At 41.7% G+C, this 144,179-nt stretch overlaps 8 protein-coding genes and 1 pseudogene across 9 annotated transcripts; 3 read left to right on the plus strand and 6 right to left on the minus strand.

Annotated features, from left to right (window-relative positions):
- Positions 1 to 1,510: 1,510 nt before the first annotated feature.
- On the minus strand, positions 1,511 to 6,262 carry casr (calcium-sensing receptor). The gene is made up of 6 exons (XM_064971617.1): positions 6,078 to 6,262; positions 5,579 to 5,885; positions 4,649 to 5,488; positions 4,267 to 4,497; positions 3,564 to 3,687; positions 1,511 to 3,462 (listed from the first exon to the last, which is right to left on the minus strand). Exons 1-6 carry the CDS (start codon positions 6,260 to 6,262, stop codon positions 2,324 to 2,326), a joined length of 2,826 nt encoding a protein of 941 aa, XP_064827689.1. The 3' UTR covers positions 1,511 to 2,323.
- A 1,902-nt stretch (positions 6,263 to 8,164) lies between these two features.
- eif4e1b (eukaryotic translation initiation factor 4E family member 1B) lies at positions 8,165 to 11,405 on the minus strand. The gene is made up of 7 exons (XM_064971618.1): positions 11,149 to 11,405; positions 10,862 to 10,965; positions 10,375 to 10,470; positions 10,110 to 10,173; positions 9,883 to 9,996; positions 8,737 to 8,876; positions 8,165 to 8,280 (listed from the first exon to the last, which is right to left on the minus strand). Exons 1-7 carry the CDS (start codon positions 11,173 to 11,175, stop codon positions 8,166 to 8,168), a joined length of 660 nt encoding a protein of 219 aa, XP_064827690.1. The 5' UTR covers positions 11,176 to 11,405; the 3' UTR covers position 8,165.
- A 3,586-nt stretch (positions 11,406 to 14,991) lies between these two features.
- On the plus strand, positions 14,992 to 21,062 carry zgc:175280 (cationic amino acid transporter 2 family protein). Its single transcript, XM_064971193.1, has 11 exons — positions 14,992 to 15,585; positions 15,817 to 15,972; positions 18,821 to 18,983; positions 19,107 to 19,243; positions 19,357 to 19,579; positions 19,678 to 19,814; positions 19,957 to 20,059; positions 20,161 to 20,294; positions 20,381 to 20,547; positions 20,624 to 20,732; positions 20,924 to 21,062. The coding sequence occupies exons 1-11, from the start codon at positions 15,216 to 15,218 to the stop codon at positions 21,031 to 21,033; spliced, it is 1,809 nt and encodes a 602-aa protein (XP_064827265.1). The 5' UTR covers positions 14,992 to 15,215; the 3' UTR covers positions 21,034 to 21,062.
- A 3,867-nt stretch (positions 21,063 to 24,929) lies between these two features.
- On the plus strand, positions 24,930 to 34,281 carry zgc:152816 (uncharacterized protein LOC777712 homolog). 2 transcript variants are annotated; one of them, XM_064971620.1, is made up of 21 exons: positions 24,930 to 25,070; positions 27,281 to 27,822; positions 27,951 to 28,012; positions 28,159 to 28,200; positions 28,298 to 28,398; positions 28,507 to 28,550; positions 28,708 to 28,824; positions 28,967 to 29,092; positions 29,176 to 29,340; positions 29,582 to 29,706; positions 29,814 to 30,366; positions 31,393 to 31,486; positions 31,626 to 31,645; positions 31,774 to 31,902; positions 32,018 to 32,140; positions 32,289 to 32,417; positions 32,509 to 32,639; positions 32,880 to 33,003; positions 33,257 to 33,407; positions 33,535 to 33,656; positions 33,966 to 34,281. In XM_064971620.1, exons 2-21 carry the CDS (start codon positions 27,313 to 27,315, stop codon positions 34,002 to 34,004), a joined length of 2,907 nt encoding a protein of 968 aa, XP_064827692.1. In that variant the 5' UTR covers positions 24,930 to 25,070; positions 27,281 to 27,312; the 3' UTR covers positions 34,005 to 34,281. The 2 variants fall into 2 exon arrangements, with proteins under 2 accessions (XP_064827692.1, XP_064827693.1); XM_064971621.1 differs by lacking the exon at positions 29,176 to 29,340.
- On the minus strand, positions 33,164 to 38,055 carry LOC135544185 (transgelin-3-like). Its single transcript, XM_064971622.1, has 5 exons — positions 37,890 to 38,055; positions 36,817 to 37,015; positions 36,080 to 36,254; positions 35,728 to 35,830; positions 33,164 to 35,464 (listed from the first exon to the last, which is right to left on the minus strand). Exons 2-5 carry the CDS (start codon positions 36,994 to 36,996, stop codon positions 35,323 to 35,325), a joined length of 600 nt encoding a protein of 199 aa, XP_064827694.1. The 5' UTR covers positions 36,997 to 37,015; positions 37,890 to 38,055; the 3' UTR covers positions 33,164 to 35,322.
- Positions 38,056 to 44,736: 6,681 nt separating this feature from the next.
- abhd10a (abhydrolase domain containing 10, depalmitoylase a) lies at positions 44,737 to 48,879 on the minus strand. The gene is made up of 5 exons (XM_064971623.1): positions 48,730 to 48,879; positions 47,819 to 48,002; positions 47,588 to 47,699; positions 47,106 to 47,243; positions 44,737 to 45,999 (listed from the first exon to the last, which is right to left on the minus strand). The coding sequence occupies exons 1-5, from the start codon at positions 48,809 to 48,811 to the stop codon at positions 45,658 to 45,660; spliced, it is 858 nt and encodes a 285-aa protein (XP_064827695.1). The 5' UTR covers positions 48,812 to 48,879; the 3' UTR covers positions 44,737 to 45,657.
- Positions 48,880 to 77,230: 28,351 nt separating this feature from the next.
- Positions 77,231 to 78,692, minus strand: LOC135543875 (GS homeobox 1-like). Its single transcript, XM_064971194.1, has 2 exons — positions 78,241 to 78,692; positions 77,231 to 78,111 (listed from the first exon to the last, which is right to left on the minus strand). Exons 1-2 carry the CDS (start codon positions 78,614 to 78,616, stop codon positions 77,759 to 77,761), a joined length of 729 nt encoding a protein of 242 aa, XP_064827266.1. The 5' UTR covers positions 78,617 to 78,692; the 3' UTR covers positions 77,231 to 77,758.
- A 28,506-nt stretch (positions 78,693 to 107,198) lies between these two features.
- Positions 107,199 to 111,588, plus strand: LOC135544188 (translation initiation factor IF-3, mitochondrial-like; annotated as a pseudogene).
- On the minus strand, positions 109,352 to 114,485 carry LOC135544187 (transcription factor IIIA-like). Its single transcript, XM_064971624.1, has 9 exons — positions 114,299 to 114,485; positions 113,664 to 113,764; positions 113,482 to 113,584; positions 113,267 to 113,358; positions 112,966 to 113,039; positions 112,782 to 112,865; positions 112,430 to 112,659; positions 112,181 to 112,231; positions 109,352 to 111,979 (listed from the first exon to the last, which is right to left on the minus strand). The coding sequence occupies exons 1-9, from the start codon at positions 114,413 to 114,415 to the stop codon at positions 111,857 to 111,859; spliced, it is 975 nt and encodes a 324-aa protein (XP_064827696.1). The 5' UTR covers positions 114,416 to 114,485; the 3' UTR covers positions 109,352 to 111,856.
- Positions 114,486 to 144,179: the final 29,694 nt, after the last annotated feature.

Consider the following 144,179-nt stretch of genomic DNA (forward strand, 5'->3'; position numbering starts at 1 on the left):
ACTCCAGTGCTAATCTGCAAAATGGTAATTATTCGCCTACCTCCTCATGCCTTTTGCACACAATGTATATAGACTCTCCTTTTTTTCTACTGTGTTATTGACTTGTTAATTGTTTACTCCATGTGTAACTCTGTGTTGTTTGTTCACACTGCTATGCTTTATCTTGGCCAGGTCGCAGTTGCAAATGAGAACTTGTTCTCAACTAGCCTACCTGGTTAAATAAAGGTGAAATAAAAAAAAAATATATATATAATAGTGGTATATAATGGTTGTATATAGATGTTAGTTGGTGGTATATAATAGTGGTATATAGGTGTTAGTTGGTGGTATGTAATAATGGTATATAATAGTTGTATATAGATGTTAGTTGGTGGTATATAGGTGTTAGTTGGAGGTATATTATAGTGGTATATAATAGTGGTATGTACGTGTTAGTTGGTGGTGTATTATAGTTGTATATAATATTGGTATATATTTGTTAGTAAATTGTATATAATAGTGGTATATAATAATAGTGGCATATAGGTATTATTTGGTGGTATATAATTGTGGTATATAGGCATTAGTTTGTGATATATCATAGTGGTATAAAGGTGTTAGTTGGTGGTATGTAGGTGTTAATTGGTGGTATATAATAGTGGTATATAGGTGTTAGTTGGTGGTATATAATAGTGGTATAGAGGTGTTAGTTGGTGGTATATAATAATGGAATGCAGGTGTAAGTTGGTGGTATATAATAGTGGTATATAGGTGTTAGTTGGCGGTATATAATAGTGGTATATAGGTGTTAGTTGGTGTATTATAGTTGTATATAATATTGGTATATATTTGCTGGTTGGTGGTATATAATAGTGGTTTATTTGTGTTAGTTGGTGGTATATAATAGTGGTATTTAGGTATTAGTTGGTGGTATATAATAGTTATATATAGGTTTTAGTTGGTGGTATGTAATAGTGGTATATATGTGTTAGTTGGCGGTATATAATAGTGATATATTGGTTTTAGTTGGTGGTATATAACAGTGGTATATAGGTATTAGTTGGTGGTATATAATCGTGGTATTTAGGTGTTAGTTGGTGGTATATAATAGTGATATATTGGTTTTAGTTGGTGGTATATAACAGTGGTATTTAGGTGTTAGTTGGTGGTATATAATCATGGTATAAAGGTTTTAGTTGGTGGTATATAGGTGTTAGTTGGTGGTATATAATAGTGGTATTTCGGTGTTAGTTGGTGGTGCAATGTTTTCCTTTTACCCTCTTCCTTTTTGTACCACAAAATGTTATGTAATTGAACACACACTACTGCACATTAGGTGGCAGCATGCACAAACAAAATGTGTGAACGCCAGGATACCAAAGGTGTGTTAGTGTAGGGCTGAAATAAAAGCCTCTTCTCCATGTGTGTCCCCAGACAGACTGATGCAATGATAGGCTTCCACTTCTCGCCTACATCTGATTAGCTTCCACTCATAGGCTACTTATTGCAGACTCTGATGCTTCTCTTCTTTGGCATATGGTGATTTTATTGTCATTGGATGCATTGTGAAAACAAACCTTTTATTCCAGTGTATAGGTCTAACATGTGCAGTAACTTGGTGAAATAAACACTTGCAGAAAACAACCAGACAGTAGTATGACACCATATTGAAGAACCTACAGTAGTCCTAATGTAATGTTTCCCAACCCTGGTCCTCAAGTACCCCCAACAGCACACATTTTTATTGTTACCCTGGACAAGCACACCTGATTCAACTTGTCAACTAATCATCAGGCCCTCAATGAGTTGAATGAGGTGCGTTTGTCCAGGGCTACAACAAAATGGTGTTCTGTCGTGGGTACTGTGTGACCAGCGTTGTTAAACACTGGCCTAATGACAGGAAAGAGACTGATATAGCCTACATTAGTAGGCCTATGTCCTGTGCTCAGAGTGAATTACATAGTCTTATTGTCTACTGTTATACCTCATGTATTTTACAGGTCATAGTTGAACTTTGACAATGTGAATCTATTGTTATTGACAATTGGTATGGAAAGTATTACTAATTAATGTCTGCTCAACATTGACTTGAATGGGCTATTCTATTCTCAAGAAAACGCAGTAAATTATGTATTTGACAATTTTCCGCATTTTGAAATGTCCTCATAATGAACAACACAGATTATTGTAATATAATGGTATCTTGGCCACCTATGCTGTGTCACCATTCTGAATACATCAAAGCTTTTAATATCATAATTTCTGCTACAACTACCCAACCAACAAAGAATGCAACACCAACTCAGGTTTTGACAAGGCCCTCTGCCCACCAAAAGACACTTCCCTACTTCATAGAATTCTTTCTGGACTCCTCAAAGCTCAAGGACAGAGTAACTGTTCCACTTCCAAAGCTTACTCTTGGCTTATGGATTCTCTGCTGACCTGATGGGGAGTCATTGTCATTGGTCTTGAGGCTGATGGATGAGGAGGGAGTTGAGGCGCAGGATCCCCCCACACTGCTGGACCTCTTCCTGGAGGCTGAGCTGTGTCTCAGAGTAGCCTTGGCTGCCACTTTGAAAGAATGGGCCGCAGTGCTACAGCGAACCTCCTCTATAGTGTTCCTGGACGGTTTGAAGAGGATGATGTAGACTTTATTGAAGAAAATACAGGCCAGCAGTCCAAAGCTGGAGGCTAGTATGGCGATGACCTCCACAGCCGACACAAACTTTCCATAAGTGCTGAAGTAGGCAGGGATGAAAGAGATCCAGACGATGAAGAAGATGAGCATGCTGAAGGTGATGAACTTAGCCTCGGTAAAATTCTCTGGCAGTTTTCGTGATTTAAATGCAAAGAAGAAGCATATGGCTGCCAGCAGGCATGTGTACCCAATTAGGAAGCCAAGCGCCATCATAGAGCCCTCATTGCATGTAATGAAAATGATCTCATCAATGTCATGGTTCCTGTAGCTCGCCGGAGGAGCATTGTAAAGCCAGACCACACATATCATCACTTGCACAAATGTGAACAGGAACACCAACAGGAACTGCAAGTTTAGCCCCCACCACTTACGATGGAGACTGGTGGGGATCTTTGCTTCGAACACTAGAAGTACTCGGTTAGTTTTGACCAGGATGCAGGAGATGCAGAGAACAAAACTTATCCCGAATGCAGGCTGGCGTAGACGGCATGTCCAGTCCTGGGGTTCACCAATGAAGATGAGGGAGCTGGAAAAACAGCAGATAAGTGAGAACAGGAGGAGGTATGATAGCTCTCTGTTTGTGGCCTTAACAATTGGGGTGTTGCGAAATCTGATAAACACTCCCATCACAAATGCTGTCAAGAATACCCCCAGCACAGAGCATAATGCCAAGGCGATCCCAAAGGGCTCTGTCCAAGACAGAAACTCTATCTCCTTCAGGAAACAGGATGTGTGGTTCTCATTAGACCATGAGTCATTGGGACACTTGGTACAAACACTGGCATCTGCAGGAATAGAGAAGTAGTGTTTGGATTTTTGATAGAAACATGAAATAGTTATAGATTTATATAATGGGGTAGTTCAGATTTTTCACTGTCTTTCTTACCTTTGTGATCACTATACTCTCCTTCTGAGCATTCTGTACATTCAAAGCAACACGTTGGCATGCTTTCTATAATCCCCTTTCTGGTGCCTGGTTCACAATCTTCACTACAGTTAGAGAATGGCACCTAATGAAATGACAGAAACCCAGACAAAGATCATGCATCATATGATTTTGGATACAGACACAATAGAAACAAAATGCAGCACATACTGTATTTTAGGAAGAATACATTTACAAAAAAAAAATCAATATCAAATCATTTCTGGGTAACAATTAAGTGCCTTACGGTAATAGTTGTCCATTAAAATGGTCAAAAAGCAACAAAAATGGCTTTTTAGCACAACACTTTCTCAAGCAAGAATTTTGATAGGACTATCTGGGAGTGGTCTGAGGGGGATGGATGTGTAATCTGTAAACTAGCTGTTATTGGCAGAGAGATTGAGCTATTTTATTGGTCTATATTAATTTACTAATTAATTAATTATTGGTCTATATTAATTTTTGGTCTATCCCTAATTTTGGTAGGCCGTCATTGTAAATAAGAATTTGTTCTTAGCTGGCTTGCCTAGTTAAATGAAGGTTAAATAAATACAAATAAATTCACACCGCCTGGTGATGTCACCAGGCAAGCCAAAACTCCACCCATGCAAAACCTGCAAATCAGAAAGTCCTATGTTGATTGTCCCTGTTTGGAGCAACATACCTCAGTATTATATCCATTCCACAGAATCTTTGTGTTATCAATGAAAAGTTGAACTCCTCTCTTAGCTCGCATGTTGTAGAAACCGACCTCTTCAAACACAACAGAACCATCCTCAGGAGACCGGTGCCAATTGATAATGGTGTAGTTTCCTGATGGATCAGCATTCTCATCAAAATGTACCTTTTCTCCCATACTGTTTGAGAAGTTTAAATGTCTGAGCTGCTTGAGAACCTGGAACACAGAGCCAGGTATTTGATTAGGAAGGGATATAGGAAAGTATACAAAGGGTTCAACAAAGCTGGGAGCAAACAAAAAGAGTATACAAATGGATGTGTCAATGTTAGTCATTAGATTTCCTACTCTTTTTAAAGTATCCATTTACCTGCCATGCTTCTATTTTCTTTATATCGGCACATGAGTTGTTGGAAAAAAGACCCCGTCCAGGAATGCAGGTGAGAATGTCCTGCAGGGCCTGTGCAATGGAGTGAACTGCAACATACACATTATAGGAAATACGAAGATGAGTGTAATCCAGATATGGGGTCTCTGCACCCATAATGTCCTCCTCTCCAGTACACAATGGTCTGAAACTGGTGCTCCCATTCTCACTGTCTCTCAGTCTCTGGCTGTCTTCCAGATAGCAGTTAAAAGTCTCCTCCCAAAACTCCCTGACAAACTCATTGTGGCTGGATTTCTTTGGTGTGACCTCTTGTAAGAAGTCCTTGAAGCCAGGTATTTCGCCTGCTCGGAGTGCAAAGCCAATGGTCCCAACTACAACATCAAGGTACTCTGGTTTGGCGATGAGGGAGGTGGTTGCCCAAGCCTCGCTGGCCAACCAGATGCGGTCTGTGATGTTCCGTCTGACCATCTCTTTGATAAGAGGCTCAATGTCAGGCCCACTGGCGAAAACGACTATAACTTTAGCTGAGGAGTTCTCAATACGGTCAACCAATCCTTGGATCTGCCACTCCTCAAAGTACTGAGAGATCAGCTCACTCAGATGGATACAAATGTCTCGTTCTTCCATCTCTTTCTCAAATTTTTCAATCCCTGGACGTCCATACTCATCATCAGACGCCACTGCAATGACCCAATTCCATTGGAAGTAGTCAATGATATCTGCCATGGCAGTGGCCTGGTGCTCATCTGTGGGAATGGTCCTCATGAAGGATTTGAACTGGTTCTTGTTGCTCAGCAGGCGACTGGAAGAGGCATAGCTAATCTGCAGCAGTACAGGGGGAATAAAGTTACTGTGATTTGTTGTTGATCGATTTAAATAAATCAGGAAATTGGAATTGAGATTGTAACTCACCTGTGGGATGTAGAAGAGGCCCAACAGATTGGCAACAGCAGTGGAGACTGCTGACCCAGAAGCCCCCACCACTGCTATAGTCGAAGGGATGTGATCTGTGCAGTTACAGAATTCATCCAAGTTAAGAGAGTCAATCTTATTCTGTGCTACGAAACTGAGGGTAGCCTCCAGGGCCTTGGACACGGTGTTGCAGGTGTCAAAGATCCTGTAGCCCAGTGTGATGTTGGGCAGGAGAGTACTGCTGTTGTTGATCTCCTCTATTGCAAAAATCATGGCCTGAAGCCAACGGAATCCCCGGAAATTGTACCTGCAAGGGGCAGCACACCATAACATGCATTTAGATACCTTTTGTTTTTCATGAAGTACAATCCAATAATACTGACTGCAATACATGAATTTATATATTTAAAGAACATTTCATCCTCAGTTAGCACAAAGCATAGTTTATACAGTTTTGCATAAAAATAAACATAGCCTCAATTGCAGATTCAAACCTTACCGTACACACTCTGTGGATTCTGGTCGCGCTGCCAGGTCTTGGTCTTTGGAGGTAACACCAAAGTGCATTGGAAACAGCCCGCCCAGCAGAATATCCCCAGTCTTCTGTGCTCTCTGATGAGGCCCATAGGTGGAGATGACAGAACTGAAGCCCAAAAGCACCAGGTAATACAGGTAAAATCTCATCGTTTAGCTCTCAGGAGCGGCTTATTCTCTCAGCACATTAGACTTCAGAGTTAACCTCAGTCTTGTCCCCTCCAGTGACTCTGGCTCTCGCCTTGTTTCTGACTCATGCTGTTCTTGATCTGAAAAACAGTGTGAGAAGTCCATTAAAGAGAGAATTAGAAATGTGTATATTCTTAGTTTGACAAGTCAATTGTCTTGCACAATCCTGTGAAAAAAAAGTATTTAAAAAAGACAATGTTTTAAAGGTTAATGAAATATAGCTAACCATGTTTGGCCCTAATGACTGCCATTGTTAGATCTTGTCCAATGTAGAACACGGAGGAAAAAGTCACTCTGCACCGTGAACCCTTTTGGGTATAGAAGCATTACAAGTGTCTGAGCTCCTATTGTTGTAGTCTTTTCCCCTCTTGTAGATGCACAGTAGGAGTGACATGCACTGAGAGCGGCGTCACACTCCACTGCTCTTCCTTCCTGCTAGTGCAATGCTGTGGCCAGTGTACCCGGTCACCATGGAGAGGGAGTAATAACGGCCTGCGTCTGGCTAATTATCCTGGAAAAATGCTAGAGCAGGATTGTGCTATTGAGCAAAAGCCTGCTAGAACACTCTCTGGAAAAGGATACTGAACAGGTTATACAGAGGTCGGCAGGGCCCCGTCTATACCAACCTAACTTTCAAATGTGTGCCCAACTAAGAAATTAAACTGATTGGTGTGAAAATCTGATACTGTACATCCACAGTAGATGAGTGTTTGCTGTGACTGGCAAAAGTGATTGGATATTACAATAATGAAAACCCAAGGAGGATGGATTACAAGGCTACCATCAACCATAATTTAATTTCACGTGGCATAGTAATGTCTGAGAGCATTTTTTTTAATACCTTTTACTAGACAAGGGTTAGGGAACCAATTCTTATTTACAATGGCCACACCCAGATGTCACTTGGCCAATTGTGCGCCAGCCTACGGGACTCCCAATCAAAGCCAGTGTGATACAGCCTGGATTCGAACCAGGTTGTCCGTAGTGACATCTCCAGCACTGAGATGCAGTGCCTTGCACCACTCGGGTGCCCCAGGTCACATAATTCCCATAACACAATGCATAATTGAAAGCAAACATCTTCCAAGTATGTACTCTTACCTAGTTCCTTAGTCTTTACTTTATGAATACATTAAAAACGAGTTTCCTTCAAAATAATTGATAAAGTTATTTCCACATAATGCTAATGCAGCTTTAGTAAACAAGTGAAACAGGTGTTAAGATAAACCCAATGATTGTATATACAGTTAATTTCCCAAAAGCACAATGTGTTTCCATTTAATGGTATACAACAACACTATCCATCATATGAAGAGCTGAGGCAAGAGAATCTTACCTTGATTTCAGACAAACCAAAGGAAATACAACTAATAACAAAAATGTAATGCTGTTGGAACAAAGACTCCTGCAATTCTAGTCTCGAATTAATTCAGCTCAGTGGTTTTGCCAAACCCCGCATCTGAATGAGATGAAACATTAACTAGGAGGGCAGTCCATTTCCTTTAGGAGAGGAGCCAATATTTGGTCACTCCTTTTTCAAGTTCGTTGTAGTTGAGTAAATTCGGGAGAAAAAAAAAGGTAATTCCCAAATCTTAGTTATACACTGAAATGGCGGACCAAATTCAGGGGTTAGTGTAGTGTCAAATACAATTCCAAGATCTGAAGAAAATTGCAAAGACAAATACATTTTATTTTGTAGGTCACAAAATAATGTCAAAAGAAACAATGTCTCCCACGTGTATCATGCCAAAGTTACTATTTAAATAAGGTAATGAATTAAGCACAAATACAAACTTAAATTACAGTACAGAAAAACATAAAGAGCAGACTTGTCCTTTGTTATAGGAGACTTGGAAAAACATTTCTACACCACAAACTTGTTCTTTGTTATTGAATTGCTTTTGGTGGCTGTGTCTGCATGAGCTTGATATCCAATGACGAGTTTTGGAGGTAGGCCTAGTCCTTCCTTGTACTTTCGTCTGAAAATATGAATCATACGGTAAAACATTAATTTAGCTGACCAATCACATGATCAAACAAAGATAGCTTTGAAAATAAAAAAAAAGCTGTTAAAGCTGGATGTATGAGGGAAATGGTTGATGGCAATTATTTGTAGCCAATGCTATATGTAATTCTAATATCCTGGGAGCAATGGATTGCACCATTAGGTCTTTCCTTGGTCTAATGGAAATCCATTTTTCATTAGGTTGCTATGCAAATGTCCTCATCCTGAACAATTATAGTTTACAACATGATGGCCAACAGGACACATCTGGCCCAAGCCTAGCTGTAACTGGAGTGAAGCCGGCAGATAAAATCCATGACTGCTCAAGGCAAATATGACAAGTCTGTCAAGACACCTGTGAATCAGGGTAGACATGACACTACAGAAACTAGTAATTTTGTCCGGCCACACTGAATAATGTCAGACTTACCCAATATAGGTAACTGCTTCTCCATTCTCTGTATCGGTGGTCCAGATGGCAATTTTGTCACCTTTGGCTCGAACATTAATGACAGCGCCACAAACATCCCTGCTGAAGGAGCCAAAGCCCTCTCCAATGAGGCAAAGGAGCTGTTAAAAAAACAAACATTTAAAATCATTCATTTGAAGGAAATGCATAAAGTAAAGATTTCTTGCATTTCAGAGGACTACAGTTAGATTCCGCTCCAGCAACAAAAACAGGGGACAGTATTAATTCAGTGGTCCCACATCATTGGTTTCCTCAGTCTTACAGGGCCCTGGGTCTGAACCCTAACAGGGTCCTAGACCTCCTGACAGGCCATCCTGAGTTGGGGAAGATAGGCAACAACACCACCACATCACTGAGCTGCAACACAGGGGCCCCACAAGGATACGTGTTCAGCCCCCTCCTGTACTCCCATGACTGCGTGGCCACGCAGGCCTCCAACTTGATTATCAAGGACATGTCCCTCCAGGACATCTACAGCACCGGTGTCACAATGCCAAGATCATCAAGGACTTCAACCACCTGAGCCACAGCCTATTCACCCCGTTATTATCCAGAAAACGAGGTCAGTACAGGTACATCAAAGCTGGGACTGAAAAACAGCTTATATCTGAAAAACAGCTTATATCTGAAGGCCATCAGACTTAAATAGCCATCACTCCCAGCCTCCCGCCCTGAACTTATTCACTAGCCAGCTACCACCCAGTTACTCAACCCTACACCTTGGAGGCTGCTGCCCTATGTACAGACATGGAACACTGGTCACTTTAATAATGTTTTACCCATTTCATATGTATACACTATCATTTTAATCTATTGCTGTACATATACTACATAATATATCCACTGTCCATAATGTCTTTACATCACATAGTTATACTCTGTACTCAGACATTGATCGTCCGAGTATTTCTTAATTCCATTATTTTACTTTTCGATGGTATTATTATTTGATTATACTGCACTGTTGGAGCTAGGAACAAGCATTGCTACACCCACAATACCTTCTGCTAAATAATGTAACCAATCATTTTATTCGGATTTGAATCAGCTTTCTGACAAATATTGAGAAAACAGTATTTCTGGTTTTCATAGTGTTACAAAACTGACAGTCTCCTTCCAGAAGCGGTCGAGTTCAGTGTGCCTCTGCTGCTTCGACAGTGTAATCAGCCAGCGTCCTCCACACTTGTTACGCCGGTCTTCCCACATTGGCTCAATGCCATCCTGGGGGAAGTGACAGGATCACTTTAGTCCAATTAATATAGGAGTACATGTACAAGAAGTATTATGGAAAATGTAAATCTCAAACTGAAGGATACTCCAAAAGTCTACATCACCTTGAAAACTGAGTAGTCACAACCAGATGAAAGCTTGCTCACCAGCTGAATGTTGTTGTACAACCTATATAAAAAAAATACATTTTCAGCCAAGATGACAACAAAAAAAAGTGTTGGTGACCTACATCATAGGTTCTCAATATACTTTTGTAGGTTTAATTTACTGAAACTTGCCTAGAAGTTTCAGATCGCCACAGTAGATGTAAAACTGTCAAGGATATCAGCCATTTAGTCTACTGTAAATCAAGGAAACTGCAAAACTCACGCCCAGAAGTCTTCCACTGTGTCAAACTTCGTGATGAGCCTTAGATTGTCCTGCCACATTTTGCTCTTATCGTTCTTGTAGAACCAGAGAGCCCATCTGAAACACAATGCACAAGTGATTGAATAAAAGGAGGGGTTGGTGGACCTCCAAATATTACAAATCAGATAACTTAAAACTGATTTGCAAGTGATTTCACTTCCTGCACATTAAATTCCATATTGCAACAGAAACCATTTACCGTTAAAGAACCAAACAGAGTAAATTAAAATTAGAGGGACCTACCCGAATTGGTCCAATATAAAATTACCTTTCGTTGCTAAACGTTTTCCATTGAGTAAACGGTTGGTTGCGAAAACATTTAGCAGACGAAACGTTTTGCAACAATCAGCGTAATGAACACACCAAACTGTAAATGTTACTGATTGACAAAATAGAAACTTCCAAGTAATTGAAATGTACCAATAAATCTATCAACCGGAAAACACACCTGTTTTGTAGGGGATGCTTCACATGTGGTCCCACAACAACGCGTGCCACTTTATTATCAACCTTTTTTTGGGCTCCATCAATCTTTTTTAGGGCTCCTTTGTCCTAAAAATGGGAGAAGACATTTATAAAATAGCCATATAGGAAACGTGTAGGGAGACGACTTCGATTGAATTAAAAGGCACCGGTATCAAAAAAGCAATAATTATTTTAACAAAACTGTTCTAAAGGAAAGTTAGTCAATTTAAAACTAGAATTCCAGCAAAATATAGCCTAATGAAATCTTACCAAGCGAACTGCAACGCACGCCATCATGAACGTAATTAGTTTGACGAAGCAGGTGTGGCACTTGAGGTGTCGCAGATAATTGAAACGGGTTTTTCCGGTGGATTTTTAACGAAATTTGGATTAAACCAGAGAGGAAGAGGCAAAGCGAGAGAGTCCTTTCCCGTCATAATCTTTCCACGCGGGAATACAGCGATAAGCAGACCGCTTTGAAGACAGCTTCCTTCCCGCCTTAGGAACGACTCCAATTGTTAGGGCGGAGATAAGACCATCTCGTCATTATATACAGTATCTCTTATTAAACTTCAGTTATGACATGTTGGCATTTCACCCATGTACTTTAAGCATTTACCACAAGATGGTGCCGTAGGCAACATACGGTAGTTTTCATTATTCTTCAGGCACGTTATGGACATTTGCTGGGGGGAAATCAGATAATTTTTTAAATAGAATTAAATCAATACAAAAAGTACATGGGGGGGGGGGAACACAAGTATATTTAAGGAATATACAAAGGACATTTGGGCTAGGGGGTACATACAATATCAAGTTACACAAGGGTCTTAATAAGAGTCCTACACACATTTAGAATTCTAAATGCCTTTTTGTTGGTAGAGTATTTAATTGTCTTAAAACATAGTTACATGTATTTTTGTAAAGTAAGAAAATGTAGTGTTTTGTTTGTAAATTTTCATTTGTGAATATGAAATTTGGCCCCAAAAAAATCTGAAATGAATTGCATAAAACTGTTTCAACTTATTTCTATTGTAGGTAAAGAATCCAAGCAGCACATCTCTCCATAATAGTGTAACATTTTCATAAATGTGTTAAATTATAAATCTACTGATTCCTGACATGAATACAGATTCCTGACATGAATACAAGTTTCCATACACTAAGTTGACTGTGCCTTTAAACAGCTTGGAAAATTCCAGAAAATTATGTCCTGGCTTTAGAAGCTTCTGATAGGCTAATTGACATAATTTGAGTCAATTGGAAGTGTACCTGTGGATGTATTTCAAGGCCTGCCTTCAAACGCAGTGCCTCTTTGCTTGACATCATGGAAAAATCAAAAGAAATCTGCCAAGACATCAGAACAAAATTGTAGACCTCCGCAAGTCTGGTTCATCCTTGGGAGAAATGTCCAACCGCCTGAAGGTACCATGCTCATCTGTACAAACAATAGTACGCAAGTATAAACACCATGGGACCAAGCAGCCAGGAAGGAGACTTGTTCTGTCTCCGAGAGATGAACGTACTTTGTTGAGAAGTGCAAATCATTCCCAGAACAACAGCAAAGGACCTTGTGAAGATACTGGAGGAAACGGGTACAAAAGTATCCATATCCTCAGTAAAATGAGTCCTATATCTACATAACCTGATAGGCTGCTCAGTAATGAAGAAGCCACTGCTCCAAAACCGCCATAAAAAAGCCAGACTACGGTTTGCAACTGCACATGGGGACAAAGATTGCACTTTTTGGAGAAATGTCCTCTGGTCTGATGAAACAAAAATAGAGCTGTTTGGCCATAACGACCATCGTTATGTTTGGAGGAAAAAGGGGGATGCTTGCAAGCCGAAGAACACCATCCCAACTATGAAGCACAGGGGTGGCAGCATCATGATGTGGGGGTGCTTTGCTGCAGGAGGGACTGGTACACTTCACAAAATAGATGGCGTCACAAGGAGGAAAATTAGGTCGATATATTGAAGCAACATCTCAAGACATCAGTCAGAAAGTTAAAACTTGGTTGCAAATGGGTCTTCCAAATGGACAATGACCCCAAGCATACTTCCAAAGTTGTGGCAAAATGGCTTAAGGACCACAAAGTCAAGGTATTGGAGTGGCCATCACAAAGCCCTGACCTCAATCCTATAGAAAATTTGTTGGCAGAACTGAAAAAGCGTGTGCGAGCAAGGAGGCCTACAAACCTGAGTCAGTTACACCAGCTCTGTCAGGAGGAATGGGCCAAAATTCACCCGACTTATTGTGGGAAGCTTGAGGAAGGCAACCTAAAACATTTGATCCAAGTTAAACAATGTTAAGGCAATGCTACCAAATACTAATTGTGTGTACGTAAACTTCTGACCCACTGGGAATGTGATGAAAGAAAAGCTGAAATAAACATTCTTAAAATAAAGTGGTGATCCTAACTGACCTAAGACAGGGAATTTTTACTAGGATTAAATGTCAGGAATTGTGAAACTGAGCTTAAATGTATTTGGCTAAGGTGTATGTAAACTTCTGACTTAAACTGTATAATATGTGTGGAGAAAAATGATGCTCGGGATCAAGAAAAGAGAACCTGCTGATGAAAAGCAGAAAGTTTCACTGGAACTTTGTCAATATTATAATTGCAATCCAACATGAAGTTAAGGCCACCAAAAGTAGAGAAGACATGATGAGGAATAAAGTTCCACATAGAAGTGGGTCTTCTTAGGAATTGTTTTATCCAATTGATCTTAAAAGTGTTATTTAAGGTAGTAAGTGCCTGAAAATTCAGCCCACCATACTCATAAGTGTTCACAACAGATTTCTCCACAAAAATCAGAGGATTCCACATGTGCAGTACAGAGCTTCTGGACTGAAGGGAGTGGGCCTGAACTCCAATTTCACAGTGAATTCTAAAGCATATTCATTTTGCACACTTAGAGCACGTTAATATAACAAAGCATAATCATTGACATTTTAGAACTCATGAAATTTAGTAGAAGCAATAACGAAAATAAATATGCAGTGTTTTATTTAATTATGATTTATTGTCATAAATCATACTATATGTTTGTCTATGGTTGTAAAATTTCCAAACACAGTCAATACGCTATGAACCCAAAATATTTCCTATTAGAGAATAAGAGCTATTGAAGTGGGGATTTGATACATCTTCTAGAGGACTGTGATCGTCAACTGGTTATGAAATACATGAGTAAATTATGAAATACTGTATGTACCTTATTACCTTTTACATCATAGGTCACCTAAATGTGCCCTGTTCTGGAATGTTCATATAGGTTTTGCCATGAAGGTGAGCATCAAGCTCAAGTCACTACCATGCATCCCTAAAATAATGAATTCACCACCATACTGTAACCAAAAAACAACAATTAAATAAAAACAATAAACAAATAATTTATTAAAACCCCAGTCTATTGGACATATTCTCTAAAACAACCCCTTGAGCCGTTGACATGACCAATTATGGACAGGTTGCGGACCAAGTCCAAGTTCTTCAACAAATCAGTCTGGTCCTCTTTTTCAGAAATGGCACAGACATCTGAAATGTAACATAATCTGTCTAAAATGCTTGTACTTCAGAGATGTGAAAGTTAACAGGAGAGAAGCTATAGGATGGGTGTGTGCCCATGAATACCGAGGACAGAATCCATGACAACCCAGAGGGTCCGCACCTTAGCACACAGCCAAGAAGGTAAGATTACCTTAACTTAATACTAATAGTGACCTGCACTGTTGCCTTCTGTACTGCAGACTTGGTCAAAAGGAGTGGATCTGTATGGTCTCATCTGCTGCTCTACGGGCAGTATGTCTTCCATGCATGAACTGAAAATATCTAATATCAAAACGTATTTATGAAACAGGGAGAAGAATATCCACTGCTATAGTCTATCACAAATCTAATTTTCAAAAGATAAGAGCTTATTGTTTGCTTGATGAAGTTCATATGGGTTAAACATACAGCTGGTCATAGCTTTGTTTGATTTTGACAAATTGTATTTGTCACTGATCTTGTTATCAAATGTGTAATGTTTGTGGAAGATGATCTAATCCTATTTATGAAATACTAGATACTGAATGTACTGCTTGCAAAGGTTTACAATAGTAGTAGTTTTGTCTGTAGTGTCTTACAAGCAGTATGTACAACAGTTTACAGTAGATCTATAGTTAAAATCAACACTGCTTGTCATTGGTTGATAGATCGAGTCAGTCTATACATTTGAACTCTGTTTTGATGTAATATACACCTACCATTACTCAGTGTTCTAAAACCAGTTGGTTGTACAAATTATGTGATGAATGGCATTTTGATGGACAGATCTTCTGCTCTTGCAGGATGTCTGGTGCCAGGCTGTTACTGTTCATACAGAGCCTGTCTCGTAGGAAACCCCTGGAGCCAGAGGGGGAGGTGTCCAACTTTAAACGATGTCTGACTACCCTTGACCTGGTGGCTCTGGGGGTTGGCAGCACACTGGGGGCTGGCGTGTATGTGCTGTCAGGAGAGGTGGCCAGGGCCGTAGCTGGGCCCAGTATAATTATATCTTTCCTTGTGGCAGCAATAGCTTCCATTTTCGCAGGGCTGTGCTATGCTGAATTTGGATCGCGTGTGCCCAAGACTGGCTCTGCCTACCTGTACAGCTATGTGACAGTGGGGGAGATTTGGGCCTTCATCACTGGCTGGAACTTGCTGCTGTCATATGTCATAGGCAAGTGACATCTGATATGGAATATAGAATATTTGATGCAAAATCTGTTTTATTGGAAGCTACTGTCAGAGCTCAAGCCCATAGGGATTGTATAAAGGATGACAAGGATCAATCAACAATAACAATTAGAGCTCACTGTTGCATTGACAATGTCTCATTGGCATATTGTAATGGTCCTTCACACATAGCCAACATCACCTCCTTTGGTTTCTTGATTTCTTCTCTGATCAGGAACATCAAGTGTAGCCAGGGCATGGAGTGGGACTTTTGATGACCTCATTGGAAATGCCATTGCCAACTCTTTAGGTCAACATGCAGCAATGGATATGCCAGGCCTCGCTACCTACCCAGACTTCTTTGCTGCTGCTCTCATCATGCTGTTGGCAGGCAAGTGCTATTAACAGAAAGGTTTCATGGTGCAAAATAACTGGTCAATGGTGACAGTAAATAACTATATATACAGTTGAAGTCGGAAGTTTACATACACCTTTGTCAAATACATTTAAACTCAGTTTTTCACAATTCCTGACATTTAATCCTTGTAAAACATCCCTGTCGTAGGTCAGTTAGGATCACCACTTTATTCTAAGAATGTGAAATGTCAGAATAATAGTAGAGAGAATTATTTATTTCAGCTTTTATTTCTTTCATCACATTCACAGTGGGTCAGAAGTTTACGTACACTCAATTAGTATTTGGTAGCATTGACATAAAATTGTTTAACTTGGATCGAACGTTTCAGGGTAGCCAACCACAAGCTTCCCACAATAAGTTAAATTGGGTGAATTTTGGCCCATTCCTCCTGACAGAGTTGGTATAACTGACTCAGGTTTGTAGGCCTCCTTGCTCGCACACGCTTTTTCAGTTCTGCCAACAAATTTTCTATAGGATTGAGGTCAGGGCTTTGTGATGGCCGCTCCAATACCTTGACTTTGTTGTCCTTTGCCATTTTGCCACAACTTTGGAAGTATGCTTGGGGTCATTGTCCATTTGGAAGACCCATTTGCAACCAAGTTTTAACTTTCTGACTGATGTCTTGAGATGTTGCTGCACTATATCCACCTAATTTTCCTCCTCATGATGCCATCTATTTTGTGAAGTGCACCAGTCCCTCCTGCAGCAAAGCACCCCCACAACAAACCGTAGTGTAGCTTTTTTATGGCGGTTTTGGAGCAGTGGCTTCTTCATTACAGAGCAGCCTATCAGGTTCTGTCGATATAGGACTCGTTTTACTGTGGATATGGATACTTTTGTACCTGTTTCCTCCAGCATCTTCACAAGGTCCTTTGCTGTTGTTCTGAGATTGATTTGCACTTTCGCACCAAAGTACGTTCATCACTAGGAGACAGAACGTGTCTCCTTCCTGAGCGTTTTGACGGCTGCGTGGACTCATGGTATTTATACTTGCGTACTATTGTTTGTACAGATGAACTTAGTAGCTTCAGGCGTTTGGAAATTGCTCCCAAGTATGAACCAGACTTGCGGAGGTCTACAATTTTTTTTCTGAGGTCTTGGCTGATTTCTTTAGATTTTTGCATGATACCAAGCAAAGAGACACTGAGTTTGAAGGTATGACTTGAAATACATCCACAGGTACACGTCCAATTGACTCAAATGATGTCAATTAGGCCTCCCAGGTGGCGCATTGGTTAAGGGCGCAGCGCCAGCTGTGCCATCAGAGACTCTGGGTTTGCGCCCAGGCTCTGTCGTAACTCTGGGTTAGGGAGGGCTTGGCCGGTAGGGATGTCCTTGTCTCATCGCGCACCAGCGACTCCTGTGGCGGGCCGGGCGCAGTGCGCGCTAACCAAGGTTGCCAGGTGCACAGTGTTTCCTCCGACACATTGGTGCGGCTGGCTTCCAGGTTGGATGCGCGCTGTGTTAAGAAGCAGTGCGGCTTGGTTGGGTTGTGTATCGGAGGACGCATGACTTTTAACCTTCATCTCTCACGAGTCCGTACGGGAGTTGTAGCGATGAGACAAGATAATAGCTACTCAAACAATTGGATATCACAAAATTGGGGAGAAAAAGGGTAAAAATAAAATTAAAATAAAATAAAAACAAATTATGTCAATTAGCCTATCAGAAGCTTCTAAATTTTCTGGAATTTTCCAAGCTGTTTAAAGGCACAGTCAACTTAGTGTATGTAAACTTCTGACCCACTGGAATTGTGATACAGTGAATATTAAGTGAAATAATTTGTCTGTAAACAATTGTTGTAAAAATAACTGTCTTGCCAAAGTCCTAACTGACTTGCCAAAACTATAGTTTGCTAACAAGAAATGTGTGGAGTGGTTGAAAAACGAGTTTTAATGACTCCAACCTAAGTTTATGTAAACTTCCGACTTCAACTGTATATATACATTGAGTGTACAAAACATTAAATACACCCTGCTAATATTGAGTTGCACCCCCCACCCTAACTTTTGCCCTCAGAACAGCCTCAATTCGTCGGGCATGGACTCTACAAGGTATTGAAAGCGTTCCACAGGGATGCTGGCCACGTTGACTCCAATGCTTCCCACAGTTGTGTCAAGTTGTCTGGATGTCCTTTGGGTGGTGGACCCTTCTTGATACACACAGAAAACTGTTAAATGTGGAAAAAAACAGCAGATTTGCAGTTCTTGACACAAACTGGTGCGCCTAGCACCTACTACCATGCCCCGTTCAAAAGCACATAAATATTTGATCTTTCCCATTCACCCTCTGAATGGCACGTGTACACAATCCATATTTCAATCGTCTCAAGGCTTAAAAATCCTTCTTTTAACCTGTCTCCTCCCCTTCATCTACACTGATTGATGTGGATTTAACAAGTGACATCAAGTTGGGCTCCCGAGTGGTGCAGCGGTCTAAGGCTCTGAATCTCAGTGCTAGAGGCATCACTACAGACACCCTGGTTCGTATCCAGGCTCTATCACAACCGGCCGTGATTTGGAGTACCACAGGGCAGCACACAATTGGAGCAGCATGTTCCGGGTTTGACCAGTGTAGGCCATCATTGTAAATAAGAATTTGTTCTTAACTGACTTGCCTAGTAAAATAAAAAAATAAGGGATCTAAGCTTTTGCCTGGATTCACCTGGCCAGTCTACTATGTCATGGAAAGAGCAGGTGTCCTTAATGTTTTGTACACTCAGTGTATATATATATATATATATATATATATATATATATATATATATAGTATACTGTATGAGGAGCTTACTCTTGGTTCTAATAATTTATCACTTCCATAGGGATCCTTGCATTTGGCGTTAAAGAGTCTGCTATTGTGAATAAGGTTTTTACAGCAGTTAATACAGTGGTCTTGGTGTTTGTTATCATCGCTGGCTTCATCAAAGGTGACATTGACAACTGGTACATTAGTGAGGACACTATCCTGAACATAACAACAAATGAGTATGAATTTTATAGATTTTTTTACTTTTAATTCCAGCACTATTATGAAATACGACATAAGTGTTCTAATGAAGTACAGTAAATTGAAATTCAAAGAACATGAAGTGTGTCATTCCCCTTCAGAAACTTCACATCGGCACTAAATGAAACCACAAATTACGGTGTTGGTGGCTTCTTCCCCTTTGGTGTTGAGGGAACATTGGCAGGAGCTGCAACCTGTTTTTACGCCTTTGTTGGATTTGACTGCATAGCCACAACAGGTAACTGTGGTATAATGTGCTGAAAACCTTGGGCATTTTAGAATGATCTGAAGTATAATCAATGTGCCTTAGTCTCATCTGTATGTATAACATCTGTATGTGTAATCTCCCAGGGGAGGAGGTGCAGAACCCTCAGAAGGCCATCCCTCTGGGCATTATAGCATCCCTGCTGATCTGTTTCCTGGCTTACTTTGGTGTGTCAGCAGCACTGACCCTCATGATGCCCTACTGCATGCTCAGTGTCAATAGCCCATTACCTGTGGCTTTTACATACATAGGCTGGGGCCCTGCAAAGTATGCTGTGGCTGTAGGCTCCCTCTGTGCACTTTCAACAAGGTATGGTATGGTATTATGTATAATTACATAAGCTGTCCCCTGTAGTGTCATTTGTAAAGTTTAAGTGGTGGATTGTTAATGGTGTGTTGGTTTTGCAGTCTTCTAGGATCCATGTTTCCCATGCCCCGGGTCCTCTTTGCGATGGCCAGGGACGGGCTGCTCTTCAAGCCACTCAGTAACATGAGTTCTCAACAAAGTCCTGTGGTAGCCACTCTATCTTCAGGTGTTGTGGCAGGTAACATTGCTGAACAGCATAAAATCATCAAGCCTAGGTCATCTAACTATGTATTGACATTTTAAAAAGTAAAATGCAGATGCTGTTCCTTGTTTGGGTTGGTATTCACAATGTACTATGTATCACATTTTTGTTTTTGCAGCAATCATGGCTCTATTATTTGACCTGAAAGCACTTGTGGACATGATGTCAATTGGAACACTCTTCGCCTACACTCTTGTAGCAATATGTATTCTCATATTGAGGTATGCTTGATTGATCTGAACAGAGACATTTTACACAATAGGATTTAACACCAAAGCATGTATGCATTTTATCTGGTTACTCTGTATGCATTTTTATTTAGGTACCAACCAGATCTTGGTGAGGAGTCCAGTGATAATACATCTGAATCATTTTCGATGATAGAGGCCCTAAACCCTCCTTCTCAGCCCAATGCTCAAACCTCTAAAAATGTATCCATGTTCACAGTCTTTATCAGTGAGCGATTTTCTTTATATCCTGTTTCCTTTTATATCCAGTGTCATACTCTCTTAGAGGTCTGACACATTTGTTTTGTCCCCCAGTCCTTTTAGAAATTATTCTGAGCGTTTCCCTGACCAAGGCTGTGGATTCCCTGATGAACCAGGAGTGGTGGAGCATTTTAATCATCTCTGTGATCCTTTTGATGCTGGTCCTCACTGTTTTCATCATCTGGAGACAGCCTCAGAATACAACCAGAGCTGCTTTTATGGTAACATTGTGTCAAAGCTTAACTCAGATTTGGTTTTCTCCACAATTTACACCCATTTTGTTTGGTATCTCTGCAGGTTCCTTTTATACCAGCACTTCCTATTGTGAGTACCTTTGTCAATGTCTATCTGATGGTTCAGTTGGGAGGAGATACATGGATTCGCTATGCTGTTTGGATGGCAGTGGGTAAGGAACCTAGGCATCTATTGGGCACACACTGGATGAATCAACATTGTTTCCACATCATTTCAATTCAATTAAGTTGATTCAACGTGGAATAGACGTTGAATTGACTTCTTCAACAACGCATACATTTGAAAATAAATTATGTCATGCTATTGTAGCAAAAATATTAGTGACGTTGTATTTTTTCACAGGGTTATTGATCTACTTTTGTTATGGAGTTCATCACAGTGTGCAAAAGCAAAGGCTGGAAAATGCACACAATCAGGTCAACATACAAAGTCTTAACACAAATATGGAGTAAAACTTTGTGATGGATGAGGATTCCTGTGGCCCTGATATCTGACCCGGAATTGAAATACAAGATTTCAAAATAAGGGAAACATCAATACATTGTATTTGATATAATTATAATAATTGTTATTAATATTGCCATTCAAAGCTGTTTTGATTTGAAAGGAGCATTCCATAAAATACCCTACTGCTAATCACTCACTTTAACTCTTGAAATATATACCCCTTGAATTTGAACAACAAGGTGAATAGTTTGCATAAAGCAACTCAAGTTATCATGCGAACAATTTAATCTTTGAAGGTGTTTCCCTGACACTGAAAATCATGTTGATTGTGCGATATGTAAAACTACTTGTAATGATGAATTTTAAATACACTTTTACTTAAATCATGACACAAGAGGCCAGTAATGTAACCAACATTAACAAACGTTTACCAATATACTTCATTGTAGCCTACAGTACACTGAAAATACCAGTGGTTTTTATTATGTTGTGCATATCACAATGAAAGTGCTTTATATGATGTGGTGAGTGGGTGGTATTGGATTTGTGCTGCTGCCTTCATCCATCATACATATACCACTGTTGGCAAGGGTTCGAATCTATCTCACCATTTTCCTGACACTGCTCTCTATCATTCCTGTCACTCCAACTATCTGTCTATCAAAATACATTATGAATTTACAGGGGGAAAGTGCCGTAGATTTTGCTGCATGATGTATCTTTTGTGTTTTATACATTATTATATGTAATACAAATTAAATGTTTACTTTCTGTTGGTCTTAATACTGTATTGAAAGGTCAGTTGGCTCATTTATTGATACCCTTTAAACAATGATAGTAATTCATAAATACTACAGTATAATCACAAAGAGAGCTGTTTCTCTATTGACAGTGATTAGATGTCCACCTTGTGTGTACTAGATTGTCAGTTCACACCTAGTCAGAAATACCTGGACTTTGTCACATTGGTGTCAGAAGTGGGATGGATGGCACATGAATTGTGTTTGCTGCAGAAAAACATGAAGTGGCTTAAATGTGTGGTCTGTCTCACAAGTCAGCCTGGTCTCATTGACTTGACGTAACATAGTAAATATAAATCTGTGACACTCAAAGTAGTATAATATGTTACCTTTGGTATGGTTACATAAGACAGAACATTAATTAAGGCAAAAAACGAAAGTAGGGTGGACATGAACGTCTAGCAACCCAACGGTTGTGTGTTTGAATCTCATCATGGACAATTTTAGCTAATTAGCAACTTTGCAACTACTTACTACTTGGACAGAAATGTAAATGCAACATGTATAGTGAGGGTCCCATGTTTCATGAGCTTGAAATAAAAGATCCCAAAAATGTTCCATACGCAAAAAAGCTTATTTCTCTCAAATTTTGAGCACACATTTCTTTACATCCCTGTTAGTGAGCATTTCTCCTTTGCCAAGATAACCCATCCACCTGACATGTGTGGCATATCAAGAAGCTGATTAAACAGCATGATCATTACACAGGTGCACCTTTTGCTGGTATCAGTAAAAGTCCACTCTAAAATGTGCAGTTTGGTCACAATGCCACAGATGTCTCAAGTTTTGAGGGAGCGCGCAATTGGCATGCTGACTGCAGGAATATCCACCAAAGCTGTTGCCAGATAATTTAATGTTAATTTCTCTACCATAAGCCGCTTCCAACGTTGTTTTAGAGAATTTGGCAGTACAACCAACAGGTCTCACAACCTTAGACCACATGTATGGTGTCTTGTGGGTGAGCGGTTTTCTGATATCAACATTGTGAACAGAGTGCCCCATGGTGGTGGTGGGGTTATTGTATTGGTAGGCATAAACTAAGGAGAACGAACCAATTGAATTTTATTGATGGCAATTTGAATGCACAGAGATAGAAATATCTGGACTTTGTCTCATTGATGTCAGATATGTTTTATATATATATGTGACCAATAGAGGCATATCTCTTTTCCTTGTCATGTGAAATCCATAGATTAGGGCCTAATTTATTTATTTGAATTGACTGATTTCCTTATATGAACTATAACTTAGTAAATTCTTTGAAATTGTTGCATGTTACGTTTACATTTTTGTTCAGTATACTTACCATGTTAGATAACCCTTTAACCTAACTCCTAACCCTAATCTTAAACACTAACCCCTAGCCTAGCTAATGTTAGCCACCTATCTAACGTTATCCACAACAAATTGGAATTCATAACATACACTACCGTTCAAAAGTTGAGTCACTTAAAAATGTTGTTTTCCATAAAAATATACATGAAATGAGTTGCAAAATGAATAGGAAATATAGTCAAGACATTGACAAGGTTATAAATGATTTTTATTTGAAATCATAATTGTGTTCTTCAAACTTTGCTTTTGTCAAAGAATCCTCTATTTGCATCAGTTACAGCCTTAAAGACCTTTGGCATTCTAGTTGTCAATTTGTTGAGGTAATCTGAAGAGATTTCACCCCATACTTCCTGAAGCACCTCCCACAAGTTGGATTGGCTTGATGGTCTCTTACGTACCATACGGTCAAGCTGCTCCCACAACAGCTCAATAGGGTTGAAATCTGGTGACAGTGCTGGCCACTCCATTATAGACAGAATACCAGCTGACTGCTTCTTCCCTAAATAGTTCTTGCATAGTTTGGAGCTGTGCTTTAGGCCATTGTCCTGTTGTAGGAGGAAATTGGCTCCAATTAAGCGCCGTCCACAGGGTATGGCATGGCGTTGCAAAATGGAGTGATAGCCTTCCTTCTTCAAGATCCCTTTTACACTGTACAAATCTCCCACCTTACCACCACCAGATGGCATCAAGCACTCCTCCAGCATCGTTTCATTTTTTCTGCATCTCATGAATGTTCTTCTTTATGATCCGAACACCTATTTTGCCCATCTTAATCTTTTCTTTTTATTGGCCAGTTTGAGATATGGCTTTTTCTTTGCAACTCTGCCTAGAAGGCCAGCATCCCGGAGTCGCCTCTTCACTGTTGAGACTGGTGTTTTGCGGGTACTATTTAATGAACCTGACAGTTGAGGACCTCTGTGGCATCTGTTTCTCAAACTAGACAATCTAATGTACTTGTCCACTTTAATCAGAACAACAGTTTTCAGCTGTGCTAACATAATTGCAAAATGGCCTTCTAATGATCAATTAGCCTTCTAAAATGATCAACTTGGATTAGCTAACACTCCGTGCCATTGAACACAGGATAATGGGCCTCTGTACGCCAATGTAAATGTTCCATAAAAATAAATCAGCAGTTTCTAGCTACAATAGTAATTTACAACATTAACAATGTCTACACTGTATTTCTGATCAATTTGATGTTATTTTAATGGACAAAAAAATTGCTTTACTTTCAAAAACAAGTGACCCCAAAATGTTTTAAGGTAGTGTATATGTTTTACAAATGTGTAACATATATGGCAATTCATAGCACATCATGTGGATTGTAATTTGTAACACATTGTAATGAAACAGGCAGGGAAGCAGGTCTCGAACCCTCGAACTTCTAGCCCGAAGTCCAGTGTGCTATCGACTGTGCTGTAAAATCGTGCTCGTGCGACAGAGTCGATATCCGCGTTTATAAACCCAGGGTCGTTACACTATCATAAGAAATGGACGATGGACATCCACAATTGAATGCATATTGTAGCATACGAAACGTAACATATCATGCTTATTGAAGTATTCCATACTTCAGTTTACTATGTTACGTCTACCCCTGAGTTCAGATTGCGCAAGTGTGTGGGCATCCTGAATGAAGGTAATAATAATATTTGTCTGTGTTTCTGAATAGTGAGTCTGACCTGTGACCAAATATTCCACTCTGCCTTCCAAACGACAGAGCGGAAGTTCTCCGTTGACATACATCCTAAACTGACCAATGAAAACGTTTGCTTACCGTCCTGCACACTTTGTGGTGCAGGAAAAAAACGATTAGCCAGACTGTAACGTTATAGGACTTAAACTGTGCTGTAGCCACTAGCTAGAACATTTTACGAAATACCTGAAAGTGGACTTCTTTAAAGGTATGTTTTACAGCAATCACAATTTGAATTCAATGTAGTAGTTGATCTTCATGCTCAAACATTCAGGCCAAAAACATCTATTGCTTAATTTGCTAGAAAGCTTTGGTAAGCTACTTCTTGCATGCTAGCGGGCCGCATTCCCAAGTGCTGCGTGCAGCTTAGTAACACCAGCACGAGCTCGTAACTAACAATAATACGTTGACATAACGCTTGGTTGATATCTAATCTTTTTTATCGGGGGGTAAGACGATATTGAGCTTCGCAGAGTTAAAGATGCGTAGCTAACAACAAAGCTCGTGTATTGAAGGCCTCTCCACCATGGAGAATGTATTTATTTAGCGTGCTACAATATTCTGAGAAACGTATTTTGTCAGCAAGGGACATCAAATTGCTCATTGCAAATGAAGACGATCAAGCTAACCATGGAATGAATTGAAGATTGTAGGCATTCAGTCAATGCTAAGGAGTCTCTCAATTTGGGCCTATACTTTTTTACCCAACCAGCAACTAGCCGAGCTTTTTCTTAACTCCACGATGTACGTGAAATCAATGGAGATGAACGGAGACTACTTTGCGGACTGAACTTCCGACTACATCGAGTCGCCGAGCCGATAATTGTTCAACTGTAACACTTAAACCTTTGCAGTGTGCCTAGTTACGTTTGATACCGGTGCTCCGACGGCTAGGCATGCGTCGAAATCGCGAAGTAGTGTGCTTATGGGTGTATCACTTTATCAGAAGTACGTCATCAATGGCGTCCGAAGCTTCCTTTGATCACGTGCTTTTTCAAATCATGAGTTGAGAGAGCCAACTGATTTCTACCTGGTTCTGGTGCTTTTTTCGATTCCAAGCTGTTTTCAAACATCGACCTCTACTGGACACCGTACTTACAAATATAGTTAGGGTTTTACGCTTAAACTTTTACTTGACAGGTCGTTTAGCAGGTAGAGGAAGGGGCTATGGAACATCAGAAACTGGGTGGTTCGAGCCCTGTATACCGTATAACTATAACATTGGTATGACAAAAACACATTTTTACTGCTCTAAGTTGGCAACCAGTTTATAATAGCAATAAGGCACCTTGGGTGGTTTGATAAATGGCCCATATACCATGACGAAGAGCTGTTTCCAAGCACGTGGTTAAGAACAGTCCATTGCCGTGGTATTTTGGCCGTGTACCACATCCCCTGGGGCCTTATTGATTAATTCAGGGACGTGAGGGTATGAGGTCGAATCTTGTTGAAGGCACACCATTTTGAAAATTGCACACGTACTTACAAATATAGTTAGGATTGTAAACAAACTTTTACCTGGCAGGTAGAGGAATGGCTATGGAACATTCAGGGACGTGAGCGTATGAGTTTGAATCTTGTTGGCACACTATTTTGAAAAATGTTCATTCTGCCTTGTTCAAATAATTGGTTTGATTTATTATAGTATAAGTGTCTGTCTTAAAACACTTACTGCTGAGCCACAGTGTTAGAATGAAAACAATGGGGAAAAAAATACCTCTCTCTGGTAATCACACGCTGCTATCGCTGACCAGCAGATGTCACTAATGTGTATTTTGAACAAATAATGAAGCTCTGTTTTTCTGCTCAAAGCTCAGTTTCTCTGTTACCAATTTGGTGAAAGCGCTAAAGCCTTCAGAAAGCCTCGGTGTCCCATCACTACTGAAATCCCAGGTGACTCAACTCCACGATTTAGGATGATGGAGTTAAGCGGCAACTAGTGTGGACGGACTGGAGCTATGAAGTTTTTATAAAAAACTACTACGGACGGGATGATACCAGTATCGCAATATTTTTTCCATGGCAAAAATGACAACATGAAGCAGGCAGATCAAAGTATTTGGACCTTAAAAAACCTGCTGTATATAAATTCTAAATGTGGGCTATTCATTCAGCGCTGAAAATCGCGGTTGTTAGGGCCGGCCGGGATGATAAATATTGATATATCGTGGCAAGGAAACAAAACACAAAGCGGATTTAACTTCATGGCTCAACTTCATCTTAAATCGTGTAGTTTAGTCTGCTACTGAAATCCATACTTTTTAATAAAACTTTAGTCAAATACAACCTGTTTTTTTGTATCGGCTGACAGTGACTTGATGTAGTCGGAAGTGCACTCCGCCCACAGTCATCACAGTTACACTCATTACTTTAGCCATCTGTTGAAATGACTGAATCCAAACTATTCTCCCATTTCAGAATACACTTCTGTGTGCCCTGGAAATTTGAGGATGGCGGGCAGTGAGGGTCAAAGTTCTGCACGCAAAGGATCTGGTGATAGAGCGTTGAGCGCTATGAATTTATATGCCACTCTGGGGCTCTCTCCAGAAGACGTGGATGCTCTGGCCAAGATTCCAGAGAACGAGATCAGTGTGGAGACACTGCCTTATTTGATAATGCAACTGAAGGCCAATCGAGCCAAGCAAGAGGAGCAGGAACAGCCCTCCCCAAAGAGAGATGGACAGGAAGAGGATACAGATGTTAAAGACCGCGGCAAACTGGACAGTCCCCCTGCATTCCGTCTCCGGTCAAGCAGCCATAGTGACACTGACTATAAGAAAGTAGAGGTGCGACCAGAGCAGGCCGAGGCAAGAAAAGATTCCCACCACACTAGGCCCTCAACGGAAAAAACATCAGACAGCCAACCTTCCTCCTATCAATTGGAAGATTTTCAAGGAGTTGTACCCAACATTTACCCACACACATGCTCGCTATGCTTCTGTATGTTGAATTCTACTAAGGTAAGCTTTGTTATATTTCAACACACTTGCTGTTGGAGTGTGTCAACAAGTATATGCTTTTAATCAGAACACTCAACCTTTTGTAATGACATTCATTTTTGCTTAATATGAGTTTGCTTTTTTCACAGCAATGGAAGGATCATCTGAATGGATTACGCCATGCAGAGGGCTGTCGGGAACTCTTGCGCCTGTAAGTGTTTAAATGCAAAGTGAAACTTAGAAAATAAACTGATGCAGATCACAAAATCAATCCGCAGAGGTATTTCCTATTACCTGGTTTTATTCAAATCTGATTTGTTTTTGTCTTCTTTAAAAACATTTTTTTTTTTTTTACAGATTCCCAGATTGGGAAAAACAAGATTTCCAAGGGAAGAAAATGTGAGGGTCATGAAATAAGGCTTCATGGTGAAAACAAGCATGTCATAATGTAAAACAATTAGCCTGTTCTTACTTAGCACTGTTTGTTATCTTCCAGACCAATTTCCATCCCAAGTAGAGATGCTAATTCACCGCCCAGAAGAGCGCCACGTCCTGCTATGCCTTACAAGAGACAACATAGCTCAGACCGCGTAGGAGGTGATAACCCCATGTCCTGTCCTAATGTCAAGTTTGAGCCAGACCAAATAAGGCCCAATGGCAAACCACTTGAAAATGTAATCTTTTTTGACATGTTTTCATCCTTAGGTGAAGTCTGGTCTGCACCAGAAAGACACCATTTGAAGCCCAAGGTAATGCACCTTCTGTGTCATTGTGTTGTCTAATAAATAAAGCATATTTTCCATTCACTTCTTATAATGTAGTTTATTTGCTTAAGTCTACATGCTAAATAAATAAAGGTTCAATAAAAATAAAATGCATGCTTGAATGTGTGATCTTTTGCATCAGGCTGGCACAAAGGTAGTGGTCGCTAAATATCCCCGTGGGTCTGTTGCTGTTGAAGACTTGGTGACTTTGGCTAAGCCATTCGGCACAGTTGTAAAACATCTGGTGTTCCCCTGCAAGGTAAGTTACACAAATTGATAAGAACCTCAAGTTTAAACACTCAACTCTTAACGTTCTGTCTTCTTTTTTTTTTTTTTTTTTTTTTACATTTTATGTTGTGTAGTTTGTCTATTGGCAGATTCACTGTTGTTTTTTGTTCCAGGGCTTTGTGGAGTTGAGTTCGCACAAAGAGGCAGTCAATATGGTGGATCACTACAGTGAAAGCAAAGCTATTGTGAAGGGAAATGGTTTGACTCTGTACCTGTCACCTGTAGTGTGCAGTATTTATGTAAGTGCACCTGCCTCTTAAAAGTTAGAGATTCTGTATTCTTAATCACAGAATTCCCAGCGTGAGCTTGTTTTTTCCTTTAGACGCCAAGGTCGGATGAACCACCAGGAAAACGCCCCAACAAACAAGTTAGCAGTACAGTAGTTTGTTTTTCCCATGTATCTCCTGGGAAAGAAAGAGAATCTGAGATTCTCGATCTTGCCAAGATGTTTGGGGATGTGCGACATTCGTCATTTTTAAGTGATCAGGTAAGGTTTGAGCAATATGGAATTGAATCAATTCCATATTGCTTGTGATCAATCAAATCTTCAAAATGTCTCTTTCAAATAGAAAAACATTATTAAAAGAATGGAACAATGCAGTGTATCTATTTTAAGTTCAGAATAGCATGGAATTGTATGACTGGGGTAGATCAATCAACACACACACCTCCATTATTAACCGCCACCTCTAGCTTTCTCTTACACATTCTTCCTTATCCATCTGCAGGCCCTGATTGAGATGGTAGATTGGAAGGATGCTGACATTATGGTGAAGTACTACCACTCCAACCCCCTCAAGATCAATGGAAAGAGTGTCAAAGTCAGCTTGTCATCGTCACTGAAGCATCTGAGGTAAGTAAGAGTCCACTTGGGGCAATGGCGGCCAGACCAATTTTCCTGTGGGCCTCGTCGGGAAGTTTGTGTCAGGGAAGTTTACCTCAATGGTTTTTGCCTTGTAGAGAAAGTCCTGACTCCACCACATCCAGAAGAACAGATTCCAGTAAAAGCCAAAGCAGCAGACAGAAGAGTGAGGAGACCAGCAAGAACTCAAACTCCACAAACAAAGAGGGATCCAGTACAGGCAAACAAACTGCTGAGAAAGTGGTGGAACAAGGAAAAGGTCAACAAAGCTCCTCAGAGGAGGTTAAGGAAGAGGTAAAGCAGGACATCAAGGACGAGGAGATTAAGGAAACGATTGAGGTGGTCAAGAATGAGAGAAAGGGGGAGGACATTGATTTGGAAAACAAAGAACCAGACAAAGAGAGCGTCCAGGTTGAAGATGACCAAAGCTTGTTAGATAAGTTTGGAGCTGATACTAACGACTCTGCTCCTTCCAAAAGTGCCTCTCTGGCAGCTGACTCTAAAGATAAGGGGGAACCTGAAAGCACAGAATTGTTGGCAGACAATACCTTGGTGGATTCTGACCTAAAGGCTGCCGATGATCCAGCTCTGTGTGATGCTGACGTCTCAATGGAGGACATGATGGAACAGGAGAGCTTTCATGAACATGGTGTAAGGAATTATTGTCATTCATATGTGTGACCTGAACCAACAAAGGCATTGTTCGCAGAATTGAAAATACGTTTTTGTCGAGTAAACAAGATGTTGGTTCCCAGCAATGGGTTCTTAAAGCAGCTTGGTTGAAGTTCTGAGTGCATTCCAGTGAATGTAGTTTGGTTGAGATCCTCCATTGATCAGTTGAAACAGATGTGGGCATCTTATGCGTAGAACCACTGAAATGGTTTCAGTGGCAAATCAAATCGATCTGACACTTGTGATTGAAGCTCAGATTGAACCTCGTCAACGCAGACAAACAGTCGAGATGTTTTCTGTGACTCATATCGGCAATGCCCGGTTTCAGTCATGGATTGTTGGAATACTGAGTTTGCTTGGTAGCATAACATGCAATGTATCTAGGCTTAATAACATGGCTTATCTCTATGTAGGCTTAATGACATGGCTTATTTCTATGTAGGCTTAATGACATGCTCATGGTTTATTCATTCCATCAGTTAAATGATGGAGATCAGCTCTGAAGGGTTTCTCTTTACTTTCCATGGTTGAATATCAAAGGTGATCGAATCATCTCTGTACAAGTTCCTGAAAACAGCCTGTCAGTAGTAATCCAGAACAGGTGTTTAAGGCTCCCATAGTAGGACTGAGTTCAAGTGGCACAGCCAGTCAGCCAGACATTTTAGATGTATGGATGAGTAGCTGTTCAGCCTTAACTGGTTTGATCAACATGTTGATCTGACCAACAGGTTTTAATACGATTTGAAGCTGTCTATCGATTTGTTATAGTGCAGCCACAGGATTTATGTCCTCACTTTAAGAGATATGGATCTTCATCATAGTTCAAGACCATTGAATACAGTTTTGCATACTTACATCTTCAGTGTTTGAGCAGCTTTTGACAGTTTCCCATAACAACCTCATACATATTTGTCATGAGATTCGATGTGGTTCTGTTGCAGCACTTTGGAACTTGAAACATTCTTAATTCTTTAACTTATTGATGTTCTGTACTTATTCCAACAGGACGATATGGATGACATGGATTTCCCTGATAACATGGATGATTTTGTTACATTGGATGAACTCGACAATGATACTGGAGAGGACGAGTCAATGGGTAAGCAATGAATGATGAAAAACATTCTTACTTGGCAGCAAAGGACATAACTATTACTGTTGTTCTGCCCGTGTGGATAACAAATAAAAACAATCTGCATATCATAATTTATACAAATTACGTTTCTTTTTATTTGCAGAGTCAAAGGATTCTTCATGGGTTGGTATTTTACATGGTTCACTAGACTACATGGTTAATTTAGAAATGTGTAGTTGTATCAAAAGTGTAGAAGTAGTTTTATCCAACATTATTGCTAGTAGGTTGCTCAGTAAGACTGTTTTCTACAGGATGGAAAAGTTGTCCATATTAGCCCAATCAGAAAGGGCTATAGAGACGTAGAGGTGGCCATCTTGAAACTGGCAGAGCGAGCAAACGTGAAAGTTGTAAACCGTACCATATCCTTCTTCAGACAGGAGGTAGGTTCATAATTATGTTACTTGCCCATATGTTATTTGGGGATCAGTTATCTAGTTTGTTTATGGGATGGAAATAATGTTATCATAGTTTGTATGTCGTTGTCTATATTTGCAGGGATGGTTAGAGCTTGATACTACCGATGAAGCGCATAAGATGGTGAAATTCTACAAAGGCAAAGGACAGTTGTTGGGGAAACCTGTCGATATTAGAATGTGCTATTCACAGAAAAAGTTGGAGGTTGGTTTGGTGTAGTACCTATGCTTTACACGTTATGCATTTGATAAATTAATTGTAATAAGCTAAGCTACACACCTAGCATATAGTCAATATTTGTAACACAAAGATTAGTATTATGTGTAATGTGACTATGTTTCTGTCATTGTAGAGTCCCAGTGGGAGATCCATCTACATTTGTTTGCTTCCACGGCAGAAGTACTCGGACGTCTCTCTGCTACGGCTTGCCCAACCTTTTGGGAAAATCACTGGCTATCATTTGAACTGGGTTCATAGAAAGGTAAGGTTTCACCAGCCCATTTCTTTAGGGAGGACTTAATGTGTTTTTCTATTGGTAAAGGAATCACTTTTTTCTTCTTTCCCCCCTCCAGTGTTATATCCAGTTTGAGAGTGTGGAAGCCGCTCAGAAAATGGTGAAGAAGTGCTTCCAACGTCCTCCCAGATTTTACGGCACCCTGATAAGGGTCAGTTTGTGCAAAAAGGGAGACTCACTGATATCCTGGTAAGTAATTTTCAATAGAATATACAGTGGAAGTGTGCAGCAGACTAGATGATGGAAATTAGTTCAAGTTGAATTTGAAGAATGCTGATATCCTATCCAGCCAATATCCACTGCTAGTTGAATACTTAATTCTTCCAATTGGTATCAATCTCAGATACAATAATATTGTGTTATGTGGTTAAACTGGACTGTATGAGTTCAAGTACTGGGTTGACATTGTATTCTGTACTCTGGATACAGGAAGCCTCCAGTCAAGTATGAGCTGTGGTTGGCCAGTCAGAACAACAGAAGAACAAGAGATCGCCATGGAGATGAGACTAATGGCCAGTCAGCCAAAAGCCACTCTCCAGTGGTGAAAGAGAAGGTTATTTTTTATAATTTTGTTTCCCCAATTTAAATGAGGTGAGAGATTACCTTGTTTAGTGAAATGCTTGCTAAACTATTTATGTATTTAGGCATTTCTGTGAACAATACTTTTATAGTTGTCCAGTTAGTCAAGATGTAGTCAGTTAATACGCTTCACAGAGAATAGTGAAATGATTTATTGGTGTTGGCCTTGCAATCTCAGGCTGAATAGAATGAATATGTGATAGACATGATTGTGTTTGTATGGCCAGGATGTCCAGCGACCTGTGTCTGATAGTAAGGGGGTCTGTGTGGACCTTGAGGGTGAGGAGACCAGTGGTGTGGAAGCTGTCCCAGAGGGAGAGGAGGAGAAGAAGAAGCAGCAGGAGCCTCTGGGTCCTTATCAACCCAACAACCCAGTTGGTAAGAGACTAGAGAGATACTGACTTCTGTTTCAGTTTGGCTGTCTGTTTTTTATGATCATGGGTGATGGGGATATCAGGTAGGACAAAAACAAGTTATGTTTTTTTTTCTGTCCTTTTATTTGCAGGGTTAGACTATCTGGTGCCAAGGACCGGATTCTTCTGCAAGCTGTGCAACATGTTCTACACCAATGAGAAAACAGCCAAATCAGTCCACTGTAGCAGTGAGGCACATTACCTAAGCCTGAAGGTAATTTTCAACTGTAACAAGTCATTCTTATGAATCCTTACTTTGTGGTGTATTGGAAAGAAAATGTAGTTGACCTTGGAGCCCAAAATACATTCTCAACATTCTTCAGGTTTCACTGTCAAATGTTAATTTTTAACAATAAATATCTTGAATAATCATCACCTTCATAGGGAAACATTGTTGATTTAAGCAAGTTTTACCTATTCTTGTGGAATCTTGACCAAATGGAAAGAGATGATACTTTTTAGGGGATCTGTTTTATCTGGTGTTCTTGGTATTGAGTTAATATCCCACTGATTTTCTTTTCAGAGAAAGATGGATGAAGATAAACAGCCCTTAGCTGATTGAGAGGGTTGCTGTCCACCTGTAGTCTTCCCAGAGGAAGATTGGCCGTTTTTAGTATAAATGTTTCTGTCCAGTTTTAACATTCCAGTATTTTCTGTTACTGTTGACAGCATTATGTTATCCATTTGAAATTAATTAATGCAGCCTAATACAAAATGTAGTCCCATTATGTGGTTAATAATAGTACCTGGATATAGTTTCCTCTTATTGAATAAACAAATGTTTGCTTGATGTATTCTTTGACTTCTGGAATTAAATTTGTTGCTTCTGATATGGCTAACATTTACTCTGAACCTTATTTGACAGGTCTATGGTTAATGTTTTTTAATGGTTAACTGTCATCATTGACTAGGACATGTGCACAGGATTGGCTGGAACTACAGAATTTGCCATAACCCAGAGAGCAAAGAACCATCTGGTGCTTGACTGTGACAGCGAGCTGGCTAAGATTCTCCTACCCTGTCGCAAGGAGCAGCAATTCGCTTGAGGAAAGGACAAATGGGGGAGATTTCAGTCTAAACCATCATGAAGGATTTAATCCATAGAGGCCTAGAGGATTTTGAAACCAATTGGGGGAGAATTCTGTAAATATATAACATGATACATTTCACACACAACTCATACATCTGTGTACATTAAGTAATATAAATTAAACCAGAAAATACATTCAATACTGAACATTAGCATGCAACCAAGTTATGTGAAAGAAAATTGCCGTATAGCATTCACATTCCACACTGTAGTAAAAAATAAGACTAGTCGTGCTGTATATTACCTGAATAAAGAATACTGTAATACTATTGTGACTATCATTACAATGACTTTCCTAAATAACCAAAAATGTCTTCTTTGACAATGGCAGAGTTCCATGCTGTCGTGTCACAACTGTGCTGACAGAAACCTTGGAACACCAGTCTGATTCACAGACAACATATATCCGCACTGATCGAAATGACACACCTGGCCATGTAACTGAGTGAAGGCTGTTTACACAGGCAGCCCAATTCTGATCTTTTTCCCCCCAGTAATTGGTCTTTTGACCAATTGGATCACCCGGAAAAAGATCTGTGATTGGTCAAAATACCAATTAGTGGAAAAAATATCAGAGTTGGGCTGCCTGTGTAAATGCAGCTGTAGAGCCACTATGCGCATAAGGTTTTTTTTTTGAAGGATGTCTGTAATGCTCCATTAGAGCGCTCAGATTTTCAGTATGAAGTGACATCTAGGGCCCCTATAGAGAGATCATCAGGGAAACTTCACGCTGCCCCTGAGCTAATGAGAGAGCAACTTTGGATCCGTATAGGAGAGCCAAGTGACATTTTTACATTATCTGGCGTGGCATGCCGTACCCTGTCATGCCAGACTGAGACGCCCCTGAGTTGCCGCCCATCTGCATGCCAATCAGACTACGGCCTTGACGCAGCTGCTCCTCAGAAAACTCCCGCCGGTTTCCCTGAGCTTTCCTGGAAGCACAGGAGAGACACAACTAGTTAGTTACCTGCAGTGATAGATGTTTGTACAAGAGAGATTCAAATTTATGTCAGGAAGGCCTACACCTACAGTAATAGCATGGATGCATAAACAAACAGATGAGAGAGGTAGTGGGTGTTGGGTAATGAGATTCATTGTAAATAATTAATTTAAGAGTGGTATCTAATAAAGAAATTACAATTTTTGCTGTTTTGTAGGACTTGTTACAAACATAATTAGTTGATTAGTTTCTTACTTATGAAACCAATCAGGTTCACCACGATATTGACCATCATCCTTTGTGAGTGCCATACTGCCTAGAGCTGACAAGGTCCTTTGCACGGCAGCCATATCCTTCCCTGTAGTCACGCAACATACCAGACAGATATTTCAATATCATATTTGGCTTTAGTTGGTCCTCATTGACTATAATGCAAATTTGTTTTTGTAGAAGAAAATGTATGATTTGACAAAGTAATCATTCCAGAAAGTTATTTTATTGAACCAATATATTTACATACCTGAAGTTATCTAACATAACAACTAACAGTTTGCTGCATGTGAGTTTATGCTGGAGTGGAATCACCACTGTATTAGGAGAGCTGTACCTTCCCATAGGTCCACAGTCTGGAAAAGGTCCCCGGTGATCAGCCCATAAGCTTCAGCTGCATGCAGGAACTGGGAGATCTTTTCCATCTGCTTGAAGACCATTTTTGTCTCTGGGATCTTCTTTATGGGCTCTTGACCAGGGGGATATAGGCTATTAATGAGCCTACAAAGAATCTGTAACGAGATATGAAATGTTGTAATGACAGGATACAACTGGACTACACCCAGCCAGCCTCATCAGGGGTTGGTTGGAGGAGAAACCCCATAATACCCAAGGCTATCAAATATGGCACATTATGACCATGGTAGATTAGAGTCTGAGATTATCTGTATATGTGTGTTTTAAAGTGCTGCTCCATAATTTGTGTATAATTTCAGCCAGTAGTTCTGAAAGTGGTGCTCACAAGTCAAAATGGGTCACCGTTTTTTCTGCACTACTCATCTATTTCATATGACATGTTATACCCCCCCCCCCAAAAAAAAAAGTAATAAAAAAAAAAAGGTTTTGTTGCAGTTTGTATGATATGTTAAGAATCCAGTATGTAACAAATTTGTTGTACAAAAGATCCCGGACTGCACCTTTAAGAGTTAGGTTTAGAATACAGTAAAGGCATGAGGTTATGTTTAAATTGTAGTCCTTTAGTAGACGCTTCTATCCATAGTGACTTAGCGCTATGTGCCTTCCTCTCTAGGCTACCTGCTGCCCTACGGCAACCAGTTTGGCTCAGAGACTCACTGTTCCATCTTTGAGCCAGCTCTGGAAGTTCAGTCTCCCAGGCTCTGGTCGCTCTATGTTCCCCCCAACCTGCAAGATGATCCAGTCCACCAGTCTGGCCTCCAGGTCCAGAATATACTTCTGGTCTATCTTCTCCTGAACCTCCCTACTCAGTCCGTAGCTGGGTCCTCTGTTAGCCATGGCTGCCAGAGTTAGAGACCTTCCAAAAGAGGGACGCAAAGGAAAGGGTTCAATTTAATCAATTATTGTGGGCCAATACATAATAATTGAACTGCAATCGAGATTGAGGATGTGTCAGATGTGTAGGCCTATGCTGCTGGAACCATACACTATGGCAGTGTTAACACACACAGACAGCCCAATTCTGATATTTTTTTCCACTAATTGGTCTGTTGACCTATCAGATCAGCTCCTTTGCCAACAATTGGGTAAAATATCAGAATTGGACTGCCTGTGTAAATTTCACTGCTCTCTGTGTATTCGTTGTATTCATAAATAATGTACTCTATGCAGCTCACTCAGAATCCCGCCCTGCGCTTTCATTTCTGATGTCATATCTAGGCTATATATAGCTAGATGCGGGCATGCGTAAGCCTCTGACTTCAAGGAGATGCAGATAACGTAGTTGTAAAGTTCATCAATTTTCTTCATATTCGGACACCTCTAGTGTCATATCGATAAATGTATAATTTAACCGTGTGAGTGATACTTCTCTCAACAAAAAAAAATCAAGGTAGATATAACAGAAATTTATTGTACGTAGTGGTCCCGTGATGCGCGCGGTGTCACTCGCCACTGGAGAGCATATCCAAGGCAGGATTTATGAAACGCCATAATGCACTTGCATAGATAGGCAAAAGGCAAATGGATCCCCCCCAAAATAAAGTTCCTCTTGGACATTCGAGCTATGGAAATAACTTAGGCAAAACGGTCTGGATACACTCCCGCCGATGGAAAATACTGCAAGTGCAAGCAAAATTAATTAATTTATTATAGCGTGCGCAATACATTTAGGCCCCTTCGGAATGTCATTCCTCAGCACATTATTTTTTCCATTTCATTCGTTTACTTACTAATTTTAAATGAATGTATGGTCCGCTTCTCTCCGTTCCTGGTCGTTAGTCCGGCTCTGCAGTCACATGCTGTTCAAATTGTACATCTTTGAGGGGTGCAGTACCAAGCTCAGCATCCCTACTCAGCAACTGTTCTCCGACTCGCCACAGCTTTCAGAGCCACGCGAGTTCAGTGATGCCTCAGCGCCCCTGGCAGGGCATTTAAGGAATAAATTCATGGCCAAACGGGAGAAACGTCACAACATCCAGTGGAAATGTCCAGGAATGGTTTTAGGACTATATTACCCTTCAATAATTTACTGGGAGTTCATTCCAATTATTTCATTAATATATTGTAGACCATCAATGATTCAATTTGCATGATTTGTGTATAATCTTTACCAGTTATTTTTACTACCATGGTTTATGTGTATGTGCTTTCTCTATGTTGATCAAAACATTGATCTGTTGTACGTTTACATTTGAGTCATTTAGCAGACGCTCTTATCCAGAACGACTTAGTTAGTGCATTCATCTTCAGTGGAACAACCACGTATCACAGGCATAGAAAGGAGGGATTATTTAAGAAACTGTTTGATTCAAAAGTCAGTCGATCTCGACGAAACCACATGTTTATAATTCCCATAAAATAGTTTATATTCATATACTTACTTAAATGCATGTCACAGAAATATAGTAGCGAATGCTATATGAAAACAACGTATATGCGGAAACTAAACATACATACGAAAAATTAGAATTTTCCTTTAACTGTTTATTTTGACAGAATAAACAGGATAATAGGCTACATACAGTAAATGCATTCTGCAAGCTATACACTCTTACGTCAAGGACAGCGCCGTAGAGAAAGCACATTTAGCGCAGTGATTGTATTCATCCACCCTCACTGAGGTGACGCTACTGTCCATAACACTGTGCCTGCTCAGCATCTCCACAACACATCTACTGACCATCGGTCACTGTCCACCTGTCAAGGTAAATACAAGCATTACCCAGCATCTCCATAAAGAAGAGCCTGTTGTTTTCCCTGGAAGACATACATGCAATCTGACTATTTAAAACCGCATGCCAACAGCAGAGTTACACATTATATGAATTCGTAAAGCGTGTTCTAAATAGGACATGTTTGGGGTCTCGTTGCGGTTATCTATGGGCGACCTAAGTAGCCATAGAGTGGTCGAACATCAGGTGTCCCATATCCATGTAATACTTGGCATCTTTTCTTAGTTGTGTCCAGTGCTCATTGGCCTTGGGTAGAGAGAGCAATATATCATGGCAATGCAAACAAACACCCATACATATTTACACAGGTGGAAAGCTTGGACTGGTCAAAGGCAATACAAAATCCATTCACATAATACAATGAAAATCCGTACACACAATGGAAGATGTGGAGGCACCTGTTCTTGAAGAGTGTAAGCCCGCTGGTCCTGGTTGGGATCCCAGTATCCTGATGATCTCATCAGTCTGATGAATCAAGTAGCTTCCTCTTAAGGAATGAAGCAGCAAAAACCGGTGTTAAAAAATAGTGGTATTGCACATTTCTGTTTAGTAATTGATAAAACATCTTATTTTGGGATTGCTTCTGACCTGAAAAAATTTAATCTTAATCCATTTGTGTAAATGACCAAAACAAAATGTTTTTGTCAATATATGACACTAACATAATATGCCTACGTTTCCCCACAAACCTTAATAAATCAGACAGCTTGATTATGCATCTGGAAAAATATACCACAGCTGCAACATCTCATAGCTTTCAACCACCTACCTGTTAAAGGTATTTAAGGGAGTTCTGGAAAAGGTAGCAGAAATAAGTTAGATTTACCTGAAGCTGGAGACGTGAGCTGTTGCTCTGTGGCATGTGAGAGTCTCTGGGCTGGAATCTCACAAACGGATGTGAAGGGAACAGAACTCTCTTTCACAGGGAATGCAGAAAGCCCTAAGGAATGAATACCAGCAAACTTGCAAGTTAGCAACCTGTTTCTGTGCCAGAGCTCTGATATAGAAATAGGCCTTTCACACAAAGTTGTCTGGCTGGGCTGGTGCTTTCAAGCTCTTAAAGACAAGTCTAGCACTGAGGATCACATAGTAGAGACCCTGTACAGAAACTTTGTTTCCACTCCGACTTAACAAATATTTAGGTTTATTTACTGTAAAGGACAAGCATATCTCATTCTTAAATTGGTCAACATTGAGCTTTTATTAAGCAAAGCAGTGTGTGTATGTATAATATATATCAGAAACAAGACACTATACATGTTTGGAAATGGCTCATTTAAAAAAAGAAAAAAGAGGCCTACCTGATGTACAGTATGAGAGAAATAAACAAGTGAAAATGTGGAAACGAATGTGTTAGGCCCATCCTAAAATGTTCATCCATAAGTTCTGGTACTTTTCTTATCGGCATCAGCTTCAGATGCATTGTTAGCATCACTATACAGTGAGCTAGCCCATCAATTCTGCAACATAGCACTATCACCTAGAAACATTTAACTGTGATATAGAACATGTCGAAAACAAACTTATTTCACAAGATGAAACATTCCGGATAGAGGTTGTGATACTTTTGTATTTATAGTGTATGAGGATACCAATTCAAATTTGTGGATTCAGCTATTTCAGCCACAACCGTTGCAGACAAGTGCATAAAGATTGTGCACACAGCCATGCAGTCTCCATAAACAAACATTGGCAGTAGAATGGCCTTACTGAATAGCTCAGTGACTTTCAACGTGGCACCGTCATAGGCAGCCACCTTTACAAGTCAGTTCGTCAAATTTCTTCCCTGTTAGAGCTGCCCCGGTCAACTGCAAGTGATGTTATTGTGAAGTGGAAATGTCTAGGAGCAACAATGGCTCAGCTGCGAATTGGTAGGCCACACAAGCTTACAGAATGGGACCACTGAGTGCTGAAGCACGTAAAAATAATGTGTCCTCGGTTGCAACACTCATTAACAAGTTCCAAACTGCCTCTGGAAGCTACATCAGCAGAAGAACTGTTAGACGGGAGCTTTGTGAAATGGGTTTCTATGGCCGAGCAGCCGCACACAAGCCTAAGATCACCATGTGCAATGCCAAGCGTCGGCTGGAGTGGTGTGAAGCTCGCCGCCATTGGACTCTGGAGCAGTGGAAATGCGTTCTCTGGAGTGATGAATCACACTTCACAACTGGCAGTTTGGGGAAAGGCCCTTGCTGTTTCAGCATGACAATGACAGTGCACAAAGTGTGGTCCATACAGAAATGGTTTGGCGAGATTGGTGTGTATTAACTTGACTGGCCTGCACAGAGCCCTGACCTAAACCCCATCGAACACTTTGGGATAAATTGGACCGTCAACTGCGAGCCAGGCCTAATTGCTTATCAGTTCCCGACCGCACTAATGCTTGTGGCTGAATGGAAGCAAGTCCCCGCAGCAATGTTTCAACATCTAGTGGAAAGCCTTCCCAAAAGAGTGGAGGCTGTTGTAGCAGCAAAGGGGGGGGGGGGCAACTCCATATTCTTTCCATGATTTTGGAATGAGATGTTTGACAAGCAGGTGTCCACATACTTTCAGTCATGCAGTGTATGTTGGAAACCAATGGCATCAAGTCCTAACCACTTTTAGCTGACAGCTAGGCAGTGTATCTGGGGTCACATTACACTAATGACAGCTTACCATCACTGTTTGACGTAGTGGCCACACATGGCATTTGATCCAGTTAAATCAGAATGTTGACTATACTAAAACATGAGCTTCCTACACAGCAATGCTTTTCACCTAATTACTTGTGCATCTTAGACCAGTCAAACATACCAGGCCATCTCATGCTACTGTTCAATCAGTTCGAACTACTAATTTTAAAAATGACTCTCTCCAGAAATAAGTCTCTCACTGTTGCCGCCTGCTACCGACCCCCCTCAGCTCCCAGCTGTGCCCTGGACACCATTTGTGAATTGATTGCCCCCCCCATCTAGCTTCAGAGTTTGTTCTGTTAGGTGACCTAAACTGGGATATGCTTAACACCCCGGCAGTCCTACAATCTAAGCTAGATGCCCTCAATCTCACACAAATCATCAAGGAACCCACCAGGTACAACCCTAAATCTGTAAACAAGGGCACCCTCATAGACGTCTTCCTTACCAGCAGGCCCTCTAAATACACCTCTGCTGTCTTCAACCAGGATCTCAGCGATCACTGCCTCATTGCCTGCATCCGCTACAGATCCGCGGTCAAACGACCACCCCTCAGCACTGTCAAACGCTCCCTAAAACACTTCTGTGAGCTCGCCTTTCTAATCGACCTGGCCCGGGTATCCTGGAAGGACATTGACCTCATCCCATCAGTTGAGGATGCCTGGTCATTCTATAAAAGTAACTTCCTCACCATTTTAGATAAGCATGCTCCGTTCAAAAAATGCAGAACTAAGAACAGATATAGCCCTTGGTTCACTCCAGACCTGACTGCCCTCGACCAGCACAAAAACATCCTGTGGTGGACTGCAATAGCATCGAATAGTCCCCGCGATATGCAACTGTTCAGGGAAGTCAGGAACCAATACACGCAGTCAGTCAGGAAAGCAAAGGCCAGCTTCTTCAGGCAGAAATTTGCATCCTGTAGCTCTAACTCCAAAAAGTTCTGGGACACTGTGAAGTCCATGGAGAACAAGAGCACCTCCTCCCAGCTGCCCACTGCACTGAGGCTCGGTAACATGGTCACCACCGATAAATCCATGATTATCGAAAACTTCAACAAGCATTTCTCAACGGCTGGCCATGCCTTCCTCCTGGCTACTCCAACCTCGAACAACAGCTCCCCCCCCGGCAGCTACTCGTCCAAGCATCTCCAGGTTCTCCTTTACCCAAATCCAGATAGCAGATGTTCTGAAAGAGCTGCAAAACCTGGACCCGTACAAATCAGCTGGGCTTGACAATCTGGACCCTCTATTTCTGAAACTATCCGCCGCCATTGTCGCAACCCCTATTACCAGCCTGTTCAACCTCTCTTTCATATCGTCTGAGATCCCCAAGGATTGGAAAGCTGCGGCAGTCATCCCCCTCTTCAAAGGGGGAGACACCCTGGACCCAAACTGTTACAGACCTATATCCATCCTGCCCTGCCTATCTAAGGTCTTCGAAAGCCAAGTCAACAAACAGGTCACTGACCATCTCGAATCCCACCGTACCTTCTCCACTGTGCAATCTGGTTTCCGAGCCGGTCACGGGTGCACCTCAGCCATGCTCAACATACTAAACGATATCATAACCGCCATCGACAAAAAACAGTACTGTGCAGCCGTCTTCATCGACCTTGCCAAGGCTTTCGACTCTGTCAATCACCATATTCTTATCGGCAGACTCAGTAGCCTCGGCTTTTCTGATGACTGCCTTGCCTGGTTCACCAACTACTTTGCAGACAGAGTTCAGTGTGTCAAATCGGAGGGCATGCTGTCCGGTCCTCTGACAGTCTCTATGGGGGTGCCACAGGGTTCAATTCTCGGGCCGACTCTTTTCTCTGTATATATCAATGATGTTGCTCTTGCTGCGGGCGATTCCCTGATCCACCTCTACGCAGACGACACCATTCTGTATACTTCCGGCCCGTCCTTGGACACTGTGCTATCTAACCTCCAAACGAGCTTCAATGCCATACAACACTCCTTCTGTTGCCTCCAAATGCTCTTAAACGCTAGTAAAACCAAATGCATGCTTTTCAACCGTTTGCTGCCTGCACCCACACGCCCGACGAGCATCACCACCCTGGATGATTCCGACCTAGAATATGTGGACATCTATAAGTACCTAGGTGTCTGGCTAGACTGTAAACTCTCCTTCCAGACTCATATCAAACATCTCCAATCTAAAATCAAATCTAATCGACTTTCTATTCCGCAACAAAGCCTCCTTCACTCACGCCGCCAAACTTACCCTAGTAAAACTGACTATCCAACCGATCCTCGACTTCAGCAATGTCATCTACAAAATAGCTTCCAACACTCTACTCAGCAAACTGGATGCAGTTTATCACAGTGCCATCCGTTTTGTTACTAAAGCACCTTATACCACCCACCACTGCGACCTGTATGCTCTAGTCGGCTGGCCCTCGCTACATATTCGTCGCCAGACGCACTGGCTCCAGGTCATCTACAAGTCCATGCTAGGTAAAGCTCCGCCTTATCTCAGTTCACTGGTCACGATGGCAACACCCACCCGTAGCACGCGCTCCAGCAGGTGTATCTCACTGATCATCCCTAAAGCCAACACCTCATTTGGCCGCCTTTCGTTCCAGTTCTCTGCTGCCTGTGACTGGAAATAATTGCAAAAATCGCTGAAGTTGGAGACTTTTATCTCCCTCACCAACTTCAAACATCTGCTATCTGAGCAGCTAACCGATCGCTGCAGCTGTACATAGTCTATCGGTAAATAGCCCACCCAATTTTACCTACCTCTTCCCCATACTGTTTATATTTACTTGTCTGCTCTTTTGCACACCAATATCTCTACCTGTACATGACCATCTGATCATTTATCACTCCAGTGTTAATCTGCAAAATTGTAATTATTCTCCTACCTCCTCCTGCCTTTTGCACACAATGTATAGACTTTTTTTTCCTACCGTGTTATTGACTTGTTGTTTACTCCATGTGTAACTCTGTGTTGTCTGTTCACACTGCTATGCTTTATCTTGGCCAGGTCGCAGTTGCAAATGAGAACTTGTTCTCAACTAGACTACCTGGTTAAAATAAAGGTGAAATAAAATAAAAAAATCATTATTTGAAATCTTTGTCATTTTGGAATGGCCAATACTTGCAACAAAACCAATGTGAACTGGGCCAATATTGAAAAGTTACCCAGAGTGACTGTTGAAATTACATAAAAAGTTATAATTCTGGACTGCACTAAAATCACTCACCATAATACATTTTACACCAAAATGTTAAAATACATTTTAATATAACACAATGCTCAGTTCTACATGAGTTGTCATACAGTCAATATTCTGTTCTGACCTTGTGTGCAAAATTAAATGGCATGGACAAATCAATACAAACATATGTTCTGTCAGCATTTGAACCAAACAGCAAATACAGACAGCATAAGAAATGGGCAACGCATGGACGTCAGCATTAGAATCAAACATTCGTTGAGTAAAGTTATTTTTCAACCGATCGTTCCACAGACAACACCCCCCTCTCCTGGAGACATGTTACATAGTAGAACTGCCACAACATAAGGCAGTTATACAATGTCAGTTAACACAAGGAAGAGTAGCTGCAGCAGCTAATGGGGATTCATAATAATACAAATACATGGTGAAGTGCCTAAAATACTGTGCTGATATTTGCTGCCTCCTATCGGTCTTTAAGAGTACATGCATAAATACAAACAAAAGGCACATCACACTTGTTTGAATACATTTGACAGTGGATAAAATAAATGTCTCACAAATGGACATAATGCATTTGTACCTGATGGGCTACTCTAATAGGGGTGATCCCTACTCATTGATGGTTTAACGGAATAACTATCAGACCACATTGTGGGAATAAATCAAAACTGTTCACAGCAGGCCCAAGAAGTTTGGTAGTCGTGGAAACAAAGGGTCATGGCAATGGTAAATACAAATTCTAATAAAAAGGCATGGAGAGAGCCGGGAGAAAATACAAGAGTTCATTTTCTTCACAGTGTGTGTTTGGTACAATAGCACCTAGGAACCAAATGGCCTGAGTGCGGAAAAGTTGGGGTCGGGGTGGTAGGAGTCACCCACAGCATTGTCCTGATTTGGTCACTCAAACCAACGTGGTCAGCTTGTCTATGAGGTCATCGATAGTGTAGACTATGAGCTTGATGTCCTCCTTTTCTGCCATGCGGTGCTGGCCATGCTTGCGCAAGATGACATCAACGTCGTTGCTAAGCACACGCTCAGCTAGCTGCATGGAGACGTGCCAAGGTACATCCTGGTCCTTCATCCCATGGATGAGCCTCACCGGGCAAGTCACTGGAATGGGGCTCTGCAGAACGCAGTGCTGCTCTGCCTCCTTCAGGAACTCTGTGGTGAACGTGATGGAGCCTTCCTCATTGTGTTTGGTAGGAACCACCCACTGCCCCTTCTCTTCAATCTCCTTCCTCACCTACAGTGACAAAACGATACCATTTTATTTTGGGGTTAAAGACATTATCTAAGATGGCAGCCATTTAAAAAATGTGCTTAGTAAAGATGTTTCAATTGTAATTCCATCCAAATGTTGTTCTTGCAATTTCAAGATTAAACTGTCGTGGCTGAATCAGAATTAGTTAGGTAACATTGATAAATAAGATGTTTTATTTACATAATAATGCTTATGTGAGATATGTCATTAGGATGTCTTCTTTTGGATAATACTGTTGGCAGTTTGCAGTTATCCCTTCTCTGCTAGGGCTTAGTCACTAGGGGCCCAGAGAGGGGAGAGATCAGGCTTGTCTTCATATGTCAATGTATCTGTTAAACCATGTGATACTATGAAGAATATCAGAAAGGGAGGAGGACAGAATGGAGGCTTGTCTTCTTATGGGAATGTGTCTGTAACTATTGTATGTCCCCTCTGAGGTTGCCCTTATCTTGATTTAGTATATGACCGAGGAAGCTCACTGTCTTTTCTGATCTTGTCCAGGAGGGGATGTATGTGAGATGGGAGCATCTAGAATTGACAAATGATATATGCCATTGGATGAGGTAATGTTTTGGTCCTAAGTGGTACCAAGAACAAGATAAGAACTTCATTTAGGAGACCAAACTGAAAAATAATGTATAGCTAATGCTATCTAGCTATGGGATACTCCTCTTTCAAGTAAAAGGTTCTTTGTGTAATGTTCCTAAGATCTGTTATTAGTCATGTGATTTGAGATGGGTGTGTCTTGGCTATAAATGATCCTAAGAACTGTTTTGTATGCACTCAATTCATTTATAGACACTGAATTGATCTGAGAGTCACAGGGCTATTGTGAAGCTCATATATATAATAAAATATATACTTAATAATATACTCTGACTTGTGTGTGGTTTGCTCTCTCAATGTTCAGTAATACAGGAAATTACCTGTACAATGCACATGTCCCTTTCCTTTGAACCACCTTCAGTGTATTGATATGACTCATTTAATCAAGCATCTGTCATTAGGGGAAATGTGCATGGGTCTATGTACAGAGCCTGTTAAGGTTATTGAAAACTCAAGATGGTTTATTCTGAATGCTGACTCACCTCAATAGGAAGTGTATTATAGACAGTTACAAAGTGGTCAGCTGCTGTAGAGATGCCAACCATGGCCGCAGTTCTTTCTGGACGAGCTATAGCTGCCAGGCACATCAGCCAGCCGCCCATACTGGAGCCAACCAGAATCTGCAACATCAGAACAATTAGCTAGATCAGAAATGATCTTCTAAATGACAGCACTGATATCTCTAGTGTCAATTACGCATGCCGGAGGACCCAAAGTCTTATTATACAACTGAAGGCCAAGTCGAGGTATATTAACCCTAAAATCCTGTATATTAACCCTAAAATTGTTAACTCAGTGGACAATTCACAACGAAATATGTAACAGTTTTACATCAACTACCATCCCAAATGGTTATACACTATTATACAATAGTCTGTGCAGGTCTATTTCAGCTAACAATACTTTGGATTACACTGGCTGATTAGAATTTGTCTCATCATAGAAACGGAGGGGAACTACTTACTTGTGGCCCCTCCACAAGCTCGTCCAATACATATAGAACATCCCTCTTCCAAGCGCCAACAGTGCCATCTACTATTTCACCTTCAGAAGACCCACAGCCTGTATAGTCAAACCTGGAAAGACCACATACATCTGCAACAATTGGTTTTCCTGACTAATTGAAGGACTGACATACTGGTATGCATGAATGAGACTTTTTTTTATATAATTGAAAATACTATAGCCAACTTACCTAAGGTAAGAGTGGCCTAGTGACTGGCAGAACTCCTCAAGAGCTTCTGCTTTCTTCCCACCCATGTTTGAGGCAAACCCCGGCAAGAACACTACCCCTGGGCTCTTCCCCTTCACTTTTCTATAAGCCAGTTTCGGCAAGTCTGGGCGTGTAGCATAATGCACTGTAGACTTGTGTCTCACTCCTGTAAAACAGAAACATTACATGCTTCCCCAACCCATTAGCGAGGTCAATCATGCAATACATGATTTCATGAGATTACAATGATGGCCATGTGGTGCAAGGGTGATTTACAACGGTTTTGTTTGTGACTCCAATATTGATTTGATTCTTGTTCGACACCTCTGACCAATCATGCTCTGTTCTGACAGATGTAGATATTACTTAGCTAGTTAACCCTCAGTTAGCCAATACTGACAAATAACTGTTGGCGAGTTAGCTCCAGGTTCCCATTAACAGGGTACTTTCCCGTAACTACCTAGTTAGCTAACTATTTAGGGTTGTGCAGCAAAAGACGATGTAGCCAAGCCATGCATTATATCAAATTAGCCAACTACTGTAGTTCGCTAGCTGGGCTAGTTGGCCTTGCTTGGCTGGGTTAGTGTTACAGTTAGTTTGTTAAATAACTAGTTAACGTTAACGTAGCTAACGCCAACAGACTTTGTTTTTGAAGCATTGATTTCGTAGAAATAACATTCGTTTGAAAAATTGTCTAGTTAGCTAGCCAGTAGACGTTTTTCGTTAAGGATTTAGCTATTGGTTAATTAGCTAGCTAGTTAACTCGTTGTATCGTTAATTTCCTACAGTGTGTGTAGCGACACACCCCCTGACGTTATTGCTTTTCCCGAAGTCTGCATTACTCAAAGTGTAATAGTTGGGACATGAATTAAACACTTTTAGCTAGTACTCACCTGAAAACATAATATCTTGTCTTTGGACATTTAATTGGAAAACCCTGCTGAAACGCCTTGCTAGAATATACGCAATCGCCATTCTGACAACAGTCCGACCTTATTGAACTAGCTGGTGTATTTGAATGACACCGACTGATTAGCTAGTCAGCCAGCTTTCCAGTTCCGGGTCCTACCAACCCCTGCGCTGGATGAACAAAACAAACACAGATACAGGAATATACAAACAAGAGTACATAAACCTAACAGACAGGGGTATTACATATCAAAATACATTTGTAATTTGTCAAAAAGTTTTATGGTCCGTATTGCGTTTAGTTTTTAGTTTTTTACATTTACTGATAGAATTGAAATATTATTTTGAAATTATCTTAAATAATGTGAAGAGGGGTTTGTTCTCTGCCCACTTCATTTTATGGGAAAAATAAACAAATTAACAATGAAAGTTAAATCAAGTCGTTAATAATAGTCGTTAAATAATAATAACTAATAATTAGTAGTTACTAATAATAGTCGTTTCTTTTAAAATAAAGTCTTTAAGAATAGTAAGAACAGTCTAAAAATAAATGGTCAAGAGTTTCTGGATCACAACCACAAAATACACATTTGTTATCAACAGCTATTTTGAATCTGTGTATAGTAACGGTCTTTACAGGGTAGATTCTATGAATGAGTTCGTATGATACTTCACCTTATTAGATATACGGTATTTGACCGAGGTAAAGACAGTTTCAAGTTGGATATTCGCCTGTAGTTTTCCTTACGTTCACTAACAGCAGTTAGGGAGCATCAACATAGTGACAATTCACATTTTTCAAATTTCAATAGCTCTTTAACCATTACTCCTAAAACGTTCAAAACTGGTTGTAGCTAACCCGATGGCATAGACACACATTGCACACACTTTTATTTTGTCGATTTACATCTCGCACTATTTTAAATTATTTATTTACCATTTTAAATTTCAATAGCTCTTTGGTCATATGACCTACTGACTTCAAACAAGGTTTAGAATGTTCACTGACTACCCTTCTATATTGCACACCCTTTAATTTGTCCATTTTCGTCTCACATGATTTTACATGAATTATTCTAAATTTTAAATTTCAATAGCTCGTTGGTCATGTGACCTAATGACTTAAAACAAGGTTCAGAATGTATCCTTAGTGGGCCTACACATTGCACACCCTTTAGTTGGCCCATTATCCTCTCATACATTTTTACATACATTTTTCAAACATTTAAATTTCAATAGCTCCTTGGTAATGTGACCTACTGACTTCAAACAAGGTTCAGAATGTCCACTGCCTACCCTTATGTATTGCACACCCTGTAGTTTGTCCATTTTCCTCTCACACGTTCTTACATGCATTTTTCAAACGTTCAAATTCCAATAGCTCCTTGGTCATGTGACCTACTGACTTCATACAAGGTGCAGAATGTACACTCAGTGGGCCTACACCTAGTTTACGCTCCCTAATTAACTCAACTAGGAATAGAAAATGCTGCTCACATTTCCACATGTTTATTTAGCTTTGGAAAGCAAATGTATGTCCAAATCATGATAATAAGACCTGTGCATTGATGTGCGCAATTTTTCCAACATCATGACACTTATTTGGAGTCTGTGGCTCAAATGGTTTGAAAGCTATTGAGGTTTGAAAGCGCAAATATCTGTTGAATATCCAACTTGAAACTGTCTTTACCTTGGTCAATATTTGCCAGACAACAACAAGACTTTGTTCCAGTTCACTTGTCCGAGGTGCTGTATTCCAGTACATTTTAGCAGAGGGAATAGTAACATCTTGACATAGTTTTCTTATATACATGTTATTACATTTATAGTTTAAAATTCCTTCTAGCTGTATTGAGGCTACAAAATCCTCAACAGTTGCACTTGGAGTATTGTTATATTCTCCTAAATGAAGAATAGCACCTTTAGGGACAACTCTAACAACTATTTGAAACTCCTCAGGAGTGAATGTAACATTGTGTGTTCTCATGAAGTTTGGATAATCAAATAGTTATCCATCGTTATTCAATAATTGTTAAACCCAGATAATGCTGTTGTCAAACCAGTTCTGGAAAAACATGTATTTTATGTCTTTATTATTCCAGATTGTATATCTATATGGGGATAAATACACAAGGTTCCAAGTTAGAAGTACTTGTTTATGAAAGTAAACAAGCTTATTAATAGGGATCTTACCCACATAAAAGTTTAAATTTGAGTAAGAATTCTAGACCACCAATCTGTTGGAATATTAAATTAGGGATTATATTCTAAATGCAATCATCATTTCTTGAATCTTTTTGGATCCATTTGCTCTTAAAGATTATATTATAAAGATTAGGTTTTAAAATCCAGAGCATTCAACCCTCCCTCACGTTGGGTGCTACATATTATCACTTTTCTTAAATAATGAGGTTTATTCCTCCATATGAAGTTAAATAATTTAGTATCAATCATTGTAGTTAGAGGAACATCCAATGCAAGGGAGGTATAAACTAATCCGGACAGACCTTCAGAATTTTACAAAAGTACACATCCAGATAAAGAAAGATCCCAGGAGTTAAATATCTTTCCAATTTTCTCTACAATAGGAGGAATATCAGTTGGCCCTTTCTTTCTGATCTTTGCTAACTTTAATACCAATATACGTGATCACGTATTTTACAGGGATATTACAGTGCCTTGAGAAAGTATTCGGCCCCCTTGAACTTTGCGACCTTTTGCCACATTTCAGGCTTCAAACATAAAGATATAAAACTGTTGTTTTTTTGTGAAGAATCAACAACAAGTGGGACACAATCATGAAGTGGAACGACATTTATTGGATATTTCAAACTTTTTTAACAAAACAAAAACGGAAAAATTGGGCGTGCAAAATTATTCAGCCCCTTTAAGTTAATAATACTTTGTAGCGCCACCTTTTGCTGCGATTACAGCTGTAAGTCGCTTGGGGTATGTCTCTATCAGTTTTGCATATCGAGAGACTGACATTTTTTCCCATTCCTCCTTGCAAAACAGCTCGAGCTCAGTGAGGTTGGATGGAGAGCATTTGTGAACAGCAGTTTTCAGTTCTTTCCACAGATTCTCGATTGGATTCAGGTCTGGACTTTGACTTGGCCATTCTAACACCTGGATATGTTTATTTTTGAACCATTCCATTGTAGATTTTGCTTTATGTTTTGGATCATTGTCTTGTTGGAAGACAAATCTCCGTCCAAGTCTCAGGTCTTTTGCAGACTCCATCAGGTTTTCTTCCAGAATGGTCCTGTATTTGGCTCCATCCATCTTCCCATCAATTTGAACCATCTTCCCTGTTCCTGCTGAAGAAAAGCAGGCCCAAACCATGATGCTGCCACCACCATGTTTGACAGTGGGGAAGGTGTGGTCAGGGTGATGAGCTGTGTTGCTTTTACGCCAAACATAACATTTTGCATTGTTGCCAAAAAGTTCAATTTTGGTTTCATCTGACCAGAGCACCTTCTTCCACATGTTTGGTGTGTCTCCCAGGTGGCTTGTGGCAAACTTTAAACAACACTTTTTATGGATATCTTTAAGAAATGGCTTTCTTCTTGCCACTCTTCCATAAAGGCCAGATTTGTGCAATATACGACTGATTGTTGTCCTATGGACAGAGTCTCCCACCTCAGCTGTAGATCTCTGCAGTTCATCCAGAGTGATCATGGGCCTCTTGGCTGCATCTCTGATCAGCCTTCTCCTTGTATGAGCTGAAAGTTTAGAGGGACGGCCAGGTCTTGGTAGATTTGCAGTGGTCTGATACTCCTTCCATTTCAATATTATTGCTTGCACAGTGCTCTTTGGGATGTTTAAAGCTTGGGAAATCTTTTTGTATCCAAATCTGGCTTTAAACTTCTTCACAACAATATCTCGGACCTGCCTGGTGTGTTCCGTGTTCTTCATGATGCTCTCTGCGCTTTTAACGGACCTCTGAGACTATCACAGTGCAGGTGCATTTATACGGAGACTTGATTACACACAGGTGGATTGTATTTATCATCATTAGTCATTTAGGTCAACATTGGATCATTCAGAGATCCTCACTGAACTTCTGGAGAGAGTTTGCTGCACTGAAAGTAAAGGGGCTGAATAATTTTGCACGCCCAATTTTTCAGTTTTTGATTTGTTACAAAAGTTTGAAATATCCAATAAATGTTGTTCCACTTCATGATTGTGTCCCACTTGTTGTTGATTCTTCACAAAAAATACAGTTTTATATCTTTATGTTTGAAGTCTGAAATGTGGCAAAAGGAATACTTTCACAAGGCACTGTACATACTGAAGTTAAGTCACATCTTTTCAACGCAAATAATTCACATTTCCTAATTTTCAGAGATTAACCAGATACAAGTGAAAGGCATTAATACACCCAATAGCTGTCCTGACTTCATTATTATCTTTAAATAAAAATGTTGGTGTCGTCAGCCAATTATGAACACTGTATCTCTTTATCTTGTATCTGAATACCCCTAAAACTATCCTTATTGATATGAAGTGCTGTAACTTGTGTGACCAATAAAAATAAGAAAAGGGAAATTGGGCATCCTTGTTAAATTCCACGTCTAATGTCGAACTTCTGTGAAGTTCCATGGGAAAATTTAACTGAAGTGTTACTATTATTGTAAAGTGTCTCAATTACTTTAACAAGTGCAAAAGGAGTCGGGAAGCAAGTTCAGGGAGTGCATCACTTAATAAACGAAACAAGAGACACGAACAACGCACAGACAGGAAACTGAAACAATAACACCTGGGGAAGGAACCAAAGGGAGTGACATATATAGGGAAGGTAATCAGGGAAGTGATGGAGTCCAGGTGAGTGATGATGCACAGGTGCTCTTAACGATGGCCACAGGTGTGCCATAATGAGCCGCCTGGTGACCTAGTGGCCGGAGAGGGAGCACACGTGACAATTACACTTACAACCAAAAAAATCTAAGTCTCAAAAATAAAATAATGCCTTGTAAAAGTCTACAAATAAAATAAAGCTATCTTCCATAATGTGCTCATTGTAGTCTATGAAGTCCAATACTAGTAAAATATTATTACACATATGTCTTCCCTTCATAAAACCATCAATGATTTGGTCAATACATTTTTTAAGTCTTTCTGCAAAGATGGATGCAACTGGCTTTCCATCATTGTTCATCAATGTGATTGGTCTCCAATTTTCTAACATCATAGGATCTTTGTCTACTGAATATAAGAGCAGCATCAAGTCACCATCAGTACGACCAAGAATATGACTTTCGTGAAGCGGATCCTGTGTTCTGCCTTTCACGAGGATAACGGAAAGGATCCCAGCAGGCGAGCCCAAAAAACGACTTCGTAAAAGGGGGAAACGAAGCGGTCTTCTGGTCAGACTCCGGAGACGGGCACATCGTGCACCACTCCCTAGCATTCTTCTCGCCAATCTCCAGTCTCTTGACAACAAGGTTGATGAAATCCGAGCAAGGGTAGCTTTCCAGAGGGACATCAGAGACTGTAACGTTCTTTGCTTCACGGAAACATGGCTCACTGGAGAGACGCTATCGGAGTCGGTGCAGCCAGCTGGTTTCTCCACGCATCGCGCCGACAGAAACAAACATCTTTCTGGTAAGAAGAGGGGCAGGGGCGGGGGCGTATGCTTCATGGTTAACGAGACGTGGTGTGGCCATAACAACATACAGGAACTCAAGTCCTTCTGTTCACCTGATTTAGAATTCCTCACAATCAAATGTCGACCGCATTATCTACTAAGGAAATTCTCTTTGATTATAATCACAGCCGTATATATTCCACCCCAAGCAGACACATCGATGGCTCTGAAAAAACTTTATTTGACTCTTTGCAAACTGGAATCCATATATCCTGATGCTGCATTCATTGTTGCTGGGAATTTTAACAAGGCTAATCTGAAAACAAGAATCCCTAAATTGTATCAGCATATCGATTGGGCAACCAGGGCTGGAAAAACCTTGGATCATGGCTATTCTAACTTCCGCGATGCGTATAAGGCCCTGCCCTGCTCTCCTTTCGGAAAAGCTAACCACGACTCCATTTTGTTGATCCCTGCCTACAGACAGAAACTAAAACAAGAAGCTCCCGCGCTGAGGTCTGTTCAACGCTGGTCCGACCAATCTGATTCCACACTCCAAGACTGCTTCCATCACGTGGACTGGGATATGTTTCTTATTGCATCAAAAACAACATAGACGAATACGCTGATTCGGTGAGCGAGTTCATTAGAACGTGCGTTGAAGATGTCGTTCCCATAGCAACGATTAAAACATTCCCAAACCAGAAACTGTGGATTGATGGCAGCATTCGGGTGAAACTGAAAGGCGAACCACTGCTTTTAGTCAGGGCAAGGTGACCGGAAACATGACCAAATACAAACAGTGTAGCTATTCCCTCCGCAAGGCAATCAAACAAGCTAAGCATCAGTATAGAGACAAAGTAGAATCTCAATTCAACGGCTCAGACACAAGAGGTATGTGGCAGGGTCTACAGTCAATCACGGATTACAAAAAGAAAACCAAACCCGTCACGGACCAGGATGTCTTGCTCCCAGGCAGACCAAATAACTTTTTTGCCCGCTTTGAGGATAATACAGTGCCACTGACACGGTCCGCAACCAAAACATGTGGACTCTCCTTCACTGCAGCCGACGTGAGGAAAACATTTAAACGTGTCAACCCTTGCAAGGCTGCAGGCCCAGACGGCATCCCCAACCGCGCCCTCAGAGCATGCGCAGACCAGCTGGCTGGTGTGTTTACGGACATATTCAATCAATCCCTATACCAGTCTGCTGTTCCCACATGCTTCAAGAGGGCCACCATTGTTCCTGTTCCCAAGAAACTTAGGGTAACTGAGCTAAACGTCTACCGCCCCGTAGCACTCACTTCCGTCATCATGAAGTGCTTTGAGAGACTAGTCAAGGACCATATCACCTCCACCTGACCTGACACCCTAGACCCACTCCAATTTACTTACCGCCCAAATAGGTCCACAGACGATGCAATCTCAACCACACTGCACACTGCCCTAACCCATCTGGACAAGAGGAATACCTATGTGAGAATGCTGTTCATCGACTACAGCTCGGCATTTAACACCATAGTGCCCTCCAAGCTCGTCATCAAGCTTGAGACCCTGATCTCGACCCCGCCCTGTGCAACTGGATACTGGACTTCCTGACGGGCCGCACCCAGGTGGTGAGGGTAGGCAACAACATCTCCACCCCGCTGATCCTCAACACTGGGGCCCCACAAGGGTGCGTTCTGAGCCCTCTCCTGTACTCCCTGTTCCCCTACGACTGCATGGCCACGCACGCCTCCAACTCAATCGTCAAGTTTGCAGACGACACAACAGTGGTAGGCTTGATAACCAACAATGACGAGACGGCCTACAGGGAGGAGGTGAGGAAAATAACCTCACACTCAACGTCAACAAAACTAAGGAGATGATTGTGGACTTCAGGAAACAGCAGAGGGAACACCCCCCTATCCACATCGATGGAACAGTAGTGGAGAGGGTAGTAAGTTTTAAGTTCCTCGGCATACACATCACAGACAAACTAAATTGGTCCACTCACACAGACAGCATCGTGAAGAAGGCGCAGCAGCGCCTCTTCAACCTCACCTCAGGAGGCTGAAGAAATTTGGCTTGTCACCAAAAACACTCACAAACTTCTACAGATGCACAATCGAGAGCATCCTGGCGGGCTGTATCACCGCCTGGTACGGCAACTGCTCCGCCCACAACCGTAAGGCTCTCCAGAGGGTAGTGAGGTCTGCACAACGCATCACCGGGGGCAAACTACCTGCCCTCCAGGACACCTACACCACCCGATGTCACAGGAAGGCCATAAAGATCATCAAGGACAACAACCACCCAAGCCACTGCCTGTTCACCCCGCTATCATCCAGAAGGTGAGGTCAGTACAGGTGCATCAAAGCTGGGACTGAGAGACTGAAAAATAGCTTTTATCTCAAGGCCATCAGACTGTTAAACAGCCACCACTAACATTGAGTGGCTGCTGCCAACACACTGACTCAACTCCAGCCACTTTAATAATGGGAATTGATGGGAAATTATGTAAAATATATCACTAGCCACTTTAAACAATGCTACCTAATATAATGTTTACATACCCTACATTATTCATGTCATATGTATACGTATATGTATATACTGTACTCTGTATCATCTCCTGCATCTTTATGTAATACATGTATCACTAGCCACTTTAAATATGCCAATTTGTTTACATACTCATCTCATATGTATATACTGTACTCAATACCATCTACTGTATCTTGTCTATGCCGCTCTGTACCATCACTCATTCATATAGCTTTATGTACATATTCTTTATCCCCTTACACTTGTGTCTATAAGGTAGTAGTTTTGGAATTGTTAGCTAGATTACTTGTTGGTTATTACTGCATTGTCGGAACTAGAAGCACAAGCATTTTGCTACACTCGCATTAACATCTGCTAACCATGTGTATGTGACAAATAACATTTTATTTTATTTTATTTGGTTTTGTTTGGGGATTACAGAAATGAGGCCTTGTGTCACAGAAACTGGCAGGACCCCTAAATCAATTGCCTCCTTAAAATCATTAAATACAAATTCAACAATATCTTTCTGAAAATATTTATAGAACTCACTAATAAGGCTATCATTTCCTGGAGATGTGTTCTCTTTTAACTTGATTATTAATTTTTTTATTTAATTAATAGAACTATATTCATCACAAGACATTTGGAAGTCTTCATCTATCAAATCAAATTTATTTATATAGCCCTTCTTACATCAGCTGATGTCACAAAGTGCTGTACAGAAACCCAGCCTAAAACCCCAAACAGCAAGTAACGCAGGTGTAGAAGCACGGTGGCTACTCCATAGAAAGGCCAGAACCTAGGAAGAAACCTGGAGAGGAACCAGGCTATGAGGGGTGGACAGTCCTCTACTGGCTGTGCCGGGTGGAGATTATAACAGAACATGGCCAAGATGTTCAAATGTTCATAGATGACCAGCAGGATCAAATAATTATAATCACAGACGTTGTCGAGGGTGCAACATGTCAGCACCTCAGGAGTAAATGCCAGTTGGCTTTTCATAGCCGATCATTCAGAGTATCTCTACCGCTCCTGCTGTCTCTAGAGAGTTGAAAACAGTATGTCTGGGACAGGTAGCACGTCCGGTGAACAGGTCAGCGTTCCATAGCCACAGGCAGAACAGTTGAAACTGTAGCAGCTTCACGGCCAGGTGCACTGGGGACTGCAATGAGTCATCAGGCCAGGTAGTCCTGAGGCATGGTCCTAGGGCTCAGGTCCTCCGAGAGAGAGAAAGAAAGAAAGAAATAGAGAAAAAGAGAGAAAGAGAGAAAAAGAGAGAGAGAGAATTAGAGAGAGCATACTTAAATTCAAACAGGACACCAGATAAGACAGGAGAAATACTCCAGATATAACAGACTGACCCTAGCCCCCCGACACAAACTACTGCAGCATAAAAACTGCAGGCTGAGGCAGGTGGGGTCGGGAGACACTGTGGCTCCATCCGACGATACCTTCGGACAGGGCCAAACAGGCAGGATATAACCCCACCCACTTTTCCAAAGCACAGCCCCCACACCACTAGAGGGATATCTTCAACCACCAACTTACCATCCTGAGACAAGGCCGAGTATAGCCCACAAAGATCTCCGCCACGGCACAACCCAAGGGGGGGCGTCAACCCGGACAGGAAGATCACGTCAGTGACTCAACCCACTCAAGCGACGCCCTCCTCCTAGTGTTGGCATGGAAGAGCACCAGCAAGCCAGTGACTCAGCCCCTGTAATAGAGTTAGAGGCAGAGAATCCCAGCGGAGAGAGGGGAACCGGCCAGGCAGAGACGGCAAGGGCGGTTCGTTGCTCCAGTGCCTTTCCGTTCACCTTCACACTCCTGGGCCAGACTACACTCAATCATAGGACCTACTGAATAGATGAGTCTTCAATAAAGACTTGAAGGTTGAGACCGAGTGTGCGTCTCTCACATGGGTAGGCAGGCCATTCCATAAAAATAGAGCTCTATAGGAGAAAGCCCTGCCTCCAGCTGTTTTTTTAAATTCTAGGGACAGTAAGGAGGCCTGCGTCTTGTGACCGTAGCATACGTGTAGGCATGTACAGCAGAACCAAATCGGAAAGATAGGTAGGAGCAAGCCCATGTAATGCTTTGTAGGTTAGCAGTAAAACCTTGAAATCAGCCCTTGCATTAACAGAAAGCCAGTGTAGAGAGGCTAGCACTGGAGTAATATTATACATTTTTTTGGTTTCTAGTCAAGGTTCTAGCAGCCGTGTTTAGCACTAACTGAAGTTTATTTAGTGCTTTATCCGGGTAGCCGGAAAGTAGAACATTGCAGTAGTCCAACCTAGAAGTGACAAAAGCATGGATTCATTTTTCTGCATAGTTTTTGGACAGAAAGTTTCTGATTTTTGCAATGTTACATAGATGGAAAAAAGCTGGCCTACGACCATCAAGATTAATTGTCAGATTCAACAGAAGATCTCTTTGTTTCTTGGGACCTAGAACAAGCATCTCTGTTTTGTTCGAGTTTAAAAGTAGAACATTTGCAGCCATCCACGTCCTTATGTCTGAAACCTTGAGGAACGCCGAAATTTGCAGTTGATTTGTCAGAGGACAAACCATCCACAGAGACAAATTGATATCTTTCCGACAGATAAGATCTAAACCAGGCCAGAACTTGTCTGTGTAGACCAATTTGGGTTTCCAATCTCTCCAAAAGAATGTGGAGATCGATGGTATCAAAAGCAGCACTAAGGTCTAAGAGCACGAGGACAGATGCAGAGCCTCGGTCTGACGCCATTAAAAGGTAATTTACCACCTTCACAAGTGCAGTCTTAGTTCTATGATGGGGTCTAAAGCCAGACTGAAGCGTTTCGTATACATTGTTGTCTTCAGGAAGGTAATGAGTTGCTGCGCAACAGCTTTTTCTAACATTTTTGAGAGGAATGGGAGATTGGGCTGATAGTTTTTTATATTTTCTTGGTCAAGGTTTGGCTTTTTCAAGAGAGGCTTTATTACTGCCACTTCTAGTGAGCTTGGTACACATCCGGCAGATAGGGAGCCGTTTATTATGTTCAACAGAGGAGGGCCAAGCACAGGACGCAGCTCTTTCACTAGTTTAGTTGGAATAGGGTCCAGTATGCAGCTTGAAGGTTTCATCAGTGTCAAGAGATATAGTACTAAAACACTTGAGTGTCTTCCTTGATTCTAGGTCCTGGCAGAGTTGTGCAGACTTGGGACAACTGAGCTTTGGAGGAATACGCAGATTTAAAGAGGAGTCCGTAATTTGCTTTCTAATGATCATGATCTTTTCCTCAAAGAAGTTCATGAATTTATCACTGCGGAAGTAAAAGCCATCCTCTCTTGGGGAATGCTGCTTTTTAGTTAGCTTTGCGACAGTATCAAAAATACATGTTGGATTGTTCTTATTTTCCTCAATTAAGTTGGAAAAATAGGATGATCGAGCAGCAGTGAGGGCTCTTCGATACTGCACGGCACTGTCTTTCCAAGCTAGTCGGAAGACTTCCAGTTTGGTGTGGCACTATCCGTTCCAATTTTCTGGAAGCTTGCTTCAGAGCTCAGGTATTTTCTGTATACCAGGGAGCTAGTTTCTTATGACAAATGTTTTTTGTTTTTGGGGGTGCGACTGCATCTAGGGTATTGCGCAAGGTTAAATTGAGTTCCTCAGTTAGGTGGTTAACTCATTTTTATACAATGACGTCCTTGGGTCATCCAGGAAGTCCTCCAGGAAGTCAGGAAGTCTGGAAGGGCATCAAGGAATCTTTGGGTTGTCCAATAATTAATAGCATGACTTTTGAGGATCCTTTGTTGGGGTCTGAGCAGATTATTTGTTGAGATTTCAAACATAATGAAATGGTGGTCCGATAGTCCAGGATCATGAGGAAAAACATTTAGATCCACAACATTTATTCCACGGGACAAAACTAGGTCCAGGGTATGACAGTGGCAGTGAGTAGGTCCGGAGACATGTTGGACAAAACCCACTGAGTCGATGATGGCTCCGAAAGCATTTTGGAGTGGGTATGTGGATTTTTCCAAGAGAATATTAATTCTTAGGGCTGCAAACCCGTTAACGGGATCGATATGACAACAGCCAGTGAAAGTGCAGGGCGCCAAATTCAAAACAACAGAAATCTCATAATTAAAATTCCTCAAACATACATGTATCTTACACCGTTTTAAAGGTAATCTTGTTGTTAATCCCACCACAGTGTCCGATTTCAAATAGGCTTTACAGGGAAAGCACCATAAACAATTATGTTAGGTCACCACCAAGCCACAGAAAAACACAGCCATTTTTCCAGCCAAAGATAGGAGTCACAAAAAGCACAAATAGAGATAAGATTCATCACTAACCTTTGATGATATTCATCAGATGACACTCATAGGACTTCATGTTACACAATACATGTATGTTTTGTTTGATAAAAAAAATTGGAGTTTACATTGACGCGTTACGTTCACTAGTTCCAAAAACATCCAGTGATTTTTCATAGCCACATCAATTTTACATTATAAATGTTGATGAAAATACAAGTGTTACACATGGAATTATAGATATACTTCTCCTTCATGCAACCGCTGTGTCAGAATTCAAAAAAACCTTACGGAAAAAGCAAACCATGCAATAATCTGAGAACGGCGCTCAGAAAAGTTTTTTTTATCTGCCATGTTGGAGTCAACAGAAATCAGAAATAACATTATAAATATTCCCTTACCTTTGATGATCTTCATCAGAATGCACTCCCAGGAATCCTAGTTCCACAATAAATGTTTGATTTGTTCGACAATGTCCATTATTTATGTCCAAGTAACTACTTTTGTTAGGGTGTTTAGTACACAAATCCAAACGCTCGTGCAGGTCCAGCCGAACGTCGGACGAAAAGTTCAAAAAGTTATATTACAGGTCGTAGAAACATTTCAAACTAAGTATAGAATCAATCTTTAGGATGTTTTTATCATAAATCTTCAATAACGTTCCAACTGGAGAATTCAATTGTCTATAGAAAAACCATGGAACGCTGGTCGCTCTCATGTGAAATGCGCATGACCAGGACCTGGCTCTCTGCCAGACGACTGACTCAAAGAGCTCTCATCCGGCTCCACATCACAGTAGAAGCCTCATTCAAGTTTCTAAAGACGGTTGACATCTTGTGAAAGCCCTAGGAAGTGCAACATAACCAATATCCCACTGTGTGTTCGATAGGGCTGAGTTGAAAAAATACAAACCTCAGATTTCCCACCTCCTGTTTGGATTTTTTCTCTGGTTTTTGTCTGCCATATGAGTTCTGTTATACTCACAGACATCATTCAAACAGTTTTACAAACTTCAGAGTGTTTGCTATCCAAATGTAATAATAATAATATGCATATATTAGGAACTGGAACTGAGGAGCAGGCACCTTACTCTGGGCACCTTATTCATCCAAGCTTCTCAATACTGCCCCTGCAGCCATAATTAAAGTTACCAAAAATGTGAATATTATCTGCCATGACTACAAGGTCCGATAGGAAGTTAGATTTATTGGTGAACCGGATGATGGTTGTCCTCTGTCACTTGTCTTGATCTTTGAGTCTTCCTAAACGATGAACGATGTCCACATTTTCCTGAAGTTTGGCTTTTGATTCGGGAATGACAGCTCCACAGATGTCAACAACTCTGCATTTGATGTCCTCACACGCCTGCTTTGAAATTCCATGGAGCCTCAGGTTCTACCTGCGCTGGTATCTATCCGCCTCATTCACATTTTGCTCAGGTTCAGCCACCTTCTTTTCATTTTCCTGGCAGATAACTTCCACTTTCTTCATGTCACATTTGAGGGGTTTCACTTCTTCATAGATAAAGTCAAGTTTTTTTATGGCCTCAATTTTCATCGTATTCTCCCTAACCATGTCCTCCAAGCCATTTCATCTATCTGTTCTATCAAAAGCATCACAACATTATTTTGCATTTCAAGAAATGACATACCCTCTTCCCTCATCTTTTTCCCCTGGGGCTTGACTGTAGTGCCGGGGTTGTAAGGTAACGGCCCGGGTGGGGGCTGGATGGGCACAAATTGTGAGCATTGTTGTCCATGCTCACCATATTTTCATCACGCATAGCACCCCTATACAGTTACATTCTGAAGAGGAGTATCCAAAATCATACGATCTTTTGCTGTTAATTGTCCATCTGATGATTTCTCAATATCTTTTCTTTTGGTTCTGGTCGTGGAAGTTTCCATGTAGACAAGCTAGTTTTTGAGCTAGCTAGCTGATCTGGCTATCTAGTGTTGTCGCTAACTTAATAGTTTTAGAGGTGAATAACTTGCAGTAAGTAATCAATTACTTGGGTAAATGAACTAAACCATATTCATCCAGGGTTTTTATGTCCTTAGAAATGACCAAATGTATATATTTGGGTAAGGAAATCCAATAATTATTTCAGCTACCAAAAAACGCATCTGCACTGACCTCCATCTTCCCAAACCAATTTTCGCTGGATGAAAACTTGGCTGTAGATTTGTGTGATCTAGCTAGCTAAGTGAAAAACAGAAAATATGAAGAGTTTTTCCTGACCACGTGAGCTGACCAGGAAAAAACATCTCTGGGCACTAATGATAAAGGGCCCAGAACCAGGGCTGACATTGGTCATCAAGGACAAAATCAGTTTAGAAAGCTAAAATGTTGTCTACAATAAAAATCTGACAGGAGGATGCACCACCCACCAAACTTCTACCTGTTAGTTAGGCTACTGCCAGGAGGATGCATATCTCATCTCATTTCTTTTGTTTTCCCATGAGGCTGAGAGAACATTTTGCCGTTTTAAAGCTACATTCTAGCTATTATACACATTTTGCCATGAGGCTCAGAATATATATTTTTAGTTTTCATGCTAATTTCCTGTATCTCAATTTTTTTGTTATCATATGCTATCTGTTGGCCCCCCGACCTCCAGGTTGGCACAGTGTTTTGTAATACGGCCCTGTTGTCAGGTACAAGTTTACTTGTTATACACTACATGACCAAAAGTATGTGGACACCGGCTCGCTGAACATCTCATTCCTAAATCATGGGCATTAATATGGAGTTGGTCACCCCTTTTCTGCTATAACAGCCTCCACTCTTTTGGGAAGGCTTTCTACTAGATGTTGGAAAATTGCTGCAGGGACTTGCTTCCATTAAGTGAGATCGGGCACTGATGTTGGGTGATTCGGCCTGGCTCGTAGTATGTGTTCCAATTCATCCCAAAGGTGTTCGATGGGGTTGTGGTCAGGACTCTGTGCAGGCCAGTCAAGTTCTTCCACACCGATCTCGACTAACCATGTCTGTATGGACCTCGCTTTCTGCACGGGGGCATTGTCATGCTGAAACAGGAAAGGGCAGTCCCAAACCTGTTGCCACAAAGTTGGAATCACAGAATCGTCTAGAATGTCATTGTATGCTGTAGCGTTAAGGTTTACCTTTACAGGGCCTCCCAAGTGGTGCAGTGGTCTAAGGCACTGCATCACTGTGCTAGCTGTGCCACTAGAGATCCTGGTTTGAGTCCAGGTTCTGTTGCACCCGGCCGCGACTGGGAGACCCATGGGGCGGTGCACAATTTGTCCAGTGTCGTCCGGGTTAGGGGAGAGTTTGGCCAGCAGGGATGTTCTTGTCCCATCGCGCACTAGTTACTCCTGTGGTGGGCCGGGCACAATGCATGCTGACATGGTTGCCAGGTGTACAGTGTTTCCTCCAACACATTGGTGCGGCTGGCTTCCGGGTTAAGTGGGCATTGTGTCAAGATGCAGTGCTGCGTGGCTGGGTTGTGTTTCAGAGGACGCAGGGCTCTCGACCTTTGCCTCTCCCGAGTCCATATGGGAGTTGCAGCGATGGGACAAGATTGTAACTACCAATTGGATACCATGAAATGGAAAAGGTATATATATATATATATCCCTTCACTGGAACTAAGGGGTCTAGCCCAAGCCATGAAAATAATTATTCCTCCTACACCAAAATGTACAGTTTGCACTATGCATTGGGTCAGGTAGCTTTCTCCTGGCATCTGCCAAACCCAGATTTGTCGGCCGGACTGCCAGATGATGAATCGTGATTCATCACTCCAGAGAACACGTTTCCACTGCTGTGGTGTCCAATAGCAGCGAGCTTTACACCACCCCAGCCGACTCTTGGCATTGCGCATTGTGATCTTAGGCTTGTGTGCGGCTACTCGGCCATGGAAACCCATTTCATGAAGATCCTGACGAACAGTTCTTGTGCTGACGTTGCTTCCAGAGGCAGTTTGGAACTCAGTAGTGAGTGTTGCAACTGAAGACAGAAATGTTTAAGCACTATGCGCTTCAGCACTCGGCGATCCCCTTCTGTGAGCTTGTGTTGCTGACCACTTCGTGGCTGAGCCGTTGTTGCTCCTAGATGTTTCCACTTCAGAATAACAGCACTTACAGTTGACCATGGCATCCTATGATGGTGCCACGTTAAAGGTCACTGAGCTCTTCAGTAAGGCCATTCTACTGCCATTGTTTGTCTATGGAGATTGCATGGCTGTGTGCTCGATTTTATACACCTGTCAGCAACGGGTGTGGCTGAAATAGCAGAATCCACTCATTTAAAGGGGTTTCCACATACGGACAGTCTGTATACAATTGAGTCTGTTCCATATATCTGACCATACCGGTATGTCTAGTAAAATTATTATTAGTTGCATTCCTTAGAGTATGTAGGGAAGGGATAAATGGTATACTGGTACCAGAGGTGGGACCAAGTCATTGTTTTATAAGTCACGAGTAAGTCTCATGTCTTAGCACTCAAGTCCCAAGTCATGTCCCAAGTCAAGACCGACAAGTATCAAGTCAAGTCTCAATTCCTAAACTTTGAGTTTCGAATCCTAAACAAGTCATAATGTGCTCTTCACCATATGTAATACATTTTCATATTTTTAACAAGAGTAATAGTTAGTATATTACATTTATGCAAATCATGAATGCTTTTAAAAATATCTATATATTTATTACTTTTCAAACAAATGTTACATTTCCATGGAAATACATGGACAGCCATGAGAAAGACCCCCCCCCATAGTGATCGACTACCGAGGATCACTATGGGGCGCAATCAGGTGATGTTGATTTGTACACAATCGCCCAACCTTCACACACACACACACACACACACACACACACACACACACACACACACTCACGTGTGGTTATAGTAAGCTAACTTATGTCAATGGTTTTAGGAACAGCAGTAACATCAGGCATAGCCAGTTGTGGCTCAATCTTGGGTGCAATGATCACGTTCCCGCACTGACTGACTGTGTGGAGGCTCATTGGTTTAACGTTACGTTAGCCTACATGCTACACTAGCAAAGTTATAAATGATATAGCTGTCGGCTATATTAGCCACAACTTACCGTTCTTTGTGCAGCTTCAAATGTCGAACATAGTTGGAAATTGTTGCGCCTCTGTCTGTAATTTTCTTACAGCATGTTTTGCATGTTGCAATCCATTTTTTGTTGATACAGCGTCCTCTTTGTATCCGAAAATAATAATTTGGGATATCATCTTTCCAAGGGCTCCATCTGAATTCACCCGCCGACGTTCCTCTGCACTTCCACATGCAACTTTTTCTCAGCTGGCACAATTTGATTGGCTGCTGTCCGATTCAAACTGTAATCCATTAAATGAAGAGTTGATATGCTGCACACTTTTTTTAATAGCATCATTTTTAATATTTGTTCTTGGGGACGGGATCAAGTCAGGTCGCGTCAAAAGGCTCAAGTCCAAGTTAAGCCATGAGTCACTGATGTTAAAATCAAAGTTGAGTTGCACGTCATCATATTTGTGACTCAAGTCTGACTCGTGTCCAAGTCATGTGACTCGAGTTCACACCTCTGACTGGTACACCTGTGTTCAATCTGTTTACCCATCGCTGGGTTTTCTAGACAGGCTCCCAAACTACCCCCAAAGTATGGTACTTCTGCTGCAAAATTGAGCTGCGTTATCTGTTTTGTTTTCCATTGGTTAATCGTCTCTTTCTGTGTTTCACTGAGAGTAGCACAATCAAAAACTTGACTAATCTCATAGATCTAATTAAATTACCTGTAAAAGGTATACCAATCATCAGCAGATCCTTTGGGCGTCGATCACTACAGATTCAGTTCCCTAATATATATTTTTTCTGACAGATAAGGGGCAGAGTTGTGAAAGTTCTTAAAGATAATGGATTGAGACCTACAGAGACTTAGTGCTGACTGCCGTTTTGGGCAACTCTCTTTAAAAATGTTATAGACACAACTCAGGAAAAATACACTGAGGACAGTAAAATGAATCCCAGAACATGTGGCCAGTGAGCATTGATGTAGACCACCACAGTCAATATTATTAGTGTTCAGATGTGAATCCAATTGAAGTCCAAACATCCTAGGCAGTATAGGTAGTATAAACCGATACGGTTTGGTTTTTAAAGCTTGATGATGAGTTGGTTATTTGAGTCAGCTGGGTAGTGCTAGGGCAAAAGCCAAAACATGCACTCAGGATGGGCCCCAGGACCGAGTTTGGGAAACCCTGGTATAGCCTACCATTTTTTCTTGTATCTTACTTGAACAGACAACTGAAAATGGGGATGTTAGTTGTGAAGCTAACATGATAGGTTACCAATTTCTAGTGAAATTATGAGTCTTGAGATGAGCTTTTCACAAAATACCACAGCCATCATGCCAGCACAACTAATGTCTCTTGAATATCATTAGTGTTAGGCCTAGGCCCTTCTTAAAGCATAACATACTACAATAAGCCTACATTTCTTCTGAAATTACACATTTGAAGTAAAAAAAAAAATATATATATATATATATAATACCAGTCAAAAGTTTGGACACGCCTACTCATTCAAAGGTTTTTATATATTTGTACTATTTTCTACATTGCAGAATAATAGTGAAGACAACAAAACTATGAAATAGCACATATGGAATCATGCAGTAACCAAAGAAGTGTTAAACAAACCTAAATATATTTTATATTTGAAATTCTTCAAAGTAGCCACCCACAATCACCCTTGACAGCTTTGCCCACTCTTGGCATTCTCTCAACCAGCTTCACCTGAAATGCTTTTCCAACAGTCTTGAAGGAGTTTCCACATATGCTGAGCACTTGTTGGCTGCTTTTCCTTCGCTCTGCGGTCCAAACCATCTCAATTGGGTTGAGCTCAGGTGCTTGTGGATGCCAGGTCATCTGATGCAGCACTTCATCACTCTCTTTCTTGGTCAAATAGCCCTTACACATCCTGGAGATGTGTTGGGTCATTGTCCTGTTGAAAAACAAATAGTCCCACTAAGTGCAAACCAGATGGGATGGCATATCGCTGCAGAATGCTGTGGTAACCATGCTGGTTAAGTGTGCCTTGAATTCTAAACGAATCACTGACAGTGTCACCAGCAAAGCACACCCACACCATCACACACACTCCTCCATTCTTCACGGTTGGAACAACACATGCAGAGATCATCCGTTCACCTACTCTGCGTCTCACAAAGACATGGCGGTTGGAACCAAAAATCTCAAATTTGGACAGATTTCCACCGGTCCATTGCTCGTGTTTGTTGGCCCGAGCAAATCTATTCTTCTTATTGGTGTCCTTATTGGTGTCCTTTAGTAGTGGTTTCTTTGTAGCAATTCAATCATGAAGGCCTGATTCACGCAGTCTCCTCTGAACAATTGACATTGAGATGTGTCTGTTAATTGAACTCTGTGAAACATTTATTTGGGCTGCAATCTGAGGTGCAGTTAATCTGAGGTGCACTTATCCTCTGCAGTGGAGGTAACTCTGGGTCTTCCTTTCCTGTGGCAGTCCTCATGAGAGCCAGTTTCATCATTGTGCTTGATGTTTTTTTGCGACTGCACTTTAAGAAACGTTCAAAGTTCTTGAAATGTTCCGCATATTCATGTCTTAACGTAATGATAGAGTCGTTTCTCTTTGCTTATTTGAGATGTTCTTGTCATAATATGGACCTGGTCTTTTACCAAATAGGGCAATCTTCTGTATACCACCCCTACCTTGTCACAACACAACTGATTGGCTCAGACTCATTAAGAAGGGAAGAAATTCCACAAATTAACTTTTTACAAGACACACCTGTTAATTGAAATGCATTCCAGGTGACTACCTCATGAAGCTGATTGTATTTGTATGTGTATTTATAATTGATCCCCATTAGCTACTCTTCCTGGGGTCCAGCAAAATGAAGGCAGTTTATCCAATTTTTAAACATTACAATACATTCACAGATTTCACAACACACTGTGTGCCCTCAGGCCCCTACTCCACCACTACCACATATCTACAGTACTAAATCCATGTATATGTATAGTGCTTATGTTATCGTGTGTGTGTGTGTGTGTGTGTGTGTGTGTGTGTGTGTGTGTGTGTGTGTGTGTGTGTGTGTGTGTGTGTGTGTGTGTGTGTGTGTGTGTGTGTGTGTGTGTGTGTGTGTGTGTGTGTGTGTGTGTGTGCGCGCGTGCGTGTGTGCATGTGTCTGTGCAAATGTTTGTGTTGCTTCACAGTCCCCACTGTTCCATAAGGTGTTTGTTTAATCTGTTTTTGTAATCTAATTTCACTGCTTGCGTCAGTAACTTGATGTGGAATAGAGTTCCATGTAGTCATGTCTCTATGTAGTACTGTGTGCCTCCCATAGTTTGTTCTGGACTTGGGGACTGTGAAGAGACCGCTTGTGGCATGTCTTGTGGGGTATGCATGGGTGTCCAAGCTGTGTGCCAGTAGTTTAGACAGACAGCTCGGTGCATTCAACTTGTCAATACCTCTCATAAATAAAAGTAGTGATGAAGTCAATCTCTCCTCCACTTTCAGGCAGGAGAGATTGATATGCATATGATTAATATTAGCTCTCTGTGTACATCTAAAGGCCATGCTGACCTGTTCTGAGCCAACTGCAATTTTCCTAAGTCCTTTTTTTGTGGCACCTGACCAGACGACTCAACAGTTGTCCAGGTGTTACAGAACTAGGATCTGTAGGACCTGCCTTGTTGATAGTGTTGTTTATAATGCAGAGCATCACTTTATTATAGACAGACTTCTTCCCATCTTTTTTTAATTTTACCTTTATTTAACTAGGCAAGTCAGTTAAGAACAAATTCTTATTTTCAATGATGGCCTAACTGCCTGTTCAGGGGCAGAACGACAGATTTGTACTTTGTCAGCTCGAGGGTTTGAACTTGCAACCTTCCGGTTGACCATGACAGTTTACAATCCAGTGTTACTCCAATCAGTTTAGTGATATCAACTTGCTCAATTTCCACATTATTTATTACAAGATTTAGTTGAGGTTTAGGGTTTAGTAAGTGTTTTGTTACAAATACGGTGCTTTTAGTTTAAAAAATATTTAGAGCTAACATTCCTTGCCACCCACTCTGCCAAGAGTGTGCAAAGTTATCATCAAGGCAAAGGGTAACTACTTTGAAGAATCTCAAATATAAAATATATTTTGATTTGTTTAACACTTTTTTGGTTACTAAATGATTCCATATGTGTTATTTCATAGTTTTGATATCTCCACTATTATTACAATGTAGACAATAGTAAAAATAAAGGAAACCCCTTGAATGAGTAGGTTTATTTAAACTTTTGACTTGTACTGTATATACACAATATTTTACTCCCTTGTTTCAGCCTGAACCATTTTTATTTCAAAGAAAGTCTACCTCCATATCGCCACTAGATGACGCTCTTACTCCATCCAGTCTCTGAGCAGGAAGATTTCTTTACTATTTTGAGCAATAAGAAGTTTGGAAAATGTTGGCCGACAATGACGATGTGCTGAGACCCAGAGACTTGTGCTTTTGTGGAATGGCAAAAGGTAAGTGTTATAATCCAGCAATGTCTGTGTTTTGCCATTAGTATTTGTCGTGGGTCCAGTCTACTGTTAATGTGTATGTTATCAAATGTCATGTATTGTGATTAAATAAAGGCTTGTTGCTTGTCACAATCGACCCGTTCTCCACATTTCTCTCTTATCTTTCCATTCTCTAGCCCTGCTGCTGCCGCCGCCAGATGGCGTTATTATTTCTTAAATCGTTTGTTATTGAATAATAGCGCCATCCGGCGGCAGCAGGGCTATCTCTCTTATTTCGTATGCATTTCTTCAAAAGATTAGCATATCGACATTTCACAAAATTCTAAAATGTCACAAAATTCGATCCATATCATGTTTTAGGCTATATATCACGTTAGGTATTATAGGCTGGAAAGTTTTAGGTATACCACAAAAGGTTGATGAGTGAGTAACTGCAACAAGATCATGGGAAGCTAAAATAGCCTATTCTCTTGTGGTAGCAATCATTCCTTGGCTGCATGCGCGCGATCTCGTTTCCAGATCACTTTCTTGTTATGACATCCCGGTAAAAGACTGCAAATTGGAGGTCTCTCACCTCGACGCTAAATTCAAAATGAATGCAGTAACCCCCTTCTCCACGGTGAAAAGATTCCAACATTTTAACAACTTCTGCAGCTTGTGTCAAGCCTCATGACTAATTCTGATATTTAAATGTGAACAGGCGAAACAGGCCCATTTGACAGCAGCCAAGCGCTCTTTATCAGGTCAGAAAGATATCAATAGCAGAGGTAGGGAGAATTGTTTAGCTGTGGAAAATTCTACCAAAAAGATAAATGTTGAAATTAACATTTCGGCGTGGTCTTCTCTCGAGGTACATGCGGGCGGAAACGGGAGCGAAACATTCTTTTTGCACCCCGGTGGTATTGTTCTCGTGTCTCTTTATATCGCTTACAAAGGTTAACACTTGAAAGCTCAGTTCCAAGTCAGCGCAGTTCATTATTTCACGACCCTTGACATTGCAGGTGCAGACTCAAATAGCTGCAGATTCTCCTTCCGTACACTGAACAACTGTAGAACGACATTTTGAAGATGTAAACGTATTAAATACATACATTAACTGATTTCACTATTTAATGTTTGGCCAACTAAATAAAATAAAATGCTATTCGTTACGTACACAGTTTACAGAATGTATCAAAGTTGCTGTGCTGAGTTACGTGCTATCTCTCCCAACATTGCAGTGCTGAGTTACGTGCTATCTCCCCCAACATTGCAGTACAGTAATCAATATAAATAATAAAAAGTAAAGGAATTACAAGGTAGTATGCAAGTAATAAACTGATATATAAACAATAATATATACCATATAGATTATGAATGTGCTATGTCAAGTATAACTGTATTTACAAATATAAAATGGAAAGTGTCATGGTCGCACAGTTAAATAACTAGTATATCATAGAACACCAGCATTGACTGTGTGTGTGTGTGTGTGTGTGTGTGTGTGTGTGTGTGTGTGTGTGTGTGTGTGTGTGTGTGTGTGTGTGTGTGTGTGTGTGTGTGTGTGTGTGTGTGTGTGTGTGTTGGGGGCTCCCCCCACCTCTTGGCAAAATCTTTTAGTGTCCTCCCTCTTGACAGCGGAGAGAACCTGCAATTCTACACATTTTGCCATGTGGTGGAGGTACATTTTTTCAGTTTTAAAGCTAATGTCCGACATGTCTACACATTTTGCCATGACAGCCTATTCCATGTTAATATGATATCTGAATGAAAATGGCATCCCCCTTGAGGTCAGGGCCCCTGGGAACGTGCCCTGCGTGCCCAGTCTGTTTTCAGCCTTGATTACAAGTTTAGATTGCTGGCTAGACTAACTACAAATCTAAAAATTGTTAGTTTACATGGCTAATTGAGTGACTGTCAAATTTCGAAATTTCGCCTGGTGTATTCTACTATTCTTACACTCAATAGCAAGTTGAGACCCTGACTGAGTTCCTAAAAAAAATCAACCAGGAGCCTTAAGCACTGGAGAGTCTCTAGGTGTAGGTCTGAGCAAGTAGACAGCTAGGGTTAGCTGTTCAGCAGTCTGATGGCAGAATTGTTTTACCAGGTAAGTTGACGGAGAACACAATCTCATTTTCAGCAACTACCTGGGGAATAGTTACAGAGGAGAGGGCATGAATTAGCCAATTGTAAACTGGGGATGATTAGGTGACCGTGATGGTATGAGGGCCAGATTGGGAATTTAGCCAGGACACAGGGGTTAACACATCTACTCTTATGATATGTGCCATGTGCCATGGGAACTTTAGTGACCACAGAGAGTCAGGACAGCCATTTAATAAAAGATGGCACCCTACACTGTCCCAGGGTATATTTTTTAAGACTAGAGGAAAGGGTGCTTCCTTCTGGCCCTCCTACACCACTTCCAGCAGCATCTGGTCTCCCATCCAGGGACTGACCAGGATCAACCCTGGTTAGCTTCAGAAGCAAGCCAGCAGTGAGATGCAGGGTGGTATGCTGCTGGCTGCATGTTGAAGCTGTCTCAGAGCCTGTTGGTCCAGGACCTGATGCTCCGATATTGTTGAAAGATGGTAACAGAGAATTATACCTAGGATATTATTAAAATAAAAGTATTGTGTCATTTCTCGCACAGACACGCACACTTCTCTGTGATTGTGGAAATAGGGTGTCTATCCTTAGTTAAAGGCTATTGGGCTTGTGGCTAGAAATTCCAAGGAAAGGCTGACAGTCAAATGGGATTGAGTTTACAAGGTCATGATCGATGACTATTGCCCTGTCGGGATCGATCACCTGACTGGGTGCGTCGCCACAATCAGAACACCCTGTTTTGTAGTTGGCCCCAACCAACGGCCCCCTATATGAGGCATTTTAAACAACAATTAGCGAAATGGAAAAAGATCTCATTACACAGTTGCAATCTGAACCAGGCTTCCCACAGCTTAAATTACTGGCGCAGAAACCATCATTACCACAGTCCGGTGCAAATCGCTTAAAAACTAACAAAAACATACCATATAACAGCCCTAGTGAAATACTATTTATCTTGTCTCCCATGAAGCTCACTTGCTGTTTAATCTAAAGCAGGCGTTGTAAAAAAAAAATATATATATTCGCTTTACACTCTGAATATGTCTAAAGGTAATTGGTTTTAAATATATTAGGACAAAGTAAGATGGAATTATATAACTGTTATAACAGCCTATCAAAATGTTAACTTTTGCAGTAGGCTAAGATTTTTTTCACATGGATGCTTTCTCATATCCAACTGCACCGTTGTTCAAATAAGGGCTCCATTGCTTGAGGAGAAAACAACAAATTATTCACTAAATATGTTGTTGGTGTAAAAGGCAAGAAAACATGTATCTCCCTTTTTTAGAAATGAAGTGGTAAAGATGCAGCATAGATTCAGTTATTCACAACAATTGTCTACAAGGCTGAGGATTTTTAAAAAAGACAATGTGTCTATGGTTTTCCTTTACAATTCTGTGTAAATAACATGTTTTGTTTAAGCTAAAAAATATATAATATCTTCAAATGTGTTAGTAAAATTACGTTACATAGTATTTATATGATTATTTTATTAAATATAATGTTTAAACTTGATCTGAATGTGTAGTGCCGCTGCGAGCCACGCGAGTCCAAAGGAGCGCTCATTGAGAAGCCACGTGTCCGTTTCCAAAGCCTCTCCAACTTAACCACCTCCATTGTAAGACTAACCCACATCGGCAGCGTCCCTCCACATAAAGGGATTTGCAATTTCAAGATATCCCAGCTTAAATGTTTTTGACAGTTCCCTCGCTTTTGCTTCGGCTTGGTTATTTTAACTGTGCCAAATGGGTCACCTTGGGTAGCTGTCTGCGCGCAAAGGGCTTTTGCGCGCATTCAGTCTGAATTTTTTCCAACTTTCCTTGACGTGGAAACCAGCTGCTGGTCGTGAAAAGACGGCTTATTAATTGTCCTTTGTCATGTAGAATTGCTTGATTTCTAAAGAAACGTACAAAGGCTCTTTTTCAGGATTCAAGTATTTTGTTTCGTGCGCATTTTCAAACCATCGAATCAGCTGCAGCGCCGCACCGTCTACCAGACTCAGGTACTGACGGCCTGCTCCCTTTGTCCGCGACTCCGCGCATAATGCTCTTGTAAATCGGGCAGACTGATTTGTTACAAGCTGCTCTTTTAATCTGATAGATAAGAGACATGTCTAAGAAAAGCCGTAAATGAAAAATTTGTTGGAATAAAGACAAGGGAAAGTCTGCTAGATGGGCGCCTGTTGACTCAAGCGGCCCTCGAGCGTCGGGTAGCGCTCTCAGCAGCCCCGTCAATGTCACGTCAACAATTCGCTTTTCTTCTCTTAAAAAGACACTGTAGCCTTTTTGCTTCAATGAATTGATCAGCACAAAATTAAGAATAAATAAATTTAGCATTTGGAGCACCGGGCTTATAAACTCCCCCAGGGCGCATACCCTCGGGCTATTGAATGGATAAAGGGTGCTTTACAGAGGACGCAGTGAGCAAAATGGGTCTCTATGGTGCAATTAACAAAATGGTCTAATCCCATATCTTAACAAATGCAAATATTGGAGTTTTGTTAAAATGTTTAAGTGAACAATTAAATCAAAGTTTACAAGTGCAACTTCTCGCCCAAAGGCACAATAACGTGAATAATTTAGTAAATGTGCAGTCCTAGAAGAGTCTTTGTTGTCACCGAGGGCTGATGATAGGTTTCCAGATAAGTAAATAGCATTTAAATCCCATTTTAACAAATGTAATATAGTTTTGAGAAGCCAGTAATGAACAAGGAGAGCATGTAACGCGAGTAGGCTACATGGCAGGCTTTTTTACCGTCTTGGTCCCGTTGTCACCCAATAGTCTCCCAAACCACGCACTTTTGAGAAATGTTTTCATGAGGTCACTCGATATGCGTTCTCTCTATATTAAGTGTTTTTTTCATCATGATTGCTTTTTGACAGATAGGCTACTAATTGAAGAGCCTTTCCAAAACAACCTATGCTTTGGGTTTTTTGTCCCTTCATTTGAGCAGCAACGTCGTGGAGTATAGACTAGCTATATTTGAAAATGGTCTAATCATTCCAATTAAAATACATTACATTGAAGTGCATTTTAATGTATTTCTAGAATGGAAAATGGAGCCTAACACATAGGCATAGATATAGCCTGTAGTAGTCTTCAGAATTGAGTTATCAGAAATAAAAACAACCTTGGAGATCAACGACGTTACCAACAGAATTACAGATCAACAGGAATGATATGGATAGCATATGATCCTTTGTTTTTGTCTGTTTATTTAAATAGCCGACACAGTGATGAATGTATTCATTTGCTCACTTTCATTCACTCGTTAATACACCCCGTAGTGGTTATTAACTCCCTGGCACGAGACGGATCAGGACATTGGGATGAAGCGGAATTCTGATATGACAAGAGCGAGAGCCGCAATGTGGAGCTCCGAGGGCCCCTGCATGCTAACGCGGGCTTTGAGAGCTCTCCCCAGGGAAAGCATGAATGTCTGGCTGTTAAGACTTCTTGACAGAGATTACCGTCCCCATAGCACTGGTCTTGAGACAGGGGAACCTTTCTTTTGAAACACTTTTCTTGAGAGAGGGGAACCTTTCTTTTGAAACACTTAAGCACAATAACTGGATTCAAACGGGCATCTAAAATGTAGAGCTGCACCATTTTCATGTGGCAAAAAGCATGCATTTCCAAGTGTCTTTGTGCGTAATACCCAGTACATCCTACGGAAAAGTGCCTAGATTTTTCCCTGGACAGAAAAACGTTTCAGCTGCCCGCAGCTGCCCTTCTGTCCACTCTTGAAAGTAAACAGACCGTGCGCGTAAATGATGCACATGAGCTATCTGATATATACCATCTCCTTTGAATTCATAAATTAATGTATGGGATAATGTAGAAAGAGGCGATGATTCTCAGAACATATGTGCTCTACAAATGTTTTATTTCCTTTTGGATGCAGAGAGTGAGTTCTGCTTGATTAAAACTACCTGATCTCCAAAGTCCACGTTTATAGTCTCAATCAACCACACACAACGCAGAGTTACAGCGGTGCAGTATAGCACCGGCTACATATAGACTTAATGTATAGGCTATGTGAACATGCACACACAAATAAATGTGGAATGGACATCACAAACACAACACGCATTCTGAAAGTGGCACAGTATCACCAGTAAACTGACCCAAATGCCATTCCATATCCAACTCTGCATAAAGTAGTTGGTAACATATTTTGAACTAAACGTATCCACGGTGAGTCGTTTTTCATTTTATTTTATTAATGATGTCATAAGTTAATATCCTGTTAACGTTTCCACCCGGTGCTGTGCCGTTGACAGTACGAATGAAGTCAGTGCGCAACGGCTCTGTATGTGCGAATCCAGTGTCTGTTTACGCTCCCAGTGTCTGTGTTTGTGCTCCCAGTGTCAGTGTTTGCGCTCCCAGTGTCTGTGTTTGCGCTCCCAGTGGTGCGCAAGTGTAAACAATTTTACACAGAGTCATGAGTATATCACTAAGAAATATTCTTTATTTAAGTATTCACATTTTTAAATAAATAAATATTTTCAAATACACTGAAGATATAATAACAGTTTGATAGGCTATTAGTGATGTAACATTGTGAGGATTTCTTTTTTGTCCCGCACACAATATCTCCGTCACATTTCCATTCAAATAATGTGCTTAAAGCTAGCCAGTATTCACCATTATACAAAATACAGCTATTGTTTTACAAAAATAATACTAACAAATGTTGCTATTCATTTGGGTATATCATATAACCAATATCGACCTGTCTAGCTGTAATAGAATCCATTGGCAACAACGAATGGACCGTTATCAGAAAAAAACTACATATAAAACGAACAAACATGTATACAATTATACAACATTCCAGAGAAATTCCCTGTTTATATATTTTATTCTCTTCCTATGTACAGGTGACTGAACACGATAAGAACAGTCGACTTTTTGGCTGCATTCAGAATTCCACAGGTGCTATGGAATTGTCTCTGTTGAGGATCGGGAAGATCAGGGGAAGTTCAGGGAGAGACGGACAGGTCTCCATCATCCTCTTTCCCTGATGATGAGGGAGACATGGGCATGTCTTCTTCCTCCTCGGAACACCGTGCAGATGACAGGGACGAGCACTTGCAACTGTGGGAACCGGATCTGTGCGCGCCGCTCTTCCCCTCCTTCTTGTGTTTGACTCTGCGGTTCTGGAACCAGATCTTGACCTGCTTCTCTGACAGGTTTAGATATGTGGCGATCTCAATGCGCCGAAGTCTGGAGAGGTACATGTTGGAAGTGAACTCTCTCTCCAACTCCAAAAGTTGCGTGCTGGTAAAGGCTGTGCGCATGCGCTTGCTGCTCTGAAGTTGGCTGTTGTTGTTTTCTGTAAAAGCAAAAAAATATACACATTTAATTAAGTTATCCAAAATGCTAAATAAAACACTGGAGTACATGTTCATTCAGCTGATGAAGCTCATTCTATGTAATTGTGCATTCAATACGTTTTACTCACCGATGGAGATGCAGTGGAACTGTCGTGGGTCTGGAACCGAATAGGTTGCTTGATATATCCCCGGACCGTGGTTGAGGTTGACGCCGGTGGAGGACGTGTGGTGCCTCGATAGTGCAGAATGGCAGTACTGGGAGCCGAAGGTAGGGAAGGATGCCTTGAGGAGTGGCAAGGTCGGTGGGGATGGGTGGAGCTGGGATACGCATAGCGGACAGAAGCATAGCAAGCCAGCCTTCCGTGAGTGGCAAGAGCCTGCGGACAGCCCATGGAGTGGGTGAGACGGGTGCATAGCGTAAGGAAATAAAGGTGGATTGTTTTCCCTCCCTTTATCATTTGCCTCCCTCAAAATCAAGGAATCCACAAGAAAGGACCTCGGCATCTTTGCAAACTTGCTGCTCAGTACTTGGTAAACTTTTTCAGTCAGCGCGTTGTTTCGTTCTGAACTGCTTGCTTGGCGGGTGGACAGCGGAGTGGTGCTGAAAGGACACTGACGCTCTTTAAATAGTTGTAGTCCCGGTCCGGCCATGTGACGGTTACGCCGTGAGCGTCTAAGAGCTCTCAATAGGGTTTTGTGCCTTTTCTCTTGGCATTCACACTGCACGCTTCCCCATTATTTCACTTGTTAACTAAATGAACTGCATAATGTGGTCTATTCTTGTCAGCCCCACCCACGCCGCAAGAGGCGGCACTACCCCTTCTACATGTTAGCTTCGCTCTTATTTATTATATTACGTTTTCATATCTATAATTTGAGAAATAAACATTTTGCCAATGTACTGGTGTAGCCATTTCTACTGGTCTGTTTGTTTTCAGAAAATCTACTCATTTATGGAACACCGTCAGCACTTATCCAACTAGGCCTACACTTTCCGCATAACATAACAGAGAATGTGTTTAAGTTGATCAATCATGAGTAACAGTTGGGGAGTTGAGTGGTATTTGCTCTGTAATATTTTCTGGAATCCAAGCACATATGCATGCCACACAAAAGATGCAGGACACACAATAGCCTCCTAGTCTCATAATACAATAAAACGTTTGCATTTTGTTGTAATTTATGTTGGAAAGGACCTTCTTAATTGGCATCGTTAAGGCATCTATGTTGAACTTGCAAGTATGTCGTAATATTTGTGAACACATGACATGCAGCCCTACATTACATACTAGGACCTATTTGTCTATACAAGTGAAAATATAAGTATTAAGTATAGGCTATATTATATATAGAATATATATTATTGATTGCTGCTAAAGGTAGGACTATCTGCAGGACTATCTGCAAACAAATAAGTGTTTAATTTAAAACGTGTGAATGTACTTGTCCATTTTGAGGCCAATGTATCATTTCTAGACACAGAAAGGACAAGTCACAGCCTGAAGGCAATGCGGTTCAAACCAGTGATTAATTCCTGTGCCCGGGCCCCCGCCGAGTCCGGGAAAGAATATATAAAAATAACCAGGTTTTCACTCGCCGGCCCTTATTGAATGTCATTGTGGAGTGTTTTCAATGCAAGAGAAAGAGACTCGAATTAAAGTGTGTGACAGCGGCGGATAGACGCACACAAAGGCGACTCTGTCACAGAGAGGCCAAATGCGTGCGCGTGAAAGCCCCCGCCTCGCTCTGATTGAATTAAGTAATAGGAAAACATTTTCTTTCACTTTAGGTCTTCTAAACAACACCTTCAAAGGGATGGGAACCATTAATGTTTGAGTAAACAGTGAAATGTCGTTTATATTCCTCCCAGCCGTATTGCGTTTCTTTTATTTTTTGTTTTTGATTTGTCCCTAAAAAGCTTCCCTATTTTATTCACATTACTTCTTATTTTTCTGAAAACTTAGATGACGCAAATGTAAATATCCTTTCAAAATTCAAACAGTGCTTTCTCAAAGGAAGAGAGAGAAAATACGATGGGTAATTGGTTATAAAGCTTATAAACACATATCAGATAGCAACTGGATAAAAACATAACATGAATATATAAGGTTTTGTCACCAGTTTGGGCTACGACTGGAGTTTCCACATTTTCTATATCTAAAATCTTATATTTTACATGCATGCTTTCTACCCAGGTTGCTAGTGTGCTTTCTGCAACAAGTGCGCTACGGCAGGATGTCTAGAACTTTCTGTTTCCCATGGGCAAGGAATCTTTCCCACGAATGACAATACTAACTCTTAGGCTAAGGAAATATGTTGCAATGAGCTGTGTATAAATGAAATCTTATTATTAGAGTCTGTTAATTTTGCAAGGTGCAAAAAAATCCACAACTTCTCATGCGTGCATGACCACATATAGCACACTGGACACCTTTATGGCTGCGACGTTGCAGAGTAAAATGTTGGTGTCACTGGTGGTCCTTGACAAGCGTGACAATTACCTGTCTGCTCACCGCTCATGCTTTTCAGTTCAGAACCGAGCCGCTCACATAATGGCTTTTCAGTCTAGAAGCAAGCCCGCCCATATGCAGCATACAAACCTATTTGTTTTATCTCCTGTAAAATGACCAGGGACTCTGCTCCGTGGAAAATACCACTCGACTTACATTAAGGGTATAATTTGGTCGCAACTTTGCAGCGCCATAATAGCAGGTATTTACCGCACAAATTAGGAGCAATTAAACCCTTAAACAAGCTGTAGGTACAGATTCATGCCGACAAGAGCCTGTTATCTGCAACAGAGTGGGATTAGGCCTTTCATTCTGTTGGACGCCGTATGCCAGGCGTCTTCCATTAACTAATAGGCCAATCTCGCTCCAGTCCCTTGACCCACCACATCCCCTCTCAATTATATGCTGTATTCTAAATTTGAATTACAAAATGGGTTAATAATGTTGTATTAATGTAACAATTCATTAATTAAAGGCATTTCCTTATTTTCACAACAAAAATGTAAAACATTAGAGGCTCAGAGTTTGTTGGGTATGATCTCACAATGCACAATAACATTGGTCTGGAATTGGTGCTGTTTCAACAGGTGGAGAGTTACATTTATTTATCTGGTCACTATTAGGACAGTGACATTTGCTTGGCTGGTTGGCGTTTAGAGTCGGCCCATTGCTTAAATATATTATCAAAGGAAATTGTTTTCAAAATAACGGTCATAGCTGTCATCCCGTGGGTAGGAATATAGGGGTGCTGGGGGTCGCTACTTAGGGAGGCTCATCCTCATTTGTAATCCCAACTGGAGACCGACAAATAGCTTTGACCTCAGAAAACATGGCCCTCTGGAGGCGCAGGCCAGAAGTGCAAGAAATCTCATCTAGTATAATGACTTTGTTACTGAAACAAATCAAACAGCTACTCTGCAGTTCCCTGTCTGAGCAAAACAGCATCCTCATAGATACTCTAGACACTGTTATGAAGTCCTCATTTCATAAAGTAGGCTACATCCTAACATTCATATAAGATGAATCAATGACATAAATTGTGAAACTAGAAACAAAAGCAGTGAACATCTACAAGTCAAACAACAAATAGAATATGAATCTGATAAACATTTAAGCTAATCCACTAATAAGTATCCAATAGTGTGATGTCACAAACCATACAACTGAAAAAGCAACAACTGAAAATAGCCAAACCATTAATCAAATATTCCAATAAACAATAGTCATGATTCCAGTTGAACATCTTTTATGCATGATGTTGATGATGATATTGGCCAGCACCCGCTGTGCCACCAGAAAATGATATTTTCATGGGTTTGTGTGTGAGTCTAAAGATCTCCCATTTGATAAAATAAAGAGGGCACTCTGTTCATGGGGATGTAGTCAATATCTCCTTTTCTTCTAGTATGAATTATTCATCGTTTTGAGACACTCCACCCCCGTACTTAATATGTACACACATTTTACAGCCACACATCTCTAGTAGGAGGGATGGTCTTAGCTGACAGTGTAACAGGATTTAGGGTCCCAGTGGGGTTTGGCCGAGCCGGACGGGCGCTGTGACTGTCGATGTGACACAGAGGGCCGGCTGCCCCTCCTAATCTTCCCCTGAGGCGACTGCACAGACTGCAGGTCCTGCTGCACCACTATGGGTAGGCACACAAAGGCCTGATTATCATTCATATGCTCAGCAGAGCCACCAGTCCAACAGACAACACTGCTAACCCAACTACCAGCTGAGTAGTGCAATATGTACAGCACACCATGGGGACTAATGAATCCTTAAGTGTGCGTGTGTGTGTGTGTCTGTGTGTGTGTGTGTGTGTGTCCTGCTCCATTTGGTAGCAATACGAGTTATCAAGATGAACTTGAACATAGATAAACACACATTTTCTTGCATTTACATTTATATTTGGGTCATTTAGCAGACACTATTACTCAGAGCGATTGACAGTAAAGTGCAATCATCCAAGGAATGTGAAAAATATAAACGCAAAGTATGGGTTTAGTGCCCACCACAAGTTAGCTATGTATGGGAAGTATCATCAAATATCTATGATGCAGTGTGAGGTGGGTTGTAAATCTCCAGCAAGAATGAAAGTCACCTGAAGAGAGCTGTTATGGTGACCGTATTACCGCCACATCTGCAGTCACAATCATGACCATAGTCAAATTCCATATGACTGTTGAGTCACAGTAACTAGGCTTCTCCAAAACTGCGCCCTGTAAATGAATGGCGCTGATGGTTGTTAGTAGCCTCCCAAACTTGCTAAAGTCCCTAAAGTCAGGTGAACTGAATACTTTTAAAATCATGTGATATCATTATGACTAATCATAACATCACTATACCATTTCATAATGCCCAATCAATAAATGCATCAATAAGTTGCTATACATGCATTCATAAACCAATATAAGAGAATAATAGTATTCAACAATAGTCAACAGTGCTCAATTCAATCAAACCCGTATTGCAGTATCTACAGAGGAGCTGTTTTTCCTATGGTCAAATAGCAGATAACTAATTTGTGCACTGTAGGAACCAATTAGTACACAGAAGATTGAACAAATTCAGCATCTTGTCCTTGCTGAGGTCAGACCCTTTTAATACTGTCACACCCTGATCTGTTTCACCTGTCTTTGTGCTTGTCTCCACCACCCTCCAGGTGTCGCACATTTTCCCCATTATCCCCATTATCCCCTGTATATTTATACCTGTGTTCTCTGTACATCTGTTACCAGTTTGTCTTGTCAAGCTTACCAGCATTTTCTCTGTACTCCTCTTTTCGCTCTAGTCCATGTTTTGACCGTTTTGCCTGACCTGAACCTGCCTGCCGTTCTGTACCTTGTAACACTGTCCTGGATCACTAACCTCTGTCTGCTATGACCCTGAACCTGCCTGCCGTTCTGTACCTTGTGACACTGTCCTGGATCACTAACCTCTGTCTGCTATGACCCTGAGCCTGCCTGCCATTCTGTACCTTGTGACACTGTCCTGGATCACTAACCTCTGTCTGCTATGACCCTGAGCCTGCCTGCCATTCTGTACCTTGTGACACTGTCCTGGATCACTAACCTCTGTCTGCCCCTGACAATTGTAACCTGTCCTGGATCACTGTTCTGTACCTGCCTGTGACACACTGTCCTGGATCACTAACCTCTGTCTGCTATGACCCTGAGCCTGCCTGCCATTCTGTACCTTGTGACACTGTCCTGGATCACTAACCTCTGTCTGCCCTGACAATGAACCTGCCTGCTGTTCTGTACCTTGTGACACTGTCCTGGATCACTAACCTCTGTCTGCTATGACCCTGAACCTGCCTGCCATTCTGTACCTTGTGACACTGTCCTGGATCACTAACCTCTGTCTGCTATGACCCTGAACCTGCCTGCCGTTCTGTACCTTGTGACACTGTCCTGGATTACTAACCTCTGTCTGCTATGACCCTGAACCTGCCTGCTGTTCTGTACCTTGTGACACTGTCCTGGATCACTAACCTCTGTCTGCCCTGACAATGAACCTGCCTGCCGTTCTGTACCTTGTGACACTGTCCTGGATTACTAACCTCTGTCTGCCCTGACCCTGAGCCTGCCTGCCGTTCTGTACCTTGTGACACTGTCCTGGATCACTAACCTCTGTCTGCTATGACCCTGAACCTGCCTGCCATTCTGTACCTTGTGACACTGTCCTGGATCACTAACCTCTGTCTGCTATGACCCTGAACCTGCCTGCTGTTCTGTACCTTGTGACACTGTCCTGGATTACTAACTTCTGTCTGCTATGACCCTGAACCTGCCTGCCGTTCTGTACCTTGTGACACTGTCCTGGATCACTAACCTCTGTCTGCTATGACCCTGAACCTGCCTGCTGTTCTGTACCTTGTGACACTGTCCTGGATCACTAACCTCTGTCTGCTATGACCCTGAACCTGCCTGCTGTTCTGTACCTTGTGACACTGTCCTGGATCACTAACCTCTGTCTGCTATGACCCTGAACCTGCCTGCCGTTAGGTACCTTGTGACACTGTCCTGGATCACTAACCTCTGTCTGCTATGACCCTGAACCTGCCTGCCGTTCTGTACCTTGTGACACTGTCCTGGATCACTAACCTCTGTCTGCTATGACCCTGAACCTGCCTGCCGTTCTGTACCTTGTGACACTGTCCTGGATCACTAACCTCTGTCTGCCCTGACAATGAACCTGCCTGCTGTTCTGTACCTTGTGACACTGTCCTGGATCACTAACCTCTGTCTGCTATGACCCTGAACCTGCCTGCTGTTCTGTACCTTGTGACACTGTCCTGGATCACTAACCTCTGTCTGCCCTGACCCTGAGCCAGCCTGCTGTTCTGTACCTTTCGGACTCCTCTCTGGATTACTGACCTCTGCCTGCCCTTGACCTGTCATTTGCCTACCCCTGTTTTTGAAATAAACTTTTGTTACTTCGAACTGTCTGCATCTTGAGGTCTGATAAATACAGTCAGTGAGATTATATGGAAACTCATGTTCGCTTAAAGCTCCAATGCATCTCAACAATTAAGTACCTTATCTCAACAATTAAGTACCTCTGATTGTTTTCAATCAAAATGGTCAAAATATCTAAAAATGGCTTTGTAGCAAAAAGCAATTTCTCAAGCAAGAATTTAGCTAGGTCTGTCTGGAAGTGGTCTGAGTGGGAAGGGGAAAACTGAAAACTAACTGTTATTGGTAGAGAGGTTTGTAACTCTCTTGCTTATTGGTCTATTTACTCATTTACGGCTTGGTGATTTCACCAAGCAGGCCAAAATTCCATCCCACCAAAACAGGCTGAAATTTCAAGTGGTCTTTTCAAACAATTCTTACACTAAAAGGGCATTATCATCATTTTTCATGAGTTCACAGTATTATTCCAACCTCATAGTGTGGAAATGCATACAGTATAAAACATAGGAAAATCAAGTTTTTGACTGCACTAGGCTTTAAGGCCTTTTGACGAAATGCCCATCAAACTATAGTGAAGTATAGAGCTAATGGACGTTTGATAACGACACTCTGCATACATAATACCCTTTTGATGTGAATACATTTGTTATGGTATAGATATGTTTTAAAATGTCCCCTTTGGCTTTCATTCCCATATGAAAGCCTTGACATGCTGCTCAAAGGGGTCTGTTTCCCTATGGAGGTCATCAGGCCATTTTGTATGGCTGACTCAGATTTTTCCGATTCAGTAGACTTTTCGGCTTTAAAAATAATAGGTCAAACCAATGAATTTAATGAACTCCCAGGCACAATGCATGCGCCTTGCCATTTGAACTGCAATAAAGGGCGATGGGCAGGTCAGCAAGCTCTTTCAACGGTTTGTACACAAATGTGTGACAGAATGCTTAGAATGCGGCCACTTCAGCATCTCCATTGACAAGTTGTTCAAAGTGTTGGGGACGTCAGTGACAGTGCCTTCAGCCAAGGTACCCCCCCCCCCTCCCCCCTTTGTTCCGCTCTCTGTTTCTGTCCTTTTATCACACCCAAACACTCCCTAACAACAATATGTGAAAGAATGGCAAACCACTTTCTCCACCACTTTCCTTCCCTCTCCTTAGAAAAAGTCATAAGAAACCCACAGAAACTAGTCATGTGCACAGAGTTATGACCCAAACGAGTGCTGCCTGTCTCTCTCTACTCCTCCCTCCTTTTAATCGTTTTACTTTTCTGTTCCTCCCTAGTTCCCTCCCTTCATTCTTTTCTTCCCCTCCTTCATTGTAGCCATCTCGCTCTCTCATCGTCCCTCTTTCAGCTCCTCTCATGTCTCTCTGTGAGCTGGCTACATTGGCTCTTGGAGAGAAAGCGGGAGAAAGCAGGAGGGAGGGGTGGGGAGATGTGCTTGAAAAGAAGAATAGACCATATAGGAAGGAGGGAGAAATTTGGTTAAACATCAAGCACTTTTCCAAGATTGCGATGCTATCTGAAATCAATATCCAATCACACAGCATTGTCCTATGATGAAAGCTGGAAGTTGAGGATACAGGTTGAAATTCTAAATATTTTGAAGAAACATGTATTCTTAGTGAAATAACTAACTAGTTTCAGATATACTTGAACAAGTAAACCATAGGCTATTTGATAGAGTCCCACAGTACTTGTGTATTCGCTTAATTTAATTAATTGGATCCCCCCTGGGATTGACAACTGAGCCATGGGAGGGAGGAGGAGAATAGAAGAGGGGTTGGGGAGGGTGGGAAGCTGCCACTGCCTGCAAACTGTCAACATTACTATTGCATTTGTATTGACTTGTTTATTTCCATTTCTGACTCAAAGTAACGTGGTTTAATTGCAATAATGGGATTGTATAATTAAGCTCTCAGGATAGCATTGCTGCTTGGATGGCTCTATCATCTCTTATATCCTGTTCATTTCCCACCCCCTGAAGTTTCCCCTCTCTCCCATCATTCTCCTTTTAACAGTTAGTATCATTTTTTATTAGTTTAAGAGAAGATATTGTGATGGAGAAAATGCAATATTAATGTTAGCATTGTTTTAAATTCAGTACTTTTACAAGTATTTTGGAGCAGTGTTTTAGAATAGATGAGCAGTGTTTAGTGAATTGCATTGTTACTTTGCACTATAATGGTAAAAACAGTATTATGTTTGAGGCAGGAGTATATTTTTTGTTGGCAATTTTATTTCTGAAGTGGTTCTATAGCAGAACACATGTTGTGTGGAAATGCTGTGGTGGAGGTTGAGTTGCTCAATTCAGTGTAAATTCTGATGAAAATGTAAAACTGTACCCAGTCCTGAAATGAGTGAGCTGTTGCCAAGGCGAGAGCGACACTTGCAGGGTAATGAATGAGACATTTGGGGACGTGAGTAAGAATAGCCCCCTGATTCATTTTCATAACCCAATATCCCCTTTTCTTACCAAATCTCTATGGCCGTCATTGTGTTTTGGAGGCAGCTTTTGTTTAAGTTTTCGTTTGATTTTTTCCCTCTCATTCATTCCTGCATCTGACTTCTCCCCCCACCCTAATGACCACCCCCACTCCCCCAGTCCTCTCTCTCCCTCTCTCTGCATTTGACAGTGCAGGGCTCTGTCCCAGCTTTTTGTCTCTGAGTTATGACGTAAGCGCTGAGAAAAAGCCCAACTCTGTGGTTCTGGGGTATAAAATTTGTTGCTTTTTTTGTGGCTGCTGGGGACGGGTCACTGCCCATTTCAGAGGGTCCCCAGTTTTCTGCAGATGCGCTCTATTGAGGAGGCGACACGCGGCGGGACGCTGCTGAGTGGGGGGTTACTACTCCTCCATTACCATAGAAACCAATACACTGGCTTTCAGCTGGCCCGGGCCAGGGGTCCACTGACACCGACCTTCGCACTGATCTGAGTCCTGACAGAACCCAAACGGACCTCCGCACACTGAATAATACTAATTTGTTGCCAGTTTGTCAAACATAACAAGAGCTGCCAGCACCGTTATGACAGCCTGTGCACAGATTACTTGAATAAATGAGACCTAGTTTTTTGGAATGCCACTCCCATGATGGACCACAGACCAATACGATTAATTGGAAGATACCCAAACAGAACCACTCCAAGATGACACAAACCAGTACAGGGCCAAACCCTACATTATGGAGCAGAACTCTCAGGTACAGGACTTCTCAGCACTACATTTAGAACTATACACAGCCACAAGACAGGTCATCTGTACAGAAAATAACCTACCCAAAACAGAGCTAAAAGTCATTCACAAAACAGCGCTAGATAACAAACAAGAGCTCAACAAGTCTTAATTCCTTAGCACTAAATACAACTCTGAAAATGTATACATTTCCAAACATTTCAAATGATAATTAGTCATTTCACATCAGTAAGCATGCTTGTGTGTGAAATGTGTGTGTGTGAAGTGTACACAAAGTGTACACAAAATATGTGCTTGTTTGGATGATAGGGACTCAACATGTGTGTGTAACAGTGTGCGTTTGTATACGTATATTACCTGTGTATGGGCATCAAATGAGCAAGCCCGGAGGGTACAATGTCAGAGTTCACACTCACCGCCCTCACCCCTGGCAGGTGCAGCCCCTGGGGGCGTGAGGAGGAGGCCCCTCATCTCTCCCACCTCTTCACGCTGCTCAGACAGAGAAAGAGAGAGATGTGAAAGGGTGCACTCCAGAAAGCCATCACCTGCTCCCTCCGCCCTCCAATCCCCACTACCCCCCCCCCCCCCCCTCCGAACCATCCTACCACTCTCTGCTCCTCACTGCCTACTTTGACTGACTGGGGTGGGGAGAAAGAGAGAGAGAAAGAGAGCAAGAGATAGAGAGAGAAAGGGAGAGAGAAAAAAAGAGAGAAAGAGAGAAAGAGAGACAGACAGAAAGAGAGGGAGACAGACAGAAAGAGAGAGAGACAGAGAGAAGAGAGAGAGAGAGAGAGAGAGAGAAAGAGAGACAGACAGAAAGAGAGAGAGAGAGAGAGAGAGAGAGAGAGAGAAAGAGAGACAGACAGAAAGAGAGAGAGAGAGAGAGAGAGAAAGAGAGACAGACAGAAAGAGAGAGAGAGAGAGAGAGAGAGAGAGAGAGAGAGAGAGAGAAAGAGACAGACAGAAAGAGAGAGAGAAAGAGAGAGAGAGAGAAAGAGAGACAGACAGAAAGAGAGAGAGAGAGAGAGAGAAGAGAGACAGACAGAAAGAGAGAGAGAGAGAGAGAGAGAGAAAGAGAGAGAGAGAGAGAAAGAGAGACAGACAGAAAGAGAGAGAGAGAAAGAGAGAGAGAAAGAGAGACAGACAGAAAGAGAGAGAGAGAGAAAGAGAGAGAGAAAGAGAGACAGACAGAAAGAGAGAGAGAAAGAGAGAGAGAAAGAGAGACAGAGAGACAGAGAGACAGACAGAAAGAGAGAAAGAGAGACAGAAAGACAGACAGACCTTCAAAATAATGACACCAACACAGGAACAGACTGAATAGAAGAGATTTTAAAAAGAGTAAAACCTGGAGAAGACATGAGTGACACTGAAACCAACAACCTAGAGTGTAAACCATGAGCTAGTGCAGTGTGGTTTTGTTTTTGCTAAGTTGTGGGTAGGAATGCTTTTGGCATCAGAAATGTACATTTGTCATGCCCACAGAGGGCAGTGAATTGGAGTGGGAGCTGAATTGAGATTGTGTGGACAGGGAGTCCATGGGTGAGGTTGAGTATTGATGGACGCCCCTCCCAGTCTCTCCCAGCCTCCCCCTCCATTGTGGCATGAGTGAGTGTATCCTCCAGCTCTGAGAGGTGGAATGCGTCTCCTCTCCTCCACTGCCGTGATGGATAGAGCCCTTGTCCTGCACTCCTTTGCCCCTCCCTCTGAATCCCTTCTTTCTCTCTTTTAGGCTTTGACTCTTTCATCCCATCCTTTTATTCTACACCAATAAAAGTCACTGATTCTTCATTGGCTGTTGTGTGGATCTGAGAGGCTCTGAGACTTTTCATCTGGAGTGTGTCACACATCATCACACAAATACACACGCATGCACATAAAGCAACGCCAGCACAGAAATGTATAGAAACACACCACATTCACACACATAAACTAAGACAACAACAAAAAACACAACAAAAAAATTGATTGTATCCATAGTAGAAGTTTCTCTCCTCTCTCCTGCTCTATTGACCCTCATTTACACTCCATTAACTACTCTATTGTCTGGTGTTGTGCTGTTCAGTCTGGTGTTGTGCTGTTCAGTGTGGTGTTGTGCTGTTCAGTGTGGTGTTGTGCTGTTCAGTCTGGTGTTGTGCTGTTCAGTGGCAAGGGAGTGAGACAGACTTATACACCCTTACTAGTGAGGTATTCTTAAAAGCTCATATGTCTATGATAGTGTATTTACTGGTGTGCTGCGAGGCTTGTTGAAAAGTTAGAAGAGGGCTGTTTAAAAACTATTATTAGATAACATTACACAATAAGCTACCAGCAGAAGAATGGCTTCATCCCTGAATCACCAATCAGCTCCTGAGTCACTGCGCCCAACCTCTATGGACCCTCTCTGAGATAACTTAGAAATGATATTATATACACTCTCAAATGATACACACATACACCAAGATAATAGAAAATGCATATATCAATCAATGTAATGAAGCACACAATTGAGCAAATGTTTGAGTATCTATCATAAAATATATTGTTATTTCACATATGAACTTGATATTAAGGTTTATCACTAGTACCAATGGGGAACAGGCATCCCAAGGCTCATTGAAGATGTATGCTTCTGCGTCATATGGCTGTTTGGTACTGAGATCTATCACCAACTCTAAACCTCTCACTCGTCACTTCAAAAAGACACAAAACTACAGGAGCTTGTCACTTTGTGAATGATTTAATGATTTAAGAGACAGGGTTAAAGCACAGTATAAAACAATGGGATGTTGTGAATGTTTGAACATTTAGATATTTACAAATTACTCAAATTACCTTGATTCAGTGATATGATGTTATCATAAGTAGTGGGGTGATTGTAGAACATTTGGGAGGTAACCTGACTGGGACAAAAATCTGCATTATTTTACAAGACTGCTGGTGCCTTAGAAGTTCAATCCCATCTCCGCTGCATGGCTGTAACTGATTAAAGTAGACGGAAAATGAACTGCGGAACCTATTTAAATCGGTGAATAAATTAATGTATAAAATGTACCAATCTGATGTTTGTGTTCACTGTTCAGAAGTATGTGCTAGTGTATGCAAGACTTCAGTGTGTGTGTGTGTGTGTGTGTGTGTGTGTGTGTGTGTGTGTGTGTGTGTGTGTGTGTGTGTGTGTGTGTGTGTGTGTGTGTGTGTGTGTGTGTGTGTGTGTGTGTGTGTGTGTGTGTGTGTGTGAAAAAATGGGCAGAGGCAGTAAAAGATGAAAGGGAAAAGGGTCAGTAATGAATTTAAAGGAAACTGAACATTAATGGCACTAGCATTACTCATGTTCCATATAACAAATTATTGGAAATTTGTCAAGCACACCAAATTATCTCCTCATGTCTGTCGGGAGCGCGGTGAAGTCCTCTCTGCCTGCCATGGCAAGACAATTTCAGCTCATTTGACTATTTATAACAATAGAACCACCCATTAAGACAAATTAATGTCATTATCAAATCTCTATGAAAATGACAACTACCAGCGTTTCGAGCAGCTTTAGAGGCTATTGACGATAATGAAATCCCCTGTACAGGTACTGAAAAGAAACACTCCAAGTAATTATTTTCTAGTAGCTTGTTTGTCTGTCGTCCGTTCGTTTGCTTTCAGCTCAATTATGTGACTCTGTGAGCGCGTGGAGGCGCGTAGGGCTCCGCGGCCCACAGAGAGAGGGGCCTAATTGGGCAATTACCGTCCCGTTTCAGGGCTTTTAGCTCCAGCAGAGTGGAGGAGACCAGGCCGCTCACAGCTAGGAGCACCCTACACACACAAAACTACACGTTTACACTACTCACTCAAACACACACACCATCCACTGAAGGCTTTACATTACCCATGTGTTAGAACACATTGTATACCCACAAAGCCACACATGGTATACACACAATGTCACACATGGTATACACACAATGTCACACATGGTATACACACAATGTCACACATGGTATACACACAAAGCCACACATGGTATACACACAAAGCCACACATAGTATACACACAATGTCACACATGGTATACACACAATGTCACACATGGTATACACACAATGTCACACATGGTATACACACAAAGCCACACATAGCATACACACAATGTCACACATGGTATACACACAAAGCCACACATGGTATACACACAAAGCCACACATGGTATACACACAATGTCACACATGGTATACACACAATGTCACACATGGTATACACACAAAGCCACACATAGCATACACACAATGTCACACATGGTATACACACAAAGCCACACATGGTATAAACACAAAGCCACACATAGTATACACACAAAGCCACACATGGTATACACACAAAGCCACACATAGCATACACACAATGTCACACATGGTATACCCACAAAGCCACACATGGTATACACACAAAGCCACACATGGTATACACACAAAGCCACACATAGTATACCCACAAAGCCACACATGGTATACACACAATGTCACACATAGCATACACACAAAGCCACACATAGTACACACACAAAGCCACACATAGCATACACACAAAGCCACACATAGTATACACACAATGTCACACATGGTACACACACAAAGCCACACATAGCATACACACAAAGCCACACATAGTATACACACAAAGCCACACATGGTATACACACAAAGCCACACATAGCATACACACAATGTCGCACATGGTATACACACAAAGCCACACATAGTATACACACAATGTCACACATGGAATACACACAAAGCCACACATAGTATACCCACAAAGCCACACATGGTATACACACAAAGCCACACATAGTATACACACAAAGCCACACATAGTATACACACAAAGCCACACATGGTATACACACAATGTCACACATGGTATACACACAATGTCACACATGGTATACACACAAAGCCACACATAGTATACACACAAAGCCACACATGTCACACAATGTCACACATGGTATACCCACAAAGCCACACATGGTATACACACACAAAGCCACACATAATACACACAATGTCCACATGGTATACATAGTATACACACAAAGTATACCCAATGTCAAATGCCACAAAGCCACATGGTATACACACAAAGCTACACATGGTATACACACAATGTCACACATGATATACCCACAAAGCCACACATAGTATACACACAATGTCACACATGGTATACACACAATGTCACACATGGTATACACACAAAGCCACACATAGTATACACACAAAGCCACACATAGTATACACACAATGTCACACATGGTATACACACAAAGCCACACATGGTATACACACAATGTCGCACATGGTATACACACAAAGCCACACATAGTATACACACAATGTCACACATGGTATACACACAATGTCACACATGGTATACACACAAAGCCACACATAGTATACACACAAAGCCACACATAGTATACACACAAAGCCACACATAGTATACACACAATGTCACACATGGTATACACACAAAGCCACACATAGTATACACAAAAGCCACACATAGTATACACACAATCTCACACATAGTATACACACAATGCCACACATAGTATACACACAATGTCACACATGGTATACACACAAAGCCACACATAGTATACACACAATGTCACACATGGTATACACACAAAGCCACACATAGTATACACACAATGTCACACATGGTATACCCACAAAGCCACACATAGTATACCCACAAAGCCACACATGGTATACCCACAAAGCAACACATGTAATACACCAGTGGAGGCTCCTCAGAAGAGGAAGGGGAGTACCATCCTCCTCAGTTAATTTCATAAAAATAAACTTTTTAAAAAGTTGAAAAGTTATCCTTTTTAGTTAAAACTATACTAAATATATTCACGTTACGAACTAATTGATTAAAACACTGTTTTGCAATGAAGGTCTAAAGTAGCCTCAGCAGCATTCTGTAGGGTTGTACCATGGTGTAGCCGGAGGACAGCTTTAATACAAAACCTTCAATACAAAACCTAGGAGGCTTTTGGTTCTCACCCCGTTCCATAGACTCACACGGTAATTATGACAACTTCCGGAGGATGTCCTCCAAACTATCAGAGCTCTTACAGCATGAACTGACATGTTGTCCACTCAACCGAAGGATCAGAGAATGAATCTAATACTGAAAGCACTAGGCGGCAGGGTAGCCTAGTGGTTAGAGTGCTGGACTAGTAACCGAAAGGTTGCAAGTTCAAATCCACGAGTTGACAAGGTACAAATCTGTTGTTCTGCCCCTGAACAGGCAGTTAACCCACTGTTCCTAGGCCGTCATTGAAAATAAGAATTTGTTCTTAACTGACTTGCCTAGTAAAATAAAGGTAAATATATAAAAAAAAATAAGCTACAGCTAGCTAGCACTGCAGTGCATAAAATGTGGTGAGTAGTTGACTGAAAGACAATAGTTGAACAGTTTTAAAAAATGTATGTATTCAAAAATGGAGAAGAGAGAGAATATTTTTTTGACTTTCAGTTTCACTTACTTAGCTAGCAAATGCAGCTGTCAAACACCCAGCTCAAACACTGGGTTGCTACTGTATGTTATCTAAGTGGCTGTGACTATCCAACACAACACTAGAACTCTTCCAAGTCAAGGTAAACTTTCGGTTGTATTAATTTATCGCCACCGGGGCTTGCTGGTGTAACTGCTTACTGAATATACACTGCATGATTATAGTGGGTTTATTAACGCATTAGTTCTATTAGCTATGTTGACTAGGACGTTACTTTAGCTAATATGGGGACAACGATGTAGGCTGTGTGTAGCGGTTATGACACGGTTTGGCTTGGAACGTTTTTTTCCGCCTGGTCACATATAGCTGTGTTGTTCACTGAAATCAACAAAGGAGAAAGGTGAGAGGAGGAGAGGGCATAGAGACGAGAATTAATACAACGTGGCTGCTATGAAAGTTCTGTGTTTATGAATGATCAGGGGTGTATTCATTCCGCCGATTCTGTTGAAAAACGTTTCTTAAACAGAAGCAAACAAAACGGGGATAACAATACCTGTATTCTTCCAATAGAAACTCTGTTTTGCAACTGTTGGATTAATGATTACACCCTAGATAAGCTAGATGCAGGCAAGAGTGTGCAAGGTGGTATTGAATGTGTCACTGTCTGTCCATGTGTCACCGTCATCTCAAATTTCTCTCGACCTGTGTTGTAAACTTTCAATCATAGGCTAGGTTGTAGCAACGTCAATGATGAGTTTATGGAAAATTTGAGTATCATGTAGCCTAAACCTATCGATGTTACATTGAACAGGGTGAATGGAATATGAATGACAGTCATCCAACATGCTGTAATAGAAATAAGGCCATGCTCATAAAAAAGAATGCTCCTCCCTCATCATAAACGCTCCACAAAATGCTCCTCCCTCATCATAAACGCTCCACAAAATGCTCCTCCCTCATCATAAACGCTCCACAAAATGCTCCTCCCTCACATACACAAAGTTACACATGGTATACACAAAGTTACACATGGTATACACACAAAGTTACACATGGTATACACACAAAGTTACACATGGTATACACACAAAGTTACACATGGTATACACACAAAGTTACACATGGTATACACAAAGTTATACACATGGTATACACAAAGTCACAGATGGTATATACTGTCACAAACCGGCTCAAAGCCCGTACCAAAAGGGAGACAATGTGGAGATAAGGAGTAACAAAACATATATTTATTAAATACAGTAAACTCAGTACAATATACAATGGTGTGTGTAATAGTAATCAGTAGTGTAAGTGAGTGTTTTGCATGAATGTGATAATGCAGGGTGTTGAAAGGTGCCAAAGCAAACAACCAAAAGGCCACCAAGATACAACAAAATATGTAAAGGTGTCTGCATGGAGAGAGTCTCTTCCATGAATGGGGAAGTGGTGTATTTATGCTGGGAGACACCGGGCCCAGGTGTTTCCAATGTAGCTGACGACCCACCCAACTCCGCCCACCGGCATCCTAATAAGGAAACAAGAACAAAGAGAGAATACAGCAGACAGAGTGGGAGGGTCGTCACATTCCCCCCCATAAAACCGGGGACCAACAAGGGCCCCGGAACAACGACACAGCCTCTGCGTCCCAAACTGACACAGCCTCTGCGGCCCAAACTGACACAGCCTCTGCGGCCCAAACTGACACAGCCTATGCGGCCCAAACTGACACAGCCTCTGCGGCCCAAATTGACACAGCCTCTGCGGCCCAAATTGACACAGCCTCTGCGGCCCAAATTGACACAGCCTCTGCGGCCCAAATTGACACAGCCTCTGCGGCCCAAATTGACACAGCCTCTGCGGCCCAAATTGACACAGCCTCTGCGGCCCAAATCGATGAGGGGTTATGTGTTCACACCTCCACCTGCCCCAGCAACCTTTGCGCTTAGGAAGCAATGTTTAAGGGGAAAGAAGAACACAAGACCAGGAGGGAACAGACAGGAAAGATAGAACATGACAACCCCAAACAATGGTCAGTCACGTAAACATTCAGGAACATGGCACAAAAGACCACAACAGCTACAAACTCCAACGAAAAGAACATCAGGGTCCTTCTTAATTTTTACAACAACTCCCAACGATTCATAGTCACTTCCAACGATTCATAGTCACTTTCAACGATTCATAGTCACTTTCAACGATTCATAGTCACTTTCAACGATTCATAGTCACTTCCAACGATTCATAGTCACTTCCAACGATTCATAGTCACTTCCAACGATTCATAGTCACTTCCCACGATTCATAGTCACTTCCCACGATTCATAGTCACTTCCAACGATTCATAGTCACTTCCCACGATTCATAGTCACTTCCCAACGTAACAGAATTTCACTCAATCATTCAACCTTGTACAATTCAGCGATCTTCAACAGCTGTTCTTTAGTACATAATTCTAACAGTTCCTCTGATGGAAAGCGAATGAACTTGTGTAATTGAGACACCATAGTCATAAGTAAATAATCTTGCTCAACCCCTCTGCTGAGCACATCAGACCACAACCAGAGAAATGACAATCACCCTGAGCACCACAAAAGAGAGATGAGATATGGAGCTTCCCCAAAACCTACAATAACTCAACCCTAGTCTTCGTGCAGATTTGCAGTGGTTATTTACGCACTGTAGCCAGCTGGCAAGGAAATAAAACTCTCCAGCATGCTGGCAAATTCCACCAAGCCACGATGTGCCCCCGAGACAACTGCTCAGTCCACAGACACCACACAAAAATAACAAACATTTAACCATGCTCAACATGTCCAAAAATGAAACACGTCGCTAAACCTATCAGGGGACAAAAGCTATAGCTCCGGGTAGCAAGTTCCACTACCCTACCCAAATCTCCCACCGAGGTACACAGCCGATTACTCACCTCCTCAGACTGATGTCCCAACAGAAAGTAGAACAAGAGTTTCCAGGCTAGGCAGGGCCTGGAAACTAACTATTATCTCTCCAACGCAGCACACAAACCAAAAAACAAAGGCAACCAATACTGGGCCTATCAAACTCAAAACAAACAACATATGCAAACCAAACACGTACCTCCACATTCTCCCAAACCAATATGTTCAAAAAATCCCGGACGAGCGCCCACTTGTCACGAGCCGGCTCAAAGCCTGTAACAAAAGGGAGACAACGTGGAGATAAGGAGTAACAAAACATATATTTATTAAATACAGTAAACTAAGTAAAATATAATCAGTAGTGTAAGTGAGTGTTTTGCATGAATGTGATAATGCAGGGTGTTGAAAGGTGCCAAAGCAAACAACCAATGTTTTTTTTTTTTTTTTGAAAAAAATAATTTTTACGTTCAATACCATTCATTATTTACAACTCATAATTTTCATTCATACTCCAGTAATGGTATTTTAATTTAACTAAACAAAAACCCCAAAACAAAACCTCAGGGGAGCATCTTCCCTCCCCGTCATCCTACAAACTACCTTTCCCTATCTCCTCGTCCCTAATCTATCCCCTTACAAATCTAAATGAAACCCAGCCCTAAACCCCCCTTCCACCTCTCCCGGGCAGCATGCTGCCCCCACTTCCTCTCCTCCCTCTTCATCCTCCCCCTCAAGTCTCCTTCCACCCTCCTCACTATCCCTTCCACCCCCCAATCTCTCACTGTCTTAACCATGTTCTGCCTGGCTTCCCACAGCCCCCGTTTAAAGAGACTCATGAGAAGCCAGAGCAGAAACCTGTCCCTATCCGTCCCTCTCACTCTCCCTACACCTCTCTCTAACCTGGCCCACGTCAATACAAAATGCCCTCTTACCAAACCGAACAACACCCGTGCCCTAGCCCATACTACTCCGGCAAAGGCACAGTCCCAAAAGGCATGGCGCACAGTCTCCTCCCTGCCACAAGAGGATCTTGGACAGGTGGGGGATTGCGCCAAACTATGCCGGTACATGATGGAATGTACCGGTAAGCACTTGTGGAGGCTCAACCAATTCAGGTCATTGAGCCTTTTGTCCAGGCCCCGCGCCTGCACTCCCTCCCAGACCACTTCCGAGATGCCCACTACAGGCGCCGGACTCCCTGCCTGTCTGACCTCCTCGTACAGGTGCCTGTGATCTAAACCTACTCGGGCAACTTCAACCTCAGGGTGCGCACACAGCCACTTGGCCGCATGACCAAAGTGCCACGGCAGCTGTTCCGCCCGAGGACCCGTGTTAGACCACACCATTACGCTTCTCGCCTGATACGAGAAGAACACCCGCAGGAGGTAACCGGACGGGTGTATCACTGGATGATCAAGCTCCGATAACAAGAAAGAAACAAAAATTGCGTCCAGCTTGAGGGGGAGATGTGGTAACCCCCTACCTCCCTCCCCAATGGGACAGAGCATGCATGCCCTGGCGACCCACTCGTACCTGCCACCCCACATGAACTGAAACTCAAGCCTCACTAGAGGCCTCCTCAGACAAGCCGGCAATGGGTAGATGAACGCCAAATACAAAATAACCTCTGATGAGCCGGGCACCCCCGCCACAGGTGTGCTGACGAGCCACACCTGTGGCACGCCTTTAGGTCCTCCCTGGAAGCCTCTCCTCCCATTCCAAAACCCAAGGTAGTCTTTGAGGTGCCTTGCTGAGGAGACGTTATCCATGTATCTCCCCAGAAATGCCCTCACCTCTTCATCCTTAACGTAAGGGTTGTAAATGTTGACAGTTACAACCCTAAAGTTATTCTTCGCCAGGCTTGTTATTTCATAGTGGCACATCGACCTCTCACCTCCCACTGCTCTTGCCCTTCTCAGGATATCATCGTGTTTCTCCTCTGTATGTCGTGCCACAAGTTGCCTTGGAGGCAAAACACGTCCTTCACCGTCAGCTTTAGGATCCCCATCAAGATTGTCCTTCCAAACGTTTCCCGTCCTAAAGGCTCCAACAGCTTTTCCTTCCAAGCAAACCGAATCGTGTTGGCCAGCCCAATCCCAGGGACCGACCGTGTTGATGGATTTTGCGCCATCTCCACAAGGAGAATGGTGCACCCGACTCACGTTCTCTTCCAAAACAAGGAAAAAATAAAATCCAAGTGACCGAGAAACTGAAGCTAAATATATAGTGCAGACACAGGCAACTAACACATAGACAATAAACCATCAAGATACACAACAAAATCTGTCAAGGTGTCTGCATGGAGAGAGTCTCTTCCATGGATGGGGAAGTGGTGTATTTAACCTGGGAGACACCGGGCCCAGGTGTTTCCCATGTAGCTGACGACCCTCTCAACTCTGCACACAGGCATCCTAATAAGGAAACAAGAACAAAGATAGAATACGGCAGACAGAGTGGGAGGGTCGTCACAATACACTATGGAATAACAAATACAACTTGTATAAACACTAATTTGTATGCAAGGACTATATTTAAAAAATTATTGTTATCATTTAAAAAATATATTTAACCTTTATTTAACTAGGCAAGTCAGTTAAGAACAAATTCTTATTTACATTGATGGCCTACAATAAGATAATATATAATAAGATTTTATATTCAGGGACCATACATCCCTATAGAAATTCCAGCCAGGTCGACCGTGATACAAGTCAGTATTCGACATCCATCCATGTCTGAGGATGTTGGGAGATGACGTGGAAACTGGCCACTAGGGGCAACAGTGAGCGATGTTACCTTCAAGTAGGTTTCGACTTTGCTAGGGTGTTGTGGACGGGGATTGAGAATGGGCGAGCAAATTCAAATCCAGAAATGGAAAGTTGTTTTTGAGATTTTTGTCTTAAGCCTTTCCCAAACCTTAACCCTTACCTTAACCATTCGGAGTTCATTCCTAAACTTAACCCTAACCTTAAAAAATAGGGAGTTAATGCCTAAACCTAACCATAAACACTTTTAAAATTGACATTTAAAGCAATTTAAAACAATTTGAGGGATGAATGTTTAATTTTGACATCAGACTGTAAGAGCTTGTTGAGAAATTCTATATACACAATAATAATATGTGCGTGCACACACACACACAAACACACACACACACACACACACACACACACACACACACACACACACACACACACACACACACACACACACACACACACACACACAAACACACACACACACACACACACACACACACACACACACACACACACACACAAACACACACAAACACACACAAACACACACAAACACACGCACAAGTATTGTGGGGGGAATATAAGTGTAATATAGTTGAGCATTGATACATGTAAGGGTTTTACACAATTTTGTCTTATATTGTATATTTAATGTATATAATGTAAATTCAGTGGCTGTATTGGAATTTCGATGTACTAGCTAATTTGTGTGTTTGTGTGTGTGCGCCTGTGTGTGTATACGTGTGTATGTGTATATGTACAGTACCCGTCAAATGTTTGGACACACCTACTCATTCCAAGGTTTTTCTTTATTTTTACTATTTTCTACATCTATAGAATAATAGTGAAGACTTCAAAACTATTAAATAACACAAATGGAATTATGTAGTAACCAAAAAAGTGTTATATTTTATATAATATATTTGATATATTTGAGATTCTTCGAAGTAGCCAGCCTTGGCCTTGATGACAGCTTTGCACACTCTTGGCATTCTCTCAACCAGCTTCATGAGGTAGTCACCTCGAATGCATTTCAATTAACAGGTGTGCCTTGTTAAAAGTTAATTTGTGGGATTTCGTTCCTTCTTAATGTTTTTGAGCCAATCAGTTGTGTTGTGACAAGATAGGGGTGGTATACAGAAGATAACCCGATTTGGTAAAAGACCAAGTCCATATTATGGCAGCCCAAATAAATGCTTCACAGACTGCAAATAACAGACACATCTCAACATTAACTGTCCAGAAGTACTGCGTGAATCAGGCCTTCGTGGTCGAATTGCTGCAAAGAAACCACTACTACACCAATAAGAAGAAGAGACTTTCTTGGAAACATGAGCAATTGACATTAGACCGGTGGAAATCTGTCTTTTGGTCTGATTAGTCCAAATTTGAGATTTTTGGTTCCAACTGCCGTGTCTTTGTGAGACACAGAGTAGGTGAACGGATGTTCTCAGCATGTGTGGTTCCCACCGTGAAGCATGTAGGAGGAAGTGTGATGGTGTGGGGGTGCTTTGCTGGTGACACTGTCTGTGACTTATTTAGAATTTGTTTTCAACAGGACAATGACCCAACACACCTCCAGGATGTGTAAGGGCTATTTGACCAAGAAGCAGAGTGATGGAGTGCTGCATCAGATGACCTGGCCTCCACAATCACCCGACCACAAGCCAATTGAGATGGCTTGGGATGAGTTGGACCGCAGGGTGAAGGAAAAGCAGCCAACAAGTGCTCAGCATATGTGGGAACTCCTTCATGACTGTTTTGAAAAGCATTTCAAGTGGAGTTGGTTGAGAGAATGCCAAGAGTGTGCAAAGCTATCAAGGCAAAGTGTGGCGACTTTGAAGAATTTAAAATCTAAAATATGTTTTGATTTGTTTAACACTTTTTCGTTACTACATGATTCCATGTGTTATTTCATAGTTTGATGTCTTCACTATTGTTCTACAATGTAGAAAATAGTACAAATTAAGAAAAACCCTTGAATGAGTAGCTGTGTCCAAACCTTTGACTGGTTCTGTATGTGTGTGTCATTGATATGTAAGTCTATGTCAAATATGCATGAGGGATTATAAACAAGTGAAAACAGGTGGTACAAAACATTATGCTCACCTTCATATCCCTCCCTCCCTCCCTCCTCCCTCCCTCCCTCCCTCCCTCCCTCCCTCCCTCCCTCCCTCCCTCCCTCCCTCCCTCCCTCCCTACTCTAATTTTCACATTATCCCTGTAGCGTTCTCCCCCTCACTCTAACATTATGTCTGTCCCTCTCTGGATCATGTAGCTTGTGTTAATTAAACCCTCTTTCAGATCATTCCCTTGTTCAAGTGGATTCAGTGCAGCACCCATTAGGCAGCAAGCTCTGTTTTCTGCATTTCCAAATGTACCTCAACATTTATTAAAGTGACATTTATCTAGTAATTGCCTGCCTCGGCATACACTGTGCGTGACTCCCTTTTCCCGGACCACCTGCCCAAAGACACCTCCAACTATTTCCCAGCATGCTACAGGGTAATTATACCTTTCACACCCTGTACACTGAGAGCCTGGTAATTGCGTTAACATCATGATGATCATTATGTAAAAATAACTGCTAATGAAGCATTAGCCTTGATTTTATTTGAATGAAAAACACCTAGAAAACACACCGAAGTGAGAGTGCACAGAGACAATGTCAGGAGAATATTTTGTTATGAAAAAACACCCTGGAGGTTTTGCTGAGACAAATTTCAAACTCTAACTAGTGGTATGGATATATGAAGTTGAAAAAACTGTAATGCAAATGCAAATTCATATATCTTGTTACATTTTGTTGTGGTGCGGTGGTGCTAAATAGAAGGACCATTTGAGTAACTATAAAGTCAAAATAACTGTGGTAAGTGACAATAGTTTCTGAAATTGGTTCATTTTATGGCTCATAAATTCACATCTGGACACTTGTTTTGTCAGTTTTCTACAAAACATTGAGGTATATGATGATTTGTAACATTTCCCAAGACAATTTGTCTCAACCACAATTGTTTGAAGCTTATTTATATTTGCTTAAGAAGTGACTGTTTAATTTGTAATAGATTGCTCAAGTAGATCACAATGCATAAAAATCGGAACATGTTGAGTACGGTGTAAATCATCATACACATTAAATCATATAGTACAAGAGGACAGTTTGTCTGAATTTATTGTGTTACATGAATACAAAGGACAGGCTAGTGGATTAAAATACTTGTACCAAGTTTGAATATCACGCAAATAATGTAAATCATTTCTGAACTTAAATTCCATCTCTGATAAATCCTAAGTTTCTTGTGTAATTAAACTACCTGTATAAATTAACAGTATATACAGTAGAACGTAATTTGAAACAGAATTTGGACAAAATGTAGAATACACAATATTCCTATTACTGTCATTGTTATTTTTGAAGTAAGCTACAAGTGGGTTGTCTAATCAGGGTTATTGACAAGTACAATGTAACAATGCATCATAACAATAATTGTTACAATCTACTTACAAGCGTAGCCCAATAACAGCTATGTAAACTAACTGCTTTTTGGAGTTTCCTTTCAATATAATATACGTACTTTACATTTTTATTTGAACTTTATTTTCACAGGGAGTCATGCTGAGACCATGGTCTCTTTTTCTGATGAGCCCTGTATACACCTCAATAATAAATTAGTTCATTGTGTTTGTTCTGTACCTGCAGATACAGTACATAGCTTACATGTAGCATAGCAGCACAGAAGAACAAGAGAGTGACTACGGCATAATATAAATAACTTTCTAAATCATTAGCCTACATCATTACTTAGAATAAGAATTTTACAGTAGTAATAGGCTATAGGTTTTATACTGAAATGTATACTTAAAAATAAATATTAAGACATTGTTGACCTGTTTCATGTGGCTTCAAACCTTCTCAACTTCTGATCACTAAACATACAATAAAATATAAATGATTATGGAATTGATAGACGCATGTGAGAATAGTCTAGTTCTTAAACTAGACTAATTCGTTGAATGGTGGATTATTAGGGCGACAAAGGGAATCATTCGGTTGAAAAGTGAATAAAAAATGCCAATCAAGAAGGACATAACAATCATGACCATTTACTGTAGCCAAAGCTATAGAGACCTAGAAATGTTTTTTGCAATGTGTGAATGAATTGAGACATGAATTGCAAGAGAGGGGTGGGGGTGTTATGCTACATTTCATTTGATCAGCAACTCATTCAGTTGCGAGACAGCACCACAGCCTGGCTACATCTCTGTATGTTTGCAGAAACATGGTTGAAGGTTTGTCCTTGGGAAAACCAGCCTCACCCATAGAAGGCCAATGGGATGAAGACCAAAAGAAAGATGTAAAAGAAACATTGTGTTGAATTGTTACAGTCTCTTTTGAGGGGATACAGAAAAGTTCCCTTGTGGTAACTTACCTTTTTGTTGGGGTGTCGCCGCAACGCAGGGTGCCAGAATTTGTGCGCTAATTAGGAAATGAGGAAGCTCGCGTTCTCCACCATGAATGCTCTTTCGGGGAGCGCATCTTTCTTTCCAGTCAGTCAACCGTGTACAATCATCCACCTGCTACTCGCAAACGACGCACTTTTTTTGTTCAGATTCCCCTTTAAAGAATTATATTTAAATAGGCCTCTCTTTAACATTGGCAGTTAGTACCCCCACGTTTCTCTACATTTTGACCATTGCCCAGCTTGCTGAATGGTTGAGCTCAATCATTATGTTGTTTAGCTGCCCAGACACCACAGCATTGCAAACAGCCTATATGCAATTGGCCTCCTATTATGTTACTCATCATAAAATGCTTATAGGCTCCTAATAAGTTTTCTAATAAGTTTCACACTGTTACCAGACTTAGAGATCTATACAAATGATGTTGTTTAGCTGCCCAGACACCACAGCACTGCAAACAGCCTATATGCAATTGGCCTCCTATTATGTTACTCATCATAAAATGCTTATAGGCTCCTAATAAGTTTCACACTGTTACCAGACTTAGAAGTCTATACAAATTCATGGTTTGGTTTGTAGAAAGGATATACAACTTTCGAGATTGAGGCCTCAAATTATCATTGTGAAACAGGGCAGGCAAACCCGAGAAGTGTTTAAGTTTTGTTTTTCCTCCAGATACATGCCTTCAGGACAAGAACTTGTAAATATACAAAATGTGCAATGTAGCTTATTTCCAACACCCCTTGCCCTACAGGCTACACACTCACACTCACCCCCCACCCCCACACACATAAGTAACACAGCATTGAGTGACAGAGACATTTCGCTCTGTCAGAGGTCTCTTTTTTAACTTTGAGTCTTTTTTTGTGTTTTCTGTAACAAATGAAGCCCCAAAGCTTTCTCAAGCGCTGCCTCTATTCTCCTCTCTCACGACCCACCAACGAGCACTCGCTTTCTTATCCTCAAACCGGGCTATAACATAGCAACCGCCTCCCTTGCAACCTCTGACCTATGCTTTTTTGCATTTCCTGCAGCTAAAACATTGAGAAGCAGCCTAAGTGAAGGGGGTGCACCTGTGGCTGGGCAGGTGACACTGCGTGCGCCTTCGAGAGACGGGTCTCCAAGACGTTGCTCCGCTCTCTGACATTGAGGTTAAAGCCATTGAAGAAAGCGAAGATTAGACTCTCTTTGTACCAGGCAGCGTTAAACAAATTAATCTATTGCTGCTCATCTGACTGTAAAATCTCTCGATTTACTATTTCTATAGACCAAGGCCTGGGCAGGGGATAACCCCACACCGCAGAGCCCACTGAACATCTCGAAAACTTTGTTGACAATGAGTCTATCACTGCAGACTTCAAGTATGTGTCAGAAATTACAATCCAGATCATTACCCAGTGGAATTTTAAGGAAGAAAATATAGGCTAATTTAGCAAATAGGCTGACAATGTTTGCAAACATCCAAAGCAATATAAACAAAAACATGCCCGCCTCCTCCTTTCAAAGTGCTCTCCTCTGAGAGCTATAGAAAAGCACCTTTGTTGATCAGTCAGCTTTTTTCCCTCACTAAGCTCTAGCAGAGTACATTAAACACATAAAAGGGACTCTTTAAATAAAGGCCCCACTGAACATATCAAGTTCCTATGACGAAATAAATTAAGAACACATGGAGAAAAAAAAAGTAAGGATATAAAATAGATAGTAGGGTATTGATAAACATGAGCATATAACATCGATTTGGCTAAATATAAAGGCTAAAATGTAGTGCTTATGAAAGAAAGTGCAAAACAAAGACTGGCAGAGTAGGGTATTGACGGGTCAAACTGTGTCAACCCGAGTTACGTTCAGATGAGCGAGCGAAAGCTGACCCGTGCGCGCACTACGCTTGCACTGGTCTGTTTTAAAGACCCCGCTTTTATTTCAGTTCCTTTATGTCATTATATCTTCGATTGTCTGCCAAATGAATGGAATTTATTTAAAATATATGCCATGTCAATGAGATTTGTTCTTTCGTTTGAAAGACCAATTGCCTTCAAATGACTAGGCCTATTCAAAATCAAACTTAGATGTGGAATCACAAGGTTTGCTTAGAATACCATTTGATAACTATTAGTCTAGCCCATGATCAGGCTAATATAAACAGCAGCTGTAGCCTAGTCTGTAGTACCCCAATGCCAGTGGCATATCCATTATTAATTATAGCCCAAGTTTAGCTATCAACATAATAAGAAAGTGACTGCAACGACGTCTAATAAAGAAAACTACAAAATGAATACAGAAAGATCATCATTCATTCTGCGACAATGTCATCATGCTGCGCCAAAAACCGTTAAGGAGACAGGACCCCATTTTCATTCAGTATGGAAAAGTACGCCTATCGTAAGGCAATGCGAAAACTTATTTAAAATAATATACAATATAAAAGCTACTTAAAAAAACGTATTTGTTCCTGTTGTTCGATCTGGAAGCTGATTGTCTCGTGCCTACGCTCTATGTATTCGTACAGGCTGCTAATTCTCCCTGTCAAACGTTGTTAGCTAGCTGTAGCTAGCCAGACTTCCATGTTTGTCAACTATGAGAGTTGTCGATGGACCTTCACATGCATTTTCTGGCTTGTAAACATATCTTCTAGACAGCTTATTTCTTGTGGTAATATGCCTAGTAACCTGTTCACGTTTGTAAACCACTCTGTTCTGCCCAGAATGCCTAGTGCTTGTCTGAGGTGGTCTCTCTGTCATGCACCTAGAGGGGTCTGTGGTGGTACTCCGAGCTCCTGGAGAATAGCCTCTGGGTCTGGACTCCTATCATACAATGGAATGTGTAACTGCACCGTTGTCTTGGATGGTCTCCACTGTCCACCACAGTGGATGGAGCTGGAGAAGGGCAGGTGCCTAACAAGAAGAAGCAGGATCCCCGAGCCCGTGCCATTGGCATCTTGGCCGGAAGATCCACCAGTGCCACCTGCAGGTGATTAGTGAGACTGGAGAGAACATGGTTACCATGCATCGAGTTGATGTCCTCAGACTGATGGACGAGAATGGGCTAAAACTGGTGCCTCAACGAAAATAAAAGATCCACCCGTCTAATGACTGGCAAACATATCCACGAGGAGCAGCTCAAACTCGGTGAGAAACAGAAAGCCAAGACAGGTGTGTAATATTTAGCATGTACAACCACTGTTTTACACCAGACACATGTACATCGCTACCTTGCACACAATGGTTGTATCCAAATTCTCTAAAATAAATGCCTTTTCTCCTATAAGAGCGATATTATTTTATTATACCTTTATTTCAACAAGGAACACAGACTGAGACCAATGTCTCTTTTACAGCTGGGCCCTCCGTATACGTTTACACATACAGTTTAGGCACAATGATTAAGAAACTACACAAGACAAACAAAACGATCACAGATATCACACAAAAATACAGCAACAGATTACATTTACACATAGGGGAATAACCTAACAGCACTAGAACTTGCATTACCCGAAACAGTTACAAGCAATACAAAGTCCTCAAATAAATATTTAAATTGGGCAAGGGGGACAAGAGTCCCAAGTTTAAGTTTAGTCTACAGGCTATTCCATAGGCAAGGAGCATAACAGGAAAAGGCAGCCAAACCCAACTCTGTGGAAATCGCATGGGCCTCAAGTGTACTCCATGCTTGAGACCTGGTTTTAGGAATTCTAATATTGATGAGTGATGATAAATAATGTAGTTTATTCAGAAGTGCTTTATAGACAAACACAAGAGCATGTTGTTCTCATCTCACGGACTGTGAAGTCCAACCCACATTTTTATATAAAACACAATGGTGTATATACTACAAAGCAGGTTCAATGAGTTAGTCAGCTATGTTCTGAAATAACTATTTTTTGGAAAGGTAAGCTTGAAATGGGCATGGCCTCTGACTCAACAACCAAAAGAAAATAGAGTTTAGCTTTCTTAATGAACCCCCCCAAAATCCAGTTACTTCTGGTTGTTTATCGAAGTTAGCTGCTTAGCTCATTGAACCTGCTTTGTAGTATACCCCTCTGATCTAAAATAAGAACAGAAACTACTACCCATACCGAGTCCCTGTGCAGGTAAAGGAGCTCACCTTTTCCTCTGACATTGGTAACCATGATCTTCTAACCAAGCTGCGGCAGGTCCAGAATTGGCTGGATAAAAAGCACCGTGTCAGAATCACTCTGAGAACAGGATGTATGGAACATGTACAGCCACTGGTGAGATATCTATCGGGGATTGGTTTACCTTTACCTGTCTGATGCACATCATCTAAAACACTTATCGTATACAGATGATATTCACCATTCTGTTGTTTCAAAGCCACTGTAGAGATGACTGAATTGTATGCATAACGACTACTACAATCTTCAGGTACGTCATCTCCCTAACAAGCTCATGGAACTAGAGAACAGGTATCCATTAGTATTGCAACCAATAAACCTCCCATTTCAGACCAAAATGTTTCAACCTGGACAAACCCAAAATAGTTAGTTGGTTTTAAGTCTCTTTTTATTGCAAAAATACACATTCAATTCTGTATATGTACAACAACTTTCCTTTGGCAGAACAAAGAGACTCGTTAGCAACAAACTAGGCTCAGACATGCATAAATAAATAAAAATGTATTCTTGTGGACAGAAAAAAAGGAGTGTGCCCTATTGTCTGTACAAGGACTCCATGTTGATTTTCCTGAGATGTGCAAATGCAGAATAAGCCAAATGTTAATGTTGTATTTCTATATGGACCACTGTTTGGGTCTTCGCGTGTCAAAAAAGATACACGTCAAATAACACTATTTAACATGTCAAATAAGCTTGTTGACCAATCAGGACCTGAATATGACTGCACGTCACACAAAATTAATGAACATGTTAAATTGTATGTAGTTATTACACTCAATTGTATTTGATATGTCACAAATGTTCATCAATACGTATGCTCTGATGCTGGTAAAGTTGTCTCGCGCACCTACAGTGCTGGTCATTAAAAAAAAGCTGGCTAGCCGATGACGCAAACAATGTTCTTCCCCAAAAACATAGCAAAACGACATTTGTTTCAGTATCTATAGCTAGGTGTCATCGAAAATAACCCTAATTTATAAAACTGTTCTTATTGATTAATGGTGGTCGAGACCCACCTGTGAAGCTAGCCACAATAAGGATTAGCCACAATAGTGGACTTTGCGGTTAGCCTTCAAAATTAAAGTATGTTATTGACAGTGACGCAAATGAATACAACTTGTATAATTATGCCATAATTGAATAGATCATTATGCACGAGGTTGGAATGTTATATAAAATCAACAAAATACAATAATTTGACAAATCTTTTGAAATCACACTGGATGTATTAGACTCGCATTGGGGGTATACTTATTTCACTGTACAGCCTTACCTATGGATTGTGGATCAATGGCATGGGGTATCAGTCTACTCCGTGACACTCAGAGAACATTAGCATCGTAGCTCTTATTGCGAGACAACTGAATTGAGCCACATTTATTGTCAACCTCCTATGTGTGTTGAACATTGTTCCCTGGGAAAAACAATACTGCATGGATGTTTTGGAGTCTGATTGGGAAATAAATATATTGGGTATTGAGTAAACTGATACCCAATTTCATTGATCCCCAATCCTTAGGTAAAGCTCTACAGAGCAATATGAATTTCAATACACACAATAGGCTGACCGGGGAGGTGATTTCAGTCACACGATAAGAGCTACAACACTAATATTTGCATAAACTCTTCACAGTTGTGTTCTGTGGGTGTCACTGAGTAGACTGATATCTCATTTCATTGCTTCACATTCCAACCTTGTTTAACATGATCTAGTCTAAATAATAGACTAGATATGATTCCACCAATTGTAACCTTCTGCATCACTTTCAGAGGTACTTTTATTTTGAAGGCAAACAGCATATTCCATTATTGTGCCTAATCCTATTGTGGCTAGCTTCACAACACATACCCCGGTCCGGTTGAGCCTTACGAGCCAGATTAAGCTAGCTGGCTGCTTATAACGTTAGCTTTGGGCAACAGGGTTAATTAAGTAGTTGGCTAGCTATTTATTTTCATGAACTTAAGTTCAGTTTCAATAGGCGAACAATTGGATACCGAAGCTAATACTTACAAGGATTCCTAAATAATTGTTAAGAATAATTTAAATGACTGCATTTTCTACTGGTCATTGTTTTCAGGCTGGTTGTATTGGTGCCAGCTAGCTATCCCAGAAGTAGTGGTCGAACAAATAACGCCTTATTACCAACGCGGTACTTGTAAACGCATCGTTCGTGGCCTGTGTGTGCTTGTTTGCAGACTCTTTTTGTACAACTTTGACAGTGTTACTGATAGTAGTGGTGGCGCTTGGCTTGCACGCGCAAATAATAGAATTTAGTTAATTGACGTGTCAAATTAAAATCTTATTTCATGCGTCAAAGTGTTATTTGACATGTATCTTTTTTGACACGCAAAGACCCAAACGCATTCCATACTTTTATGGTTTTGACGGCAGGACACAACCCTGCAACAGAGGTGCTGACCGGAATTCTTTCCAAACCCAAAGTCATCCAATATGGCAGAGCTGCCATGTGCATCCTGTGTCCACCTGCGAAGGAAGTCAAAGAAATGAACTGTTGCCGCAGCACCATCCTGATACCAGCTCACAGCCCACCATGCCCAACACGTCACCTACAGCTCTCCCAACAGACCTCACAGCACTTAACTTAATACAAACTGAACAGTCGTGTGTGTAAACTCATGAGCTCAAGTACAAATTAAAGATCTACGCACAGTGAACTAAACTAGCGAAGGCAAGGGGGGGGGTGTCTGGAGTAAATTTACACTAATTGGCACTGAAAGTAATACTGCCATATGACAAAATCCGGTCAGATGGTCACAGTGATGGTCACAGTTTGATTTCTTAACCAGAGTTGCAAAAGACTGTGTCCTGAAGAAGGGATACCAGGGTAATAGGCTCTGATCCAACAGTGTTCGTTTACTCCGACTGAACCCTTGCAATGGATTCTAATTGCAAAGCTGCATGGGGCTTTGGACAACTGTTATTGGGCTTGTAACCACTCAGTCTGGAAACCAGGGATCGCTTGGGTCGGGGTTTCTTCTGCAAACATGAAAAATTGATCGTTAGCTAATACAGGGCTGAAACACTAACAGTTACAAATCAATAAACAATAACATGTATTAACCATTTTCATAGGATGTGAGGAACAGCACAAAATGTAAGGTTTAAGTATTGGCTACAAGAAGTGTGTGTTCAAACAAAATGAACGTATTCAAGCATACATGGCATGCCTATTCTAACCTGTTTCTTCCTTTCTGGATCGTGAACAACACTGTGGCGTTGTAAGCTTTGCTGCGAAAGACAGAGTTTTCTATTACAGGGAACATAGGTCCATATATCCATGTCATCACTGACATTTTCACTGTTAGGAAAATTTGTGAGGACAACTCTCCCATACAATTGACCTTCAGATACAGAAGTTGATTTTGACTAATAAGAGTGAGGTGAATCTGGTAGCAACACAACACGACTCTGGTCAGGTATCCATACCTTCATAGCAAAGGTCTTTCCACAGCCTTCATGGGGGCAGGTGTAAGGCCGTAGCTCCTCATGGAAAGAGCCGATGTGGCTTTGCAGGTTGAATGGCGTAGTGAAGGACCTCTGGCACCCCTCCCTGGGACAGATAAACACCTGGCGCTCCTCTGCGTGGACACGTTGGTGCTGCTTCAGGAACCAGGTGTCGCGAAACACCTTGTTGCACTCATTACACTGAAAAAGGGCTGGAGACAAACAATCACCTTGCAGTGACCTTCATTGACCTCTGAAACATACATTGTAATGGTTTTTGTACACATACTATTCTGAAAGCAATGTGTCAATCGTAAGGTGTGAGACAGCATACCTCTGTGTACATCTCTCCTATGGTTAGTATACTCAGTCCAGGTCTTTCCGATGAAAGAACAGCCATCTTTTTCACAGGGGTAGCCTGTGTGTGAGAGAAAAACAACATTTTAGCAGTTAGTCTCCTACAAGGCTCAGTGTCACTCCCAGACAATCCAGCTGCAGGATCAGGAGATAAATCTTACCTCTGTGCACCTTCTCGTGAAGCCGTAGTTTGTTGGGGAAAGTGAATTGTTTCTCGCAGCCCTCAAAGGTACAGCTATAAAGCCAGTGAGCGAGAAAGACAAAGGCAGAAGTGTTGTTCTCTAGACCAAAGCTAGGAGTACTAGGCATGTTTTGTACTGGGTTACAATCTCCTGGATATTCAGTTCACAGGGCTCAAATCTTTCATATTTAAAATGAATTTACATTCGCTCCAGGACATCTGTTTTCAACCAACAACATGGGGTAATAACATTAGCATAACAAACAGCTTAATTTACTCACTGAAAGGGAGGTAGTTTGGTGTGCTGCTGGCACTCATGTGACTTGAGCTGATTGTTCTTCCTGAACACTTTCCCACATCCCTCAAAGCTACACTATAAACACGGAAGAGTACAACAATTATGGCAGCAATGCAAATTACACACCTGTTAGCTAAGTACTGCATTTCAAAATACAGTGGCTAACTAAAACCAATAAATGTAGTCAGATTAACTCACCACATATTCATACAGTTTCTCCTCATGGTTGTGTTTGCGATTAACATGTTTCTTCAAATTGTAATTTGTGGTGAAGGCCTCTGTGCATCCATCTACTGTACACCTGTCAACAAACAGAACACCACTTGTAGCCAATTTGTCTGGAATGTCCGCACTAGCTGGCTAAATAACACAAATACTACCTAAAGGGTCTCTCTCCACTGTGGCTCAACTGGTGCCGAGCTAGGTGGTACTTGTCGCAGAATGACTTGTCACAGCCGTCATGTTCACACACAAATGGTTTCTGCAGAATACAGGAAAAATTGAATAATTTGTAGATGGAAAAAAAATCGTGGTGGAATTAAATGCACAACATGGGATATTTCCTGTTCAATTGCCATTACAATAAATACCCATTGATTCTTGAAGAACAAGAAAACATAGGCAGCTAGTTTTGTACTAAGCTTGGTTTAGGCTCATCTGAGTGAGAAAAAACGTATTACTCTGGTGTTTGTTTTATATCGTCATTGAATTCTTTATAACGTTTCACAACGTCGATCTCAGAGACTGCCAGTCCTTGCATTCACAGCAGTCTATCAGTTTGAGACTGGTTTAATTCCCCCAAGAGCTTTATCAAACCACGTAGCGGGACTGCAGTTGTGCTGAGGCACGAACTCAGGCTTTAACTACCCAGCATTACACCAAAACCTATTTTGGCAGCGGAGTCGCCTAACTACAGACAAAAAAAACAGGGAATACAAAATTCACTTGCCGGTGTCCATGGCATGTCTCAAAATGTTGCTAGCTAGCGGTTAGCTGTCCAGTAAGCTGTACTCACCAGCCCCGTGTGCTTGCAAATATGAGCATCTAGTTTCCATGCTTTGTTGTACGATGCATGGCAGTCAGAGAATGAACATATAAAACTTTTGCGCGGTACTTGCTGACTTAATTCCATTATAATAATAAAAAGCGAGGACTACAATGTGGCGTTGACCCACACGCGTGTGGCGTTGACAGGAAGAAGACCTTACGCCGCTACCATGTTGGCTCTAAAGAGGGGGGTTGTAAAATTAAGAAAACTAAATACTATTCCAGTCACCAATCGCGTCAGTAAAGTGTATATTTTTGTTAAAAATTGTAATCCTACGTCGAAACGGACACGTTGTTTCTGTGTTTTGTCGACACATGTGGGTATTTTTCTTTCGACGTTAAAAATAGGCTGACCAAGCAAACCATTGCACTTGTTTTGGCAAACGGAGTGCCCCGTTTCTGACTCCGGCATTCTCGGCGCCTGTGGAGACGGGAATCCTATGCGGAGTGAGTTGCTCAGTATTGAACGCAAGTAAAAAAGCTTGTTGAGACAAAAATGTATATTGTTTCTCAAATAATTGATTGTTATATTAAGCAGTATTGAGACCAATGATGTAAACACATTTTATGTTTTTGTGTACATCATTGGTCTAAGAGTAGGAAGTAGACAAGAGACACCCCAGTGAGCACCCTCTGACACCGACGTCCATGGACGTGGAAAAGACGTTCAGCCCGCCCGCCCTGGCAATGATTTCAAGTCCACAGATGTCGTTATCCGGTCCGGACCGGCCTTGATTTCAACATGGAATCCTCAACTGAAGCTAGCTAGCTAACTAGCTACCAGCTATCAGTCAGCTAACCACTGCTAGAGGTCATTAGCTAACCTTTAGCTCTGAAAGCTCTCGCCAGTTTGTACAACGCGTTTCAAACCAGAGCATACCGGACCTATTTTTCTCTCCATAGTCCCGTATTCCTACCGCAAACTCTGAACCTTTTCATCTGGATCATCACAGCTAGCTAACCACAACCCGAGTTGACTACTCCTGGCTAACGTTTCCGTCCAGGAGCAAGCACCAACTAGCATGGAGCTAGCCCATGCTAGACCCATCTCCCAGCTAGGGCTCCTGGGCTACTCCTGAAGCCCACTCCTCGGCTACAATATCCGGACCCCTTCTACTGCTGGTACGGGGCACGGAACCCCGCCGATCCTTCACGACTGAAATACTGACATAATCTGCCCGAGGATCCCATCAGGCCCCTCAGGCGCGACGTCCCCTGAAGGCCCATTCTGCTAACCGCGGTCTGCTAGCTATCTAGAGCATATTGGACTGTTAGCTGATTCATCGGCCAGTTTCTTGGACCACTATACCCATTTTGCCAATTGGACTTGGACCCCCCTGCTACTTGGAACCCTACTAATTCCACGACACGTGGAGGCAAAAACAGACTTTTACCCCATCGCAATGTCCCTCTAAGGCCCTTATGCTAGCTGCTAACTGCTATCTTGCTAGCCCCGGCCTGCTAACTGTCTGAATCGCAGTGTCCCCAGCCAGCCCAACAACTCTCTGGACCCATACGATCACTTGGCTACGCATGCCTCTCCCTAATATCAATATGCCTCGTCCATTACTGTCCTGGTTAGTGAGCCCTGCTCAATATGCCTTAACCAACCATGTTGTTCCACCTCCCACATATGCGATAACATCACCTGGTTTAAACATCTCTAGAGACTATATCGCTCTCATCATTACTCAATGCCTAGGTTTACCTACAATGTACTCTCTTCCTACCATACCTTTGTCTGTACACTATGCCTTGAATCAATGCTATCATGCCCAGAAACCTGCTCCCTTTACTCTCTGTTCCTAATGTGCTAAACGGCCAATTCTTATAGCCTTGAGCCGTACCCTTATTCTACTTCTCCTCTGTTCCTCTGGTGATGTAGAAGTTAATCCAGGACCTGCAGTGCCTAGCTCCACTCCTACTCCCCAGGCTCTCTCATTTGTTGACTTCTGTAACCGTAAAAGCCTTGGTTTCATGCATGTTAACATTAGAAGCCTACTCCCTAACTTTGTTTTATTCACTGCTTTAGCACATTCTGCCAACCCGGATGTCTTAGCTGTGTCTGTATCCTGGCTTAGGAAAACCACCAAAACCCTGAAATTTCCATCCCTAACTTTAACATTTTCCACCAGGATAGAACTGCCAAAGGGGGCGGTATTGCAATTTACTGCAGAGATATTCTGCAGAGTTCTATCTTACTATCCAGGTCTGTACCCAAACAATTCAAGCTTCTATTTCTAAAAATTCACCTTTCCAGAAACAAGTCCCTCACCTTTGCCGCTTGCTATAGACCACCCTCTGCCCCCAGCTGTGCCCTGGACACCATATGTGAATTGATTGCATCCCATCTATCTTCTGAGCTCGTGCTGCTAGGTGACCTAAACTGGGACATGCTTAACACCCCGGCCATCCTACAATCTAAGCTTGATGCCCTCAATCTCACACAAATTATCAATGAACCTACCAGGTACAACTACACATCTGTAAACACGGGCACCCTCATAGATACTGTATCATCTTAACAAACTCACCCTCCAAATACTCCTCTGCTGTTTTCAACCAAGATCTCAGCGATCACTGCCTCATTGCCTGCATCCGTAATGGGTCTGCGGTCAAACGACCACCCCTCATCACTGTCAAACGCTCCCTAAAACACAGCGAACAGGCCTTTCTGATCTACCTGCCTGGGGTATCCTGGAATGACATTGACCTCATCCCGTCAGTAGAAGACGCCTGGTTAATCTTTAAAAGTGCCTTCCTCACCATCTTAAATAAGCATGCACCATTCAAAAATTTTTGAACCAGGAATAGATATAGCCCTTGGTTCACTCTAGATCTGTCTGCCCTTGACCAACACAAAAACATCCTGTGGCGTTCTGCATTAGCCCTTGTGATATGCAACTTTTTAGGGAAGTTTGGAACCAATATACATAGGCAATTAGGAAAGCTAAGGCTAGCTTTTTCAAACAGAAATTTGCATCCTGTAGTACAAACTCAAAAAAGTTCTGGGACACTGTAAAGTCCATGGAGATAAGAGCACCTTCTCCCAGCTGCCCACTGCACTGAGGCTAGGAAACACTGTCACTACCGATAAATCCACAATAATTGAGAATTTCAATAAGCATTTTTCTACGGCTGGCCATGCTTTCCACCTGGCTAACCCTACCCCGGTCAACAGCCCTGCGCTCCCCACAGCACCACGCCCAAACCTCCTTCACCCAAATCCAGATAGCTGATGTTCTGAAAGAGCTGCAAAATCTGGATCCCTACAATACAGCCGGGCTAGACAATCTGGACCTTCTCTTTCTAAAATTATCTGCCCAAAACTGTTGCAACCCCTATTACCTGCCTGTTCAACCTCTCTTTTGTATCATCTGAGATTCCCATAGATTGGAAAGCTGCTGCGGTCATCCCCTCTTCAAAGGGGGAGACACTCTAGACCCAAACTGCTACAGATCTATATCTATTCTACCCTGCCTTTCTAAGGTCTTTGAAAGCCAAGTTAACAAACAGATTACCAACCATTTCGAATCTCACCGTACATTCTCTGCTATGCAATCTGGTTTCAGAGCTGGTCATGGGTGCACCTCAGCCATGCTCAAGGTCCTAAATGATATCATAACTGCCATCGATAAGAGACATTACTGTGCAGCCGTATTCATCGACCTGGCTAAGGCTTTCGACTCTGTCAATCACAACATTCTTATTGGCAGACTCAACAGCATTGGTTTCTCAAATGATTGCCTCGCTTGGTTCACCAACTACTTCTAGAGTTCAGTATGTCAAATCGGAGGGCCTGTTGTCTGGACCTCTGGCAGTCTCTATAGGGGTGCCACAGGGTTCAATTCTTGGGCCGACTCTCTTCTCTGTATACATCAATGATGTCGCTCTCGCTGCTGGTGATTCTTTCATCCACCTCTACGCAGACGACACCATTCTGTTTACCTCTGGCCTTTCTTTGCACACTGTGTTAACTAACCTTCAGACAAGCTTCAATGCCATACAACTCTCCTTCCGTGGCCTCCAACGGCTCTTATATGCAAGTAAAACTAAATGCATGCTCTTCAACCGATCGCTGCCCGCACCCGCATCACTACTCTGGACGGTTCTGACTTAGAATATGTGGACAACTACAAATACCTGGGTGTCTGGTTAGACTGTAAACTCTCCTTCCAGACTCACATTAAACATCTCCAATCCAAAATTAAATCTAGAATCAGCTTCCTATTTCGCAAACAAAGTATCATGCTGCCAAACATACCCTCGTAAAAATAACCGTCCTACCGATCCTCGACTTCGGTGATGTCATTTACAAAATAGCCTCCAACACTCTGGATCATATTTGTTGAGGTCTATCACAGTGCCATCCATTTTGTCACCAAAGCCCCATATACTACCCACCACTGCGACCTGTAAGCTCTCGTTGACTGGCCCTCGCTTCACTCTCATCGCCAAACCCACTGGCTCCAGGTCATCTACAAGTCTCTGCTAGGTAAAGCCCAGCCTTATCTCAGCTCACTGGTAGCCATAGCAGCACCCACCCTAGCACGAGCTCCAGCAGGTATATCTCACTGGTCACCCCCAAAGCCAATTCTGCCTTTGGCCACCTCTCATTTTAGTTCTCTGCTGCCAATGACTGGAACGAACTGCAAAAATCTCTGAAGCTGGAGACTCTTACCTCCCTCACTAGCTTTAAGCACCAGCTGTCAGAGCAGCTCACAAATCACTACACCTGTACATAGCTCATCTGTAAATAGCCCATCCAATCTACCACATCCCCATACTCTATTTATTTATTAATCTTGCTCCTTTGCACCCCAGTATCTCTACTTGCACATTCATCTTCTGCACATCCTACCATTCCAGTGTTTAATTGCTATATTGTAATTACTTCATCATCATGGCCTATTTATTGCCTTACCTCCCTTATCCTACCTCATTTGCACATGCTGTATATAGATTTTTCTACTGTATTATTGATTGTATGTTTGTTTATTCCATGTGTAACTATTTGTTGTTGTATGTGTCTAAATGCTTTGTTTTATCTTGGCCAGTTCGCAGTTGCAAATGAGAACTTGTTCTCAACTAGCCTACCTGGTTAAATAAAGGTTAAATAAATAAAAATCCATAGACACCTGAATTGGACTTGGATTGGCCCATATCTAGACGTCTATGGTTGGTTCAGGTTTGGTTGAAGTTTGGACAGCACAGTACAGCACAGTAGAGTAGAGCAGAGTACAGTCAGGGCCGGGATTATGGGTGGGCCTTAGGGGGCCTGGCCCTCCCTACCAAACATCTTTGGCCATCCAAATAAAATATTTTAATATTGATAATTTATTTGAACTAGACACACGCCGACAGAAATACTAATCAATCTCAGATTTTTTTATTTTTTTATTTCACCTTTATTTAACCAGGTAGGCTCATTGAGAACAAGTTCTCATTTGCAACTGCGACCTGGCCAAGATAATGCATAGCAGTGTGAACAGACAACACAGAGTTACACATGGAGTAAACAATAAACAAGTCAATAACACAGTAGAAAAAAAGAGAGTCTATATACATTGTGTGCAAAAGGCATGAGGAGGTAGGCAAATAATTACAATTTTGCAGATTAACACTGGAGTGATAAATGATCAAATGGTCATGTACAGGTAGAGATATTGGTGTGCAAAAGAGCAGAAAAGTAAATAAATAAAAACAGTATGGGGATGAGGTAGGTAAAATTGGGTGGGCTAATTACCGATAAACTATGTACAGCTACAGCGATCGGTTAGCTGCTCAGATAGCAGATGTTTGAAGTTGGTGAGGGAGATAAAAGTCTCCAACTTCAGGGATTTTTGCAATTCGTTCCAGTCACAGGCAGCAGAGAACTGGAACGAAAGGCAGCCAAATGAAGTGTTGGCTTTAGGGATGATCAGTGAGATACACCTGCTGGAGCGCGTGCTACGGATGGGTGTTGCCATCGTGACCAGTGAACTGAGATAAGGCGGAGCTTTACCTAGCATGGACTTGTAGATGACCTGGAACCAGTGTGTCTGGCGACGAATATGTAGCGAGGGCCAGCCGACTAGAGCATACAGGTCGCAGTGGTGGGTGGTATAAGGTGCTTTAGTGACAAAACGGATGGCACTGTGATAAACTGCATCCAGTTTGCTGAGTAGAGTGTTGGAAGCTATTTTGTAGATGACGTCGCCGAAGTCGAGGATCGGTAGGATAGTCAGTTTTACTAGGGTAAGTTTGGCGGCGTGAGTGAAGGAGGCTTTGTTGCGGAATAGAAAGCCGACTCTAGATTTGATTTTCGATTGGAGATGTTTGATATGAGTCTGGAAGGAGAGTTTACAGTCTAGCCAGACACCTAGGTACTTATAGATGTCCACATATTCAAGGTCGGAACCATCCAGGGTGGTGATACTAGTCAGGCGAGAGACTGAGAGTGAGAGAAAAAGCACCCCCCTGTCTCAGTATGTGTAGCCCATGTATCTGATGCTGTCTGGCCAAAAATAGTATAAAAATAATACACTTTTATCCAGAGCAACTAGGGTTAAATGCCTTGCTCAAGGGCACATTGCCAGATGTATTTACCTTATTGGCTCAGGGATTCAAACCTGCAAACCTTTGGTTACTGACCCAATGCTCTTAACCATTAGGCTACCTGCTGCCCACAGTATGGCATGTCACACTCTTTTTGCCCAGACAGCATCAGAGACACATTAAAATGTCATACAATTTTACAGTCCAATTACATTTTTACTATAAAACCCACAAACCCATAAAAATGTGGAGACATGAATGCATGTCCCGTGAAAAAATATACATGGAAATCAAATGCCCTTCCAACTGATTATTTTTGGAGCAGTCCCTGAGTACAGTACAGTTAGATATAGTAAAGAAAAGTAGAGTATAGTTCATTACAGTATTGTAGAGCACAGTAGTGTACAGTATAACATTATGTATTATACTGTACTGTACTCTATTGTACTGCACTGTATGGCACTGCACTCTACTGCGCTCTACTGTACTATACTGTGCTGATCTGTACTGTGCTGTCCAAACTTGTGAAACATACTGTAGTTGTCTATGATTGGTTCAGATTTGGTCCTGTCCGGAACAACCAAATTTGGTCTTGTATTGGGGCGGAGGTTATTAGAATAACATCCAGCATGCTTTGCAAGTGTTAATTTTTACATTCACATTTTGGCCGTTTAGTAGACACTCTTGTCCAGATCGACTTACAGACTTACTGTAACCGTTACTGAGAATGTTATTGTAGTTGAAATGTTCTGTTGTTTTTTTCTGTTGTCAGAAAGTGTATGTGACGGATGTTGGCTCCCTTTTCCTATTGCAGCCCTTTCCTACAACCAAATAACCTAGTGGCCTGATGGGTGAATTGTTATGAATACTTTTCATAATATCAAAATTAATAACAATTTTTTTTTTTTACCTGCTGAAAATCTAGTGTTTGTATGTCAAAAGGTTGTGTTATATTGGGATGCAAACTCAAAATTGAACACATTTCAACTCTATAACTGACATGGTACAGCTGTCTTCTTTATGATTTGCCCATAACCATGTGTTTGAGGTGTATACTTTTGTGTCAAAGTTGACTTGTTTAAGACCTCTAAGAAACACTCTGTGTGACCCTGACCTTGGCCCACTGCAGTTAATGTTTTTTTGAATGTGATATTGTCACACCTGATCAGAATGATCTAGAATGTCACTGTATGAGTTAGTGTTACGATTTCCCTTCAATGGAACTATGGGGCCTAGCCCGACCCATGAAAAACAGCCCTAGACCATTATTCCTCCTCCACCAAACTTTACAGTTGGCACTATGCATCCTGGCATCTGCCAAACCCAGATTTGTCTGTTGGACTGTCAGATGGTGAAGAGTGATTCATTACTTCAGAGAATGAGTTTCCACTGCTCCAGAGTCCAATGGAGGCAAGCTTTACACCACTCCAGCTGACACTTGGCATTGTGCATGGTGATCTTAGGCTTGCGTGCGGCTTCTTGTCATGGAAATCCATTTTATGAAGCTCCCGACTAAAAGTTCTTTGCTGACATTGCTTCCAGAGGCAGTTTGGAACTGGGTAGTGAGTGTTGCAACCAAGGACAGATGATTTTTTCACGCTACAGGCTTCAGCACTCGGCGGTCCCATTCAAATCAAATTGTATTTGTCACATGCACCACATACAACAGGTGTAGACCTTACAGTGAAATGTTTATTTACAAGCCCTTAACCAACAATACTTTAGAAGTTAAGAAAAGTAAAAAATAGAAAATAAAAGTCACAAATAATTAAACAACAAAACTATATACAGGGGGTACCGGTACAGAGTCAATGTGCGGGGGCACCGGTTAGTCGATGTAATTGAGGAAATATGTACATGTAGGTAGAGTTAAAGTGACTATGCATAGATAATAAACAGAGTAGCAGCAGTGTAAAAGAGTGGTCTGGTAGCCTTTTGATTAGCTGTTCAGGACTCTTATGGCTTGGTGGTAGAAGCTGTTCAGGAGTCTTATGGCTTGGTGGTAGAAGCTGTTAAGATGCCTTTTGGACCTAGACGTGGCGCTCCGGTACAGCTTTTCTTGTGGTAGCAGAGAGAACAGTCCATGACTAGGATGGCTTGACATTTTTAGAGCCTTCCTCTGACACCGCCTGTTATAGAGATCCTGGATGGCATGAAGCTTTGCCCCAGTGATGTTCTGGGCCATACGCACTACCCTCTAGTGCCTTGTGGTCGGAGGCCGAGCAGTTGCCATACCAGGTAGTGATGCAACCAGTCAGGATGCTCTCGATGGTGCAGTTGTGGAGCGTTTTGAGGATCTGCGGACTCATGCCAAATCTTTTCAGTCTCCTGAGGGGGAATAGATTTTGTCATGCCCTCTTCACGACTGTCTTAGTGTGTTTGGACCATTCTAGTTTGTTGGTGATATGAACACCAAGGAACTTGAAGCTCTCAACCTGCTCCCCTGCATCCCTGTCGATGAGAATGGGGGCGTATTGGGTTCTCCTTTCCCTGTAGTCCACAGTCATCTCCTTTGTATTGATCACGTTGAGGGACAGGTTGTTGTCCTGGCACCACCCGGCCAGGTCTCTGACCTCCTCCCTATAGGCTGTCTCATCGTTGTTGGTGATCAGGCCTGTTGTTGGTGTCATCAGCATCGTTGTTGGTGTCCTCAGCAAACTTAATGATGGTGTTGGAGTCGTGCCTGGCCGTCCAGTCATGAGTGAACAGGGAGTACAGGAGGGGACTGAGCACGCATCCCTGAGGGGCCCCCGTGTTGAGGATCAGCGTGGCGGATGTGTTGTTACCTACCCTTACCACCTGGGGGCGGCTTGTCAGGAAGGATCCAGTTGCAGATGGTGTTTAGGCTCGGGGTCCTTAGCTTAGTGATGAACTTTGAGGGCACTATAGTGTTGAATGCTGAGCTCTCGTCAATGAATAGCATTCTCACATAGGTGTTCCTTTTGTCCAGGTGGGAAACGGCAGTGTTGAGTGCAATAGAGATGGCATCATCTGTGGATCTGTTGGAGCGTTATGCAAATTGGAGTGGGTCTACGGTTTCTGGGATAATGGTATTGATGTGAGCCCTGATCAGCCTTTCAAAGCACTTCATGGCTACAGACGTGAGTGCTACGGGTCGGTAGTCATTTTGCCAGGTTACCTTAGTGTTCTTGGGCACAGGGACTATGGTGGTCTGCTTGAAACATGTTGGTATTACAGACTCAGTCAGTCCCTGCCACATTTGACAAGCATCGGAGCCGGTGTAGTACGACTCAATCTTAGTCCTGTATTGACACTTTGCCTGTTTGATGGTTCGTCGGAGGGCATAGCGGGATTTTTTATAAGCTTCTGGGTTAGAGTCCCGCTCCTTGAAAGCAGCAGCTCTACCCTTTAGCTCAGTGCGAATGTTGCCTGTAATCCATGGCTTCTGGTTGGGGTATGTAGGTACAGTCACTGTGGGGACGACGTCATCAATGCACTTATTGATGAAGCCAGTGACTCATGTGGTGTACTCCTCAATGCCAAGGAATAATCCTGGAACATATTCCAGTCTGTGCTAGAAAAACAGTCCTGTAGCTTAGCATCTGATTCATCTGACCACTTTCTTATTGACCGAGTCACTGGTGCTTCCTGCTTTAGTTTTTGCTTGTAAGCAGGAATCAGGAGGATAGAATTATGGTCAGATTTGCCTAATGGAGGGCGAGGGAGAGCTTTGTACGCATCTCTGTGTGTGGGGTAAAGGTGGTCTAGAGTTTTTTTCCCTCTGGTTGCACATTTAACATGCTAGTAGAAATTAGGTAAAACATTTTTGAGTTTCCCTGCATTAAAGTCCCCGGCAACTAGGAGCGCCATCTATGGATGAGCGTTTTCCTGTTTGCATATGGCCGTATACAGCTCATAGACCGAGGGTTGGCCCTTGTCTTACCAGAGGCCGCTGTTCTATCCTGCCGAAAAACTTAAAACCACCAGCTGCATGTTATTCATGTCGTTGTTTAGCCACGACTCAGTGAAACATAAGACATTACAGTTTTTAATGTTCCATTGGTAGGATGTACATGATCGTAGTTCATCTAATAGGCTAATAGGACCGACGGTAAAGGTAGATTACCCTCTCGTCGACAGATCCTTACAAAGCACCCAGTCTCTCCAGTCTCCTCAGTCTCTTTTTCCTGCAAATTATGGGGATGAGGACCTTGTCGGGCATTTGAAGTAAATTCTTCCCGTCCGACTCGTTGAAGAAAAAGTATTCCACCAGTATGGGGTGATTAATCACTGTCTTGATATCTAGAAGCTCCTTTTGGTCACAAGACATGGTTGCAGAAACATTATTTAAAAAATAAGTTATAAATAATGCAAAAAAACATACACAAAAGCACAATTGGTTACAGGATAGTAAAACGGCAGCCATCTCCTTCAGCGCCATTAGGCTAAGTCTTACAAGTCTGTGAACTTATGTGGCCTACCACTTCGCCGCTGAGCCGTTGTTGCTCCTAGACATTTCCACTTCACAACAACAGCACTTACAGTTGACTGGGGCAGCTTTGCAGGGCAGGAATTTGACGAACTAAGTTGTTGGTAAGGTGGCATTCTATGACGGTGCCACATTGAAAGTCACTGAGATCTTCAGTAAGGCCCTTCTACTGCCAATGTTATGGAGATTGCACGGCTGTGTGCTCGTTTTTATACACATGTCAGCAACCCATGTGGCTTAAATAGCCAAATCCACTCATTTGAAGGGGTGTCCACATACTTTTATTTATACCTTATTTTACCAGCTAAGTTGACTGAGAACACATTCTCATTTACAGCAATGACCTGGGGAATAGTTACAGGAGAGAGGAATGAGAAAATTGGAAGCTAGATGGCCCTGATGGTATGAGGGCCAGATTGGGAATTCAGCCAGAACACCAGGGGTAACACCCTTACAATAAGTGCAGTGGGATCTTTAGTGACCACAGAAGGTCAGGAAACCCGTTTAACCGACCATCTGAAAACAACACCTTACATAGGGCAATGTCCCCAATCACTGCCCTGGGGCATCTTGTTTAAGACCAGATGAGAGAGTATCTCCTACAGGCCCTCCAACACCACTTCCAGCAGCATCTGGTCTCCCATCCAGGGCTGACCCTGCTTAGCTTCAGAGGCAAGGCAGCAGTGGGATGCAGGGTGGTATGCTGCTACTAGTATCAGGATATAGAATCAGGCCTACTCAAGACTGCCATCAAGTGGCTAAATTGGGTTATAATGGCAAGGACATGCTGGAGGTAGAACCAGAACAGCAGAAAAATATGTATTTTTCGATCTCTATTACACTGCTCATTTTATTGAAAGTGTGTGGGTATATCAGATTCATCTCCATATTATAACTCTGGTATTTAACAATGGTATATAACTCTGGTTTATAACTCTGGTATGTAACAATGTAACAATGTGTAACACTTATTTAACAGAGAAGCCTTTATTTTGGGATCTGCATTGTTATTTGCTGTGAATTTTGAAAAATCATGTTAATTAAAAATGTAATCAATAAATTATTTAGCAGTTTTTCATAGCAACCAGTCAGTCTCCCTTATGTAAATGTGTATTACTGTATCAACAGGTACAAAGTTATACCATGGTTCTGGACCAATTCCATGGCTTTGAAAGCTAATTTACCTCATTGAAATGAGTAACAGAAAGCTTTTTATCTCAAGATCTCATACAATACCAAAATACAGCGTATACTGTGGTAGCATAGCTGAATGTCTTCTCCCACCCCCACACTTATGCACACGATGGAATTCCTCTAAGAACACTGTCACAGGCTTTTAGACACTCATTAGCCCGTATGAATACTATAAGTGTTAGCTCCCATTACATGGTGTTGTGTTGGAGTTTGGGACCCCCCCCCCCCCCAACTCCATACATGGAGTGCTACCTCCTTCCCACACAGCACTGCATCTCACAGAGACAATATATGGATTGTTTTCTCTCACTGTTGCCTTTGCTTCACACACACACACACACACACACACACACACACACACACACACACACACACACACACACACACTCTTCCTCTCTCCCGTTCTCTCTCCCTCCTTAACTCTATAAACAAGACTCACAGACTGCATACGTTAACAGACTGCATTTGAACGTAAACCCCTCCAAGTTTCCATCATGATGTGGAAACACAGATGATCTTCCTCAGGGGTTGGTTTTGGACAGGCAGCTGTTTAAGGAACCTCTCCACCCCACTCTGTCCCCATTGCGTTGTCTCATATATATAGACAGCACACGCTGAGTTGTAACAAAATCTTAATTAAGGCTCTTAATCCTCCGTGCCGTCGCCTGGCCAATGCTGTGCACTCACGTGAAATACTGTGAAACACAGCATGGGAGGGAAGGAGGGGGGGGTCGGACAGGGCTGTCTTCTTCTGCATTAACATTATGTTACGAAGGGGTGGACTTGTTTTTTTTGTTGTCCAGACTACTCTTCAAAAACACAAATCAATTCAGGACACGAATGAATAGAAAAATATATCCATATGCCACAGTCTAGATCCAGTAGCAATGTGTTACTGTAACAGTACTGTCAAATTCTAGATTGGTCTGAAGCATTTACTGTTGGTCTAGATTCGTTTAGTGCCAGAACAACATGTTATAATACAGGTTTAAAAATGTGGACTGGTGGTCTGCAACACTCAGGACAAGGACGTGCCACATTCCCTAAGATATCTGATGGTACAAACCTGAATAGCTTCTTACTTGTGACAGGCTTCTTGACAGATGTGTGTCTGTTGTACGCAAGCTAGTGTCTTGATTGAAAATTCCCACACAGCAACGTCCTCAGTCAAATGCTCAACATTTTTTATTTATCAAAGTACCAACAAGCATATACATTTTCTTTGAAATGCATTCACATAAAGTTGGTTTGTGATATACTGTTGTAGGACCGGATTAGCAGGCTTCACAAATTGGGTCGACATTTTAGAGATATCAGCAGAAATTTGATTTCAGGTTTGATATGTTTGGCAGTGAAAGAAGGTCATTGGTTGACCAGAGAAGCAACGGGATTAGGAGACTACCACAATCAACTGCTACCGCTATTGGTCCTGAGTATTGACCACTGACACAACTCATTTCTGTCCACCAACGAGGTAACATTCAAACCAGGATATGAGGCAAATACTAAAACCATAACTTTCAACATCAAAGGCTATTTTCTCTAAATGGAAAGTATTGGGGTCATTCCATGAAAAGAGTGCCTTTTGCATCCATTTGGTATCTTCAGTATAAATTGTACTCCAATATTGAATTTTAAAAGCCTGTTATATTAAAAATAGTGCCATTTAATATAGACCACATGGAGAATTCAATACATCTTATTTGAAATATGAATAAAGGCTTGCTAAAGTGCCAAAATTCAGCATTTTGACATTTCCCTCTGTGCCACTTCTAGAAAGATTTCAACCCACTTAATCCATTGCCTTTAATTGCCACTCCCTGTTGCACACAACAAGTTTCTATTCCCCCTGTCATACGGGGATTTATGGCTGATTTTAGATGAAATCGTCAACCCTGTTACTTTATTTGGCACTTAATGGGCACTTACTTTAGTCTTTTTTTTCACATTTAACTTCTTGAGATTGGACAGAATGTTTATGACAGAATGTTAAAATTAGGTGAAATCAAACGTTTTTTTAACTTCTCAAAAGGCACCGAATTGGTGGAACGACCAATTTGCTTTTGTCCTTGGGGAGGCTTGTATTCATCGGAGAAGCTTTTTATTCAGTGGAGTGGTAAAGGCCATGTGGTTTGGGAGACCTTGTGCCCCACCTCTCTTTAAGGAACAGATGCCCTGATGGAAGAAGTGTGACAGACGAGTTGAAAATGAGTTTGACACGTGTTAAACAGGTGCAGCCACGTAAAGTTGAGGTTTGACAAGATGATGGGCAGAACTAGAAGCAATCATTATCACCTCCACTCAAGTCTGTGATTAATATTCAGTACTGCCCTTTTTGAAAGACATCGATAAATGTCAGGATGCAAATAGTTTCAACAGATTGTAAGTGGTCGATGAGATGTTTGAATAATCCAATGGTATAATTATTTGCATTTCCATTGTCAGGTATTTATAAGCTGTTACTAAGATTGAACATAGCTCTTATACAATGTATATGACTGACAAATGGATTGATAGTCTTCTCTCAGATATCTATCTCTTAGTTCTGGGCCTTATTCTGTAGTACCGTGAACTAAATTAATTTTAAATGAGGACTCAAATTTTCTACAGAATTTATGTCATCACAATAACAGATAGAGCTGGGTAAGGATTACATGATACAAATGTAATACAATCTACTGTATATGTGGCCCTGTATCAGATTGAATAGATGCCAACATTCATTCTGAATTTCACACACTTTCAGAAAGTTGTCTTTCAGTCACTGCTACCTTTCCCTTTCGTACACCCGAGCCCATCCCGTCTTACAAAGGTGCCAATGATGGCGAGTAAGGCCTGAGGAGGGATATGCCATGGAGGGAGGTGCCCCCCACCCTCCAGAACCGTGCGGACCACAGGGGCTGGATTAATCACATTAGAGGCCCAGGAGAGAGATGGGAAGTAGACAGTACCGTGACAGCCGGGGGAGCACTGGCACGCCTAATCCCGTTAGGACAGGGGAAAAGGGGGACGCCATCGCTCCTACTATGCTGAGAAAAGAAACATTTTCCCAGGAATGAGTTCACCTGTATGGTAACACAGAAAAGTTGCCCTTTTGATGCCTATAGAATGAGACAATTACTCTTGGCACATACAAATGGGTTTTTATTCATCCTGGGCATTACTTATTGTCGGTGCATAAAAACAAAACAGCTATAGACAGTGGCATTGCATGAGATCCTCTTTCATGCCACAGCAAAGCAGCCCTTTTAAACCCGGCGGAACCAGCCTCTCTAACAGTGAGAAGATGGGGAGGGCTGCTGTTAGAAAGACAGAGCTTACTTCATCTGCTATTGTAAGCGCACCCGAGTTCAACCTTAATGTAAACCTTAGCAGGCGCGATAACAATGGGATGCTCTCTATAAAAATAGATCCTGCTGGGTAATCCGACAGATGGCCACAGCAGCGGACACTATAAGAGCGGCTGGCCACTGCAGGAGTAACAGGGAACGTCCGATCACCAGCCACTCTCCGGCCTGGGAGATATGGAATCAAGATTCCTCTCTCCCCTTAGCAACGCTGGGAAACTGAGACGTCAGTTTGCATCCATCAGGTTTCTAGTTAATCTCACACTCCACTTCTCTTTCTCCATTCTCTCCTTTTTGTATATTCCTCTTTGTTGGGGGGATTAAGCTAAGTGGTAAAACAGTGATTTAATGATCTTTCCATGGCTGTGTGCACCACTTAAACCATGAGACAAACAAGCTGAGGCATTCTGGGAGTCACTCCCTCTGAAGACAGTGCCCTGGGAATTGTGAGGCTTGATACAGCTGAAGTTCTGGTTGATTTTATTCCTCTATGGTCTGATTTACTCATTTGCTGGTCTGGGAAAATATAGACTTGGTATATAATGAATTATGCACCAGGTTTATAAGGCTCTTACTTGTTTGTGTAAAAGTACAGAGAGCTAACATTTTGAATAATTTTGAATGTTTTTGTATAATAATAAACATTGGTTATCCAATGGTTGTCTTTTGACATCATACAATTGTCACCAAATTCAGATATTCAAACTCTGAATTGACTAAATATAAAAATACTGAAAGTGAATCGATTCAAAGTTTTTCTGTTCTGTAGGTTGCATTAGCCAAGTTAAAGGTATATTATGCTAACACATCTAATATCTAGATTTGCACATTTTAACTTGTTTTTCACTGCAAACAAACATTTCTTTCACAGGCATTTAACTTCATAACTAAACAGGATCACTCTCACAATGCAAGAGGGAATGTTTCTTTGTATTTTCATGGAAACCCTGTGACCCAATTAGATTCTTGTTGGTTGCCCTATAATGTGTTGTTAATGTCTCTTCCTCATCTTTGTGACAAATGGGTGCAGTGGAAGTCGCATGACATCAAAAAGTGAACACAGGGGTCATCTTGGTTTTATCCAAGAGTCTCACTCTATTCTGAGTGTGGACTCAATGGAAGCCTTGTTTATACTTGGTGCAAACATGCGTCCTTTGTCTTGATCTTATTCAAATTCTGATTGTGCCCACATTGTAGCCGTTGTGTCTGCACATGGTAGTAAAATGTGTCTCTTATCAGTCCACTGTGTCTGCATTGTGACCAGATTTCCTGGTGCCCCCCTTTATGCAGATCGTTTGACAGATATTCTGTCAAAATACAATTACATTTAATTATTGATGCAATTCAATGGTGCTACCTGTCAATGATTTGACCATCCAGATCTGTTTACACTTGAAACAATGGCTCCCTGACTACCTCCGGAGGAGATAAGTAAGATCTGATCACAATGCTTCTTTTATTAGTCTACACCCGTCTACAAATGTGGGCATAATCAGAATGTGTACAAGATCCAAGACAAAGGACACATGTTAGAACCAGGTATAAACGGGGCTAGAGAGTTACCTGATACTTGTGTAGGTCTGTCCATGTTTAGAGGGATTACACCTCCCTCTGCTGCAGCATTAGGAGTGGAGAGATGGCGGGAGCTTAAAACTGTACCTGTAGGCAGACTTGTTAATACAGCGAGAGTGTATAGGACCCTGGGTAGGCACCCGCTTACTTTGTTAAAGGGAAACTTCACCGCTAGTCATAATTTGGGGTGCTTTCCCCATCTCTCTCCATAATTATGAGTGATGAGAGGTGTTTCAGACATAATTATGCACCATTAGCGGTATTTTGGAATTTTTGCGCCGGTAGAGTACAACCAATGACGTCATCAATTGATTGAGCCTGCTGCCTGATCTACAAATGAATGGAGTCATGTTTTTTTGCAATTGTTGTGACCTTTGTGTTTCGCCATTCCACGATATCCAGGAAACCAAGCCTTGTGTATTTTTATAATTTGCTCATTATGTCAATGTTGAAGGCTGCTACATTGACTAAAGTGGTAGTGTAAAAATGCCTCTCACACCATTCACTAAATATAAACATCTATCCTTAAGGCTACCCTTCTGAACTCTCGCCAGAAGCTTACCAGGGATTAAACAGTGTTCTCCATGGGAAACTAGAAGAGCTACAAACCCACATGGCTGAAATGCAGTCAACATACAGACATATGTGGAGGACCGTGGTGTAGGTGTAGATGAAGAATCTGGGGTCATCCTCAATTCCACAGTCTTTTATTTGCCCACATTAAAATAATCACTAAATCTACCTTATTTCAACTCAAGAACATCGTCAGACTCCGCCCCTCTCTCAACGACTCAGGGGTTTAAAACCCTTATACATTCCTTCAGTACCTCACACCTGGACTATTGTAATGCTCTCCTGTATGGATCCCCTGCCAGCTCCGTCAACAAGCTTAAGTATATCCAAAACTCAGCCTCACCCACACCAAGCCCAGGGAAAACATCACACCCACACTCCTCCACTTCCACTGGCTTCCAGCAAATGTCGGATCAACTTCAAAGACCTTCTCCTCACCTGCACATCCCTGCATGGCTTTGCTACCTCCTATTTCTTTGACACAATACACATCTTCACTCCCACCCGCTACCTTAGATCCTCTGACCCTAGCCTACTGGTCACCCCCCATGGGGGATAGTGCCTTCAAATTAAATTTTAAAAATGAAATACATTTTAAAAAAATGTGCCGAATACAACTGGTGTAGACTTTACCGTGAAGTGCTTGCTTCTGTCTGACTTGTAAATAAGGTAAATAATGTGAATGGGAAAGCTTGAATGTATTCTTTAATTGGATGAATGATGCTAATTGCTTTTCTATGTATAAGTCTTCAACTGTGGCCAGTCCCTTCTCCCGCCATTCAACAAACACCTTATCAGACGAAGATGGAACAAAATAATGATTCAAGCATATAGGTGTGAATACAGAGGTATCAGGCAGTTTATAAACATGCTTAATCTGGTTTAAAAGTCTTAAAGAATTTCTCAAAACAAAGTTATTGCTTGTCAGTGTGTTTGGACACTCTGCTTTGGAGAAAAGCAAGGCTGGAAGAGAGGAATTTGTTACAGACTTGACTTCCATTTTTAGCCACAGGGGGGCAACAGCGTCCAACTTATCAGGGAACCCCAGTTGCAAGTATGTTAATGTCCTGGCATTTGCAGCCCAGTAACAATGCTTAAAGATGAGTAGGCCTAAACCGGCACTTTCCTTGGGCTTTTGCAAGTGGACTTTACCAATACGATGGTTTTTGTCACCCCAGACAAGATTGTCGAGTCCAAAGTCTTAAAAAATTACGAGGTAAGAAAAACCGGAAGATTCTGGCAAAGATAAAAGAACCTGGGAAGAGAAACCATTTTAATGGCAATAATGCGTCCCATCATAGAAAGTGGCAACCTGTCATTCAGTGCAGGTGGGGCTGAACCACACTTTTAGAAAATACACTGCCGTTCAAATATACACTGCCGTTCAAAAGTTTGGGGTCATTTAGAAATGTCCTAGAAATGTCCTTGTTTTTGAAAGAAAAGCAATTTCTGGTCCATTAAAATAACATCAAATTGATCAGAAATACAGTGTAGACGTTGTTAATGTTGTAAATGATTATTGTAGCTGGAAATGGCTGATTTTTAATGGAATATCTACATAGGCATACAGAGGCCCATTATCAGCAACCATCACTCCTGTGTTCTAATGACACGTTGTGTTAGCTAATCCAAGTTTATCATTTTAAAAGGCTAATTGGTCATTAGAAAACCCTTTTGAAATTATGTTAGCACAGCTTAAAACTGTTGTCCTGATTTAAATAAGCAATTAAACTGGCCTTCTTTAGACTAGTTGAGTATCTGGAGCATCAGCATTTGTGGGTTCGATTACAGACTCAGAATGGACAGAAACAAAGAACTTTCTTTTGAAACTCGTCAGTCTATTCTTGTTCTGAGAAATTAAGGCTATTCCATGCGAGAAATTGTCAAGAAACTGAAGATCTCGTACAGCGCTGTGTACTACTCTGTTCACAGAACAGATCAAACTGGCTCTAATCAGAATAGAAAGAGGAGTGGGAGGCCCCGTTGCACAACTGAGCAAGAGGACAAGTATATTAGAGTCTAGTCTAGTCTGAGAAACAGACGCCTCACAAGTCCTCAACTGGCAGCTTCATTAAATAGTACCCGCAAAACACCAGTTTCAACGTCAACAGTGAAGAGGCGACTCCGGGATGCTGGCCTTCTAGGCAGAGTTGCTCTGTCCAGTGTCTGTGTTCTTTTGCCAATTTTAATCTTTTATTTTTATTGGCCAGTCTGAGATATGGCCTTTTCTTTGCAACTCTGCAACTGTTATTGCGGTTTTGTTTTGATCCTGCTACCTAGGCTATGATCACAGTGCACTAATGAAACTGGGTTAGCCCCAGGCTCAGAACACACTAACTGAGTTAAAGATGAATCCTTCTGTACCCCAATACTTTGCCTTTCCTTCTCCTTCAAGTGTTCCTTCTCCTTCACCTTCTCCTCCTCCTCCTCTCTCCCCTTCCTTCTCTCTCCTCCACCTCCTCTCTTCATCCCCCCTCCTCTGTCCTCCTCTCTCCTCCCCCCTGCACATTGTCTGCGTATTACAAAATTCAGCTTTCTATGTATCCTATTTTAAGACCTTGAATATTAGGATCATCCCTTATTTGTATCGCAAGGGGTTCAAGGACAACAGCGAAGAGCAGAGGACTGAGTGGGCAGCCCTGCTGGACAGATCTGTGTAGTTCAAAGGGACTAGATTTGTCGCTGTTGATCAGAATAGAGGATGTTGGGCAGGAATGGAGTATTTTGACCCAGACGATAAATAATTCGCCAAATCCAAACCTCGTGACTGCTTCGAACATGAATGACCATTCCATTTGGTCAAATGCTTTCTGAACAACTAACGATATAATGGCCGCCTTGGAGACTTTCCCATGATTTGTATATAGAATGTTAAGCAGCCTGCACACATTGTTCTGTTTTTAATTATTGGGTTAAAATAATTCCCTGATTGATGGTAATAAAATTAATAATACAATATTTGACTTGTGCCTAAATATTTTTATTAAAGGTTAGAATTTATTTTAAAATGATGAGTAAACCTGTAGAGGCAAAAACACACTGTAGGCCAATCCGCAGTTTGGTGTAATATAAATGTATTGTCAACCAGGTTTGTCTTCATTTCAACATTTTGAATGATGGTGTAATAACCAATGGAACACTTTTTACCTTGGAAGGAGTGAGGAAGTAGCTCTTTCTAAACTGATGACTTTATTACTAACCCGGAGCATGGTGTAACAGGCAGGCAGTCATGTGTATAGGGTGCATTCCAATACTCTAACAATGATACATACTGTAATGAAACTGGCAGGGAGCAGGTCTCGAACCCTCAACCTTCTAGGCCGAAGTCCAGCGCTCTATCGACTGTGCCCCAAAAGCATGCTTAAGTGGCAGAGTCGATATCCCCGCTTACAAACCCAGGGTCGTTTACACGACTCCCTCCTTTCAAAGAGTGTGTCCTTTGCTCTTCTATTGCGGTAATGAACAAGTCAGTGTAAACAATAGACATGATATTTCACAAGAGTTTTCTTTTCACATGCTTGGGTGACTGTAAGTGTTTAGCTCTTGAGTTTATTTTACTGTGAGTCTTGTAGTTATCTTTTAAAAACCATTTACTGCAAATTTACAGATCTTTTTTTTGTATTGTTCAGTGTTCAGTCTTTTAAACGGCTTGAAAGCATTCCATGCCTCTGTGAACGACGAACACTAGGGGTAGTGTTCATTCTTAACTGTGGAAAAGCCACCAGCTGTTTCTAAGTCAGGCTCAGAGTGGCAGACTCTGAAACTGGGTTCTCCTCTTGTCGAACTGTTTCCTCTGTTAGTCTCTGTCTGTGGAAGGTGCACCACAGAAGCACACAACTGGTATCTCACTTGTTGTACCTTCCCGTCCAGCAAGAGTCTGATCGACATGTCTGCAAACCACCTTACCATCTCCCAACATTAACTTGTAGGAGACAGGACCATTTTGGCTCCTGACTGATATTTCTGGTAAGGACAGTGTCCCCCTTTCCTAAACTTCGTCCCGAAGTACATTTGTCAAGGTTCTCTTTCTGTCTTTTGTTTGTGTTCAACTTTTCTTTTCAGATCTGGATAGAACAGGTCCAGTGTAGAGCGTAGTCTACCACCTAATAGCAACTCAACATGTCTAGTGTGGAGCGTAGTCTACCACCTAATAACATCTCAACATGTCTAGTGTGGAGCGTAGTCTACCACCTAATAACATCTCAACATGTCCAGTGTGAAGCGTAGTCTACCACCTAATAACATCTCAACATGTCCAGTGTGGAGCGTAGTCTACCACCTAATAACATCTCAACATGTCTAGTGTGAGTGTCTACCACCTAATAACATCTCAACATGTCCAGTTTTAGAGCGTAGTCTACCACCTAATAACATCTCAACATGTCCAGTGTGAAGCGTAGTCTACCACCTAATAACATCTCAACATGTCCAGTGTGAAGCGTAGTCTACCACCTAATAACATCTCAACATGTCCAGTGTGAAGCGTAGTCTACCACCTAATAACATCTCAAAATGTCCAGTGTGAAGCGTAGTATACCACCTAATAACATCTCAACAGGTGTCCAGTGTGAAGCGTAGTCACCTAATAACATCTCAACAGGTCCAGTGTCTACCACCTAATAACATCTCAACAGTGTCCAGTACCAGTCTACCACCTAATAACATCTCAACAGGTCCAGTGTGAAGCGTAGTCTACCACCTAATAACATCTCAACATGTCCAGTGTGAAGCGTAGTCTACCACCTAATAACATCTCAACAGGTGTTTTGAAGCGTAGTCTACCACCTAATAACATCTCAACATGTCCAGTGTGAAGCGTAGTCTACCACCTAATAACATCTCAACATGTCCAGTGTGAAGCGTAGTCTACCACCTAATAACATCTCAACATGTCCAGTGTGAAGCGTAGTCTACCACCTAATAACATCTCAACATGTCCAGTGTGAGAGCGTAGTCTACCACCTAATAACATCTCAACAGGTGTTTTGTGAAGCGTAGTCTACCACCTAATAACATCTCAACATGTCCAGTGTGACTTAGTCTACCACCCTATAACATCTCAACATGTCTACCACCTAATAACATCTCAACATGTCCAGTGTGAAGCGTAGTCTACCACCTAATAACATCTCAACAGGTCCAGTGTGGAGCGTAGTCTACCACCTAATAACATCTCAACAGGTGTTTTGAAGCGTAGTCTACCTCCTAATAACATCTCAACAGATGGTGTGAAGCATAGTCTACCACCTAATAACATCTCAACATGTCCAGTGTGAAGCGTAGTCTACCACCTAATAACATCTCAACAGGTCCAGTGTGAAGCGTAGTCTACCACCTAATAACATCTCAACAGGTCCAGTGTGGAGCGTAGTCTACCGCCTAATAACATCTCAACATGTCCAGTGTGAAGCGTAGTCTACCACCTAATAACATCTCAACAGGTCCAGTGTGGAGCGTAGTCTACCACCTAATAACATCTCAACAGGTCCAGTGTGAAGCGTAGTCTACCACCTAATAACATCTCAACAGGTCCAGTGTAAAGCGTAGTCTACCACCTAATAACATCTCAACAGGTCCAGTGTGGAGCGTAGTCTACCACCTAATAACAACTCAACATGTCCAGTGTGAAGCGTAGTCTACCTCCTAATAACATCTCAACAGATGGTGTGAAGCGTAGTCTACCACCTAATAACATCTCAACATGTCCAGTGTGGAGCGTAGTCTACCACCTAATAACATCTCAACATGTCCAGTGTGAAGCGTAGTCTACCACCTAATAACATCTCAACATGTCCAGTGTGAAGCGTAGTCTACCACCTAATAACATCTCAACATGTCCAGTGTGAACCTAATAACATCTCAACAGCGTAGTCTACCACCTAATAACATCTCAACATGTCCAGTGTGAAGCGTAGTCTACCGCCTAATAACATCTCAACATGTCCAGTGTGAAGCGTAGTCTACCACCTAATAACATCTCAACATGTCCAGTGTGAAGCGTAGTCTACCACCTAATAACATCTCAACAGGTCCAGTGTGGAGCGTAGTCTACGTAGTCTACCACGTAATAACATCTCAACAGGTCCAGTTGGAGCGTAGTCTACCACCTAATAACATCTCAGCGTAGTCTACCACCTAATAACATCTCATTATGTCCAGTGTGGAGCGTAGTCTACCACCTAATAACATCTCAACATGTCCAGTGTGAAGCGTAGTCTACCACCTAATAACATCTCAACATGTCCAGTGTGAAGCGTAGACTACCGCCTAATAACATCTCAACAGGTCCAGTGTGAAGCGTAGTCTACCACCTAATAACATCTCAACAGGTCCAGTGTGGAGCGTAGTCTACCACCTAATAACATCTCAACAGGTCCAGTGTGGAGCGTAGTCTACCACCCAATAACATCTCAACATGTCCAGTGTGGAGCGTAGTCTACCACCTAATAACATCTCAACAGGTCCAGTGTGAAGCGTAGTCTACCACCATCTCAACAGGTAACATCTCAACATGTCCAGTGTGAAGCGTAGTCTACCATCTCAACAGCCAGTAATAACATCTCAACATGTCCAGTGTGAAGCGTAGTCTACCACCTAATAACATCTCAACATGTCCAGTGTGAAGCGTAGTCTACCACCTAATAACATCTCAACAGGTCCAGTGTGGAGCGTAGTCTACCACCTAATAACATCTCAACAGGTCCAGTTTGGAGCGTAGTCTACCACCTAATAACATCTCATTATGTCCAGTGTGGAGCGTAGTCTACCACCTAATAACATCTCAACATGTCCAGTGTGAAGCGTAGTCTACCGCCTAATAACATCTCAACATGTCCAGTGTGAAGCGTAGTCTACCGCCTAATAACATCTCAACAGGTCCAGTGTGGAGCGTAGTCTACCACCTAATAACATCTCAACAGGTCCAGTGTGGAGCGTAGTCTACCACCTAATAACATCTCAACAGGTCCAGTTTGGAGCGTAGTCTACCACCTAATAACATCTCAACATGTCCAGTGTGGAGCGTAGTCTACCACCTAATAACATCTCAACAGGTCCAGTGTGGAGCGTAGTCTACCACCTAATAACATCTCAACAGGTCCAGTGTGGAGCGTAGACTACCGCCTAATAACATCTCAACAGGTCCAGTGTGAAGCGTAGTCTACCACCTAATAACATCTCAACAGGTCCAGTGTGGAGCGTAGTCTACCACCTAATAACATCTCAACAGGTCCAGTGTGAAGCGTAGTCTACCACCTAATAACATCTCAACATGTCCAGTGTGAAGCGTAGTCTACCGCCTAATAACATCTCAACATGTCCAGTGTGAAGCGTAGTCTACCACCTAATAACATCTCAACATGTCCAGTGTGAAGCGTAGTCTACCACCTAATAACATCTCAACAGGTCCAGTGTGGAGCGTAGTCTACCACCTAATAACATCTCAACAGGTCCAGTTTGGAGCGTAGTCTACCACCTAATAACATCTCAACATGTCCAGTGTGGAGCGTAGTCTACCACCTAATAACATCTCAACAGGTCCAGTGTGGAGCGTAGTCTACCACCTAATAACATCTCAACAGGTCCAGTGTGGAGCGTAGACTACCGCCTAATAACATCTCAACAGGTCCAGTGTGAAGCGTAGTCTACCACCTAATAACATCTCAACAGGTCCAGTGTGGAGCCAATAACATCTCAACAGGTCCAGTGTGAAGCGTAGTCTACCACCTAATAACATCTCAACATGTCCAGTGTGAAGCGTAGTCTACCACCTAATAACATCTCAACATGTCCAGTGTGGAGCGTAGTCTACCACCTAATAACATCTCAACATGTCCAGTGTGGAGCGTAGTCTACCACCTAATAACATCTCAACAGGTCCAGTGTGAAGCGTAGTCTACCACCTAATAACATCTCAACATGTCCAGTGTGAAGCGTAGTCTACCACCTAATAACATCTCAACATGTCCAGTGTGAAGCGTAGTCTACCACCTAATAACATCTCAACATGTCCAGTGTGAAGCGTAGTCTACCACCTAATAACATCTCAACATGTCCAGTGTGGAGCGTAGTCTACCACCTAATAACATCTCAACAGGTCCAGTGTTGGTCCAGCGTAGTCTACCACCTAATAACATCTCAACATGTCCAGTGTGGAGCGTAGTCTACCACCTAATAACATCTCAACAGGTCCAGTGTGGAGCGTAGTCTACCACCTAATAACATCTCAACAGGTCCAGTGTGGAGCGTCCAGTGTACCGCCTAATAACATCTCAACAGGTCCAGTGTGAAGCGTAGTCTCTCACCACCTAATAACATCTCAACAGGTCCAGTGTGGAGCGTAGTCTACCACCTAATAACATCTCAACAGGTCCAGTGTGAAGCGTAGTCTACCACCTAATAACATCTCAACATGTCCAGTGTGAAGCGTAGTCTACCACCTAATAACATCTCAACATGTCCAGTGTGGAGCGTAGTCTACCACCTAATAACATCTCAACAGGTCCAGTGTGGAGCGTAGTCTACCACCTAATAACATCTCAACAGGTCCAGTGTGGAGCGTAGTCTACCACCCAATAACATCTCAACATGTCCAGTGTGGAGCGTAGTCTACCACCTAATAACATCTCAACAGGTCCCGAGTCATTCAATGGCTTTTCTCAGGAGACAACATCTGTGGAACTGCCTTCATTTCATTGAAAAGAGACAGTAAAGGTTTATGGCCTGTACATATGGTTAACTTCCTGCCATATATGTATTTGTGGAACCTTTTCTATCTACCAACAGCCCTCTTACAAGAATGATGACAACAAAACTGTCCTGAAGGGATAAGTAGAAGAGATAGAGCGGGAGAAGGAGAAGTATGTTACAGGAATTAAACAGGACAAGAGCAAGATAAAATATATATATACCTTTGGAATAATGGATTATTGAAGGTGGGAAAGCGTGAGTGAAAATAACTCTCCTAGTGTTGAGACTGTCTACCCGTTCTGTGTTTTTAGCTAGAGCATTCAGCAATGGATGGGTGGATACCATAGACAACTTTGTCCGGCCCTGTAAACTACCACAAAGGAATCCTACAAGAGGATGGCTGCTTCTGGAATGGATTAGATAAAAAACCAGGAAAACGAGTGCCCAAAGTGGGAAGGGCTGCGAACGCTCGAGGGTATCATAGCAAAATTTAAGACGACATATTCGAACCAGAGGTCATGGGGCCTAAAGCTGGCATTGGTGCTGAGGTGTCCCTGCTGTGTGTATAAGCGAAGGCCAAGGTGGAGCTCGTGAGTGCATCGGTGTCCGCCAGGCCATTGAAGATCAAGACAGGTGTGGCCGTTGACACTGGCGTTGAGTTCGGTCAGACTGGGTTCAATATCAAGGTGTTGGGAACTTTCCTATATGCTAGATAGTGAGCACAATGCGTTAAATACAGATATCAATGGCTTTTCAACCCAAAATATGTATTTTCAACGTCTTTTTCTCATTTTCAGGTACTCTCATGCGTGTGTGTGTCAGACCTGGCACCTATGGAATGTCGTTTGGGTTTTAAAGCACGTGGTCAAAACGCAATTTTTTTTAATGCTACCTGTGTAAAGTACACAGGTGCAGGAGCTAAATTAACGCGTGCACACTCTCAATTAACATGTACAGCGTTAAATTAACATCTTCACACGCAAAAGGAATGCATGCGCTTATTTGACGCATGTAGGCAAATGTGCTAAATAAACGTCTGCAAGCGGTCCTGCACACGTCAAATTAACGCCTACAGCTACTAAATATACACCTACACACGTTAACTTAATGCATTCTTTAATATGCAAATTTTACCAGCCAATTTCCCTAGCTCCTCCTTTCATTAAATCAGTGTACACTCAGTTTGATGCAACAACACCACAATTGAAGATGGCAAGAAGGAAATTGTACAGCCCTGCGAGTTACATAAAGGTGACTTTTTATCGAGGAGTACTGACGTCAAACATGTTTTAGTAATTTTAGGCAAAACAATAACTGAAGGTCTGGCTGGCTAGCTATAATCTCAATGCTACCTAGCCTTAGCCGTGCTAGCTCGCGATTAACATGAAAACATTTACTAAGTTCATTTGACCTAAGACAACCCTGTAAAAACTTTGCTAATATCTGCAACATATCAGCTTTCCAACAGCACAGATATTAAATATGACATTTTCATCTCAGCCTATGATGTCGAAATTAACAACTTGTTATGCTCGTCAAAATGAGTAGGCCAAGGCGCAGCGTGCGTAGAGTTCCATATTTTAATAAATTGAAACTCACCAAACAAAACAGTAAAGCAAAAAATGAAACGTGAAGCTAAATAATAGTGCTGACATGCAACTATCCATAGACAAGATCCCACAAATCACAATGGGGCTACCTAAATGGCTAGCTAAATATGATCCCCAAATAGAGACAACGATAAACAGCTGCCTCTGATTGAGAACCATATCAGGCCACCATAGAAATACAATTCACCTAGATGACCCACCCAAGTCATTATCACGCCCCAACCAACATAGAGAATAAACAGCTTACTATGGTCAGGGCGTGACAGACAGACAACTTCAGACATACACCAGTGTCGTGTAATAATTTCCCCGTAATTAATATTACCTGATTGAGCTAATCATGTAAATGTAATTAACGAGAGAGTCGGGGCACCATCAAAGAATATTTATAAAGTTGTTATCTTCTGAATAAACTCTTAAAGAACTAGTAATATTTTACATCAATAGCAGTCAATATTAATTGTCACCTTAATTCAGTCTCTTCTGAAAGTTGTAAATTCTTTATCTTCACGAACCCTGGCTAACAAGATGAATCAGCAATACAAAATTGGGTTTAATTATTTATTTACTAAATACCTAACGAATCACACAGAATTACACATACACATAATTAATCATAACTTGATTACAAATTACTACATAAAGGAAAACGTCCCTAGCGGGCGAAACAGATATGACAGCTTGTTACACAAAAGAAAAGGGTCTGGATTTGAGTGAAAGACCTGAAAGACTGAGGAACAAAGGGCGAAGCTGTGCTATTGTAAATACAGTATCTAATGCATTCTAAATGACCGCCCATTTGGTCAAGGAAAATGCAATAAATATTTATTCTGAGCTGCGCTTCGGTAGGTTGGTGGTAGATGGAAGGCCGTGTTGCCAAACCCGAGTCCTTTGTCCTTTGAAGAATGTCTCTGGTGGTCAATTGGATACATTGTAGTAACATCATTGTGTGATAGACGGGATACTCTGTCTGTTCCTTCCAAACCTGCATTTGCAGCTGCTGTTGCTAACTCAACGGCTAGGTGGTATCACTTCTGTAGTGAATAAGAGCTCAAAGTTCATACCATTCGCAACCAAAGCTCACCCTGATGTTGACTTCATTCTGTATTAATTATCTGAACCATTCTGACATTCTGACATTTGTCCTCAACATCCTCGGAACAGGAGGTTATATTGTCGTCAAGGCTTTATATAGGAAGGGAGAGGAGGGCGTGTTTTATAGCCCATGTCCCTTCAACTGATTGTTTATAAAAACCCAAATCCCATTTTAGAAGCTAAAATCACATTTCATCCCATCACGAATAATTTAATATTCAAACATTTAAATTGAACAACAATTCCATGTGAATCCGATAACTCTGATGTGTAGACTTTCCACTGTAGAGTTTATGTCATCTTATCATTGATGAGAATGTCTCAGATGACAACCGAACTGACATCATATTCATTAAGTACCACCGCATATGTTCAATTGGTCGGATGACCAGAATATAGTTCATTTCCCCCCACCTTCTGATGATCCCAGAAACTCTATGTTAACCAAGGTGTTTGCAAATGTAACATCAGTAGGGTAAATAGAGAGAAAATGGGGGGAAGAGGTATTTATGACTGTCATAAACCTACCCCCAGGCCAACGTCATGACACCAGGAACGCTAACGTTAGTACTTTGGCACTGTTTGAATAGAAATCGCAGTCCCAGCCATGGTCTCTATTTTCACAAAACTGTCTTCTTCCAGAATGGAAACCATGCAGAGGAGCTTACTGTTGTTTTTTTGTTTTTTCACTCTTCGTTCTCCTGCTACCCATTCTATTCGTTCTTGGTCAACATTTCTATCTATGTCTTGGCTTTAAAATCCAATATTATAAAAACATTTCCT

The sequence above is a fragment of the Oncorhynchus masou genome, chromosome 8 (genome assembly GCF_036934945.1).
Source record: "Oncorhynchus masou masou isolate Uvic2021 chromosome 8, UVic_Omas_1.1, whole genome shotgun sequence".
NCBI classification, from domain to species: Eukaryota; Metazoa; Chordata; class Actinopteri; order Salmoniformes; family Salmonidae; genus Oncorhynchus; species Oncorhynchus masou.

Bases quoted from the DNA above. Each gene is read 5' to 3' on its own strand.
- casr (XM_064971617.1), bottom strand. From the start codon at position 6,262: ATGAGATTTTACCTGTATTACCTGGTGCTTTTGGGCTTCAGTTCTGTC. The intron at 5,886-6,077 runs GTAAGGTTTGAA...TGCCCCTTGCAG, and splicing joins GAATCCACAGAGTGTGTACG to GTACAATTTCCGGGGATTCC. The intron at 5,489-5,578 runs GTGAGTTACAAT...GTACTGCTGCAG, and splicing joins GCCTCTTCTACATCCCACAG to ATTAGCTATGCCTCTTCCAG.
- eif4e1b (XM_064971618.1), bottom strand. From the start codon at position 11,175: ATGATGGCGTGCGTTGCAGTTCGCTTG. The intron at 10,966-11,148 runs GTAAGATTTCAT...TCCCATTTTTAG, and splicing joins CGTGCGTTGCAGTTCGCTTG to GACAAAGGAGCCCTAAAAAA. The intron at 10,471-10,861 runs GTGTGTTTTCCG...ATTGTGTTTCAG, and splicing joins AAGCATCCCCTACAAAACAG to ATGGGCTCTCTGGTTCTACA.
- zgc:175280 (XM_064971193.1), top strand. From the start codon at position 15,216: ATGTCTGGTGCCAGGCTGTTACTGTTCATACAGAGCCTGTCTCGTAGG. The intron at 19,815-19,956 runs GTAACATTGCTG...TTGTTTTTGCAG, and splicing joins ATCTTCAGGTGTTGTGGCAG to CAATCATGGCTCTATTATTT. The intron at 20,295-20,380 runs GTGAGCGATTTT...TTTGTCCCCCAG, and splicing joins CATGTTCACAGTCTTTATCA to TCCTTTTAGAAATTATTCTG.
- zgc:152816 (XM_064971620.1), top strand. From the start codon at position 27,313: ATGGCGGGCAGTGAGGGTCAAAGTTCTGCACGCAAAGGATCTGGTGAT. The intron at 29,341-29,581 runs GTAAGGTTTGAG...ATCCATCTGCAG, and splicing joins CGTCATTTTTAAGTGATCAG to GCCCTGATTGAGATGGTAGA. The intron at 29,707-29,813 runs GTAAGTAAGAGT...TTTGCCTTGTAG, and splicing joins TCGTCACTGAAGCATCTGAG to AGAAAGTCCTGACTCCACCA.
- LOC135544185 (XM_064971622.1), bottom strand. From the start codon at position 36,996: ATGGCTAACAGAGGACCCAGCTACGGACTGAGTAGGGAGGTTCAGGAG. The intron at 35,831-36,079 runs GTACAGCTCTCC...GCGTGACTACAG, and splicing joins GACTGTGGACCTATGGGAAG to GGAAGGATATGGCTGCCGTG. The intron at 35,465-35,727 runs GTAAGAAACTAA...CTGTGCTTCCAG, and splicing joins GAACCTGATTGGTTTCATAA to GAAAGCTCAGGGAAACCGGC.
- abhd10a (XM_064971623.1), bottom strand. From the start codon at position 48,811: ATGGCGATTGCGTATATTCTAGCAAGGCGTTTCAGCAGGGTTTTCCAA. The intron at 48,003-48,729 runs GTGAGTACTAGC...TCTGTTTTACAG, and splicing joins ACAAGATATTATGTTTTCAG to GAGTGAGACACAAGTCTACA. The intron at 47,700-47,818 runs GTAAGTTGGCTA...TGGTCTTTCCAG, and splicing joins CTAGGCCACTCTTACCTTAG to GTTTGACTATACAGGCTGTG.
- LOC135543875 (XM_064971194.1), bottom strand. From the start codon at position 78,616: ATGCCGAGGTCCTTTCTTGTGGATTCCTTGATTTTGAGGGAGGCAAAT. The intron at 78,112-78,240 runs GTGAGTAAAACG...TTGCTTTTACAG, and splicing joins GTTCCACTGCATCTCCATCG to AAAACAACAACAGCCAACTT.
- LOC135544187 (XM_064971624.1), bottom strand. From the start codon at position 114,415: ATGGAATTAAGTCAGCAAGTACCGCGCAAAAGTTTTATATGTTCATTC. The intron at 113,585-113,663 runs GTAGTATTTGTG...GTTTGTTGACAG, and splicing joins AGTGGAGAGAGACCCTTTAG to GTGTACAGTAGATGGATGCA. The intron at 112,232-112,429 runs GTATGGATACCT...TGTCTTTCGCAG, and splicing joins GAAAGACCTTTGCTATGAAG to CAAAGCTTACAACGCCACAG.